This window comes from Neomonachus schauinslandi, chromosome 10 (genome assembly GCF_002201575.2).
Source record: "Neomonachus schauinslandi chromosome 10, ASM220157v2, whole genome shotgun sequence".
NCBI classification, from domain to species: Eukaryota; Metazoa; Chordata; class Mammalia; order Carnivora; family Phocidae; genus Neomonachus; species Neomonachus schauinslandi.
In genome coordinates, this window is record NC_058412.1 from 31,716,156 (window position 1) to 31,860,334 (window position 144,179).

The 144,179-nt window shown below is 41.2% G+C and overlaps 2 protein-coding genes across 3 annotated transcripts; one reads left to right on the top strand and one right to left on the bottom strand.

Moving 5' to 3' along the window:
• The first annotated feature begins 16,202 nt into the window (after positions 1-16,202).
• On the top strand, positions 16,203-64,555 carry TMEM178A (transmembrane protein 178A). The gene is made up of 4 exons (XM_021697666.2): positions 16,203-16,602; positions 53,297-53,410; positions 55,834-55,971; positions 64,280-64,555. Exons 1-4 carry the CDS (start codon positions 16,203-16,205, stop codon positions 64,519-64,521), a joined length of 894 nt encoding a protein of 297 aa, XP_021553341.1. The 3' UTR covers positions 64,522-64,555.
• Positions 64,556-81,355: 16,800 nt separating this feature from the next.
• On the bottom strand, positions 81,356-119,600 carry THUMPD2 (THUMP domain containing 2). 2 transcript variants are annotated; one of them, XM_021697530.1, is made up of 10 exons: positions 119,457-119,600; positions 110,145-110,280; positions 108,136-108,545; positions 106,954-107,031; positions 104,864-104,916; positions 103,039-103,126; positions 95,628-95,699; positions 95,029-95,143; positions 85,061-85,169; positions 81,356-82,161 (listed from the first exon to the last, which is right to left on the bottom strand). In XM_021697530.1, exons 1-10 carry the CDS (start codon positions 119,580-119,582, stop codon positions 81,837-81,839), a joined length of 1,512 nt encoding a protein of 503 aa, XP_021553205.1. In that variant the 5' UTR covers positions 119,583-119,600; the 3' UTR covers positions 81,356-81,836. The 2 variants fall into 2 exon arrangements, with proteins under 2 accessions (XP_021553205.1, XP_021553204.1); XM_021697529.1 differs by lacking the exon at positions 95,029-95,143 and having other exon boundaries at positions 82,114-82,161.
• Positions 119,601-144,179: the final 24,579 nt, after the last annotated feature.

The following is a 144,179-nucleotide window of genomic DNA, read 5'->3' on the forward strand; positions in this document are numbered from 1 at the left end:
CTCCCTGCTGTGGTCCTCCTTCCCAAGTGGCGTAGACGGGAAATCAGGAAGCTCCTAAACACCATGCATCTGTACTAACTCAGGTGGTCGTGGCCCACCAGAGGTAAATTGTTCCCTCCTGATCTTGGGAATTTCAGCTGCTTATATAAGGATTCCACTTGAATAAGAGTAGAGAGATTTTTTTTCTTTAAGATTTATTTATTTATTGTAGAGTGTGAGAGAGCTAGCACAATGGACGGGAGGAGGACAGAGGGAGAGAAACAGACTCCCCACTGAGCCTGGAGCCCCACACAGGGCTTGGAGATCAGAGATTGATCTCAGGACCCTGAGATCACGACCTGAGCCAAAATCAAGAGCCAGACTCTCAACGGACTTTGCCACCCAGGTGCCCCTAGAGAGATGGCTTTATACAGATCTAGTTGATACATGGTAGATCTAAATAAATATTTGCTAACTAACTGAATTTGCAGTGTGAATATTCGGCAAATTTAGGTTCAGAGTAAAAGAATTGACTTTTCTTATGACTGAACTATCACCTTGGTCTTATTAGTACTGTCTCTCAAACCCCTGAATCCTCATGTTTTCCTAATCAACACAGTTTTCATGAGCCTACACCCATAGGGCTGTGTTCTTTTGCCTGCCTGTTTGTTTCTTCATAGGGCTGTATTTTAAGACGTAGATTTTGTTTTTATTCAGGTATAGTGAGGTCAGTAGGTCAAGAGGTGACTTCCATTGAGAAGACAGTTTGTTGCTGACACAGGTCCCCGAGAGGAGGAGCTATGCCGTGCCATGGGGGGTGGGGCACCCAGGGAGGCACCAGGGTCAGTCAGGAGGCAGAGAGAATGAGGGGAAAGCACAACTTTTATTATGGTTTCCACTGGAAGAAACAGGTGAGGCAGAGTGAAGAGGCTTAGGATTGGCTAGTTGGAATAATTCCCGTGAGTTCTGGGGTAGAGGGGCTGTCTCTACTTGTCCGGTGCCTGGCTCTAGGGTGATTAGGGCAGGCATATAGTGGCTCAGCACGTGAAAACCCAGGAAAGGAGGTGGTTTGGGGGTGGCTCTGGATTGGTTGGTCTGCCTGTGAAAGGCAGGTGAGGTTTTTACTCTTAGGAACTGGTTAGCCCTGGGAGGGGCAGTGTCTTCAGAGTCAACAATGCCCCAAAGGTCAAAGCATCAGAATAAAGAAGATTTTTTTTTTTAATATTTTCTTTATTTATTTGAGAGAGAGCACAAGCAGGAGTGGCAGGCAGAGGGAAAAGAAGAAGCAGACTCCCTGCTGAGCAAGGAGCCTGATGTGGGGCTCGATCCCGAGACCCTGGGATCATGACCTGAGCCAAAGGCAGATGCTTAACCGACTGAGCCACCCAGGTATCCCTCAAAGCATCAGGATAAAAAGACGTGCTTAATATAGACTGATCTAAATTAGGTTAGCCTCAAAAAGAAGCAAAGAATTGGCAAACGGGAGTGCTGATAAAATTGGATCTATAACCTATCACTCTGTATAATATGTGCTAACATAATACTCTTTAATTGCCGATCACTGATTTGGCACTAGTAAGTACGGGAAAGGCTTATTTATATGTTTTTTTCTTCCAAGATCATGAGATTACTTTGTCATGTGAGATAGCTTGTTTTTTCAGTTTTCTTGCAATTAAGCTGTACAATTACCAGGTGGTGGTGGGTTCTTAGTGGTGGGATTTTCTGGTCCTTCCACCCCACCCCCTTATACATACACATGTTTATTAACTCACTTCTCAAGTTGAGAGGTAGTAGATATCTGTAAATGTGTGTGAGTGTATGCAAGTTGATATATATACACACACCTCTCACTATCTACCTTTTAACAAGGTACTGGAAGCTAAAATATAAACCTTAATATTAAGTACCATGGAATAGCAACAAAATGCATCTTAAAGTTGCAAAAGATTTATCACATTATTGCCCCTTTGCCCATGAACACCTGCCCCTCCCCTTATCTAGGGAGAAAAGATGCCTGAAAAATGTACAAATAAGCACACGTCTTTCATTTTTTTAGGAATGACTTATGTAAAGACATTATCGGGATCAGTGGATTTGTTTGCGGTAACCTGGGGTACCCTGAAGCAGGCCTACATCAAAAATGAGCCCACATATATTATTAAACATTGGTTTTGTTTTTACAATGAATGGTTAGTGCCACTGACTCTATTCTCTTTGACACTTAACTCCCCCGCCCCCCTCCGCCCCGCCCACCCCCGGGGGCTAGCACACCCTCTTGAACGTTAGTGAGGCAGGGGAAGTCACAAAGCATGAGAGGTCAAAGGGCTTCTTGGCCTATGTGTTGAGGATTTTCTTCCAGTAGGACTGGAAAGATAATGTTTTTATACAAACACCTTTTTTTTTTTTTTTAAATACCTATGCCCATGTGCTGGTTCAGCCAGAGAGGCAACAGGTCTCTGGGCCAGGAGCTCTCTCTGCTGGAAGGGTCCAAGTTAATCCTGTAGATGTAACTAATTTCTTTCTTTCATGACCTCATTTATGGCCACAAAAACACCCTTCCTCCAACCCCCTACTCAGATCTCCTCTCCAAAGGGTGCCATTAGTCACATGTAGCCCAACTTCTAATAACTAATATACTTATTTATTTATTTGACAGAGAGAGAGAGAGAGAGAGACTGCGCACGAGCAGAGGGAGCAGCAGGGGGAGGAGCAGAATTCCTGCCGAGGAGGGAACCGCTTGTGGGACTCGATTCCAGGACCCTGGGATCATGACCTGAGCCGAAGGCAGACGCTTAACCGACTGAGCCACCCAGGCGCCCCTATACTTTTTTCTTATCACAATATCATTAACAAGGGAAATAAGCCCCATTACCAAAGCAACAGGGACCGGGGCAGGTATAATTAGCTTCAATTGAAACCCCTGTGCTCTATGACTAAATCCCAATTGTGTTCTTGACACCTTTCAACTTTTATAGTGTTAAGAATATTAACACGCTTTGGTTTCTCCTTCCTATTTTCCTTATTTTCGTGATAGCTTTTTTAAGGTTGATTCTTTTTTTATTAAAGTATAGTTGACATACAAAATTTTATTTCAGGTGTACAGCATAGCAATTTGACAGTTGCAAACATTAGAAAATGCTCACCACAATCAGTGTACTTAACGTCCGTCACCATACAAAACTCTTTCCTATTTTGTGTTTTGTTTTGGGCTGTTTCTCCGTAAAATATTCATGATCTGTCCACATTTCCCTGGGTTTATTAACTTGGCTCCTTTTATTTCTACTGGTTACCCTTGATGTCTTTCCTTCCTGCTGTACAGTAAATTCCTCCTCTGGATCAATACTGCTCACCCACAATATACCTGCCTTATAAGGAACTCTCAAAAAACTTGGGTCCTTTTTTGGAGTCAGTATTTAGAGTCCAAATGCAACTGCTAGGGCCTTGATAACTTGGGTTTAGGTAATTGGGGCAATAGTTACATAGACTTCATTCTGTTAAACACCAGGTGGAAATCCATTATGATTGAGTTCAACGTAAAGCTGAAAGGATCTTCCCGGTTGTTTGAGACAGGAAACAGCTCGTGGTTCTGCACACATCTGAAGAACCCACTGGATGCATCTTTCCTGTGACAGTAACAGACAATTGTTTGCACTCAGGTCTCTCTGTTCCTTTTTGGAGCATCTGTTACCTTTACTGTCAAACCTCTCCTATTCCTGGATGGCAGCTAGAGCGGCACTTTGGGCGAGGGAAGGAGTGCTCAGCCAAAATACATGCCTGCAGAAAATGGCTGCCTGGAGCTCAGGGGGATTGGCTCAGACATCCAGTCTCCAGCTGTTAGGAATTTTCATTGTCATCTCTTTTGGAATTCAGTCGACCCTTGGAGCATGATCAAAGAGGGAGCAGGGTAAAGGAGGAGGGGAAGTAGTGGTGAATTGTAGGCTACCTGTCTGAAAACTGTATTAGTTTCCAGTTGCTGCTATAACAAGTTACCGCCACCTTAAGGACTTCAAACGACAATTTATTATCTTACAGTTCTGCAGGTCAGACATCCAGAATTAGTCTTGCCAGGCTAACGCCAAGGCATTGGCAGGGCTGCGTTCCTTTCTAAAAGCTCTAGGGGAGAGTCTGTTTCCTTGCATTTTTCAGCTTCCAGAGGCTTCCTGCATTCTTTGGCTTGTGGCCCACGTCCTCTGTGTTCAAAGCCAGCAACAATACATTTCTCTAACACTACTCTCATTGTACACCTCTCTCTCTCTCTGGTTTTAAGAATGCATGTGATTAGATTGGACTCACTTGGATAATCCAGGATAATCTCCCTATTTCAAGATCCTTAATCCCATCTGCAAAGTCCTTTTCGCCATATAAGGTAACACATTCTTAGGTTCAAGAGCAGGGAGAGGAATTATTCTGTCCTACCACAACCACAAAGTTTATGTCCTCACTGAAGTAGAAAAAGGAAGCTTCTACCTTTTGATCTACCTTTTTTTTGTCTCCCTCAGATCTAATGGGATATTCATAGATTTTTAAAAAAATTCCCTATTTGACATCAAATCAGTCTGTGACAAATGAAATTTTATTAAAAGGCAAGCAATAATAATATTAATGATATCATACTTTTTCTTTATTCAAATTATCACTTTAATTTCCATCTTAGGGGTAACTTTGGTCTCTCCTTCTCCATGTCTTTCCTTCATACGTACATGAGCATTCTCTGCCTTCAAAGACTTTAATCTTTCTGACCTCTACTTATAGAATGATTCCTCTCCCTCCTTTGACTGCCAAAGTTCTACCAAAATTAATCAACATGTGTTACCTTTCTTCCCTGTCAACTTTTCCAACTTCTGTTCGTCCCTCAGACCCCAGAAGTTTTATTCCTGCCTTAACCTCTCTATTGACGCTGACCTGCTGAAGGCCCCGGATCATGTCACGGAGGCCTTTCTCTTCCTCTACTGACTGCTGGATGTGCCTGCAATTCTCGATACCACTGACCAGGCCCTTCTTGAAACCCCCTGTCCTTGGCTTGTGTGGTTCTCCTGACTCACTCACAGCAGGCTGCCAGACGCTGGTTCCTTGTCCTCTGCCTCTCCCTAGCCTCCATACACAGCCCCTGCTCTCCTTTTCTACACTGCCTCCCACAGATTTCTCAGCATAGTCGCCTCTAGATGGATACTTGTGAAATCTACTTGTCTAGCTAGCCAGTGGATATTTCCATACAGATGTCCTTCTGTCCTCTCAAACTCAAATGGCCAGAGCTTAAGCCTCTAAATCCATTCTCCATCCTGATTTATTTACCTACTTACTTATTTAAATGTTGTTTATTTAATTTAGTCAACAGATCCATCATCGTCCTAGTCATCTTGGCTTGAATCTCCAGCATTTGTGTCTCTTTTTTCCCCTTTGGTTGACTTATTTACCATTTTCATTCATAATGTTTCTGGCATCTCTTCCTTTGTGTCCAATGCCACCATCATGACTCTTATCACACAGTCCTGGGTGATCTGAAGTCCTTCTCACATTTACTTCACTGCCAGTGCTAGAGTAATTCCTAATCTCCCTCTTTCCATCAATCATTCTTTTCTTCATTGCCTAAGATCTTAGTGTTGTTTAAAGCCTCTATAGTCTGAATCTAATCAATATTTCCAAATTTATCCTAAACTTTTCATCACAAACTTTCCATTTTAGCAGGACCAGGATGCTCACTGTCCCAGAAACATAACCTTGTTTGTTACTATATCTGGGTGCACGTGGTTTTCCATCCCTGAAATATTCTCTTCCTCTCCACCAATTTACTCCCATAGATCTTTCAAAGCTCAAGTCCCAATTTCCTCATCAGTACTTCTTTGGCCATCTCTATTTATAAGATTTCTCCTTCCTCTGAACACATTAACATTTTCTGAGCATAATATAGATCAGCAGAGAACTTCCATAAGGTCCAATCATCCACCCACCCATCTTCCTGCAAATGTCATCATGCCCTCAATTCCTTCCACTGTTACTAGGGATGAACTTGGCATTCACCTACCTAAGACAACCTCTCCACGTATCTACTCTTGACCATTCACTGACTTTGCTCCAGCAATTCTGCTTCTTTTTTCTGTATCAATTTCTCCATCCCTCCTGGATCATTCCCATCAGTAGGCAAACAGGCTGTTATCTTCTTATCTTCAATAAAACAAACAAACCCTCTCTTAATCCCACTTCCACCTCTCCTAGTATCTATTTTTTTTCTCCTTCACTTCATGGCAAAATTCCTTGGAAAAGTGACCTATATCCACTGCCCCAACTTCTCTCTTCCCATTCTCTCTCGAATGTATTCCAGTGAAGCTTACATCCCCAACACTCTGCTAAAAATGCTCTTATTAAGGTCACCAAAGGCCTCCATTTTGCTAAATCCAATGCTCAATTCTCTTTTCTCATCTTGCTTGACCCATCAGAAGCTTTGAGACCTCGATGACTGTCCCCTATTTGAAACTTTCTTCACTTGGCTTCCAGGACACCACACTCTCCTGTCTCTCTGGCTACTCCCTTCAGTCTCCTTTGCTGGCTCCTACTCATCTCCTAGACCTCAGCTTGTAGCAGTTTTCCCTGTCTTAATCCTTGTCCCTCTTCTCTTTTCTACCAACACTCCCTCCCTTGGTGACATCATCTGGTCTCATAGTTTAAAGTACCATTGGTATGTGGATCCTGTTGGCTTCCAATTTACATCTTTAGGGGTGCCTGGGTGGCATAGCTGGTTAAACGTCCCACCACTTGATTTCAGCTTAGGTCATGATGTCAGAGTCGTGAGATTGAGCGGCAAGTCAGCTCCGAGCTTAGCTGGGAATCTGCTTGAGATTCTCTCTCTCCCTCTGCCCCTCCCACACCTCCAAAATAAATAAATAAAGTCTTAAAAAAAAAAAGTAGTAGGCAAGAAGATCAGGGAATTGTGGAAATGGCCATTCTCCTAAGCATGAGCCATCCAAATCTTTAAGCACCCAAATCCACACTGACCCAGGTTTGGGAATTACTGTTCCAATCTGCTCTGACCTGTGCCTACTTGGTATGTTGCTTATTTTGTGCAGCTTTTACTATAGATTTATAGAATAATAGTACATAGGTAACATTTCTTGATTGTGTACTATTTGCTATCACCGCCTCTTTTTCCTTTGTTTCTTGAGAGCAATTTCTGTAGTTTTTCTTTTCTAAACTTCCTTTGAATTGCCAGGAACCTTAGACAGCCTTAGTTCTGATGCTGGCTATATTCAGGGTTGATATCCCCCTTTTCGGATTCCATATCTAGTTTGCTATCATTGCTACCAAATATAACATTTAAAAGGGTGCTGTACAAATCCAGTTACCAATTTTGCTGTGAGAGCCATTTTACGTTCTCATTTTATTGACACAAAGAACCCGAGCTTCTTGGCTAAGGCGGCTGATATGAAATGGAAAAGGGTAAAGTGCTGAGTGAGAGTGGGAAAAGTAAGTAATGAAAATTCTTCCCACAAAATTCGGAACCCCCCCAAAAAATCAGATAGTAAAGGAAATTGAGAAATGAAAGAATTTCCCTAAATATCCAGAAAGCAACCCCTTGAAATTGGGATTAAGCTTCAATATTTAAAAAACTTCAGGGATTTCTTTTAGCTAAATACTGGAATGCTTAGAAGAGAATCCCTTTCTGTTGTGTTTTTGTCTCCGTGGGATTCATAAGCGCACATGGTAACCTGGCTGGAAAACACTAAGAGACATCTCCCCTACTGCCAACCCCCCTCCCTGACTTGCCATTCACACAGTCCAAGGCTCTTGATCACATACAGATTGCAGACCCTAAATAAATTAGGCAGATGGAACTCATACATCAAAGCCACCTACTTGGATTCCTTTTTGGCCATTGGTGCATTTCCTCTCTCTCTTTTTTAATCAGCCTCATAAATCTGACCCTGACAAGGTTCTACCTCTCCATACCAATAGTCGGAGGTGAGATGGTAATTTGTCCTCAAGCTTTCATTTGCTTCTCCACTCGAGTGACCCTCAATGCCACGTGGCACCCATTCATTACAGGGGCTCAGGTGTGGCTGTGGGGAGGTGTGTGCCAAGTCCTGCCAACCTGGTTACTCCTTCCAAAAGCACAGGATGTTTCTCCAAGAGCTGTGCACATCAGATGATTACACTCCGCAGTGCCGGATGAAATCCTTGGCGTGCTGACAGCCCTAAAGAATACAACACATTGTTATGTATTCTCCCGAGGATCTCCTTCCTGATAGCTCTTCACGTACTGGCTAACGATTACCTGGACCCAAATAACTTTTTCAAGAGGGTTATCCAAATCAAGAATGGAAGGTAAAAACAGAGCTGTCCAGGATGGTGACCTCTCTGAGGTGGTGGCAGGTGCTTGCAGACCTGTGTTGATTTCACCCTTTTCAGGCACATCTGACTCAATCCTTGTCTCCTGGTCTTGAGAGTCTGAATCTGGAACGTTGACCGAGCTCATGTGGGCCAAGTTTGGATTTCTCATCATTTGTGGAGAACTTCCTTCTGACTTCTAGCGGCTGCATCTTGGCTGAGTCTTGAGTCCTTCTTGAGTCTTTACTCTTTTCTCCCTGTCCTTATAAGGAGTCTGTCTCATTTACTTCTCTCCTCCAGATGCTATCCACAGCTGGCTTAGTGTCCCCTTGCCCTGTCAGGGCTTCCTCCGCCCCCTGCACAGGGAGGGGAAGGTCCAGGCACTCCCCGTATTCTCCTAACATGATTGGTACCCATGAAATGCAATAACTATGGGCTGTCATTCCTACAGAGGCATTTCTATCTGGTCCATTTAAAGACCTTGAGAAATGGAGACACCTTATCATACTCCAGCAGCTTATTTTGCCTATTCACAAAATAGCATTAAACCTCTTTCATGGGCTCATAACAGAAGAGCCTATTGAAAGAGCATAATGGTTTCTCATACTTTTGAGTGCCCATCATTCCACCAATACTATGGATGATTATGTTTTTAGGGGCCTTATGGTAGGCCTCCGTGCTTTTCATTAGGGCACAATCCTTGGGAGTGTGATGGTCTGTACTGTAACTAGGATTATGGCTTGCAAATGTGAGCAGTAACCAAATATTCTTGGTGGAGATGATAAATGGCAAGAGCTGCCATTCACGTCTGGAGCACTTACTGTAGGTCAGCCATTATGTCACTAAGTGTTTTATTTTCACGGTGGATTTGATTCCTATAGCAACCCTAAGAAGAATATTACTACTTGGATCCCCGTTGCACAGATGAGGAAACAGAGGTTTGGAGAGGCTATGTAAATCCCTCTTCCCCATAAAAAAAAAACCTTGCTAGAACTTGAACCCAAGCGTTTCTGACTCCACATCCCAGACTCTATTATCTCTCTATGTGTCACCATAGCATATCATTGGACTGCCCTGCCTTGGCTGGGAGACATGCATTGTCTTGATGCTTGAGTGCCTACAAGGAGGCCTTGACCCGAATCTCTCAGTTCTTCTAGCTAGCTACACTTCCCTCTAAGCAATCCTATCCAGTCCTGAGAATTTAAATATCAACATACATATCACACCTATATGCTGACATCTCTAAATCTAAATCTTCGTTCCAGACTCCTTCCCTTCCTCTCAGGCTCATATAGCCAACTGAGATTTCTAAATGGCATCTCATACCTAACAAATCCAAAACAGAATTTTTACTTCTCCCCAAATATGCCTGACATCCCATACATGATACCACGGTTCAAACAGACCAGAAATGGAGGCATGGTTCTTGATTTCTCCTTTCCCTCACCTGGACTCACAGTAATTCTGTGACTTCGACCTTTACCCACTTCTCTGTTTCTGCTGCTGTCTCTTTAGTCTAAGCTACTAATACCCCTTGTGTAGACTATTGTAATAGACTCCTGATTGGTTTCCCTGCTTTTGCACCTGCCATCTCTCACTGGTTTCCCTGCTTTTGCACCTGCCATCCCCAGCCCCAATTCATTTTTCACATAGTCTTCTGAGTGACATTTAAAACATGAATTAACTCCTGCTCCTCCCTGCTTAGAACTCTTCAAAGGCTTTCTTTTTTTTTTTTTTTTTAAGATTTTTATTTATTTATTTGACAGAGAGAGAGAGAGAGAGAGAGCAGGAACATAAGCAGGGGGAGTGGGAGAGGGAGAAGCAGGCTTCCTGCCGAGCAGGGAGCCCGAGGTGGGACTCGATCCCAGGACTCTGGGATCATGACCTGAGCCGAAGGCAGACGCTTAACGACTGAGCCACCCAGGCGCCCTCAAAGGCTTTCTTTTGATTAAAGTCCAAATTCCATAGCATGACCTTCAAGACCACATACAATCTGGCCCTTGACTAACCCTGCCACTGAATCTCATACCACTCAAGGCCTCACTCCCGGCTCTCTAGCTATAGTGGTCTTTTTTCAGTACCTCAGTGGTACAAAGCTCTTTCATGCCTCAGGACCTTTGCCCTGGCTGTTTCCTCTACCTGGAATGTTCTCTCCCTGGCCCATAGGTGCTCAATAAATGTTAACTGAACAAATGGGAACAGTAGATTGCCTCCCCTACAAGAATAATATAAATAATATGAAAAAAATCACATCATTAATGACTTATTTAGCCATTTGTATTTATGACATATAAATGATATGAGCTTAATATAATTAGGCTATGGGTTTTCTGAAGCATGTTTATATGTTTACGTGAATGGAGTAGGGAGGAGAAGGGAGTGGGGGGTGGGGGTAGGAGGAAACATATTTAACATGTGGTAATCATGAATCCTGTGCAGTAGATGTTGATATCCCTGTTTTTCCAAACTTAGGTGATTTGGGGAGGTCAGGTAACTGGCTAAGAGTGAGCAGGTAGGAAGCAGTTGTCTGGAATTTACAGGTGGTCTGACTCGAGTGCCTCTGTGTGGTTCCCAGATCCTGGTGCCTTAGAGCAGACACAGTTGAGAGAGGATGTTCAAGGGTAAGAAAAAGGGGAGACACCTGGAAACACTAGCTCTTTTGCTCACACAGGCAGCGGCTCAGGCTGCTGTGAATTGGAGAGACTGAATATCTTAGCTATATCCAAGTCTATGTTGGTTGTCAAACATGGCCTAAATGAGCTGCATTAGACCTCAACTTTGAAACCCAGCATCCACACACACAGATAAAGCGGGGAATACAGTTACGTATGGCAATTAATAAGCCACCATCTGCTAAAACATCCCACTCCGAGTGGGATTTAACATGGTTATGGGTTTCTTTGAATGTGTGTGTGTGTGCGTTTTTCCCACCATATGTGTTTAAAGGCTCCAAAAAGGAAACAGCTTAATCCAGAAATGTGAAAAAGAATGGTGACATTCTGTGGTGTGTCACTGAAATGAGAAACTTATCAGGCACCATCTATTTTGGGGGTTTTGTGGTATTCTATGGCTCCAGGCTTTGACTTAGTGACAAAATGGGACTGCCAAGATGATTTACCACATACGTGGGGTAGGAGAAGAGCACTGTGCTAGGCACTGCTTCTAAAATTTACTTTTGGCTTTGCCCTGGACTGAGTTGACACACATATAGAAAATACCCCTTCTCCTCCAAGGCCTAACTGAGAAAGTGTCTATTCTGCTTGGCTTACCTATGTTCTTCCCAATGGAAATGAATCCCTCTGTACTAGATTTTCCTGTGTGAACCTCTGTGGTGGCACTCATCCGGGCAATCCTTCCTTGCAGCCTCTTGTGTCTCTTTCTCCTCCACTGACCTATAACTTTCCCTGCGGGTACAGGCTGTGGTGTTTTTCATCTCTGCATAATCCAGTGGGACCTGGCACAATAACTCACTTCGAAGGTACTCAATATATGTTGTTGAATGAAAATCAAATTGTTTCAGGGAAACAATGTAGGATGGTGACTTTAACCCCAAATACCTCAGTTATTTGTAGAAATGACATATTGTAGATTAACAACATAATTGACTCTGTCCTTATGTTAAAGGCTAAAAAAAACGTGTGATTTTATTAAAAAAAAAAAATCCTCATTCGATAGGAAAGCCAGGGCGTGGTTTTGGTTAAACTGCATAGTCTAAATCCTGTGGAATCTAAATGTTTGAAATGAGGAAGGATATTGCTTTTGGTCTCAGCATTGGGGCAAAAAAGAATATTCATGGTTGGCATGGGTAGCTTAGAACAGGTATGTCAATAAATCATTGCCATCGCTCTTTGATAATTGGAGATCTCTGTGTGTGTGTGTGCGTGCGTGTGTCCGTGCATGCACGCACACGCGCATGAACATTTTATAAGGAAATATTTAAGAACTTCCTGACTGTCAAGAGAAATACAATGAATGTCACAAAGCCCCTAGATATTATGATAAGTGTGTTTGCAGAAGACCAAAGTATTTTGATTTCTAAATATTTAAAGATGGCCAGCACGTCAGTTGGGATGTTTAAATGTTATGGGAATAAAGAAGGACTCCAGAGTTATATAGCAAATAATTTTCTCCAGCCTAGAAAGGAGAGTTGGAAGCTGAAGGATGACATAATCAAAGTAACATTTGAGAAAGAGGCATTTGGCAACAGTATCCAGGATAACTGCAGGCAGGGCTGCTCCTGGAACCATGGGGGCCAAGGCGGAAGCTGTAATAACAATCTCCCGTAAGGTGATGGAGGCATAGTCATGGCAAGTGATAGAAATGTGGAGGAAGGACTGGCTATGAAAGACATTTCAAAGGAAATATCCCTATGATTTTTGTGAAGATGATAGTTCTAAAATATTGAGTCGGAGTGACTTGAATGACTTGTCAACACCAAGGAAGGAGAAGTGGGGAGGGGCAGCTGGACACAGGGAAATACAAGTTTGCCTTTGGACACGGGGGATTCAGTAATGCGGTGAGAGACACCCCGATGGCAAGTCCCTGGCTCTATCCCTGTCATTTTCGGACATTGTGGTTCTCTGAGGGACGCGCTGGGGATATCAGATCTGGAGATGGCAAAGAGGAAACTTAAGACAGGCGAAGAACCAGCTAAGTTGGAAAACGTCGAGGTCACAGCATAGCCACAGCAGAGACATGCCACACGGCTCTGGTGGGATCTCTGATCTCCTATCGTCCTGACTCTCTGCCGGGCTAAATGCCCTCATGCGCGGACTGTATTCTGGCTTCCACCTCTGCTTCTAGTCATCTGCAAGCATTTAGCTTGTCGTCAGGCATTAGAACACTGTCAGCTTTATGATTTAAAAATGCAGAAAAAAGTTCTTACTTTACGGTGGCCCCAAATATTAAAGCCTCCGAGCTTGTGAAGTAGATATGTAAATCAAAGTAGTATATTCTGCCTGTATCTGCCAGTATTCTGCCAGTATCTCTGATCTAATCCTCTTGGTAAAGTTTAACTCATCCTTTGGAACTAACTTGGAAGTCTCTCAATAGCCTGCCTGCCTCCCCGGGGCAGTTAGTTTTTTCATTGACCACGTTCCCACAACACTTTGTTCTCATTTCTGCTAGAGCCCATGGAGCAGTTGATGTGACCGTCTCTGGCCGCTAGACCCGGAACATCTTGAAGATGGGAACTATCCATTCATCTTCGCATCCCCACTCCCCTAACAGACTGGGGGGTTAGTGGGTGACACCTCGTTGTCGGAACTATCCCAAAGAGAAATTTTAGGAACATGGGTGGTGCGACGTGCAGTTGCCGTAGCAAAGCCTGTGTGCACATCATATGTCACATCCCTGCTGATGCTGTTAATGCTGCTCCAGCAGAAGCAGTACTCTCATTACATGCTGCTGGCCCATATTTGTAATGTGTGACATTTTTTATGAAATACTATCAAGGGTAATCCATCATACAGTAACCTTTGGATTATATGCTGAGACTGGTCTTAAACATAGACATAAATGAACTTCAAAAATAATGCTGTTTTCTAAGAAGGGTATGATCAAAGAGTTGTGGCTAGGAAAATAAAGCAGAACATTATGCTCTTTAAAGTTAAACAAAAAGTGCCTGAAAAAGAGGTTTCCTTCCATCTGTTTCAGTTGGGGGACAGGGTTATTGTGTGAAGATAATCAGGTGGCTCTGAAATATGGCAGGCTGTTTATGTCTGGTAGGGCATCAGTGTATGAAAATGGGGTGAGGGCTCGCCAAAGGTTTGATCACCCTTGGGGCTTGCAAGGTTTGTGATCACCTTCTCTCAAGAGGTGGGTTGGTTGGTTTGTTTTTTAAATAAAAGGACACATGACAACTTGAGTGAATTTCAGATATCAACTGTAGGCTTACAGTTAAAGGTATTTCTCTCTGCATATCCATAAAGATCTAGGATTTTACACACATTATAGAGAATAAATAAAAGAAGGCTTCTAAGTCTCATCATTTTTGTGTAAATCCAGATAAGACTCCTTTGATGAGCTTAGCGTTTCCTGTTAAGGAAAAGCTTATAGGTGAGAGAAACACTAAAATTATAATTCTTTGTCTTCCTTAATTAGACTAGAGCTCCCCATAGATCTTGCTGAAGCTGTGAGAAAATCCAAGCAATAATTCACATTGTCAGGTCAGCAGATATGGGCACAGGGGTCCAATATGACGGTAGGATTTGCTTAGGTGACCTATCTGTGAACTAAACAGCTCAGAAGAAGTATACAGCCTTGTCTGGAAATATACGCTCTGAAGATGCTGAGCACAAACAGCAATGGAAATAAATCCCAGCAAGATTCTCATTCCACCTTTACAGATGTCATTCCAGGGGAAGTATATAAATCCTATTAATACCAATTGATGTGGGGCACTAATTAATAAGTCCCATTAAATCATGGAGTAATGACATTTAGCATCTAATGAACGCCTCATAATCTCTTGATCATTAATATTTTATAGCATAAGAACACAGAATTGGCATCCCTGGGCTTGTGCAGCATGGTTTTCTGTCTCTGACAGGGCCCCAAGAGCATTAAGTGGCACAAGGGTATTACACCTCTCTTGTAAGACTACACAAAGCAGTGGAATCTTTCAGTAACCCTGGGTTCTAACATTTCCTCATTTTAGTGAATGTGAATCTGTTATTCTCCTCATTAACAGCTATGGACTGCACAGCGCCCTGGAAGAATAGAAGGGAGCTGAGATGTGGACCTTGTTGTGTAGCTTTGCTGTCTTGTTGACCCTCCCATTCCATGCAAGAAACTTGCATGGGAGAAAATCATTACTTTGATTTATTACCGGGGGCTTTATTTATTCAAATGCAATAATCACCTCACAGAGCAGGTGCCATTTCAAGGGTTTATTGATCCTATGCTCTTCTAGAAATTCCAGGAGGCCAACACTCTGCCCTGAGATAGAGATGGTCAACAAAAAAAACCCTCAGTCTCCGAGCAGGATGAAGGGAAGTGGGAGAAAATCCCCTGCCACCGTTCTAACGCTCCAGTGACACTCGGTGCCTTTCCGCACCACCCCCGCCCCCCCAAGAGGGGCTGGAGGAGAGAGAACGCTTAGAGGTTGCAGTGGGCAAGGGAGAGGGAGAGAGCACCGACAGAGAGCTGCCAAGGGGTCTAAGAGGCTGCATCCTTCAGGCGTGGAGAGAAAGGGTCTTCAGCTCCAGATCACGATTCCAAAGAGTTAAATTTTACCACGCAGCCCGATCTGGATGGGAGTTGCTTCTGGGTACAAAACGGGACACTGATCAAAATCAACTTGGACAAGTGACAAGCCTGAGTCTGATGTCGGTGGATGTCTTCTAAGGTCGTTGGAGGGGAGAGGACGGGAGGCAGTGTGCTCAGGGGTAGGTGGAGAGAAGCTTCGAGTCCAGGGCAGGGCTATAAAGGGACACGGAGTTGGCAAACAGGGAGACAAAACGAGTGGGGAAGAGAGAGAGGAAGAGTTGAAGAAAAGTAGGGGGAAGTGGGGACAGGGTTAGGGGAGAGAGGAGGTTAGGAGAGAAAAGTGAGGGCGGCTGGGAGGGATTAAAAGGGAAGGGGGATTGCTGGAGAGAAGGGCGGACCGCAGGCTCGGGAGGTGGAGAGGAGGCGAGGGGACCCAGCGGGTGGGGGGTGCCGAGAGGCAGGCGAGGGGCTGGGGAGGAGGAGGAGGAGGGCTAGAAAGTGCGAGCGGCGCGGGGTGGGGGTGGGGGGCGGCGGGGAGCCGGGGGGCCGGGGGGGCGGTCGGAACCGGGGGGGGGGGGGGGGTGGGGGGCAGGTGGGGGAACGCGGGAGGGAGCGCGGAGGAGAGCGGAGGCCAAGTGCATTGTGTCTGGCAGCGGCGCGCGAGCCCACCGGCGGCTGCGGCGGGGCGGGAAGCCATGGAGCCGCGGGCGCTCGTCACGGCGCTCAGCCTCGGCCTCAGCCTCTGCTCCCTGGGGCTGCTCGTCACGGCCATCTTCACCGACCACTGGTACGAGACCGACCCCCGGCGCCACAAGGAGAGCTGCGAGCGCAGCCGCGCGGGCGCCGATCCCCCGGACCAGAAGAACCGCCTGATGCCGCTGTCGCACCTGCCGCTGCGGGACTCGCCCCCGCTGGGGCGCCGGCTGCTCCCGGGGGGCCCGGGGCGCGCCGACCCCGAGTCCTGGCGCTCGCTGTTGGGGCTCGGCGGGCTGGACGCCGAGTGCGGCCGGCCGCTCTTCGCCACCTACTCGGGCCTCTGGAGGAAGTGCTACTTCCTGGGCATCGACCGGGACATCGACACTCTCATCCTGAAAGGTGAGCGGCGGGTGCGCCCTGCGCCCTGGGCGCCGGCGCGGGGAGCGCAGCCCGCGGAACCCCAGGGGCGCGCCGGTCCCCGCGGCCACGTCCCCGCCGCGTCCCCGCGCTCCGCTCCCCGCCTCAGTCTTTCATCCTTCCCGGCCGCCTCCTTTCTTCATTTCTCTCCCTTTCTTGACCACCCCCTTTCTCCCTTCTCTCTCTTGCTCTTCTTTCTTTCCATGACTCTCTTCTTTCTTTCTCATCCTGCTCTCCCTCTCCTCCTTCCCTCAAGTCTGTGCTTTAGCCCCCCCCCCCCCGCCCCATCTGCTTCTTTCCTTCCTTTGCCTCCTTTTCCCTTCTTCCTTTCCTCTCCCCTCGCCCTTCGCTGTCTTTGTACACCTGCCTGACTTGGAATGCAGGTGTAGATTTTTCTTGACGCTGCTCCCCTACGGAGGGTAACAATAAAAAAGACCCGACCTTTCCCAACCGGGCACCTCTCAAGTTGTGCTTTCCTTTTAGAAATACCTTTGGAAGAAAAGTGGTGCAAGCCTCAGAAGAAGCAGAAAGGGGCTTTTTCTTGTATTGTTCTGATGTTGGCATTAGACGAAAGTGGTGTGGCCATCCCAGCCTGGCAGGCTAATGGGAAGCTAAGGAGGCCCGAGACCTTCTTCCCAACCCCAAAGTGCAGGGTTTCCTGTTGATTAGACCTCAGACTTCAGATAGACCTCAATTCATTGGTGAGGCAGTTGAACACAGATAGGACATCTACTTTTTTCCAACCTTCCTGGTCACTCCACACACCATCCTCAGCGTCTAGGTACACCAGGGTGAGTGAGGGGAGGAGAGAACCTGCCCAAGCCCTTTGAAGTGCTTCTCTCTGGATTTGCCAGAGACTCTCATGTGTGTGATACCTTGTAAGGCTGCTTTTGTTGTGGTTGTGGTTTTGGTCCCGAGTTGTAGAGCATCAGTTTGCTCTTCTGGAATCTATGCAACACCTGGCTCCCATGCATGGTTAATCAGAAGTTTGATTTTTTTTTTTTTTTGGTAATCTCATTCATGTAAAAATATTCAAGTGACAACCCCATTGGTGAAGTTTCCTTCTAAGTTTCAGAGCTCCACTCTTAATATAAAAAACCCTTTCCCTTAGACTCATTATTGCAAAAAAAGAAAAAAAAAGAAACAAGAAAAAGTCTAAAATCATTGCATTTTAGTATTTAGTAGCCATTTAGGAAAGTTAACGAACAGACTTATGTGGAATTACAGTGTGGAATGGGATTACGTAGAAAGGAGGGGGTTAATAACGTTTTGGCCTTCAGAGTCTTGTTAGTTGGCATATTCTTCATTTCTCATACATGTCAACTTCCTCCTTCCCATGGCTAGCTCAGTTGGGGACTGCCATCTGAAATCTGCCTGTGCGTGGAAGGACTCCAGCGCTTTTGGGGGGGATAAGACAGAGTAACCTTCCTTTGGGAGGTGTACCTTTTTCTTTCCTCTCCTAACTCACATCCAAATCTGATTTTACCTCATGAAGATGCTGCATAATTAATTCTGATAGTAGCATAGTACATGAACAAACTGTAAAAGCTGTATTTGGAGATTCAGTTATGGAATGCTCATTTAGGCAAGGCAATTTTGAAAGCTAAGCAGTGTAGTCTGTCTTTGGAAACGACAGAGCTGCATTGCCTTACACTTTCTATGCCTAGGGTAATTGATTGCATGCAAATTGCATGTAGAGGAATGCCTGAAACAGCAGGGCAGAGTCTAACCCACCAATGGGAGAGGGACCCCCACAGGATACTGCACATTCCCCACCGCTGGAAGTGCCCTGGCTAGCTGAGGTGCCCAGCTCTGAGGTAGTCCAGGATCAAATAATCCTTAAGGTAAAGGGACTTTAGAGGTCATTGAATCCAATCTCCCACCTATTGTTCAAAATCCCTTCTTCTACAGTCTTTCTGGCCAATGTTTGTCCAGCCTAGCACTTCCATAAGATTCCTATACTAGTTAAAATCATTATATTTTTCTCATCATGAATGCAGTGTTTTAGATTAAAACAATATCAGCTTTGTAATATTGATGGTGTTTAGCTAATCCTTCGTGCAGAACAGCAAAGGGTTCTAGGCTGTAACCAGAAGACATGGGCTCTGTATCCTCCAAGAAGTGTCCAGACCTCACTGGCCTTCAGTTTTCTTGTCTATGGTACTGGGAAAGCTGACTCTTCTTTAGGGAATTTTCTAGTTCTAAAATTTAACGTTGTAATAATAACAGTGTAAATTTAGCTTTCTGGGAAGTTAATGAGCTGACATTATTACGACATGAGGGGTTTGGAGAAAATGACATATCAGTACATGATAGGATCATAATTTGTTGTTTGGGAGATGGCCAAAAAATGCTTCAAGTACTTTTAACATTGTAATTAACCTACCTTGGGCTAGTTACATAACTCTTCTAGATCTCCATTTCATTACCTATGAAATGAATAGGCAAAATGAACAGCTTTACAATTCTATAATTCTACAAATGATTTGATTTTGGCCTCTGTATTAGGTAAACAGTATTACCTTTGTTCCGGCATCTGACGTCAGTAGCTGTGGTATGAATTTCTTAAATGAGTCATATGTATCTAGCGGTTGACATCACATCTAATTAAAAAATTTAGATAACTAGGGTCTTATGGTCTATTTTTACTTTCTTCTCCGAATTACATTGTTTATGAGTTTTAACATTTAGAAATTTTAATCATCGGGCGCCTGGGTGGCTCAGTCGTTAAGCGTCTGCCTTCGGCTCAGGTCATGATCCCAGGGTCCTGGGATCGAGTCCCACACCGGGCTCCCTGCTCGGTGGGAAGCCTGCTTCTCCCTCTCCCACTCCCCCTGCTTGTGTTCCTGCTCTCGCTATCTCTCTCTCTGTCAAATAAATAAATAAAAATCTTTAAAAAAAAAAGAAAGAAAGAAATTTTAATCATCAGAAATGAAGAAAAATAACCTCAGATGGGAGAGTGGGGTGAGGTGGGCAAGGGCCCCAGAACCACCTGGGGGTATTTAGTGAGCTTTTAAGAAAAAAAAGGATGAGCTGTTCTTCATAAGACTCAGAAGGCAAAGCCTGGAGGTGAGTAAAAGTTGCAGAGAAGAAAGTGTGAGTTGATAATATGGAAAGCCTTCTCACAGTTGGAATGACTTGCATCTCATGTTACTGGCGACTATTTCTGAGAGATGTAGTGGAGACAGAAACAGTCCATGTAAACAATGAGAGATTAGTTTAGAAATGAAATGTATAGACTATCTCTTCTTAATCTACTGAAGAGAAATCACATAAGCCAGAAAAGCATCCATCTCGATGGGACAAGTATTTGGGAAAAATCACCAAATTCTAATTGTCACCCTTCATTATGATTCTAGTTCACTTCTAGCCCAGAGTGACCCTAGAAGGTCTAGACTGGACCTCCAAGCAGGACCTTCAGTAAGAATGGTGGTCAAGTTATTGATAAATGCATTCAGAACCAAGACTAGAATCCTGTGCCACTCTACCAGGCTGACAAAGGACCATTCACCAGCACAGTTCGAATACATTTGTTTTTCCAGCTGCAAGTCCTCTTCCTAGCACTGCATTGACCAGTCCACATTTCACTCTCTTGCCCTTTGCAATAACCTGCAAAGGCTTTAGACAGATTAGGTTCCCACGATATTCCCATAGTTTACTATCCAGTGCAGTAAATGCCCATTGAAAGCCTATTATGTGCCAGGTCATGAGGAAGATGTGGCACGTGGGGTTCTTTTGTGTTTGAGTTGGTCAGTTGATTCTAAATTATTCTTCCAGGGCACCTGGGTGGCTCAGATGGTTGAGCGTCTGCCTTCGGCTCAGGTTATGATCCCAGAGTCCTGGGATCGAGCCCGTGTGCCAGGTCATGAGGAAGATGTGGCACGTGGGGTTCTTTTGTGTTTGAGTTGGTCAGTTGATTCTAAATTATTCTTTCATATAGTTCCTTCTTGCAGCTAACTTTTGATGCTAAGGAAACTGTGCTAGTCACAGTGAGTACTGTATGCAAATGAAGGCATCCTCCGCTTAGCAATCAGAAGGACATAAAAGTTGAGAGAGCCTAGTTGCAGGAACTTGAGAGAATGGTCCGAAAATGTAGAGCTTCGGGCCCGTCCGTGCCACTTGGACTGTTAGAGGTTTGAAAGAAACCTGTCCATGTTGGGGCGCCTGGGTGGCTCAGTCGGCTAAGCGGCTGCCTTCGGCTCAGGTCATGATCCCATCGAGCACCTCATCGGGCTCCCCGCTCAGCGGGAAGCCTGCTTCTCCCTCTCCCTCTGCCTGCCACTCTGCCTACTTGTGCTGTCTATCTCTCTGTCAAATAAATAAATAAAATCTTTATAAAAAAAAAAAAAGAAACCTGTCCATGTAAAAGTTACAGAAAGCCAGTAGAGCAGATGGACATGGCATGGATTACGTAAGAAGCCCCGGAAATGAGAAGAGGTGACCTAAAGATAGGTTCTTCATTCATTCATTCATCTGATCCATTCACTTGACAAATACATATTGGGTGTCAGTCTTGCTCTAGGTGTAGAGGATACAGGAGTGTATAAATGGATACAAATGTCTGTCCTCATAGAGTTCATATCAAGTGGTGGAGTTATTTTCTAGTGGGTAATGTAGGAACCACCCTTAGTAGGTTATGGGAAGAGCACGTGGGGAGGGCTGCTAGCACTGGTAGGCAAATGATGGAGGAGACAGTGCAAAGTGATGGAGTACTCTACCCTTTGGGGGATGCCGGCCCTTCTGTTCCAAGTACAGCTCTTATGTTTAAACTACTGTATGAACATTCAAATAGGAGGACAGATGGAAGGAGACTCAGTTGGAAACAATATATAATGCGTCTTTCGGTTACTGAAAACACTGATTTTAATAAATAAACATTGATGAGACTTGTGAATCCATTGTGTAGAACTTTGGAGAAATTAATTTTGAATGGGGATTAGTCATTGAAATTCTATCAAAAGTTCCAACTGTTCTTATTAGCCTTCACTTTAATTTTCTAAATTTTTTTAATTAAAAATTTTTATTAAAAACAATTAACACTACATTTCAAATATATGCACCTTGTTGATGTAAATCAAATTCTAATATTACATATTGCCTGCAATAAACAAAAGGAAAATTAATGTTGCAGTGTTTTGTTTTTATGAAATTTAAAGGGGTAGAATTTCAGAAATATGAAGATGGTAATTCTGTATGCGCAATGTTAACTTGTATAAATCATTTGGGATTGAATTCTTGAAACTTGAAATAAAACGTGTCCTTGTGGTTTCAGAAGCATTTTTCATCTAATGAGATAAACAGAGATATCAAAGACAGTGGGACACATATACTTTGTCATTTTGTTCTCTGCAAGAGAAAGACAGTAGGAAAATTGGTAGGAATTCATTGGATCTGTTCTTCACTCTGCTAATGATTTATCTGTTTTCCCTGTTGCTTATTTTCCATGAAATTAATAGTCTGTACAGGACCCACCAAGTTCTACCTGACACAGAAGTAGATTGATGCTTTTCTTCAGCTCATTTGTAGACCATAGTATCATCTGTGTTGGAATAATTATTGCCCAAGAGCAGATGATCTAGGAAGGTTGAGAGGCCAACACTGTTTCTCCTCTCTGACCCATTGGCTCACATATTGTTTTCAGATCTTGTCTTGAACCAGAAGATGCTGCTGGCAAAGGGATTCCTTAGTTTTGGGGGTGCTGGAGATATCATTAAGACTTTCTTTTTCTTTCTTTACTCAGAAAGCAAGTGGTCTCTGAAATTGTTTTGAGCATCACTCTAAATAATTTCCATTTATTCATTTTTAAATTATGTGCATGGACCATAACAAGCATATGCGTCATGAAACACAGACAAAAGCAAATTTTGAAGGGAGGTGGTAATAGATATCAACACAAGTTCAATTATTTTCACCCTGTGTTCCAAGATTGCTTGTATACCCCCTGGCATGTGCACACTCCACTTTGAAGAGTGCATCTCTCACTGCTCGTTAGCAGAGCCAAGTTTTTCATCTGAGCCAAGAAAGGAGGGTTTTTTCCTATCCTGGCTGAACTTTACGGGGGTCTCCCAGCGCACTGTTATGTCACACACATTCATCTTGCACAGGGGAGAGAAGACGCATTTTATTTCTGTATCATTTCTGACACCAGGTACAGTATTAAATGAGCCCTTTTTGATTAAATAGCTGCCAGTTCATACTACACAGCTCTTAATGACTAGATTTGTGGTTTTGTTGCAAAATGTTTTGAGGCTGAACATAGCCAAGGGTAGTACTTTATGATTCAACGCATTCTATTGCTAACGCTCCTGAAGGTTATCTTGAATAGAAATTAAAATTCTTTTTTTTTTTTTAAAGATTTTATTTATTTATTTGACAGAGAGAATGAGAGACAGAGAGCATGAGAGGGAGGAAGGTCAGAGGGAGAAGCAGACTCCCTGCCGAGCAGGGAGCCCGATGCGGGACTCGATCCCGGGACTCCAGGAATCGTGACCTGAGCCGAAGGCAGTCGCTTAACCAACTGAGCCACCCAGGCGCCCAGAAATTAAAATTCTTACTTGCCACTCTGCTCTCAAAAAAAGATACTTGCTTAAATTCTTTCCATCTGCACATAGGAATTGTCTTTTAAAAGTGATTTATAAACACAAAAGTGGATGGGGTTTTAAGTGGTTTGGGATCAGAATTGCCAAAACCAATGACATTTGTATCCACCATGTCTCATGGATAATATTTAGCGATGGCTTTGAGGGGAAAAAAGGAAGAGTTTTTGCTATGTCATAGAAAGTCCACATCCAATTATATCCAAGTTGCTGTTGATTTTTGTTTTCCTTAGCTACTGATTTTTCTTCTCCATCGCTCAAAAAGAGCCCTCAAGCCCCATCAGGCCGACTACTGGTAATTGCAAGTGTTCTTGATTGCTGTAGGAGATAAGCTTTTGTTAGGGGAGCATCTGGACGTTACGATCCATTGAAGGAGATAGGGAGACTCCAGATGCTAAGCTGGAGCCCACGAGGAGTGGGAACAGTGAAGGAATTCAGGCAGGTCATAGGGTTTCCCAACCATTAACCAAGAATGAACTTTCCTTTCATCTTTATTATACCTGAAGGTCAGTGTACCCCAGATTATTGATCTGTGACCTCTGCCAAGCCAGCTGTGACCTCAGTGTGGCTGTCTCCTGATTCCCTCGGCCCACCTTCTCTTTCAGGGAACTTCCTCTGTCCTTTCATACTCAATTGTGTGGACATCTGAGTTCTATTTTCTGGTACTATTTGTTGGCTAAAAGAATAAAAATAATCAGATTTGGTCATCCTCTTCACTTGCCACCCCCTTGCAAAAGCAACTGGTGAAATTGAAAGGAAAAGTTGAAAACAACCAAACTGGAGAATTGGCAAAATACTTCCAAGAGTAAATGTGTCTCCTTTGGAGTAAAACATTAGCTCACCCTTTCGGGGCAGTTCAGCTAAGATCATTTGAACCATGTAGACTTGCTTCAGGTTTAAAAAAAATTAGTTTTCCTACAGTTACTATTTAAAAAAAACAACAACAAACCACAGCATTGACATTGTCTAAAGCTTTGCACAACTGGTTGTAAAGATTTTTATCGAAATAAAGGCATCTGTAAATAGAAAGTGGACTTCATCTGCAAAAGCTGGTAAAATTTATGACAGTTGATTTTTCTCACTTTCTTTCGGTGTTTCCCTGTGGTTAAGAGTTATTGCAGTGATTAATCTATTTTATTGCAAGTTTTAACTAAAAGGATGTAACTGAACTTGGAGCATGAGAGACTCGGCGTCGGCATCTGAGGTGGACAGTCTTTGCTGCAGGGTAACTGGAAACTATATGCAGTGAAGTGCAGCCAGATAAACTGATTTTTTATCATGGGGACACCCATCAGAGAATGCATTAGCAAGTGAAAAAAAAAGGGGAGCAATACAAGCCATATTTTAGTTTCTGTTATCTCAAATTGCTGAGGACGCATGGAATTATTTTCTATAACTTGCTAGATGTCCCCCAGTGTTCAGATTTTTTGATATTTTGTTCACAGGTAAAAATCAATCAACTAATTTCTCCTCGAAGGACCTAAAGGATATACTATGTTCCCTTTTGGTTTTCTCCAAATAATTTGATGCTATATAGGTACGCAGGGAAAAGTTTCCAGAAATATAAGGGGGAAATTCTGAATGTATCGATAATTCCAGAAGGCTTAATTGTCCCTTTGCAACAGGTCACTCAACTGCAAATCAACACGGAGGCTTCCATCTGCCAATAAGCACTGACATGCAGACTTAGGGTCTATCACAGTGGAACAGGCAGGCTAGGGACAGTGGGGGAGTGGGGAGGGCTATATTTGGCTCGGATCTCTTTTGTTTACATTTTAAGGAATTTTTATTTGGTGTAGGGGATGCGAGCATTTGCTTCACTCAACAATCGGTCAACAAATGTTACTGAGTGTTGGAAAGGAAAAGCTTTTGAAGATAAGAGGCTGCTTAATGAAACATATGGGTGCTATGTCTTCCTGTCTTGTGGGGTTGTGTTTCCCTAACCATACCCAGAGCAGCGAGGAAGGAGGTCTGGGTAGGTGGTGAATTTGACTTTAAATGCCATTTCTTAAGTTCCCATGATTTTGAAAACTGCTTACAGTGATGTTTACAGTTGTCATGGAATCTTAAGCCCATGTGTCCCATTAAATGGTACTCAGTGAAGTTACCCTGAAAGACAACAGAAGTAATCACTTGTCATGTGATTGAGAAATTAGGATACCGATCATCGCTGTGACAGTTTGATGTTGCAGGAGACAACCCTAGGAAAGAAACCAAAAATATAATTGATCCTAGGCCAGCTGGGGTTCAGTATTTCTTTTATACCACTGATGCCTCAGAATCCTTTGGGCCAGGTCACTTCATTCTTCGCATGGAACATATTGTAAGAGACCCGGGTGTTCAGGCAATGGACGTATTGGTTGAAGGAAGCTGAAACTCACAAGTATTCGACGAATAATGAGAAAAGCTGAAGTAAAGAGTGGCAGGAAAACTGACAGTGACGGCTAACATGAATGTTTCTGCAAAATAGTGTCTTTTGTTCAAGTGTGGTAACAAAACAAAACAAAAGACACAGGGAAAGTGTTTGCTATTCAGCAGTAAAAATCCAGCCGGAAGATGTCCACCGAAGAAGCGTCAAAGTCATGTTGTTATTCTTTCCTTTTTTTGTTTTTTTTTGCCTCAAGAGTTACCTTTTCTTTCTAGAGGAAGCTCAGGTTGGTGGGAGGAAAATGGGTGAGCACATGTAGAATCAAAGATCCATAGAATTGAAAAGAACTTCGAGCAGTGATCCTCACCCTCTTTTTTCGCTGTGGTGCCCATGATAGAAGATTTTCACCTGTCCTACCAGTGCCTATCAATTTCCCCGCAGACCAGCTCGAATTCCCTCCTTTTCTTTATGAAAGCATCTTATCAGAATGCCTGTGAGGGAGGGGATGTTGTAATCAGCATCATTTTGAATTTGTTTTATAAAACAGAGTCTATCATTTAGATAAGGGAAGCCTCCCTTATCTTGTATAGAAGAAGCTTAGAGACACCAGTCTGACTGGCAGTGGGGGTGGGGGCTTTATCTACATTGCGTATTTTTTAGGGGTGGAGGGTTATAAGGGGAGCTGATGGATGTTGTATGCATGGATGCTTCGATCCCCCCAAAGTCATCCCCAGACACCACCACTGATTTGGAAACTTGGGAGCTGTATAAAGAACTCATTACCTGTTCATCTTCTGAACTGGTCCCAACACACCTGATTTGGGAAAAATTTTTAAAAATGACAGGAGAAAGCATATAGAAGGTCACAGTTTTGTATGCCCTCCAAATGTGACATAGTTACTGAAATAAATATGTCTGAGAGCCCTTGAGAGGCATTAAACAGAGTCATTCCCTAGTCTCCAAACCACACATAGATGATTCTGCAGTAATATTTTGATTATGCCATGGGGGAAATTGAGTGCTTCTTACAAACAGGCCCCAGATTTTCATTTTGGAAATTTGTGGCATGGGTACTTTTTAGAGCATGTTTTTATTTCTAAACTATGACAGTGTTTTTGTTTTAGCATGCTTCCAGTTCTACCTACAGGTTAAAATGGCAGACTCCCCCTCCACCCCCCGCCAAGCCAAGTATTCTATATATGTAGTTTTCTAGATTTGTTTGTATTTCTGAAAAGGTCAGGTATGGCAGCATTTCTGATTAGGTAGAAAACATTATAATTTGAGCTGTGGGTCTAATTTTTAAAAATGCAATTAATAAAATGCCTGATAAACATCTACTTATATAGGTGGGTTTATTAGTTAAGGATCTCTTAGTGCCAAATAACAGAAAACCCAAATAAAAATGGCTTAACCTACAAAGAAAATGTATTATCTCCCATAACAAGATGTCTGGAGGAAGCCTGTACCCGGGCTGATTAAAGATTCAGTGCTGTGGGGCTTTAGTAGTCCCAACATGGGTGTTTTTGCCTTCAGGCTTGTCTCTTCCTGGTCACAGCTGTACCATGAGTCACTTCCTTACACAGCGACAGTTCAAAGGCTGGGAAGGAAGGGAGGCCATGCCCCGTTTTGTGAACCTTTTTTATAATAAGTGTAATTTCTCAAAGGTCTCCAAGCAGACTTCCCACTGGTCTCATTGATGAAACCAATGTCACATGGCCATTCCTAAACCAATCCCTGGCAAGTGGAATGGAATTAGCATAATTCCCTTAGACCAATAAGGTTTTCTCCTGGCCCTGGAGAAGCGCCCAGTCTCCCCAGGGAAGCATCTGGCTGCCTGACAGGTGAACAAGATTTGGTCTCTGTCAGCTAAGGAAATGTGGCTGTTGTATATACAATCATAGTGCCTGCCACAGCAGGGAACTCCAAATGGCAGTCCTGTCCTGCCTGTGGTCATTCTGCAGGTAGATCAGGACTGAGAGGAGAACCCAGATGTTCTGCTAGCTTTTCCAAGTATACTGTATTCTCTCTCCACATCCTGCCCTGATGGGTATAGGGGAAGAAAAACATCTTTTTCCCCTCTCCACACCTAGCTTCTCTGGTTGGGACCTTATAAATCAGACTGGCAGAAGACAGATTAACAAAAAACAAACAAACAGAAGTTTAACATGTGCATGGTGCATATACATGGGAGCACTCAGAGATAAGTAACTCAAAGTGGTGGTTAGAACTTGGGCTTATATAGTAACATAACAAAAGAATAATACATTTTTTAGAAGAGACCATACAAAGGAAAAGGACTTTGAGTTTCTAGGACTGACAAATTGTGGGAAGGCAAATATATGAGGGAAACTAAGGATAGATAAGGACTAGTTTCAGAAATTTTTATTTTTTTAAATGTAGATTCCTCTGGTACTTTCTCTGCACTGATAAGGGTCTAGAATTGTCTCTGGTGATTAACTTCTATCCTTCCTGGTAGAGAGGAGAAGGAGGAGAGCAGAGAAGTTTTCTTATATCTACTTCTTCTCAATTGCCTTCAGCTCACAATAATCCTTATGCAAAAGTGGCATATTTTAGGGTAGCATATTCTGCTACCTTTCTTGGGCACATGGAAGTGTCTTGAAAGCCTGGTGCCTTTGTGAGGAGCCCATTGTTGTGATTCTTTAATCTCTAGTGACCCAGAGACTTTGTGGTTGTTTCTAAGGAGGCCTATTGATAATTACACTTTTAAAAATGGAATGCAAAATGTCCAAAATTGTGCATTTTAGGGGATATGGATGTATCCTAAGATCTGATAGTGCAGTTGCTATAAATCTGATATATGCCGGTTTGATGAGGTCAGTGTTTCAGTGCTTCCTGGTTGTACAACATTTGTTCCCCTCGCCCGCAACACACACAGAAGTTCTGTGCACACCAGAGAAGAGCTCTGTGGAAATCATTATTCTGACTAGGCCTGACCCCACCCCGAGCCAGGTTGGTTTATAAAAATCTGTTCACCCCACAATATGACTCGTTTTCATTTCCAATAGGAAAACAACAGTGACAATCACATGTTTCATTCTCATCCCTGGACGGGTAACTGAGTGACCACTATTACAACTACCAAGTGCATCTATCACTATAACAACTTGAGAAGGAAAATTAGCAAACCCCCCTGCTGTTGTCTGTGTCCTGATGTGTTGGTAGAGGCCCATGTTCAAAACCTGAGAAACTAACCAATTCTAATTTGACATGTTACTAGTGTCTTTTTGGGGCTTGGATAAGCCAAGAAATTTCTGTGAAGAACTGTTTGCTTTCAGAATTGTAAACCCAGAAGGCCACGTGAGGAAGCAGTTGTTTGGCCGTGTGTGATCTTGGGTTTGGAGGAGTGGGTGGAGGGAGACTGTGTTAGGATGGACCCCAGTCATCTCATCAGGCATGTTCAAGCTAACCCACTCCAGTGCACCTCACATTTTCTGATGGAATTACTATGCTCCTCTTGGGCGTCTCATTTGAAACTGAGAGTCCTATTTATTAAAGCTTGATACCTCTTTAGAGCAGGAATTTCAAAGCAAGAAAACAATCTGAACCATTACAGATGGGCTGAGCTAGCAGGATTTTAGCACAGAAGCCTCAGAAGATGGTGTAGAGCCACAAGGTATGTGGGTGGACATATATTTGGACCACCAGATTGAATGCCAATTTGTAGGTTCAAAAAAAAAAAAAAAAAAAGCAAGAGAGCAGGCAGGAAAGAAAAGAAAGCAGGAAGGAACAAATGAGCAGCTATTTAGTGACTCTTTGGAGGACCATCTATGGGGATCTTGTTTCTTTAAATATCTATTAGTCCATTTATCTCTCTAAAATATAATCCTTGGAACACTACCTCAAAAACTAATGATGTACTGTATGGTGACATAACATAATAAACTAAAATAAAAACAAAAAAACCCCCCCAAACCAATAAAATACAACTTTATCATGTCTTTCCTTTTATTAAAAGTCTCTGTCTGAGGGCTTCCTCAATAAGTTAAACAGAGAATTACCAAATGATCCAGCAATTCCACTCCTAGGAATATACCCAGAAGAATTGAAAACAGGGACTCAAGCAAAATCTTCTACACAAATGTTCACAGCAGCACTATTCACATGAGCCAAAATGTGGACACAACCCAAATGTCCACCCATTGATGAACAGATAAACAAAATGTGGTATATTATATAATGAAATATTATTCAGCCATAAAAAAGGAACGATTTGCTGATTTATGCCACAATACAGATGAATCATGAAACCATTATGCTAAGTGGAAGAAGCCAGACACAAAAAGCAATGTATTGTATGATTCCATTTATAGAAATATCCAGAATAGACCAATCCATAGAGAAAACAAGGAGGGAGGAAGGGGTAGTGACTGCTTAATGGGTTTTCTTTGGGGTTGATAAAAATATTCTGAAAAAAGGGGAAATGGCTATACCATGTACTAAATGAAATGGAACTGTTCACTTAAAAATGGTTAAAAGGGTAAAAAAAAAAAAAATTTCGGATGGTTTCCCACTGTTCATAGCTGTAAATCTAAACTTCTCAGTAGATCATAAAAAGTCATAAAATGATCTTCACCGCGCAGCTCCGACTACCTTTCCGGTGATATACCGGGCCACTCCTCTGTGAAATCTAGGATCAGGCTACACCAGCCCGTTTGCTATTCCCTCAATACATATGCCCTTCACTGTCTGTGTCATTGCATATCTTGTTTCCTCTGCTGGAAATACCATGCCCTCTTGTCCATCTGGGCTCTCTTCCTTGAAAGCTTTGTGCCATAGTTACTTCCTTGACCCTAGCCTCAGCCCCTCACTCTGCGAAGTTAATTGCTTTATTAGCTGAGACCCCAGTGTGCTTTATGTGTCCTTTGTGACAGTATTTCCTACATTGTACTGTGGCTTGTTTCCTTGTCCATTTTTCCCCATACCTTAAGGCCAGGGACAAGTGCCACCTGATTAGTATCTGGCACATGGCGATCTTCCCATAGAATGGCTGCTGAAAAAATTGCATTGGTTTGACTCATATCACGGTCATCCTATCTGGTTCATTTTCTTCTCGCCCACTCCATCATTTTTTGTTCAATTCAAGGATAAGGAGAAGGGAGAATTATTCTCAGTTTTCAAAGCATAGGACTCTAATAATTAATTCAAAAAAGACCAAATCCTTGGCATTTTTAAAAAAGTAGTGAGAGTAGTAGATGTTAAAAACAAAAACATTTGTGCTATGCTTTTATTTTTGAAGTGCTCAAAGAATCTCAGGGTGCTTCTTCATGGGGGATTTTGAAGTGCTCAAAGAATCAGGGTGCCTCTTCATGGGCGATTTTCCTCATAAAATGTTCTTAATCCCAAACTAAAGGATTATATTATTATTGCGGTTTTCTTGTCTTCCTGCTTATCTCCACAGGAAGTCCCTTCCTTCAAGGATCTGTTCTGTTGTCTCCGTTCTCTCACAGGACCTAGTAGGCGGCTTTAGAAATACTAGGATCTCAGCACACATATGGAGTGTTTTGCAAAGTTCATTTCAAGTATTTCTTTGTACAGTTTTGGTATATTACTCTTTTTTTTTCAATAAAATTGTTGCAAGCCCAGTTATTTACTTCCTTTGGCCAAAAGGCAGAAGAGCTGCCTTGGTTGCTGCCCTTCATCAGGCTCTTCCCGGAGCTGCTCTGCGGCAGCCGGCTCATTGCTCGGGAGGCTCTCCGTCCGCTGGAGAATCGCGTGGGATACGAGAGTGCTTATGGAGCTCTTCTGGCAGAGATGGCTCTCCAACTGACCAGTGGCTTTGCTGGTGTTCTGAAGTGATCTCCCTCCCAGCAAGTTTATTTTGCAGTTTTCTGAGGAGATGGGCGGGAGTCAGGAGACTTGGGGCATCTTCTCTACTCTGTTATTAACTTATTCTGTGACCTTGGGCAAGTCACCTGACCTCTCCAGAGCCTCATTTTCATTTTTGTAAATAGAGAGATTGGATCAGCGTAACCTGTTGGGTCTCTTTCAGCATTAACTGGCTGTAATTATAGGATGCCCAGAAAACAGCAGCTTAATTAGCTCTGCAAAGTGTAAGGAGAGGAAAAGGTCAGTTCTTTCTAGAAGCAGGTAAGCAAGCATTAGGACAATCCAAATTTGAGAGCCTTTTCTTGTTTTCAAATTGTTCACCCATATGTCTTTTCTTTGCTTTTTGGATGTGACAGGCTTTCTTAGTGCTTAATTTTCTTTTTCGTTTCCTGAGGATTTCAAAGGAGAAAGCAGGACTTTCTATATTGTTCTAGGAATTCTCTTCTGTGGGAGCAATGTTAGCCATTTGGTTGGAAGAATTCAACTGTATAATTTTTTTTTTCTTCTTAGATGATTTCATAGGGAATTGGTAATAATAAGGTAGAACGGGTTTTAGGGACTGGAGTCAGAGTTTACAATAGAGAACAAAAAGGAGTACTCTTAGAAAATTGCGTAGTATAATTTAAATTTTGCCTTACTCGCTCATTTTTAAATGTCTTTGAGGAAGTTTTGAAAAGATTTTGATGAAAGGAAAAAAAATCATATACTTTTTTTTGTTACTACAGGAAAAATTCTAGCTTTATTCCTTCTTTGCTTTGAAGAGTATTTAATACTCATAATCCATGTGAAGTCAATGAGAAGTCTACAATTATGTGTGATGCTTCATTTTGTTCAAAAGTTTTAAAGATATGCTTTCTGAATTTAATAATCCACTGTGTTAAATATCTGGAAGTTATATTTGATCAGTTTAATTCATATTATGAATTCTGGTTATTCATTTCAATTTCTTCCCCCCCCATATGATATTTTCAGTGGCTTGCCACATATTGTAACAGGCATAGTAGTTAATTTTACTGAAAGCCTTATTCAAAAAATTTGAACGTGATATGACTTTCGTTGACCCCAAGTTTCCTCCTTTGCAGAGGAAAGGATATACCTAGATAACCTCTTTGGTCATCCATGGCAATGATTATAATGGCTGATCTGCCACCCAACTTCCGATCCTTTATAGGACCAGTTGTTTTTACTTAAATCTTTCCACGCAAGCCAGAGACTAAGTAGGCAGGCCAATCATCTGCAACATTTCCACCAGGATCAGGCTGGTTCTTATTGAGGGAGCCAGAGCGTGACTTCCAGAAGACAGACTGTATGTAGTCTAGGGTATTGAGGTAGTACACCTCACCTTGCCCCTGTCATAAGCATTGGGTTAATTGGAAGACTTACTTAGAAGATAATCTAAGAGGAGGAAAATAAACCTGTTCAAGGAAGGTTAACTAACCTACACTGAATGGTGGTGGGGAAGATGGGAGGGAAGCAAGTCCATAGAGAAGGAGAGGAGAGCCATCACATAGCAGTCTTAATTTTGCTCTCTTGGTTTGGGAATATATTGCTTAGAAAGTTTCCTCATTCTTTTGGGATTTTTGTTTTTGCTTCCTTTTACAAACAGTTATACAAGAGTCTTACACAATCCCTGGGAGATTATGAACTAGGTAAGTGAAATTTTTCTGTAGTAGCCATATGACGAGGAGTGCAATACTCATGGAGTATTAAAAAAGCACCTTAAAGGTACATAGCACATTCCTTCCACATCACTCAAAGCAGCTTTTCACAAGGAGAAAAAGGACACATGTTCCCTGAGTAAGCTAGGTGGTCCAGGGGAATGACATTGGAACTGCTGGTAATTATCATTTGTATACAGAGGGGGATGTGTTCATGCAATGATGGTGGGGGGGGGGTCGAGGGGTGGGGGGTGGAGCCGGGGGGGGGGGGAAGATGCAGAGACCTGGGCACCAGGAGCTCCTGGCCTAGCCCTGGCTCTTCCTGCTGCATGTCGGACCTTGACAAGTCACGTAAACCTCTCTAGATCTCTGTTGGTTGTTTTCAAAGTGAAGGGTCAGACTTCGTGATTTCTAAGAGTTTACCAAATTATTACATTTTATGATTTATTTAGAGCATCAGGAAGTCAGGGTGAGTTTTCCATATAGCTAAAACCTACCTTTCTGTGCATCTTAATGGAGGGATATATTTATTCAATGCATGATGCAGATTCCTGCCTTCTGAAACAGAGAGCACCAAATTTAACTGTTGCATCATGAGTCAGGTCATCTTTATGAATGATGACATAATACTTAGGTACCCTTAGGGAATGTAGAGGTGTGTAGAACTCTGTGCCTCAAAACTAAATAACACAGTCTACTATTCTTTAAAACAATTGTGTTGCTCTGATTTTTTTTTTTTTTTTAACGCTTGCTGCTTTTCTAAATATCACTACCTTCTGCTTCTGTGGCCTGCCTCTAGCCGCCCTTTTATATATTCCACTCTGCTACTTCTAATGGGCTAGGAACAGGGAGCCGTAGATGAAATACATAGGAATTAGGTCTGAAGTTAGAGCAAACAGTCTCTAGGTGAGGTTTCAGGAGGTACTCTGCAGGACGTGATTGTCACTGTGGGAGACTTTTGGGGGGGGGCCTCTTCTGTGTGGCAAGAAGCAAGTCTTGCGAAAGTACAGTACAAAGATACTCTTTATGGAACGATGTCAAGTTTGTGACCATTCTTCCTACAGAGAAATTGAGAATAGTGACAGAGCAAGAATGCCCAGAGGGCTCAGAAATAGAAAGGGGTCACCGAGAGGGCAGATGGGCAGATGTGTGACCGTGTCTGGGTGACGGACAGGCATGGCCGGGTCTCATTTGTACGGCATCCCACACAGTCATCCTGTTCACAGCCTTGGCTTGCCCGCCATTCTCTACTATGACAGCCCATTGCTTTCTCCTTTAGATAAAGCAGATACAGGGGATTGGCGGTGGCAAGGCTGAATTAGGACCCATGGATGCCAGCCTTCTGGTAAATTGTCATCCTGTTGATCCTCAAGACAACTTGTAGTAGATTAAGAAAATGTAAATTGGTGATTCATTTGCTGTGTATTTACATGGAAATACCACTTTATTAGCTTGCAAATTACAGTATCTTCCATTTCGGCATAAATTTGGACACTGACTAATTTGCACTTGTTTAATCTTGCAAGCTTGGCAATTTTGGGAAGCCTCCTATATCCCCCAACCTCCATCCCCATAATCTCACCTCACCCATCCAACAAAGCCAAGAATGTTGCTTTAGGCAATAGGAGCCATATTACAAAATACCACTGGGTTTCTTAAAGCTTTTCTGATGTAAATTAATTAATTGATTAATTAATAAGCATCACATGGGTCAGTCTCTCTTAGGGCTCTCTTTGCTGTGTTTTGTGGGTGCAGTCAGAAAAGCAGTCAGATTTGGTGTTATCCTGGGACCACAGCTCCCTTGCCCAGGTGGAGGACGGGAGCTCATCCTGCGCAGGAGGGAAGCAGGAAGGTCTAAAATTTGTATGGGTGGCTTCATCCAGGATCTTGTGTATGTAATAGTGTGATAGGGAGGTGTGGAGGAAAAGCCCTGAGATGACCAGTCTTAGACAAATGGGGACTGCCTGGGCCATCCCTTTTGGCCCACGATTGTGTACCCCCTGTGTTAGCTTTTTCCTCCTTTTAACAACTAGCGTGGGTGATGATGGGCACAGTGTGGGAGCACCTTCTGCTTTCTTCCCGACTAACGCTGGCCCCTCCTCACTTCCGGAAAAATACTGTCATACGGGAGCTCAGGGTTCTGGAATGACAATCCCTGTAACAGTGTAGGCTGGGGCCTTATTTATCCAAGGCTTCAGACTGACTTCTTCTTTATTGATTTGGGCTGATAATCATGCAGTCTGTTGGACTGTTTCTAATTATTTTGGCTATCTTAATTATTGGATTGTGCATGATCTGCTCTGTTCAAATAATTTCTCAGCAAAAAGAATTGAACCAGCTCAAGAGAGCATACACATCTACCTAGTTGCTCTCTGCTCTGCCTCTAGCCCTCTGTGTCACGTCAGATGAATCATTTTTGCCTCCCTGTTTTTCATTTTCCTCTCTGTGAACACAGAGAGAATGATATTATCTTGTGGCTGAAGATTTAGGGTCACTGGGTATCAGGCACTAGCAAAATGTAAATTGTCGCTACCGGTTTGATAGGACCATTCATGCTGACTTTATGTTGTTTAAATCTTTACATTTTTCTCATTATGAACTTTCATAAACATATGCTCATTGTAGACAATGCAGAAACCTGCAAAGAGGAAAACAAAAATCATTTATAACCCTGCAACTTAGTTATATAAGTCTGTGAAAGTTTGATTTCTTTCCATACAGTCTTTATGCAAATATATACACAAAGACATATTTGAGATAACACAATATATACTGCTTTGTATCTAACATTAAGCCACAAGCATTTTGCAATTTTCATCATTTTTAATATCTCCACAGTATTTTAACGTGTGGATGCCTGGCCTCCTAGTTAATTTATTCTTTCCGACTCTCATATGTCCTCATATCCCTTTTTTTGGCCCAACCGACAGGATCATGTATCTGAAATAAAACTTGATCCTATCGCTGGCCTGCTTAAACCCTTCTGTGGCTCCTGATAACTTCCCAGATGAGGCCTGGCAGTGGGGGGAAGCTCCTTATCCTCCTCACTCACTGTCTCACACTTTATGCTCTGCAACACCAAACCTCCTGTCCATCAGTCCCTGGAAATGCTCCTTACCTCTGCACTTTTGCTTTTTGCTTTTCTTCCGTCTGGAATGCTCATTTCTCCCCCAATGTCACCACCCATGACCTGGCTGACTCGGACTCAGTTTTAAAATTCACCCTAGGATGGCCTCTCAGACTCCCCCTCACCACGAATGTGTTTCTCTGGGTGGCTCTGTAGCAGCTTGCTTGTATTTGCATCACAGAAATGAGTCCTGGCCCCCTCCAATCCGTTCTCCACTCTAAGGCAAGAGTGACGTGTTTAATGCTTGTTTGTGTCAAAAACAAACCAAAAAAATCAATTCTGATCATGTCATCAATTCTGATCATTTCTAATCTGTGGTAGACTTCTTTTGAGGCTTATGATAAAGAGCAAGTCTCAACCCACCTTCAGGCTTTCCATGGTCTAGCCCCACTTTCCTCTCTAGCGACAGCTCCCCACCCCCCACCCTGCACCCCAGTACTGCAGACCTTCCTCTTCAAAGCCCTGTCCGTGCCCTTTCTTCTGCCCCACAAGGATATTCCTGCCCATCCTTGAGAACTCAGCCTTCCTGGACTGCCTCCACCTTCTCCTCATGGCTTAGGCATCCTGTTCAATGGTCTCAGAACACTGGGTTCTCCTTTATGTCAGTCTTGTCATTTTGCATCTACCTGTGCTCTTATTTCAATAATGCCAGTGTCCTGCAGTAGACTCTAAGCTTTCTGAGGGCAGGGCCTCTGTTCGTCTTCGTTCACATTAGAGGTGGGATTGGACTGGAGGAAGATCACGGTGTCCAACAGCTGAGGTTAAACAAACTCTTCAACAGATCAGGCTGGAGAAGACCGGTTCGGTTAGATGCGACCTAGTCGGGCAGTGCAGGAGCTGTGGACTGAAGGTGGCCATGTATAAAAGTGCCCGCTCTTTTATAGTCCTTGGAAGACGTTATGAAATCAATATTATCAGCCCCATTTTTCAGATTAACTATGACTCCGAGGATTTCATAAAGGTAGCAGGTGGTAGGGCCATAAGTTAATGTTAAGCTGACCTCTAGGAGGGGGAGGCAAGGGGGCATGAAGGACAGGTCTAAGAAGTGATGGAGCTCCTGGTGTACTGTGTGGAGCCCCACGTGTTTCTTTGTGTGTCTCAGGTTGCGTTTTGGCAGCTCGCTGGCTCATCGTGCGATATTAAACCAGTCGGGCGGCGAAGACATGCTGCCAGAAGCAGGGAGCACCGCAGAGGCTGATTTCCCCTCTGCACATTTGAGCCCCTGGCAATGAATGGTGTTGTCCCAGTCCATTTGCACTGCCCTACACAAGTAGGGGGCGGCTGCTGGCCGGGGTGCCAGGGTCCTCAGAGGGCGCTGTGCCCAGCCCCGGGGAGGAAATCACCAGGTGCTGAGACTGGCAAAACAGGTACTCAGGAGCCCTTGAAGGAAACAGGTGGCCCTTCTACTTCCTAGTCCAAGGGTTTTTAAAGTCACTGCCCTGAGAAGGCCAAGAACTGTGGGGTCCCTGGAACATAGGATATCTAGCCCCGAGCTTTGAAAACCCAACAAAGGCAAAACAGAAGTCTTCTGGCAAAAGAGAATAATCCAGGGCGCCTGGGTGGCTCAGTTGGTTGGGCGGCTGCCTTCGGCTCAGGTCATGATCCTGGAGTCCCGGGATCGAGTCCCGCATCGGGCTCCCTGCTCGGCGGGGAGTCTGCTTCTCCCTCTGACCCTCCTCCCTCTCATGCTCTCTGTCTCTCATTCTCTCTCTCTCAAATAAATAAATAAAATCTTAAAAAAAAAAAAAAAAAGAGAATCATCCAGAAAGGATGTTGCCAGAGAGTTAAAAAAAAAAAAAATTCTCCAGGATTTTCTTAAATTAGGTTTTCCTTTTAATTACCTAGTTATCCTTCAGAAACTTGGAACAGTCCCATTCCTTATCAACATATTCCTTGTCAATTATGCACAGGCTCAGGCTTCTGGCGCCGAGGGTGATGCTTAAGTACAAGGCAGCTGGAAGTTTTCCCCTTGGGTTTTGGGGAGTGTCAGGAATGCTAATGTGCTGAGGCTCTGGGCTGAGCTGGTAGCTGGAGGGAAAGGCCTCACTGAGCACAGGGCCTGGGGGCAGGATGGGGAGCAGATAAGAGGGTCAGGGCCTGCAGGGCGCCCCCCCTTTGCTGCCCAAGGGGGCAGGGTGGCTGGCCCCACCAGGTGAAATGGGGAGGGGTGCTGAGCATTAATTTTTAAATTTTGTGATTTCTGATAGACCCTGCCTGCTCCCCGGTTGTAAACACTGTATTCTCAAATAGAGGATTGAAGTGATGCTTAGCAAAACCGCTTATTGGCCCTTTTTAAATTTTCCTGTCTGGCTGTCTCTGTCACTCATGCTGCTTGATGTAAAATGAGGGCTGGAAACATAGTGTGGGCATGTTCTGATGAGATGTGGGCTGGAATGTGGCGGGTGCGTGTGTGATGAGATTCAACGGGGACAGTGGTGAGGTGCAGCTGCGAGTTACCTTGTCCTCTTCGTGTCCCCCGTGTCCCCGCTGAGGCTTCTTAGGGCTGCATGGGATCAGCACAGGTGGTCAGAAGAGAAGTACAGCTCGGCTGCACGCTGTCCTTGGAGCTGGACCGGAAGCACGTTTATATTTCAGGCTCAAGCACCTGATGGTTGTTTTGACTGTTGGAACTGTGTGGGTAGGTGGGTGAGTTCTGGTAGGAGGAAGAATGGGAACTTCACTTTGGAGTGTGCGGCTGTGGGGGCGGGCGGGCCCTCCCCACGCAGAGATTCCCAAATGGACGGCATTTCCACCTGGGTCAAGGGGAAGGTTTTCCCTTCCAAGCAGATCCTCACTTTAGGTATTGAGTGCCACCCTGTCAATCTGGGGCTCTGGGGTTACAGAGAGATACGATCTCTGATGTCTACCCCTTGTGGTCCTCCTCCTGCCACCACCCCCTCCCCCAATCCTTCCCCACCTTCATCCTCTCCTCAGCCTCTCCTGTGACCCTCCTCCTGTTTTTCCTCAGCCCTAGTCTGGGGTGTTAGGCACCTGACCACGTGCTCAGCAAGCAGGGAAAGAAATCTTCGCGTGCAGAGGTTTGGACAGTGGTTTCCTTGAGTCTTTCTATTTCCTTGTGGGTAGAGGGCAGTGTGAAAGCAAAGGGGATGGAAATATACAAAGAATATTGTGATAAACGCAATGTCACACGTCAACCCATGCCTGCCTGCTCTGTGCTTGTCCCTTTAAGAGGACTAATTAGGCATGATGAGGTGTAGTCGTAGTGATTCTCACCTGACAAAGTCTGTTAAGATTGACTTTGGAGGGAGATGCTAATTCAGTACCAGCTCTGTCACTTGTTAGCCATGGGACTGCAGACAGACGACCTAAGCTCACTGAGCCTCAGTTTCCTCCTCTGTAAAACAGAGGTAATGATGGAACCTGTCTCCTGGGGGAAATGTGAGTAGAGCTCTGAGCACAGAGCCTGGCATATAACAAGGCTTCAGTAAATTATTATCACAACCATTTAGTTATGTGGCCATGGGCAGGCCACGTAAGTAGTCTGTGCCTGGTTCTTCTGATTTGTAAAAGGAACAGAATATCTTCCTTACGTAACTTACAAGGATGTGTGACGAGGCACTCTGAACGCAGCATAACACACTACATAATAAGTAAAAGCATGATGATCATTTTCCTATAACCACGCTAAAGCAATTTCGGTGGTCTCACAAGTGTGCTTGTCTGGCTACAGATTTATGCCCTGACTTAGGGATGCCTGGAGCTGCTGGAGGAGCCAGCGCACACGGGGAATAGTGGCAAATGCTGCCGAAGACAGAGGGTCCTGCCCGGACTGCCCTCTTCCTCCTGCTGCCGCAAACGGCTTTGGGATTTGGCTTTTTCCTATACCATAGGGTTCTTGCCACTGGAAGGTGGTGAGTGCCATCCTCCGCTCTCCTTGCAGTGAATCCTTGATAATTCGTTCAATTTGGAGATTTTATCCCCCTTCACTTCTTGTCTACAGTGTCTGCCAGGGCACCTAACTATGAGGGGGCTGGAGGAGGGAAAGGAAATGAAATCAGACTTGTCAGTTTTGCTTGATCGTTGCTTAGGCTTGATCATTACTTAGAAAAAATTGAAAATATTGTTTCAAATCAATTCATATTGTTTTTTGAAATTGATTCCAATAGCCTACCAAAGCCCAGGAGGACAACTCGATCAGTTATCGGGCCAGCAATAGAACAGGTGCTCTCTATAGATCCTGAAGGCTGGCTCTGAAGGGCTCCCAGTTTCCATTTATCTTGATATGTATCTGTGACACGTCTCATCGTAAATCCAGCAGCCCATCTGGTGAAGGGGACACAAGAACATTGTTCATGGTAGCAAATACGTTTAAATTTTTTCATGGTTTGAGCAGAGCTATTACCCTTGTCTCTACCGTCATAAATTAGCTCTACCAAACATTGCTTTCCTAATCTCCATCTACACTAGTAATTAGTAAATTCAGCTTGATCTGGAGTTCATTTTCATAAAGGAAACAAACTTCTGAAAGTGTAGCTCAATTAGAAAGAGTCTATCAAGCCACCTGGAAGGGGCCACGAGTGTACTGTTTTTGAGGACAATTTGCCCTGGAACACTGCCAGCCCACTCCAGAATGGCCCATCTTTCTCCAACAAGTTGCTCTTTTCTGAGTTTTGGGGAAACCGCTTGAGCCATCAGAGTTCATGGGTCCCCATGTGGCAGGTGGGAGACCTCTCTCTCTTTCTCCTTCTCTATCCCTCCCTCCCTTCACCCTCCCTGTTTCAGACTCATGGTTTAGTTTCAAGTTGTTAGTTTTTCATTTCTGTGGAACCATATTCTAGATTCAGAAAGCACGTCCCCTGTCTAAAAGGTACTCGCTTGGGGCGCCTGGGTGGCTCAGTCAGTTAAGCGTCTGCCTTCGGCTCAGGTCATGATCCCAGGGTCCTGGGATCGAGCCCCGCATGGGGCTCCCTGCTCAGCGGGAAGCCTGCTTCTCTCTCTCCCACTCCCCTTGCTTGTGTTCCCTCTCTCGCTGTCTCTCTCTCTGTCAAATAAATAAGCAAAAATCTTTAAAAAAAAAAAAATTAAAAAATTAAAAGGTACTCGCTCAATGAATGTTTGTTGAACAAATGAATAAATTAATGAGTGAAAGAAAGATTAAAGGATGATGTGATTGACTTTGGTGGCAAAAAGTAATGATTGATACTTGGCCCCTGATTTTTTTCCCAAATGCTAGATGTGAGGGTGAAGTTACACTGGCTGTTGTCCCTGAGGTCAGGACTTACACTTTACTGGTCCTTCGTAGAAAGAGAGCAGGAAGAGGGAGTGGATGGACGCTGTCCCTAGGGACTAGGCACTGTTAGGACACTTGATATATATGATCTCCTTCGGTCCTCATAACACGTCTGTGAGATTGTATTACCTCTACTTTACAAATGAGGAAATAGAGGCTCAGAGTGGTTGAGTTTATTGCTCTAAGTCACACAGCTGGTTCCAAAGCCAATATTCTCCTTTACACTCTTGGATGCTGCTTCTTATAAGCACATATTAAGTGTAAAAAAAAAAAAAAAACCAAAAACCCAACCTGTATATTTCCAAGTTTCTCCCAATCTTTGGGAATATACAGGTTTAACCTTCCAATGAAAAAAATCATATTTATTGATGTCCATACTAATCGAAAAAGTCATACTGGAGAGGAAATAAAGCTTAGGCTTGCTTCCTACACTGACTGGATGCCTCCCAGAATCCAGGAGATTTGAATGTCAGGTGTGTATTAACAACAGCTTTAGACTCGTGTACTATTAAGACAGGTTTTGTTTGGACTGTATTGATCTCTCTGAGGTCAGCATGTCATGACCAGAGCCAAGAGTAACCAGCAGCAACTGTCGGCCTGTCCCTGTAGCACGATATCCCCCGTGGGAAGGAAAATACCCCAGTGTACTAAGTTGGAGCATCCACTGAGCCAATGGCTGTATTTGGTTTCACATGAATCAGGGCCCGGGGAGCAAGATATGGGATAGGGTGTCGGTTCTTGCCTGTGTCTGCCTTCTTGCCAGTGGCATGATCATATCCCCCTCGCCCACATTGGCAACTCTGAGCGAAGAAGAAGGACTAGAACCTGTCTCCTGCTAGAGAGAGAAGGTAAAGGGAAGGAGAGGAGAAAGAGGAGGGAGAGGGAAGCTGAGTGCACTGAGCTGGGCTGAAATCCCCCATAAGCCACATAAAATCACAACCTCTCTTTAATCTCCAATCATGAGTCCCTGTCCTACCAGCTAATCACCAACTGCATGCCATGATAGCTCTGAGAAGCTGAGAATCACTGGTTTTTATTTTTCAAAATTATATTACTTTTTACTGTAGATATAACAAAACTCCATTAAAGGAAATTTAAAAATGAATTCAGCCAACCGGTGGTCATTCACTGCCTTAACCCCATGACAGTTTCCACCTGTGTACGGGATCATGCTTGTGGGAGCACTGTTCTTTCTAGTTTGCCCCACTGCCCCCTCACCTTTTCAACTTCCTGTGATGATGTTTACTCTCTCTGCAGTAGGCTGAATCTGTCAGGCTTGTCATTGAACCCTCCCTCTTTGGCCCCTAGAGATCATGTGTTTACCGTTCACGGAACTCACCAGAGTCTTGACTTTAAGGAAGAGTCCAGTTGTCTGGGTTTGTTCAGGTAAATGAAGTAACAGTAGCAGCAGTAATAATAATTATTATAATAATGAGGACGATGATGGAAGCTAACACTAACAGTATGATATGTCTCATTTAATTCTCCTCTGAGATAAATGGACTACCCCTGTCCATGTATTACAGCTGAGGAAACTGATGCCCGGAGAGGTTAAGAAGCTTGCTAAGGACACACAGCTAGCGAGTGGTGAAGCCAGAAGGCAAATCCAGGCTGTCTTGCTTCAAAGAGAATATGGAGTGAACACTGATACAATTTCATACAAGTGAGAAGCTGATTCTCCATTACTAATAAGAGACAAGGGTAGCAGAACAAGCTAGTATATTGTGGAGAGAGAGTCTAAACACAGAACGTTCACACCTTTCAGGTACTTCCTAGATCAAACACTCGCTCTCAGTTGCTTTTACTTTGAATCTTATTCACCTTCATCTGGTCCGGTACAGTGGCCATCAGCCACATGAGACTATTGAACGTTTTGGATGAGACTTACATGGAAGGAGCTGTGCTGTAAGTGGAAAACACCAGATTTCAAAGATTTAGTGTGAAAAATGTATGTAGAATATCTCACTAAGAGAGGTGCCTGGCTGGCTCAGCCAGAAGAGTGTGGGACTCTTGATCTTGGGGTGGTGGGTTCAAGCCCCATGTTGGGTGTAGAGATTACTAAAAAATAAATAAACTTAAAAAAAACTCACTAATAATTTCCAAAATATTGATTGTATGTTAAATTAAAATATAATATGATTAATCTTAGCCATTTATTTTTATAGCATGGCTATTAGAAAATTTAAAAATCTCTATGTGACTTATAAATTCTCTAAATTTCTACTGGATAGTGCCACTCTCCCATCACTAATTTTGTACCTCTCTCCTCTCAATTCTGGAGATCTGATGATGGGTTTGCACTTGGGGCTTGACTTCAGGACTGGTTTTGGCTATTTGAGGCTTAAAAGTCAGCATTAGTCACACAACAGCCCCTGAACTCACTATATCTGGTTTATTTATCTAAATGAGGGCTGTTCATACCCCTTAAAGGAGGCAACGAGGAAAACATTTTCTTTTGTCTGGTTGGCCCCTGATTCCCTCTGAAATTAAATCTCTCTGGCGACAATATGGCAGCCACCCTGCCCTGTGACTCCAGGATGGATCTTTCCTTTCAGACCGGCATGTGTGCGGGCAGAGCGGGTGGGAAAGAGTTCTTTGTTTTTCTGCCCATGGGCCAGTTTTGGAATTCCAAGTTTCCTTTGAAATGTTTTAGGAAACAATGCAGACTGTTCACTGACCCTTTCATCTGCTGGAGAACCTGAAGCAACAATTAGACTGTTGTTATCAGTAACTGTGGCTGAAAGAGTTCTGAAACATCAGGGATCCAGAAAGAAGTCACAGCCTCAGCTCTTAAGGAACCTAGGACACTCAGAGGGAGGCAGAGTTTCTGATCTATTAGAAAATGACAAAGACTAAGTAATCTAGAGCCAGATTGGGAGGATCAGCCTCTGACGTCACAACAAAGCCAGAGAACGGAGTGAGCTGCATGGGCTGCAGTGTTCCTTCTGGAAGGCATTTTGAATGAAGGAATTGAGCCTGGGGCGGGGGGTGCTTAGGAGATTTGGGGTTGTTCCAAGGTGATGGCCATATAGCTATAGAAAGAAATGGGCATGACCCTGCCAAGGCATATGTCTGGGAGGGGTGGGAATAACCCTGGGCACCAGTCGAACTGAGCGCAAGTGAGCTAGGGGGCAGGGATAAATGACAGGGGTCTAGAGCCTGGGTTTGATTACGGTATGTTCTTGGATGGAGGCAAGACAGAGCCAGATGATGGAAACCTCAGGCTTTACTGCTCTCAGGGACCACCAGAGATTTTATCTTCTTTTTTTTTTTTTTTAAAGGTTTTATTTATTTGACAGAGAGAGAGACAGCGAGAGAGGGAACACAGGCAGGGGGAGTGGGAGAGAGAGAAGCAGGCTTCCTGCGGAGCAGGGAGCCCGATGCGGGGCTCGATCCCAGGACCCTGGGATCATGACCCGAGCCGAAGGCAGACGCTTAACGACTGAGCCACCCAGGCGCCCCGAGATTTTCTTATCTTCTGTTTGCTCCAGTGTGGAAGTTGGTACATATAGATTAAAGCAATCTAATAAACAGTTATGGGGCATTTACTATGTGCTGGCTACTTTATTTTTAAATAAATACATAATTCTACAATAAATACATAATTACTTTATGGGAAGTAAAACTGTGTCCCACTTAGAGTGATCAATGTAAAGAAACATATGAAGTGCACGATACTGTAAATGGTAGGTGGATATAGCAAACATCTTAAGGTTTTCATATTCTCCATTACAGATGGGCAACGGAGGCTCCAGATCTTCACACAGCAGATTTCTCCAACAGTGGGCTGGGGGTGGGTTGGAGGGTGGAGAGAACAGTGGCAAGGAGGCCAGTTGGTCAACCGTTCAGGAGTGAAGTGATGGGAGTCTTGCCCTGAGCTTGAGCAGAGAGGGCACACGAGAACCCTTGGTTTTCTCCTGTTCAGGCAGGGGTTGCACGTGTCTGTTTCTCTCTCTGTACCCTCGGGTTAATCTGCGATGCACATTTAGGGTGCAGACTCCTAGCGTGTGGCAATAGTACTGTATGGTGAATGTGAGCCAATGCCAAGAGATATTTCATAACCAGATGCTGACATTTCTTGAGTGCTTTGACTGGCTTCATCCCATGCTAAGTCCTTGAATGACCTCTTTCCTTCCTCACAATAACAGAATAAAATATCTGCCATTCTTTCCCCTCTTTTACAGATGAGGGAACAGAGGCTCAGAGAGGTTAAGTGATTTGCCAAAAGTCACACAGCTGGGATTCAAATCCAAGTCTGACTGACTGCAAGGCCTTTAGCCACCACACATATTGCCTTGTCATTGACTGGTACACAGTGACTTTTTAGAGCATCTTCTGTTTCTCACGTTTCTCCCTCATTTAACCTAAGTATGGGTTTCTGTAACTTAGCATAGAATTCGATTCATCTCTCGAAGCACCAGAAACAATAGAAGTTCACCAGACCATAAGCCCCATTCCTAACCTCTGTGCGGCATATTTATGTGTCTTCTTCTGTGGTTTATATCATCATTAACGTGGCTCTACTTGGCCCTTTAAGAAGCTAATTAATCACTAAATATAGATCACAACTTGTTCTTTTCAACCCTCTGCATGTTTCTTCCCCCCATTGTGTGATGCCATCTGGTGCTATGAGCTCATGCTTTTTTGTGTTCCTTTTCAGGGAGCCAGATATATTGCTCTCTCTACCCAGAAAGCCAGTTAATTTCAAAGTTTGCATGCATGGCTTTGAAAAAATTTGAATCTAATGCCTCCTTGTGGATTTTCACAGTATCACTCTTTAACAGAACACCGCATGGAACTTCTCTGTCTTTACCACCATCTCTGTATATGGGTACACTTGTCGTTTCATCAAAAGGACCTCATTTGTCTTTGGTGAGCTGTCAAGCAACTCCAGGTCTTTTCCTGTGTAATTTTTGTCAAGTTTCATTTTGTCACTTTAAAGTGTATGCTGTAGGAAGCCAGACCTTAATAAAATACTTACCCCTTCGAATCTATCTGACTTTTTGCTATGGCAGCGGAACGAGTCCTTAAGAACAAGGAACTCACACAGCTAACGCAGGCCTCTGACATTGCTGCTGATCTGTCCTTCACTCCCACTTTCTCTTCTAATTCTGCCTGAAGCCTCTAATCATCTTCCAAGGGAGTGGAGCGCAGGAGCTGTAGACTGTTTTCTTGCCAACTCAGCTGAGATGCTCTGGACTCGCCACCGGGCTCCCAGTCTGTGGGATTGTGCAGGACTGCTTGTTACCATCCAGTCCAGACCTTGCCACTCTCCACACTCCTTTCTCTTCTCATTTCAGAGCTCTTGGCAGTTTAAATTTAGCCTGGGAGCCTAGTGGGGAAGGAAAGGTAATTTGGCTCTGTGTGTGCGGCTTACCTCACTCCTGGCACATGCCGGATGCCCCCTGGGGAAGCAAGAGAGCATTGGCCGGCTGCCTACCTCCTTTCTGCTGTCTTCCTCCTGGGATCATGCCTGTTCCCAGCAAGGGGCCGAGGAGAGGAGCCCTGAGAATGTCCGCAACGATGTAAAAGGAACCATACATTTCCCTAGCACAGAACTTGTTCTGGGGCCAGCCCCTTGGACTCTCAGAGAACAGTTTCTCCCCGGTCCACACCCCATTTCCAGCCGTAAGCAGCTTCTGTGAGATGTAGGTAGGATGAAGTTACTGAGTCAGCCATAGAGCCAAGCCAGTCTCCAAATAATGTTATTGAAAAGTGTGGATAATGTATAGACAGAAGCCTCAATTACATATCAGCTTTGTTTCCAGAAGAGCGTACGTTGTTACTAAACTGAAAAAATGTGTTTTTCACTTCACATTGATAGTTTGCTTAATAATTATAGTTCTAACCACCCACAGAATTAAGATGCACTTCTAAAAGATTAGGATTTCTAATTTTCCTGAGTGAGTAGTATACAGAGTTTGGGTAACAGCACACGTGTTAAAGCTCGGTTACTACTTTGCACTGTGGCCTTATGCTAGTTGCTTAATGTCTCTGAACTTCTGAGTTTTCTACCTACTTAATGGAGTGAATCATACTTTATTTTTCTTAATTTGGTTCGTAGGGTTGTGGGTGATTATCAGATAGATTTTTGTGAAAAGTTTTTTCTGCATCTATGAGATGAGCTTGTGGTTTCTGTGCTTTATTCTGTTGGTGAGGTCTATTATATGAATTGATTTTCATATGTTGAAGCAATCTGGCTTTCATGACATCAGTCCCACTTGGTCATGATGTACAATCCTTTTTATATGTTGCTGAATTCACTTTGCTAGTGTCTTTTGAGGATTTTTGCATACCTATTCATAAGGAATATTTTGAATTATTCTTTACTTGTGATGTTTTGGTTTTTGTATTTGGGTAATACTGGCCTCCTACCATGATTTGGGAACTCTATTTTTTAAGATTTTATGAATGATTGTTAATTCTTTAAATATTTGGTAAAATTCACCAGTGAAGACATATGGTCCTGGACTTTTCTTCATTGGAAGATTTCTTTTTTAAAGATTTTATTTTTAAATAATCTCTACGCCCAGTGTGGGCCTCAAACTCACAACCCCTAGATCAAGAGTGGCATGCTTTACTGGCTAAGCCAGCCAGGTGCCCCCGCACTGGAAGATTTTTAATAAGTTATTTACTAACTCAATCTCTACCTATTATAGATCTATTCAGATTTTCTAATTTTTCTTGAGCCAGTTATGGTAGTTTGTGGCATTCTACAAATTTTCCATTTCATCTGTATAATCTAATTTGTTGGCATATAATTTTTTCATAGTATTCTCTTAAACTCCTTTTTTTCCCCATAAGATTATTGGTTATGTCTTCTGTTTTATGCCTGATTGTAGTAACTTGAGTCTTCCCTTTCTTTATCATGGTTAGTCTAACTAAAGACTTGTCAATTTTATGTTTATTATTTTTTAAAGATTTTATTCATTTGAGAGAGAGAGAGCATGAGCTGGGGGGAGAGGCAGAGGGGAGAAGGAGAAGCAGACTCTCTGCTGAGCCGGAGCCCGATGTGGGGCTCGATCCCAGGACCTGGAAATCATGACTTGAGCCAAAGGTAGATGCTTAACCATCTGAACCACCCGGGCACCCAAGATTTGTTGATTTTATTAATCTTAGTGCCAATTTTTGGTTTTGCTTATTTTGCTATTCTCTATTTCATTTATTTCTACTGTAATTATATAATCTCTTTTCTTCTGCTTAGGGTTTAGTTTGCTTTTCTTTAGTTTCTTAAGGTAGACAGTGATTTGACATCTTGTTTTTTTTTTTTTTTAAAGATTTTTTAAATTTATTTGACAGAGAAAGACACAGCGAGAGAGGGAACCCAAGCAGGGGGAGTGGGAGAGGGAGAAGCAGGCTTCCGGTGGAGCAGGGAGCCCGATGCGGGGCTTGATCCCAGGACCCTGGGATCATGACCCGAGCCGAAGGCAGACGCTTAACGACTGAGCCACCCAGGCGCCCCGACATCTTGTTTTTTAATGTAGGCATTTGCAGCTATAAATTTTCCTCTAAGCATGTTAGTGTAATCCCATAAATTTTGGTATGTTGTGATTTTGTTTTTTGTTTTCATTTAAGGTGCTTTTAAATTTCTCTTGTGATTTATTTTTGGACCCATTGGCTGTTTAGGAATATGTTACTTAATTTCCACAAATTTATGAATTCTCAAACTTTCTTCTGTTCATTGTAGGATGGTCAGAGAACATACTCTATATGACTTCAATAATTTTAAATTTATTGAGATTTGTGGTCTATCCTGGAGAATGTTCTATGTGCACTCAAAAAGAATGTGTATTTTGCTCTTGTTGGGTGGAGTGTTCTATAGATGTCTATTTTGTCTATTTGTGTTAGAGTGTTGTTCAGGTCTTCTGTTTCCATATTGGTCTTCTGTCTAGTTGTTCTACCAGATTGAAGGTGGGATATTGAAGTCTCCAACTATCATTGTTGAATTGTCTATTTCTCCCTTCAGTTTTGCTTCCCATATTTTGGGGGCTCTGTTGGTGGGTAGGTGCATTTGTTTACAATTTCATAAATTCCTAGTGGATTGACCCTTTTATCATTCTAAAATGCCTTTGTCTCTAGTAAAAATTTTTGTCTTGAAGTTCATTTTGTCTGATGTTAGGATAGCCATTCCTATCTCTCTTTTGGTGATTGCATGGTATATCTTTTTCTATACTTTTATTTTCAACCTATTTGTGTCTTTGAATCTAAAGTGTGTCTTTTGTGGACATCATATACTTGGATCATGTTGTTTTATTTAAAATGCCAATCTCTGTCTTTTGATTGGAATGTTTGATCTGTTTAGATTTAATGTAATTCCTCATAAGGGAAGACTGCCATTTTGCTATTTGTTATCTGTATGTCCCTCTATTCTTCCATTACTATTTCTTTTGTGTTAAATAAATGTTTTCTAGTAACCTTTTAAATTCCCTTTTGTTGGGGCACCTGGTGGCTCAGTTGGTTAGGTGTCTGCCTTTGGCTCAGGTCATGATCCCAGGGGCCTGGGATTGAGCTCCACATCGGGCTCCCTGCTCAGTGGGGAGCCTGCTTCTCCCTCTCCCTCTGCCATTCACTCTGCTTGTGCTCTCTGGCTCTCTCTAGCTCTCTGTCAAATAAATAAATAAAATCTTAAAAAATATATTAAAAAATAAATTCCCTTTTGTTTTATTTTCTATTTATATTTTTTGTTATTTTCTTAATGGTTACCCTGTGAATTACAATTAACATCTTAATTTATAACAATCTAGTTTGGGTTAATACCAACTGGATTTCATTTGTATATAAAAGCTTTGCTGCTTTATAGCTCCATTCCCTCTCCTGTCCTTTGCACAGTTATTATCATACAAATTACATTATATGGTTCCTCAACACAGTTTTTTTTTTTAAAGATTTTATTTATTTATTTAATTGACAGAGAGAGAGAGAGAGAGAGAGACAGCAAGAGAGGGAACAAGCAGGAGGAGCGGGAGAGGCAGGAGAGCGACCTGAGCCGAAGGCAGACGCTTAACGACTGAGCCACCCAGGCGCCCCTCAACACAGATTTATAATTATTCGTTAATGCTTTGTGTCTTTTAAGTCAGATAGGAGAAAAAAAAGTTACAAAAAGCACAAACAATACATTTATTATACCTTAATTTTTCCTTCATTTCTGAAGGATGACTTTGCTGCATATAGAATTCCTGATTGATTATCTTTCTTTCAGTGCTTTGAATAAATCCTCTCACTCCCTTCTACTTCCATAATTTCTCATGAGAAATCATCTTCTACTCTTTTGAGGAACCCCTGTATGTGATAAGTTGCTTTTTTTCTTGCTTCTTTCAAAATTCTCTCTTTGGCTTTCAGGAGTTTGATTATGATGTATATGGGTGTGGCTTGCTGTGAGGTTATCTTATTTGTAGTTCATCAAACTTAGATGTAAGAATGTATGTTTACATCAAGTATTTTATATTTATTTCATCAAATATTCTTTTTGTCCCTTTTTTTCTTTTCTCCTTTCTGGGATTCTCATTATACTTATGTTGGTATGATTGATGGTGTCACAGATCTCTGTAGCTCTGTTTATTTTCCTCACTCTTTTTTCCTCATTTTCTTCAGACTGGATCATCTCAATTGACCTATCTTCAAGTTTGCTGATTATTTCTTCTGCCCCTCTAGTGGATTTTTCATTTCAGCTATTGTTCTTTTCAGGTTCAGAATTTCTATTTGTTTTTTTTCTTTTTATACTTTCTATCACTTTACTAATATTCTCTCTTTGGTGAGACATCATTCTCATGCTTACCTGTAGTTCTTTGGATATGATTTCCTTTAGTTCTCTGAACATATTTTAAGCAGCTGATTTATAGTCTTTGTCAGATAAGTCTAACATCTGGGTTTCCTCAGTGATAGTTTCTACTGGCTGGCTTTTTTCCTCACTCATGGGCCATATGTTCTTGTTTCTTTGTAGGTTTTGTACTTTTCTATCAAAAACCGAGTGTTTAAAATAATATTATGTAGCAACTCTGGAAATTAGATTCTTCCTCCTCCCCAGGGTTTGTTATTGTTTTGTGTTGCTGCTGTTGGTTTTTTAGTGTCTTTCTTTAACTAATTCTATAAAGTCTGTATTCTTTGTCATATGTGGCCCCTGAAGTCTCTGCTTGACCAGCTTTGTGTGAAGCTAATGGACAGAAATGTCCTTAGCTGCCTGGAACTAATAAGTCCCAGTCTTTGCTAATGGGCTCTGTGTGTTTGTTGGACATGTCTTTAACTCTGCCTTAGCCTTCACTCCCTGCTTACATGGAGCCTCAAGGTCAGCCTGAAGATGAATATCAAGTGGAATGACAGTTTTGAAAAATACAAATGCAAGCCATTAACACATTTGCAGCATGTTATCTGCTATTATTCTCATAGAATAGATTGTTTGTTCTTTGTAAGCAAAGGCATTTTCTGTCTTATAAACACCTAACTCCTGTGTCTTAGACCACATAACAACTGCCATGGGCTCATGCTGAAAAAAACAAAGCATAAAATAAAAGAGCTTTGAACTTTGGGAGAATCTGTGCTTTCATAAGGAAAAAAATAAAAAAGCTTCCCCAAAGCAGGGAGAGTCTTGGGCAATGTTTCTCAAAGTGAGATTCAAGGACTGCCTGCCTCAGAATTACATGGGATGTTTGTTAAAGTTCAGCTTCCTGGCTCTATCCCAAATCTTTTGATTTAGAATGGGTGGGTCCATCCAGGAATCTGTTTTTAACTAGCTCCCCATTGATTCTTGATGTATACTACTGTGTGAGAAACTCTTCAGGGAAGATGATCCTATAGGCGCCTTCACTTCAGAGATGGGCTCATGATACAGGCTGTGCTCAAATATTAGTTTCCCCCTTTTAATGCCTGATTTCTAAAAAATTCACTTTATTTCTATAGTTCATCAAATTCTATCAATTAGAGGTTTATTTGCATCTATGAGGATTTTTTTTTTTTTTTTTAGTTGCTGCCAGGGTTATCATAGGATTCAGGCTGAATCATGGGACTCAGGAGATTTCAGGGGAAAAATAAGCCCATATTTATTTATGCAATAAAAGCATGGGTTGGGAGGGCGGGTAGGAGAAGGTACCAGATAAAGCAATGGGTACACTTGCCCATTTCAAAATATTGCACGTAGGGCTGGGCATGCAACCAGAAAAGGTAGAGAGATTTTTTTTTTCTTTCTCCTCTCTACTTTTATTTTTATTTTTCCCCCTCTCCACCTATAATATTATTCTTTCTCTTGGGGCCCAGAATTTAGGTCAGTAAAATTCGTATTAAGGAAATACATCAGCTGCCCTGGGGTTAAATAGGCTCTTGAGGTTTGTCTCGTAACTGAATCACCACCTAAACCACCAACTAGGAGGTTGTCCTAATGGAATGATGTCTTCTGGTTTCCAAATAATACACTTCCTGATGAACTTTTTGAAGCACGCTGTTTGAGAGCTTGAGATTGGATTGAGTTCAGACACATGTAATTTATCCGGGTTAACTTAAAATTTTAAATCGATTTCCCCCAACCATCTCTATACTTTAAGGCCATTTCTCCTTGTGGAGTTTTGTGTTTAGTTAATACAAACTCAGTGTTGAAAAACAATTAGGAGAGTTTAGATCCTTATCAATTTTAACACATTCAAAAGTGAAACATGATTTAAAAAATTATGTCATGTTTTAGGTGTTTCTTGCTCTGACTTGTCTGTATTACTGAGAGTCATCAAGAGATTCCTATCCCTTCCCTCATTCAACCCAGTTTAGGATACATTACTCTGCCGTAGGTCTCCAGAATTGTATTTCAAATGCCCAGACTAGTAAATCGCATTTCTTATTTCCTTCAAGGTATTGCACAGAGATGCACGGCTATCAAGTACCACTTTTCTCAGCCAATCCGCTTACGAAACATTCCTTTCAATTTAACCAAGACAATTCAGCAAGATGAATGGCACCTGCTTCGTGAGTATTTCTGGGAAGGGGTCAGAGAGAAAATGGTGTCTTTCTGAACAAAGTGTATTCCCACCAGCCCTCTCAGGTTTGAACCGAGAGATGTTGTGCTGAGCTTTTGTGGACCTGTGGGCCCAATCCAACTTGGTCAGAGACTCTGAGAGTCATTTCACTATGCTGCGGTCAAACTTGTTTACAGATGGAATGTGTGAATGTCAGTCCTGAGGCTTTGTGAGACAGGGCAGTGTGTGATTCTGCCCTGGCAGCATCTGTACGCAAATGGCCTCCTGCATCTTTTGTTTACCAAGTCATCGGGTGCAAGGACCTGCTCTGCCACTTGTCTTAGTGAACCAAGGAGATTATACCTTAGGTACTCTCAGTTTTGTTTTGTTTATACAATATTCATTTTAGCCACCATGTCTATCTCAGGCCTTGGTATTTCTGCTGAAATATCTTTATGAGTGTATGTTGTAATTTTCTCAGAGGATGTCTGTCATTAGAGGATATCTCGATGATGGGAACTGCTCTTTTTCACTGTCAGGAAAATGTGAAAATCTAGAAAGGATCATGCAGTGTGACACTAAAGAGGGCCAATATTTACCTGAAAATTGTTGATTCATGCTGCCTGGTGATAGATGACTCAGGAAAGCAAAAAACTAGACCCTAGTCAGAGGTTGATGTTGTCATTTTCCAGTGAAATAAGCAGCAAGGACTTTGGGGATCTTGTTTGGTGACCAAAGCCGCTGCAGAAAACCAAGCAGAATCTCATTTTGTGAGGAAGTCTCTGCAGATCAAAAGACTGTTTTGAATCTCAAACATATACGTGGAAGCTCTTATGATACTGCTTTAGCAGTGGTCTCATGCTATACATATTAGGATTGGCAAATTTAGGACTTGGAAAGTCATTGCCTGAAATGTGGTTTATTTCTTAATGGTATGACTTCCTGAAAATTCTTTCTTGTTGGCTGATCTTAACAAGCATTTCTCAGCAGATCTGAGTTAGAGTTTTGTGTAAGTGTTCTTACGTCTGAATTCTTTAGGAGCGTGTTTGGAGTTCTTTGTCTTAATCAACAGTCCAGAAAGCCCCGTAGTCACTGGTTTTAAGTCTGGTGAGAAAAGATCAATATAGAAGCCTGAGAAAGAACCTCGCCTCTTTACTAGAGGAGTCTGTGGCTTGCTTTTGCCCAGCAAGACAGTATTTGAGTGTTCTCTTTATCTTTTTTGAGGTTCTTACAGAAAGACATTTTCAGTATTTGCATGCATAGCTCTTTCTAAGAAAGTCACATTGGGCATCTGTACCAGGTTTACCAGATAAGCTTAACATGTCTGGTACTAATGCAAATCCCACATAGATTATATCTGAACCTAGTGCCTTTTCATGGTCGTAGACAATAGAATTACTACTTAAACCACAGGGAATTTAGGAAGTTGAGACAACAATGGCTGACCTATTTCGACATTTCCTCTGCTCAGATGTGGATGTCCCAAAATGACTTATCCTCTTAACATTAAACTCAGCCCCTTTAAATGATCACAGCTCCTGGCCCTTGGCCTGAGGTGCCTCCTCTTCTAGGCAGCGATGCTCTGCTTTCATTTAGATGCTCTGAGCTGGAAATGAGAAGCCCCTTTAAAAGAAAGGAATGGTCCATGTGGGCCCAGAGCTGTTGACTGGCCTCTGGGGCAGCTAAGCTATGCTTGGGATCTACTATTTTAAGAAGGGTCACAGACATTTAGCTAACAATTTTTAAAATTTGATTTGTTAAAAAAAAAACGAAGAGGGAAGGAAGGAAATAGAAAAATAGAAGAAATTAAATAGCAGAGGGTGCGCAATCAGAGTGCTGCTGTAGGGTAGCGATCAGAGTGAAAATATGTCCGGGTCCCGGTCGTCGGTCCATGTCTTTGTTTTGCCTCAGAGCTGGGGGAAGGGCTGGGCTTCTGGCCTAGGGAATCTCATGATTGTGTCTTTGTGACAAAGACAAACAAGGTAACTGGCACCCATGGCGCTCAGTTAAACCGTATTTCACTGCAGCATACCTTGTAGGCTCTTTCTCCGAAGCCAGATTAAGTGTAGCCCCTTGCAGCGGTGGTAGGCGGCATTCCCGTTGCTCTTTTAAGGAAAGAGAAGATATTTCACTCTCTGTTTCCTAAGTAACTTGCTATCCATGACCCAAATTGATCCGGGCACCGTCCTCTGCTCTGCTCTCTGCGTGGTCCAGACTTGTCCGTGCACGCAGAGAAGGTAGACTCTGACCCCATCTGTCCTCTGGTGGGAGACCTGGGGAGAGACTTCCCTAGACCACCCCAAGCCTGCAGACCCCAAGCCTGCTCATGCCACTGACTAGTGTTTACCATGTACACCAAGCTCTTCATTCTCTAGTTTTCAGTAACTCTGCTGTTTCTCCTTCCCATTCCGAATGTCTGTGTTTCGAGAGTAGACCTGAGAAGAATCACCGCCGGCTTCCTGGGCATGGCGGTGGCCGTCCTGCTCTGTGGCTGCATCGTGGCCACGGTCAGTTTCTTCTGGGAGGAAAGCTTGACCCAACACGTGGCCGGACTCCTTTTCCTCATGACAGGTACGCTGAACACCTCAGACCCTCTCCGGGCAGAAGGGAAGGCTGCTCTGTATGCGGCTGGCTTCGTTCTGCTCATTTTGCTTTCACTTGTGAGAAAAGCAACCAGGGGCCATTTGGCTTTGGTGGGTGATACAGAACAACAATGTTCCTAATACGGGCCTGGTTTCTCCACCCTGGCCCTAGCCCTGGCTTGGACTCTTGGCAAGCTCTGGCCATTGTTTATCAGGAGCTCGCCATGAGAGAGAGGGAGAGAGTGAGAGAGAGATCAGCACAACCACCCCCAGGGCTGGAAGTCAACTCAAAGTACTTCTCTTAGTGATGGATGGTGTCTTTGGGGTCATTTTTACACACAAAACATTCATTTATTTCACTCCACGGATAGATTTTGAGGACTCACTATGTACCAGGCACTACTTTAAGTACTAGAGACACAATGAGTAAGGCAGACAAAAATCCTCCATTTTCATCGTGGGGAGACAAGAACTTGTGATAGTAATAAAAACTTTGAGGAAAACAAACAAGGTGGATTGGGGGTTCGGGGAACACCTTGCTGAGGTGGCGATTTCCCGGCCAAATCATGAAAAGCAGCCAGCCCTTGGGAGTGTGCTGTGGGGCGAGCCAAGCCCTACGGGCAGGGATGGGTTGGTGTATTTTGAGCCACAGAAAGAAGACCAGTGTGGCTGGAGGGCAGGGAGATGCACAGCGGCTTGGATTTCAATCTAAGGGTAGGAAGCCACCGGTTTTTTAAAGATTTTATTTATTTATTTGGGAGAGAGCGAATGAACGGTGGGGGAGAGGCAGAGGGACAACCTGACTCCCTGCTAAGCACGGAGCAGGGCTTGACGTGGGGCTTGATCTCAGGACCTTGAGATCATGACCTGAGCCAAAGTCAGACATTTAACCCACTGAGCCACCCAGGCACCCCAACCACCTAGAGGTTTTAAGCAGAAGAAAGACTTGACCTTAAAGCAGGGGATTGGAAGGGGGGTGGTGTGTGGAGACATGACTGTGGTCTTTTTGATTAGCAAGTGAAGGAGTCAGGAGCTGAGCTGACAGCTAACACTGAAGGTGGCTACAGGGAAGAAATCTTCTTTCCTTCTGCTCCTTCACCAAAAAAATTAATGTACTGGTGATTAGTGAATGTCAAATGAACAGTTCCACAAGCATACTCAGAATCAGAGCTAATATGACTTTGGATATGTAGCCATTCTGAACAAGCCTATTTCTGCTTCTTTGGAGTTTCATTTTTCAAGTGACCATGACTGGGTTTGCTAGCACTTCTCACTTAATGGCCCCTCACTCACGCCCGCGTTAACTGGAGGCAGCAAGACCTGACATCATTGGCTGACACCATTTTCTGTCTGCCTGTCTTTCAGGGTTGACAGGTAGGTGGCGCCTTGCTTTCTGGTCAGCCAGTCTGAGGCCTGAGTAACCCAAGTCACAGGCCGAGACCCTTCCTTCTAACTGTCATGGGCCCCTTTCTGTCCCTGTGAGTAACACGGGTCATCGTTGTAAGCACCCTGACGGAGCATTCGGAAATCACACGGCCCCCGAAGAGTCTCAGCAGAAAACCAACGTAAGCTCTTCACATTTTGTTGACTACACTAGGACTGTAGCACAAGGAGGCTAAAATTCTAGTTCCTGAGGTTTTGGAGGAGGATTTGACTCCTCGGGCCTAGCCACTGGGTGCCTCATTTAAAACCCAAATGACAGAACGAGTGGGTCAGGGTAGCAAAGAAGCAGAGAGGACTGTTTCTGCCCGGAAGATTCCTTTAAGCCGCAGCTGGGGCATAATAGTCATTAGAAATCTTGTCCATTTTCTTCCCTCCCCTTATTAGCTGAGCCCCCATTTTCCTGACTCGTGTCCTGGTGTTCATTAAAGAACTGCAGATTCACTGACCCCCAACCCTGGAAAGGCCTACGTGAGGGGAGCTATAGACAAGAAAGCCTTAGGGATGGTTTTAAAACATACTTTAATATGGGTGATGCATAAATAATTTAGGATGCTCTTAGATATAAAACAATTATTAGCGGTAAAATAAATCACTGGGCCATAAAAGCCAGGGCTAGCGAGAGTTCCCGAGAAGGTCGTGGGCCCGTCTGGTTTTAGATGAGAGGAGAGTGGTTTTTGAGCCCGGGGTGAGCACAGAGGAGACCTACTTGCTCTTGCAGGGAGTGGATATGCTGTGTTGTGCTCATCTGTTCCCTTTCTGTTGGGTTTAGAGAGGTTTGTTTTATTTTTTGCTGTTTTAAATACTGCCTTTACCTTTCCTTTGTAAACACCGGGTAACTACAAGAATCCATTGCCTGAGATAAATTAGCTGGAGGATGTTCACGGGCGGTAGCCGCAGAGGAGAGCAACGAAGGGTTAAAAGAATTGATTTTAATTAAGCAGAAGTGTCTTCAGCAGCCCTCGTCAGCATCTCTCCCACAGATTTCTGATGCTAAACTTAGCCGCTTCTAATGCGCTGGCATCTTCATTCTCTGCCTGAACTTATTAGCCAAACCTTCAATGAAGAGCATCAGTGATGTGACAGTTTGAGATGTTGAAATGGAAACTTTGAAGCAGTCTTCCTCCTTCTGCCTTATTGCTTGCAGGCAGCTCTTGATTACCCACATGTGGACCAGCAGTGCTGGTGCTCGCCCCCTTCCTCTCCCCTGGGGCCTCTCAAAGGAACCAGGCTGCCCAGCAAAGCTCAGGGACGGTCAACACCCATGCTTGGCTATCCCTTCCTTTGCTTCAACGCATTAAAAAAACAAACAAAAAACCCAAAATGAACAAAAAACAAAAACAAAAAAAACAAGAAAACCACTATAGCAGATATATGGAATTATCTAGGTTATCCATTGATTATGACCTAAAACCATAGTTCCTGAGTGCCTGAGTTGAAACACTGGGAGCCAGGTGTGTTTTGGAATTCAGGATTTTTAAGTTTCATTTTAGAAAGGTACATATGGTGCATAGATCTTATATTATCTAACACCCTCAGCAGGGTCTGAAATCAAATCCATTAACATTTCTGCAGCAAAACATATGAATATTCACACTAAGCAGGATCAATAAGGACTATAAATAGCCTCATGTCACATCAGGTCAGGCTTTGCATTAAATAAGATTGCTGTGATCTTTCAGGGAAAGATGGTATGTTTTTTGGATTTAATAATTTCGGATTGTGGATCTTCTATTTTATTTTTTAAAGTTTTGTCTGTTTCTTGCCCATTCATTTAGGAAAGACAACTTAGGAATGGCTTTTTGAGCAATCTGTGTGAAAGTAGCATGAGGCATTTTTGCTGGAAGAGCAAAGAGACCAGGATGATGGGCAGGGCATCTTTTGAAGGAGTGAAAAAAAAAAAAAATCAATGTTTATGCCTTTGGGTGTTGCAGTTGCGTTATTTATCAAGCAGGCTAACCGGGTGAAGCAGCTCCCACTCCTTTCACACCGTTAAGCACATCAAAGGAGGATGGTCAGAAGAGGGGGCCCAGTTACCCTAATTACAGCTCGCCAGTTGGCCACGGGCACCTCGAGGAGTTCAGGGAAGGAAATTGGGTTGATGATCTGGGATGGCTGCATAAATTTACTTCCATCCTGATCCGAAAAGATAGATCCCTTCCAACCCTATAATTCTGCAATATCCTTGTATCTTTTAATTAAGGATATTGGTGGAAAGCTTCTTAATATAAGAAAAGTAGTCTCATCCAGGGCTTTTCAGAACCAGTAACTCTTCACTCTTTTGAAGATGCTAACCGGCAATAACCATGACCCAGCCTGGGATTCAAGCTGGGCTGAAGAGTATCATTGCTGGCCGCCGGGGCTCCTGGCTGGTCAGGGAGTGAGCAGAAGGGAAGGAGAGTCTAGGAGAAGAATGCAGGAGAGGCGACCTCTCTCCTCGTGGATCTTCAGGAAGGATCATTAGATGTTGAACTTTTTGAGTGTAGGGTGATACCTTATTTACCTTTTCGTACCCTGCCCCATACCTTGCATTAACTGGATTGTTACTGACAAATGTGCTGTGTTATCTGCAATAACTTGCTCCCTGGGTAAGTCCTACGTGGGGTAATTTGGGATGACCTGATCCTTAGGTTGGTAGAACTCAATGGGTTGTAGAACTCAGGTTTTGTTTGGCAGGTTTTGTTGACTCCATGTGCTCAGCACTACTAGGATCCGTGTGGAACTTCAGTCTAGGGGGTGTCTACTACCTTGCCCTGAAATGCATTCTGGGAAATGGAATGGAAAGAACACCTGGGGTTCCTGATCACAGCGACGTCAAACCAATCACAGCTGTGACCAATGAGGACTGATTAAACTACCTCTAAGATCAGGACCGGGGTGGGACGTAGTAGATGCTTGATAACTAATTGCCGAATAACTGATTAACATTTAAAAATAGTAAAATCTTGCTAAGACCTATAAAAGAAATAGAAATATACTTCATGCATTGACTGCACACAAATACAATGTTATGGGCTGAGTTGTGTCCCTCCCCAAATTTCTATGCTTGAAGTTCTAAACCCCAGTACTTCACAATGTGACTATCTTCGGAGACAGAGTCTTTTAAAGAGGTGATTAAGGTACAATGAGGTCATCAGGGTGGGCCCTAATCCTATAATATGACCAGTGTCCTTACAAGAAGAGGACATTTGGACACAGTTACAGAGGGATGACATCGTGAAGAGACAAGTAGAAGACGGCCATCTACAAGCCAAGAAGAGAGGCCTCGGAAGAAGCCAGCCCTGCCAGTAGCTTGATCTCAGACTTCTAGCCACCATAACCGTGAGAAAATTTCTGTTGTTTCAGCCACCTAAGGTTCTGGTGCTTTGTGACGGCAGCCCGAGCAAACACGTGAGCACTGCGAGATGTGCATATGGAGCTAAAATAGAATTCCGCAGTATCAACTTGACCTAAGACTAATAATCCAGCTACAGCAAAGATGTTTTCCTCATTTAAACCACACTTGGTGTCTTTGAAGTGAGGATTTTTTTTTTCCTTTTTAAAATATCTTGAGTGGGTTAGGCCTCTTTTACAAAATCTTGTTGGGCAAGTTGGAAACAATGCTTTCTCTCCTCTCAGTATGTTTCCTGGTAATAATCAGAAACAGGCCTGCCCACCCCACAATAATAGCTGTGGCAGCTCTGTGTGCAAACTCTCTGAGAAATGTGAGGGTCTAACAGAGAGGAACTCTTGCATATTATGCTTTTTTGTTACTTCTTGCTTTCCTCTTTCTCAGAATAACCTCAAAAGCGTCTTGGAAGAATTAAAAATGTCACCGAAGGGCCCCCCCATGAGGGCATCTGTGGGAAGGGTGAAGGGCGGATGGGGGCATGTTTGTGGGCTCATAATAACCCTGCTAACCTGGAGCAGAGTGAGTAAAGGCAACAGACAATAAGGCAGGTTTTTGTCAAGGTTTGACAAGTGCCCTCTTCCAAAAAGAACTTAAAGGCACAGAGATACATATATATCACCATAAAATAAATAGAAATAAGTGATACAAATAAGACAAAGGAGCAATCAGGTTTGGGAGGCAAGATGGATCTAAGGGTGAGGTCAGTAGCAAAAAGCATGACATAAAGTGCCCGACTTTTGCTCATGGTGGGCCACTGATTAGCTTTAGGGAGTTTCAGCAACTCCGTCAGAGACAGAAGTTTCTATCAGAGGCATCGTGCACAGTGACCCTGAGGTCCCCAGACGAAGGCACAATCCTTCATGACACCTAGGGCAGAGAAAATCATCCTTCTGGTTAAGTCCTCAGGTCAGCTTATTTCTTAAAATCCTTTTCTATTCCGTGTGAACTGGTGGTGTTCTGCTAAAATTCATTTCACCAAAAGCAACTTTACGGGTTTGGCAGGGGAGAAGTGCTAACAAAATCAACGCTTGATATAAAATCAAAGGGAGCATGTATAGTATATACATGGCTTTCTTCTTCTTCTTTTTGGGGGAGGGGTGGGATGGGGGGAGTGTTCTTGCTCCATGCCTTATTTTGGAATAACAGAATCACAGGAATTTGACATATCAGGGTTTTCAGTAACCAAGTCCCCCATTTTTTTTTTCCCCTAGATGAAGAAACTAAGACTCAGAGAGGTTAGGTAATTTCAAGGTCGTACAGTGATTAGCAGTAGATCTGGGGACCAGAATACACATTTCCTACATCTCAGCTCAATGCATTTGGACATCAAAGGATGCTTAAAAGTCTTAGTTTGAACTCAAGTTATCAGAGGTCATTAAAACTACATTACTCGTAAAAAGCCTTGCTTTTAGGCATTCAGCTCTGTGCAGACAGTTGAGTGCAGAACAGAGTTGTTTTTCCTGTGATCGGGTCATTGTTCTATTATTATATTTTACCTGTTGATACTCCAGAGATCAATTTTTTTCTAACTGCCTTATTGTTCTATTACCAGCATTCCTTAGAAGGCCCCTGTTATATATAAATATTGTCTTTGTTGTGGTGCCAGTGAAAACATTCATGTAAATGTAGGAACATTTGCTCTTCACAAGGTTTGAAAAAAAGCAGAGGAGTATTATTTTTTGACGAGTCCGTTCCTTTATGAAAGAGTTGTTTCCATCATGATCTTTGGAAAACTCAAAGTGATATGTTTGCCATAATAATGTGGAGCAGGAATTCAGAAGATAAGATTTTATCCTTTTTGGAAAAACAGCATCACTTTAGATTTTAAAAAACAGAATTAGACAAAGGGTAGGAAATATCAGATTATCGCTCAAGTGTCCTTTTAATTTGAAACATTTCTTTTCAAAATGCACATTTGGGAAAGGGTTCAGGCAATGTGCCCTTAGGCGATTTGAGTGCAGGCAGAATTCTGGCACTTAAAAATGGCACTGAGGCCATCTTTATTTCCTCCCAATTGCTGCCTGCTTTGAATTTGGTTTTCTGCTAGTGTTTCTGATCTATTAAAAGATCAGGGGAAATCTGTTACTTCTGGCCCTCTCTTTTTAGTCCCCAAATCTGTGTCTCTGTTACCTATGGAGATGTTCAATATATCCCCAATATATCCCCAGAGCAATTTTCCGGCCAATAGATGCAACCTCCATTGTATGTGGGATAAACCAAAGTATGAAGAAGAGATTCAGAGGATTTGGAACAAATTGGACATTCCAGTACTTCATTGGGTGTGCATTTCTGTTTTCATTACCCATCTCCTGCAACGGCCTCCTTCTGATCCCCTGCCCATCCCAAAGTGCATCCTTAGGGGTCTACTGTGGTGGAACAGAAACATCTATATCCTTGGAGCATCACTTAAGTACTAAAAATACTGTGTTTGGGAAATTTTTATCAGTCCTGGTTTTAGTGTTCTGGAAGGACAATTAATTATACATATATGTGTTGGTACAAAAAAGTAAAATTGGGGGTCTGTCCACTTTCTTTATGTCACCCAAATTGTCTCCTATATTCTGAATGATTGAAGTATGTGATCTCCTTACTCAGCTATTTTATGTCAATTCCAACATCCTGGATTTAATTTGTATCATTTAAAAGCTTTTATTCGGGGCTCCTGGGTGGCTTAGTTGGTTAAGCGTCCGCCTTAGGCTCAGGTCATGATCTCAGGGTCCTGGGCTTGAGCCCCATGTCGGGCTCCCTGCTCAGTGGGGAGTTTGCTTCTCCCTTTGCCCCTCCCCACCATTCGTGCTCTCTCTGTCTCTCTCAAATAAATAAATAAATAATAAAAAATTTTTTTAAAGCTTTTATTCATTCATTGAAAAAACCCACAATGATTTGTTGAGGCCCTAGTATGTGCCATGCTCTGTACCTTAAAACATAATTTAGCACATGAAAAATTCATTTAAAATATTATTTACAGGGAACATGATGAATACTAATGATAATGGTAGCTGAAAAGGAAAACAGACATTGGATGATGCTTGCAACTATATAAAAATGTGTCAGATCAGGTATAGAACAAGGGGAAATGAAGACTGTTTTGTATTAGGTGTGAGTGATTCTAGATCTTTTCCTTAAAAACAGAATTTTTATTTCACTGTTTTAAGAACAAAAACCAAAAATGAATTCAAATATACATACCATCCCAGCAAGATAATCCTGAATAATTCAAGTTATCAGAGTCTTCTCCTGTGTTCTTTACTCTCCAATACCTACTGTACAGTCTGGCGCATAAAGTTTGTGCCAGTGTTTGTTGAACGAATTCAAGTTAATTCCAGTGCAAGAATTATAGATCCTTTACTAATTTGGAGTGACCACCTCATCGGTTGACCTGATTTTCACAAAGACCTGTCTGGCCTGTGCCTTGCAGCAGGCAACACTGTAACCAATCATTCTGTTCCCTTTGCTTTATTTGTAGGGATATTTTGCACCATTTCCCTCTGCACGTACGCTGCCAGTATTGCCTATGATTTGAACCGGCTCCCGAAGCTAATTTATAGCCTGCCTGATGATGTGGAACATGGCTACAGCTGGTCCATCTTTTGCGCCTGGTGCAGTTTAGGCTTTATTGTGGCAGCTGGAGGTCTCTGCATCGCTTATCCATTTATTAGCCGGACCAAGATTGCACATCTAAAGTCTGGCAGGGACTCCACGGTATGACTGTCCAGACTCAAGTTCACTGCTTGGTGGCCCGTCCACGGTGTGGACGGCTCCTGAGAGGAACAAGGTGGAATTCAAGTCGGGATCCCAAGCACAAAATGGTCTTTTACATTCCAACCTGTTGCTTGCCAGCCCCTTCTGGATGACTGATAGAAAAATCATGCAAGACCTCCATACCTTTCTACGGACAAGACTACTGGGGATTCAAGTGCTTTAATGACTATTTATGCTTTGACTGTGAGACATAGGGAGCAGTGCCATGGAACATTTCTAGGTTTAGAAAAAAGAGGAAATTGCAATGGAAAAAATTTGTATGATTGCCATTTATTTCAGAGAGTTTGTATATAACAATTACCTGAGAGTCATTTCTATTTGCAAAAGGATTCATAACAAAGCGAGTATAATTTTCTTGTCATCGTACCATGCTTGTTCAGTTTTCAATGCGGTATCTTTGGAACTTGTCCTAAGGGTGTCTTGTTATGTCAGCACCAGATATCTGTGCATTATTTGTGGATGTTCCTTGTCAACAGGAAGATTTCCTCTTCTGTTGCCTTATTTATTTATTTTCGGCTGAAGTCTCTTCTCGGTCTTCGTATTAGAATCCGAATCCTAAGGAAAACAGACCAAACGTGTGAGAGCTAATCCTTGACACTATGCAGTATTGTTCGATGTCTTACCTGTTGTTTAACCTCTGTCTCTGTTAACTGGATTTCTGCATTAAATGACTGCCCTCTTGTTAACTTGGGTGTGTCTCTTTCAGGGGTGGCAATGGGTCTCCTTAGCCTTGCGGACAGAGGGCAACTCTACTGTTTCCGTAAGACTTAGTAAGCCTTACTAATTGCTTCATTTCAATTAGGTTGGTGATTAACCTGCTGTTGACAAAAGATGTCATTTTCAAACTTCTCTAGAAACCTTTACCTTGGTATTTTAAGTTTTCTTCTCTCTCTTCCTTTACCATCTGCTTGGTAGTAGGCTAGTGCTAAGGATACATGGTCTCTCCTTTGTCCCTGGATCTCCTGGGCCAGGGGGTTTCAATCTTGGCTGCACCTTAAGAATCACCTGGTGAATTCCTCAACCACACCTAAACTGGGCCCCTCCTCAGGCCAGTGGACTCCGAATGTCTGCAGCTGGGCCCAGGCTTGAGCGTTTTTGAAACAACATCCCAGAAAGTTTTGCTGTGCAGCTGGGATTGAGAGCCACTGTTCCAGGCCTGAGGGGCAGTAGTCTCCTCAGCCGTTAACATTAATTTAGCACTTCATGTGTGCCAGTAACTGGGCTATGGTTTTTTTCCAGGCATGATTTCATTTAACCTTCTCACAAGCTCTATGAGACAGGTACAATGATTCCATTTTTTATGATAAGGAAGCCGAGGATCAGGCTCAGAACGTTTGCTTCATTTTCTCTCAGTCCTTTTTCCTATGTCGGGGTATAGGACAAAGGTTAAAATCCTTCCATTGTGTTTCCTTATCTTTAGATAGAAGGGTTGGCACCAGCTAACTTCCAAGTTTCTCCTTTTAACTCCAACATTATCCTGTTCCCTACACACACGGTGTGCTAAAGATGCTCTGTAGAATAAGGGGAGATGCCACATCCAGAAGTAAGACGTTGTTTCAGATTTTAATTTCATGAAAGATCCATTTCTCCTTTATTATAATCTTTTTTTTTTTAAAGATTCCATTTATTCACTTGACAGAGACATACAGCGAGAGAGGGAACACAAGCAGGGGGGCGTGGGAGAGGGAGAAGCAGGCTTCCCAAGGAGCAGGGAGCCCGATGCGGGGCTCGATCCCAGGACCCGGGATCATGACGTGAGCCGAAGGCAGACGCTTAACGACTGAGCCACCCAGGCGCCCCTCTCCTTTATTATAAAAACTGACTTGGTACTTGTGAAAGGATCATCCACCCCTTCCCGCGCCCCTCTCCCACACATAAAGCCTGACTTGCAAATGACAGTGTCCACATATTGTCACGTGAGACTTTTCAGAGCAGTTCAGTGATTCCAGTGACCACACAAGCTCCCAAGAGCTGTGGAGAGATTACCCGGCAATCTCTCGGGCCTGTTTAATATACCCATCGCTCAGGATGAGATCAAAGACATATAGAAAGGGGAATTATTTTCATTTATTACTTATGTGGGAAATTCTCAAAGCAGGAGAGCTGTTTCTTTGAAGTCTTCTTTAAAAATCCCCATAGAGGATGTCAAGACTCTTCAACATTTATATTCCAACCACCAAAGCAGTGTCTGAGTAAGTGACTTTTGAAGTTTCTGAGAAGCTTCCTAGGGATTTGAGGTGAGAATGGAAGAAAGCCTCAGAGTGACAGAAGGTTGAAGGGTTCACACACCAGAAAGATGCCCAGACGCCAGGGGAGTTCAGTTACATTCAAATGAGTGCTGGCAAAAACAGAGCCTCCTTGCCTTCCAGCCGAAGTGAGCTTAGAGCAAGGAGTGATATGCCCCACCTTCCTTGCTTTCTATTTACTGTCATGGAAGTGTGAGCAAACGTTGCCAAAGTCAGGCATTGGGTCCCTAGTCCTTGGGTTTCTCTAAGGGGTGTTTTCTTCATTGGCTTATGAATGAAGGATGATGGAAATGGCCGCTCAGTACGGCACGGAGCAGAATAATTTATTGAGACAATCTCTTTGTTCTTCTTAAGTTCTCTCTGTCCCACTTCTACCTGCATGCCACGACCAGACTGTATTTCTTTTCCTTAGGTATTTTTCTGCAGGGCAGAAAGCAGAGGTGGTTGAGCTCATTGAAGTGAGGAATGCAGTGGATCCAGAAGGGAGGATAGGCTGAGGACTGAGGTTGTGGGCTAAAAGTACTCAAAGGGCATCCCAGAGACTGAAAAAGAAAATTATGGCAACCAGGTGATTAGCTGGGCAGCACATTCCCTAAAGGTATCAGGACCACAGAGAGGACAGCTGTGTGGGGCGTCCAGGGAAACTGAGGCCCTTGAAACAATGGACTTCTCAGTGTTATCCAGTCTGACCCTTGGAAGGCTCAGGGATATTGGCAAATCTGTGTGTCAATGTCCTCAATAATGAATGAGGGCCAATTTGCCCCAACTCCTGCAAGATAGGGCTAGGAAGTGGATTTACAGAACACTTGGGATTGTAGGCTAAGAGTCATGTCCATCTGCCATATATAGACAATATATACCAAAAAAGAGAGCTTTATCCAAAACCTTAATGAGATCATCATAAGCCCCACAGGCCCCTCCTTTGTAACAATGTCATCCTTGGTTTGTTTGCAATGTTAGAACTATTGCAGGCCACTCTGAGGGAACCCCAAGCCCTCTTTCATTGGAGTACTATGGACCCTTGATAGTCAAGAGTCCATGATGTAGGAAACTTACACAGAATGTAATTTCTCCATAAAAGTCACTATACCTTTCAACAAATATTTATTGAGTGCCTACTAGGTGCCAAGCACAATGCTAGGCCCTTAGGAAACATCAGTGAAGGAGAACAAAGTTTCGGGAAACAAAACACAAACAAGACACAATTTATACCCAGGTAGTAAAATGCAGTAAAGTGCAAGTAAAATTCTAGTAAAATGCAGTAAAGTACAAGTAAAAATCAAAGTTACCCTTTCAAGCCCCAAATGATTTCATAAGCCCAGGATTAAAGTAATTCAATACAGTTATTAAAATAAGTTTCTTTTGAATTATACTTTCATCGGCTGTACATTTCACTTCATATCATTCTTATTTGAATCTATCCTCAGTTACATATAAAGTACATTTAACTTGGGGGGGTGTGGCCTCGCAAAGATTTCCCATTTGAAATTTAAACTGAGAAAAACAAAGGTGGACTGCACGGGTAGACCGCAATTACCTGAGTTAAGGAACCCAGGTTCTTGGACTTTTAAGGTTACATGAGCTAAAGATGAAGAGGAACCTAGGATCCTAGAGACTCAGAAGGCTACAAGGTCAGGATGAACTACCCAGTGAAGGTGGGTGCATCTGGGATGCTAACACGTCCATCTTTGCTCAGGCTGCTTCCCCTGCTGGGGACTCCCACTCCCACTCTGCCTGGCTCAAGCTGACTTTTCCTTGGGTCTCGGCTTCCATACAACACCTCTGAAGCCTGCGCATTGCCAGTTACACTCTGCATGGTAATCACTTGTTCACCCCTACCTGGGTATAAACTGTGTCCTGTGTGTGTTTTGTCTCTAGCGCTCAGCCTAGGAACACAGTAGGTCCTCATAAATCTTTGCGGAATAAATGCATGAATTCAGATCACAAAGATAAACTTTCATCTTCCCCAGACAGAAGTGACTCCCTTAGCACCAATTGTAGAGAGCCCATCAAAAAATATACCGTAGTATAATAGGCTAAATGGAACGAGAATATAGCTTAGCAAGCAAGTAAGCCTCATTAGAATAATTAAAGGGACTATTAACCCAAACTAGCCCAGACATAACTTGAAATGTGTTATGAACTAAATACTATGGAACATTTATTTAATGGCTCAAACAGTATTAAGTTAGTAACCTCAATATGGTTCTACACCTCCATTTAAAGCTTTCCCATTTATGTGCGGGTATGTTTTAAATCTCTAATTGGAATTCTGAAAGGAATGCTTCAAACATGACTTCCTTTGAATGCAAGTAGCTATACTGACCAGGAGCCCTTTTTAAATTGTATTATTTGAGTTTCTCCAAGACCTTGTCCTTAGATTGGAAGGAGAGGAAATTTGTCCTTGCTGCAGGACAACCACAAATGCTTGCAGATGCTCAGGGTTCCCATCACACTGGGAACTTGGCTATCAATATATTCCCCGCCCATATATAACCTATATTTTGCCAACCTTCAAAGCAAAATTTCTACTTATTCTAAAACCTATTAGCATATATCTTCTTGTAGCTTCCATAAAAGGAAAATAAATTGGTTGGCTATAAGATACTTTTCTGTTCTTATTCCCTATTTTTCCTCCCCACCAGCATGTATGGTAAAATACTGCCCACTCTCTGCTCTCTTGGGCTGTGCTTGGGCCTCTCCACAGACAGGAACTGAGAGAAGACCCCGGGGCTGGAAAGGCGAGAACAAGGGGGCTGTGGAGCTGGTGAGTTCGTAGAGATAGGGCAGAGCTGTGTCGGCCGCCCTAAGGAGGCTGGGTTTTACTCCGGCTGTGGAAAGCAGTGAGAGTGTTTAAGGAAGCACAGTGATGTGATCTGATTGTCGTTTTAAAATGTCAGTGTTGCTGCTGGATGGAAGATGGGTTGGAAGAAGCCAGTGGAGGTGGAGAAGCCAGTTGAGGAGAAGAGTGTGGCAGGAGTCCAGGAGACACAATGGTGGCCTGGACCAAGAAGGTGGCCGTGAAGATGGAGACGAGAGGGTGGATATATTTCAGAGATGGAGTTGACAAGACCTGCTGGTAAAGGGGATGGAGAGGGGGAAGAAAGGGACATTATCAAGGATGACAACTAAGCCGTTTTTAGAGTTAGGTTATTTACTAAGGAAACAATAATTCTTGTATCAAAAGAGGATAAGGGGGATGCCTGGATGGCTCAGTCGGTTGAGTGTCTGCCTTCGGCTCAGGTCATGATCGCAGGGTCCTGGGATCGAGCCCCGCATTGGCCTCCCTGCTCAGCAGGGAGCCTGCTTCTCCCTCTCCCACTCCTCCTGTTTGTGCCTTCTCTCTCTCTCTCTCAAATAAATAAATAAAATCTTTAAAAAAAAAACCCAACCAAAACAAAAGGGGATAAGGATTTGAAAGGGGGGAGAGATACTAAGTGTCATGGTATACCCAGTGTCACATAGGATGGTGGTTATCCTTAACTGAGTAGAGCCCAGGACTGAAAAGCTATAGGTAAGAATATGGTCCCCAATGCACCTCCTCCCTGATCCAACTGCCAGCTTCAACCTCTTTAATTTCTAATTGTTCTCCAGAAGCTGTCTATGCCAGATGCACTATTCAGTTTGAGTGTGGATTTTATCAGTTAGTGGTGACGCGAAGATTTCGGTTCAGCCACAAGGGGAATGCATGTAGTGACTGTGAGTTAGTGGAAAAGACAGATGTCACCCACTGGCCTCCTCAGCTCACATCATACCATCAGGTATGGCCATGCTTCCTATCATGTCTTAAGGCTGGCATTGCCAACATTCACAAGTTGCACAGACCACTGCCCCATGATCTGCTCATTTTGGATGACCAAGACTTTGATGATGCCACTGCCTTGAGTGTGGGTTGTGAGGATGGATGAACTGTAGCCTCAGGCTCTTAGGACATGTCCTCCATCTACATAGGACCTTAGAGGTAAATTCCCTCAATATTGGCATAGATGAGGAGTGACATTCTCTGGGAATTCTGGTAAGGACACGGAAGCCTTGCTAGAACAGGTTCATGGAGGACTCACTAGATCTGGACAAGAAGGGTCTGGGACTCCTTCGACTACCTTCCCAGAACACAATAGGTACCTCACAATCACAGCCAGATGTCAAGATCAGGGTGTTTAGTTCTTGAATCATACAATACCTTTTATTTTTAGCCTCATGGCTTTGCCTGTCAGTCAAGTTGGCTGTGATGAGCACATAAATCCTTTAGAAACTTGCCTGAACTGAAATTCACTCAGCAGTGGCTTCAGTGGGCTTCAAACTCATGCCCCACATGACAAACACACCCCATCTCATCACACCGGTTGACACTGTTAAGCATAAGAGCACAAAAAGCCCCAGAAAACTGCAGAGATCATTGAGGTTTGCTCATTTCTACCAAAGCTTGTATTACTTCTGGACTCCACTGGTGCTCAAAAAACCACCTCTCTCTTTCAAGCACTTGATTCCAAAAGGATGATGCTGGAGTCCCATTCCTGTCGGTTCCGAGGGTTCCTACATCCTTGTAAATGTTAGATATAAATAAGAAGTGGAAAAGAAAGCTCTGACTTTCAGAATCCTCTCCAGTTCTGTCACTTGGGCATTGATGAGTTGCTACGTGTAGGACTGACAGCATTTCCTCAGTGCCGGGCCATGCTCTTCATGAACTCTGTCTTGTTTTCTTTTCTTTTCTTTTCTTTTTTTTTTAATTTATTTGACAGAGAGAGACACAGCGAGAGAGGGAACACAAGCAGGGGGAGTGGGAGAGGGAGAAGTAGGCTTCCTGCTGAGCAGGGAGCCGGATGCGGGGCTTGATCCCAGGACCCTGGGATCATGACCTGAGCCGAAGGCAGACGCCTAACGACTGAGCCACCCAGGTGCCCCTCTGTCTTGTTTTCATTGCCTCTATGTTATGGATGAAGAAACTAAGGCTCATAGAGATTAAATAACCTTCCCCTAAGATACTAAGTGGCAGAGCCAAGGTTTGGATTCTGGCCTCCTCACTCCAAAGTCGTGATTCTTTCTACTTTCCCACACAGCATCCATATCCTACCGGAGACCCGGCACAAACACCAGTCCTGCCTCTCTAACCATATTTGAGCTCACCCCCTCCCCAGATTTTATACATCTAGATAGATTAACATTCCCCCATGGTTTTCGTGGTTCCCCTTGGAAGTTACTGCTCTGCAGTTTTTAAAGTTTATTTATTTTTTAGAAATCTCTACATCCAACACGGGGCTTGAACTCACAACCCTGAGATCAAGAGTCACATGCTTTTCTGACTGAGCCAGCCAGGCGCCCCTGCTCTGCAGTTTTTAATCAAGGATCTGCATTTCTAAACCCGAGCACATACTGCCCTTTGAAATTCTGTAAAGAATGCCAGACCTATTTTTATAAGCACAGAACCTCTCCTTACTGATTGACCTTCAGGAGCTCCTGTCCTCTGCAGTAGCCTAAAGGTATGACAGCAATTTTAATTACCTTCCTGGCACTGCCTCCACAGAACATTCTGAGAAATTCCCATGTCAATGGGTCTGCTCAAAGATTAATATTTAAGTGGGTAGATCCTCCTTACTTTGTCCTGTGAAAGCATCCCTGGTGGCTTTTTAAAAATTATTCAGTGAAAGCAAGAGCAATTACTCCAAAAAGAAGGCTAGATAGTCTTGTGGTTAGAGACAGACTAGAAACTCCGAGACCCAGGACTTTTAGTCCTTGTTTCGTGACTATGTAGCTGTGTGCTCCTGAAAGTCAATCATCTCTCCTGGGCCTCCCGAGACATGCGGGAGCTGATGGGTTTTCCTGTAGGCCATGCCGCATGCGTAACAAGCCCATGAAATACTTTGAACACCTCCGCAAACTTTTATATTCTTTTCCAAGTTGAATGTGAACTCATCTTTTGTAATGTGAACTGATTTTAAAAGCACAGCGTGTAAATGACACAAACAATGAAATGAAGCTATCTGACGCCGAGTCAGTATAAGGATATCTTGCCAGCTTCTTAGTACACGTCAAGGAGGGCACGTCATGTCCCGTTTCTCTTTGAGAGGTTGGTCCCTGTGCAGTGACTTCACAATAAAATGTCAAGACAGCCTCGGGAGGTATGTGGAGGCTCTGGCTCTCATCCCTGTCGACAGTAGAGGAAACCTAGCATCTCTCGGCCAGTCTCTGGCAAGGTGTCTAAGTCCGCAGCAAATGAGCTCTGTGGGTTTTGAGGTCCACATATCTGTATAAGTATGTGTATTCCTGCAAACACGTCGATGGGGCACTAGCCTCTCTGCTTTATACGCCTCTGTGGTGATACAGTAAATCGCTATCATACCAACATGTTTCTCAAATAAAATGGACTTGGAAATTGAAATTAAACCAACTGTGAAAGGTAATCTGGGGGACATAACACGAGTGATTAATGCAGTATTGAGTCAAAGGATGAGCCGGGTTCTTAAACAAAGGGTTTTCCAAATAAAGTAACAATTTAAAGAGTGTTCACAGGAGTAGAGAATGGTTTTCAAGAGAATGGGAGCAGAGTAGGAAAGCATGTGGGAGGTGGAGTGAGGTGGGTTGAAGGGCAGAGCCGCGAGAACCACGTGGAGCCACGCCAAGCAGACATGTGGACGCCCTCTTCTCTCAGCCTTGTCAAAAATACCAGTTACTGCAGGGAGCCAGATGAGTGAAGAAAGCAATGGGTTAAGATGGAAGTTAGTGTAATTTCATTATTTTTAAAGCAATCAGCCTGTGGGTCTGTGATACGCCTACATAATCAAGAAGGGTGTCACAGAAAATGTCAAGCTTTTACCTAGGAACGACTGAGCAGCTGGTTCTGCGTTGCATGATTCCATACATCCCGATGTCACAAAGGAAAAAAGGAAAAAAAAAAAATCCTCCTTCAGGGAATAACAGTCAACATTTTTTCTTTTTTTCTTTGTGATATTGGAATGTGTGGATTTGGTTGAAGCAAAGGGGAGCTCGGGTCTAGCATCTGGGAACTTTATGGCTTTGTTCACTTGGTTGGCAGATGACCATGAAAAGTAACCTGCGTGTGGTTATTTGTTTATCAGATCTATATTGAGTGACTAGTGTGTGCCAGAGACTGACTTCGGTGCAGGGGATCATCAGTGAGCAAATCAACAAAGCCACTCCCTTCAGGAGCTGGAGAGACAGACAATAAACAAACATGTCTCTTGTGCTGGAGGAAGGTGCTATGAAGAGAAATCGAGCCGGTGAGAAGAGTGTGTAGGGTGAGGTGTGGCTCATTGAGCTAGGGAGGCCAGGGTTGGCCTCCCTGATAAGGGGACATTGGAGCGGAGATCCTGAACAATGCAGGTGTGGGAGGAAGTGTCCCCGAAGAGGGGACAGGAAGTGTAAAGGCCTGAAATGGGACAAAGCTTTGCATATTGCAGGGTCAGCAAGGAGGGCAGAACGCAAGAGAGCGTTAGAGATGAGGTTAGAAGGCAGATCGGGACGCCAGGTCAAATGAAACGTCATTGGAGGCTTTTGAGCAGGAGAGTCGTATAATCTGAGTTACACAAAAATAAAAACAAAAAACTTCTGGCTCAGTGAATTTATTTTCCTTGGTTTCCATGTCAATATCAAGAGGCCGGTACTGGGCATTTGGGGCATACAGGCAGAACACATGGTTAATATGCCCACTCTTCCAAGATGAACTCAATCTCTAAGAGTGTGGAGGTGTCCAGGTGTCCAGGGCAGAGTCACAAAAGGGCGTCGGAAGTGTGACCATGAAGTGGTAGAAATAATGAGTAAGAGAGAGGGGGATGGCGGGGGGGGGGGGACCTGGAGTAATTGCTCTCCTTTGTTACTCCCCCGAGAAAGCAGTTACTTGCTGAAGGAACTTGATGAAACTGACAATATTAAATGATTATGGCATTCAGATGGCAAAATTATACTTCAAATCTCCTGATTCTCTTGAACATGATAAATTCATGGAATTTAATTGAAAGACAAAGAAAGCTGAGCTCTTGTACCTAGGCATGTTTTCAGTTGTTTCTTTAAACTCCCAACAAATCCATTGCTTGTCACTCAAACATTTTCCTGGACTTCCTTCATCTTTCTGGGTCGAGCTTTTTCAGGGAGTGGTTTCATCCCTCCATTTCCAGAGGTCAGGGATAATCCTCTCTTTCCTACACTCAGACTTCTGGTCGGCGCCCCCCCCCCCCCCCGCCAGCCTCTCTTTCCTGAGACCTGTCAAGGCAGCATTTCGGGCAAGGCCAGTCTACCAAGGAGCATCCCCGGAGCCTGACACAAAGTACTCAGTCAATGCTTGATAGCTCAGTGAATGAAGGAGCAAATGAGTGAGTGAAAGAATAGGAAAATAGAAAAAGCTACACTACATACACTATAGGATATAGTGTTGGTGTAACATGCATAAAAAGACTCACTTGAGATTTCTTAATGACCAGGATTTCTCTGTGAAGACTTTCCATCTCACCTAATTTTAGTCCAAAGGCTTTCCTGCATAGCTCTTTGAACAATCATATTTACCTTATATCCAAGTGAGTGGTTCCTCTTGAAAATTTATATATATTTTTAAAGATTTTATTTATTTATTTGTCAGAGAGAGAGACCACGCACAAGCAGGGGGAGCGGCAGGAAGAGGGAGAAGCAGGCTTCCCGCGGAGCAGGGAGCCCGATGCGGGGCTCGATCCCAGGACCCTGGGATCATGACCTGAGCTGAAGGCAGATGCTTAACTGACTGAGCCACGCAGGCGCCCCAATAGCCTGTTTATGCTCATCTTTTGGACCCCAACTGAAATACCACCTCCTCAGAGAGGTCTTCCCTAACCATACCAACTAAAGTGGCTTAATACATTTTGAATCCCCGATGAGACTTAGCTTTCTAGGTCATAGAGGAAGTAGGTGTCCCCCCTGACAGCTGTCCGTCTCTTGCATGGCTTTCTGAGTGTCCCTTTGATTCACTGTCCTCAGAATCACAAGCATTTATTTGCTCCTCTCTAGCAGGAGCCAGTGCAAATTAGTTCAAGAAATAGTAATCGTTCTTATGTGCCACGCCCTGTACCAAAGGGGGGAAAATACTATCAAATACTCCAACTAGAAGATAACTTCAAAGTTTGGAAAATCCTCAAAAAGCTTTATTGCCTTATGCATTTGATATTAAAGATGCTTTGGGGGTGCCTGGGTGGCTCAGATGGTTAAGCGTCTGCCTTTGGCTCAGGTCATGATCCCAGGGTCCTGGGATCGAGCCCCGCATCCAGCTCCCTGCTTGGCGGGGAGCCTGCTTCTCCCTCTCCCACTCCCCCTGCTTGTGTTCCTGCTCTCACTATCTCTCTCTCTGTCAAATAAATAAATAAAATCTTAAAAAAAAAAAAGATGCTTTAGCAGAACCCGAAACCATGATTTAATTCTTGTGAAATACACTAAGATAATTAGAACCACTGCATCTGATGATCTCTGCCGCTGTCATTCAAGTCACTGAAGAAACACATTTTTCTATCTGTCATTTGCTGCATCTTGGTGACACACACAAATGTGATTTTTCTCTCTGAAAGATGAAAGCAAGGCTTCAGCACAGAGTAAAAAATACCGTATTGTTCAAAATCGTTGAGGCCAAAACATGAAAATTGAGACCTAGAAAATATGGCGAAAGGGAAAATGCAAACCACACGGAAACCCTCCAGTGAGATTGACACAGACAGTACCCGCACATGAGTGTGCTTAAAAACTTAGGTGTGCGGGTTCCCAGGTGCGATCAGCAGTCCACTTCGGGTCGCTTAGAAGAAAAGGAGTTCATTTTAAAATCCATGAAGGTGCTCAAGAGGGCCAGAAAATCTGTCTGGTTGGCCATATAACCGGGAACACCACGCAAACCCTATGACGGGATTGTTGCCACAAGGACCCCCGGCAGCCTCTGCTGGACACCCACTCCGCAGCTTGCACCCCTGACGGTGGACCCTGAATGCTGCCCTCTGTCCCTGCTGACCCTTGAGACCCGACGCTTATTCTGCCACCCTTCCAGAAAGTGGGTTCCATTTTGGTTGCCTGCTTAATTAGAGGTACTACGGTAGCGAGTACCCCTCCCATTCTCACCCATTGGTCTCTTTATTCTGATTTTGGGAGAAAGAGCGCCATCTGTTGGTCACTGGATCACAGCGCACACAGCGTCCTGCAGGGAGGCATCTCAGCCTCTCCAGGAATTCTCACTGCTAGCACAAGGCCTCTTGTTCAGGGGGTGGCGTACATGGTGAGAAAGCCCATGAGCATAGGCCTATGGTCTCACTTCCATCACTGTAACTGAGCTCTGGTGGGAAGCACTGTTGCATGAAATAAACGACCACAGATAAGGTAGTTTGGTAAGTCCATGAAAGGTGCTGCTGGCCTGGAGGATCCAAATCTAGAATGAATAGTTATTCCAGAGAAGCCCAGTCATCGCCCTCTCCACAAGGGAATGGGTCCCCACTATACTTTTCCTTCCGAATGTGTATCATAACAAGTCTCAGGGGTGGTCACTGCTGCTGAAAGTTAATCAGTGGTGGCAGGGGCACGTCCTTCTGGGCCAGTACATTATCTCCCTTCCTGAAACCACAGCCACCTTGTCCATGAGACCACTGAGCAAGGGTGGCTAGGGAAAGGGAAGGCACAGGGCAGGCAAACTTCCACCTGCGTACTTAGAACCTTAGAACAAGAGTTACTACTCTTGACCATTCTGGTGGGACACAAATACTCTCCCATACTGGGCCTTGTTCTGAGATGTCCACCCCAATCCTCTTCCCCTGACCTTCTTTCATGTCACTGGCCACCCTTTCAAACTGGTAGCCTGCCATGACATGGTGAGCATCTACCTCTCAGGCTGTCTCTCCTTCCAGGCGAAGTGGACCATGTGGACTACTCCAAGTTCTGCTCCCTGGGAAATTTCCTTTCCTCATTGTCCCTTGGCCCCAGTGGGGCTGAAAAGCCCCAGCAGTTAAACTCCAGCAGGTGCCAGCAAAACTTGCAGAACCATCTGTAAGCCAGATTGGACTTTTTTTCCTCTTTGGTGAGCTGCTCATCGGGAAATCCCCCATGGGGCCATGGTCTCGGGGGAGGGTAGGAGTGTGGCGGGCGGGAGGCACTTTGCAGGATAAGGTGCTGACTGCTCCTGTAGCTCATGAGGGCCATCAGCTGTGGAGCTCAGTGCTGATATACACCGCTTCCACCTGATGAGAATGTGCTGTTGGCCTGGGCTCATTGACCTTTGGCCTGGTGGATCAAATCACTCTCAGTTCAAGATGGGCAGGTTAGGTCACACAGTCACCTGGTGTCCTGTGGTCAAGCCAAGAGTTCTTTCTAAGAGGAGAATAATTACTTGCACAGGAGAGCTTGGCTTTGCTCCAAAAGCAAAGAGGCTACAGCTATACTTCCCCTATTAGGACTTGCTGCAGGCTCCACACAGCATCCAGATTGCTCACAGACATTCTGAGCACCATGAGATCCCCTGGGTCATAAGGGCAAAAATGCAGAGCTGCTCACAGTGGGCCTGGACAGCTGGAGAATCCTCCCTTGCGTAAGCCTCCATTAAAAGTAAATGAGTCAGAGCAACAAACCCAAAGGTGACATAGATTGCCTTCTGATGCCAAGGAATTCCATCAAGCATCTGTGCCTTTTTCTTAATAGCACTAGTAGTTGCAGTTCCTACAAAGGAATTACTGCTCTTGTTTGGCCATCTTGGTAGGATGGATGTGGGGGGAGCCTGGGGAAGATGGGATCTTGGTCCTCCCATAACAGACACCCTTACTCCGTGGTTTGGTAGCCATTGTGGGGATTCTGCATTTGCTGAGGGCACCGTTCCAGGCCTAGAGTCAGGATCTGGGGAAATTACCACATAATTTGTCACTGAGAAAACTGAAGCAGTCAGAAGAGAACTTGCACAGTCTACCACCACCACATCCGCCCACCCTCCAGCATCTGTTCCCACTTACAGTCTGTTCTACAGTGCGTGTTTCTGTAATAGGCACTCACTCAAATATTATTGCTAGGTCGGGGATGATGTCACTCTAATGTGGAAATTGGGTCGGTTCATAAGTAACTTTTCCCCCCAGCACGTTAATATTTTGTGCCACCAGATAAGAGCAGCTGAATGTGAAGACACTAATGGAATGAGCTCAAGGAGTAATCTGCAGAAAGAATAAGGTAGTTTGCATGAGGCCTTCTTCACTGCATCTTCTTCTTGATTCCTTTGGGCCACAGGTTCTGTCTTGGAAGTCCTGATTGTGTACATAGCAGCCAAATTCTCTCAAGTTACCTTTGCCCTTTCCTTGGAAAGGTGAAATCCTTTATTTACTGATATATAAGTTGACCCCTGAATAACCTGGGTTTGAACTGTGGGGGTCCACTTTCACTTTTTTTTTTTAAGATTATTTATTTGACAGAGAGAGACACAGCGAGAGAGGGAACACAAGCAGGGGGAGTGGGAGAGGGAGAAGCAGGCTTTTTGCGGAGCAGGGAGCCCGATGAGGGGCTTGATCCCAGGACTCTAGGATCATGACCTGAACCGAAGGCAGACGCTTAATGACTGAGCCACCCAGGCGCCCATTTTTTTAAAGATTTATTTATGTACCATGCACAGATGGGGTGGGGAGGGCAGGGGCAGAGGGAGAGGGAGAGAATCTCAAGCCAACTCTGCGTTCAGAGTGGAGCTCGAATCTGGGCTCCATCCCACGACCCTGAGATCATGACCTGAGCTGAAACCAAGGAGACTGTCAGCCTGTCAGGAGTTAAGTTGTTGGGGACTCTGAAGTTATACGTGGGTGTTCGACTGTGTGGGGGTCAGGGCCCCTTCACCCCTGGGTTGTTCAAAGGTTCGACTGTATTTATTGATTAGGAATGTTAACCTGTTCTTTCCAGACTATGTTAATTGGTGTTTTGTTAGTAGGCAATTTCCAAAGTTGGATAGGTTTGGGATGGTCTGGTCGGTATTCCTTCCGTAAATTCTGTTATTTTTAGTGCATGAATTTGAGAATGAAACATTTTCAGGAGCACATTTATCATGTTACTGCAGAAATGCCTGTATGCCGCCTTCCCACTCGTAACCATGGAGAAATTATTCATGCTCTGATCGAACGCTAATTCCCCCACGTGTGGAATGTATTCCAGCCCCCTTTTCAAGGACACTGCTCCAGCAATTATCCTTTTCCTACCTCATGAGTTTTTCGCCTTTCCCGGAGCATTCTCTTCAATATGAAAAACATGCTACTTCTCCCACCTTAAAAAAATATATCATTCTCTTGATTCCATATCCCTCACCAACCTACTAACTCCATTCTTCGCTCTCATCAGGAGTCGTTTGTATTCATTACCTCCAGCTTTTCCCGTATTTTCTCTTAATTCCAATCCAGTGTGGCTTTGCTCCTTCCCCACGCCACCAGAACTCCCATGGTCAAGGTCATTCATGACCTCATTGCTAAATCCAAGGGTCAATGTCTAGTCCAGAGCCTCTGCTCATTTGCCTTCCAGGCAACCACTTGCTTTTCTCCTGCTCCCTTGCAGATTCCTTCCCTTCTCCTGACTTCTTAGTGTGGAGGAACCCAGGCCTCAGCCCTGTTCCTCTTCCTCCTTCTCCTCCATTTAGTCCTTTGGTGATCCCATCCAGTTTCATGGCACCAATATGCTGAAAATCCCCAAATTTATATCTCCAGGGCAGAACTTTGTCTTAAACTTCAGACTCATGTATTCAGTTGCCTACTCAACACCCCCACTGGGATGTATAATGCACATCTCAAAGTCAGCAAGTCTAAAAATGAGCTGCTGCCATCTCACACCCAACCCACCCCCTCCACAGTTTTTCCCCTATCAATTGATGGAAGCACCCTACTCAGGGGAATTGGCCAAGTATCCTAGAGTCTCTCCTGCCTCGTCTCCACCAATCACACCACACGTCAAACACATCTGCAGATCCTCCTGGTTTAAGAAATGAAGTATATTTCAGAATCCGGCTGCCTCTTACCACCTCTGCTGCTACCGCCCTGGGGCAGGCTACCATTTTCTCTTGCCTGGATTATTGCAAAAAGCTTCCAACTGGTCTACTTCCACCTTTGCCTCCCCACACTACAGTCATCACAGTGGTTCTGTAAAATGTATGTTAGATTTCTACTTGTTCAAACCTGTCTGGTAGTTTTAAGTCAGAGCCAGTCTCCTAGTGATCTTTAAGGCCCTGTTTGGTCTAACCTGCTACTGCCACACCTGCCACTGACTTGCTCTTCAAGCTGTCCTCCCCCCTCACTCACTCTGCTCCAGCCCGATTTCCTCTCTGCTGATCCTCAGATACATCAGGCATGCTCTTGCCTTACGGCCTTTGCAACTGGCTATTCCATGTGCCTGGAACACTGTTCCATGTCCTTTAAATATTTGCTCCAATCTCCCATTCTTAATGAGGCTTGACCTATTAATGCTTTTATAAAAAAGAGCAAACTGTATTTTCCATCATGTTGGGGGATACTGGCTGGATTCACATTGTTATTATTCCCATTAATGTTTTATATAACTTGGGACATATAAAAGGTATTGCAAATAAAAATTATTTTTATTCCAATGGAGAAGAAAATTACACGTTTAAAAAATCAAGTTTAATATTAAAAGAAGTAACACATAAAAGTTTCTACAGTTAGAAAAATGTGACCGTGAAAACATCACTAACCTTGTGATGACTGCCATATACTTTATGTGAACCCCTGAAAACCTCTATTCCAAGTTGCAGCTTCTGCTCAGAAATAGTGCAGGCAGGGCAGAACTTTTCACCTTCCGACAGAATACGAAGTTTAAGGGTCCTTTGGTATAAATGTTCATTCACTGGTCTTGGTCGGCAACTTTTAGCTCTTTAGGGTATAAAGCTGAACTCTACTCAGAACCTGCGTCCAGCTGCCACGCCTCCTGTCCTCAGGGGAGTCTGTTTCCTTGGGACTCTGGGGCCCTATCAGGGTCCCAAGACAACCGCCTTCCCTGCTGTGCAGCTGCCCTGGGACGACTTGACCCTGGCTTACACCCGCAAGCCTGCTAGAGTCCCAAAGAGTGCGACTTCCTGTATTTGTATATGAACGCATCTGTCCTTCCAAGGCTAACTTGGTAGCATTCCATCGGCACTAAAGAGCCAAACGGTGGCATTTTGTCTAAGCCCCCCTGGCTAATGGCTTCGGATGAAGATGACACTGTGTCTGATAGGTCAGTCTTCTCTCCAGGATTCAAGCACTTCTCGATTCCAGGTTCATCTGTGTGGCTGCCCTTGGAATTCAAAGGGATACCGCTCTGTTCACAATCTTGGAGGCGCTTGTGGTGATCTTCGCTGAGCAACAACACAATGGTTCCACCAACGTGGAGCACTCTTGACAAAAAATGGTAATTGGAATGAGTATTTCTTTCTTTTTAGACAACAAACAATCCCACTTTATTTTAAATATTTGGTGTTTTTAATTTGAAATTTAATTTTATCTATTTAAACACAAGGATTTTGATAATTAGGTAGTATCTTCCATAATGCATATTCATTATAGTAATTACAGAATCACTAGCACAAATCTGCTTTAATTATCTATTTTTACTCTACTTAAAAGGCAAGCCTCAAAGTAATTCATAGTCACATTCTAATAAGTACAAAGGAAAAGGCAAATGAAAGAATCCTAAAGAATCAGCATATATTAGAGGTAGTAGGCTGTTGGCAGAAGAAAATAACCAGAAAGAGCGAGGACATGCACAAGGGAAGGACAACAGGGAAGACCCTGAGATGCAATCACTTGAGCAAATTTGCAGAGCACGTCTATGTGGAGAAAGTGACCAACACCACAGTCCGGGGAGTTGCTAAACAGATTACTGACAGTGGGAGAGAGGCCAGTAGAGAGTTAAGGAGGGTGGCAAATGCTCCAGGCAAGTCCGAGGTGCCCCAGGAGCACATTAGGTGGGTCCCAAACCTGCGCTGTGCGTTAAGGACAAGCAGGAGCGAGGCAGGCCAAGTGACAGAGAGGGACTGGAGCAAGGCAGGCAGCTGGAGGCAGAAAAGCAGCAGACAGGAAGACTCCAGGAGGGGGAGGCACTGAAAGAACTTCAGCAGGAGGGTGAATGAGAGGGGGTGGGAGGAGGAGGGAGGGAGAGAGCCTGTTGGAATGTGCAGAGGGACCGAAGGAACAGGGCGGGGTGAATTCCAATTCACAGTTGGATATAAAGCCTGGAGGCAAGGAGAAGACCAGGGCTCGAGGGAGAGATTTTCAATAGTACACAGCAGATAAAGCCATGATGATGGAGGACATCATGGATCATGGGGGGGGGTGGGGGGGAGCTGGCGGTGGCAGTACCAAGTGAGAAGAGAAAAAGGGCCAAGGACTTCACGTTTAAGGGAGGAGAGAGTAGGAAGGGTCCATAATCCTACGAGAAAGTCTGGACAACAGTGATGGCATGGAAGCCAAAGGTGCACACTTTCCAGAAGGGAATGGTCTCAACAGTGTCTAATGCGGCAGGACTAACAAGTGGCTAGGATTACGAGAAGTCATTAGTGAACCTGGGCACAGCAATCTTGGTTGAGGGCAGGAGCAAATGCTGGTCTGCCAGAACTGAAGGGGGACTGGAAGGTGAGGAAGCAGAGATGTCAAGTGTAGACTATTCTTTCAATAAGTTTGGCTGTCTAGGTAGGGAAACAGGTGACAGCTTGAAGGCCAGGAGTTACAGGGAATTTCCCCCACACCCGACAAAGATGTCAGGAGCTCAAGTAGATTTCCCTCATCTAAACAGTCAGTGAATCAAGACAAGTTTGTCTCCAAACTACACTGTATTATGCTACACTGCCTATATAAAACCTCAAACTATGTAAAAAGTAAAAAATCAAACTACAAAGGCTGTGAGCAGGTGTCAGGGAGGCATGGTCATAGAAGTTCCTTCTGTCCAAATACATACACGCATCCTACTGAGGCCTTCAGATTAGGGGGGAAATCTTGAATACTTTCTGGAAAGTTCCAGGCTAAATGTAAGTCATTGCTCACACATATTAGTATTTCCCCATGAGCTGGCTTCAGAGTATGGCTGGTGCATTACCTAGTTAGGCACAAAGGCTGTGGTTATTAACTCTGGCTGCACAACAGACTCAGCCCGGGAGTGGTTAAGAAATACACTCACATTCTACTCCAGACCAGTTAAACTGGAGCCTCAGTGGGGAGGGGTGGAGAATGAGTGTCAGAGTTTTTCAAAAGCTCGTGAAATGGTTTTAATATGAAGTCAGGGTTGCAAAATCTGCTTGAGGGGAACATGGACAGGAGCTGAGGAAATGTCTGAATTATAGGTGTTGCCCAGAAAGAGAGACCTCACGTAATATGTCAAGGGTTAGGTAACTGTGCAGCAGAGGAGGTTGCTTAGAAATAAGATAATCCAAACAGAAGTGTGGCGCACCCAATTCACACAATGGAGCTGAGATGGCTCTTAGTTGGACTTAGACTTCATGTCAAGCTTTAATTTTTCTTACGGAATGTCAGCCTTGACACTGAATTTTCTCCACCCAAAACCCATGGCTCATTTTTTCTATTGGTGACATTATTTATATACAGGCTCTCGAACATCTATGTTGTCTTGCTCTATTAAATGTCCAACTGAGACAATTTCATGAACTGACCTCTCAGTCATATCTTGTTATTCCTCCATGTGTTCTAGGTTCTCTCCTTTCTCCACTTCAATGATCAGAAAACAGGCCTCACTGTTTGAACTCCTCAAAGAAATACTTTCACTGAATTAGATTCCCTGAGGCCAACCTTAGAAACCATGACATGAATAAACACTTCTGCATCTTCATTCTACAATCAGCAGTGTTGTAACCTCTCTATGTTACTGAATGTTCCTTATGTGAACTGTTGTATGGTTTAGTAGCTGGGATCTTGAGAAAGTTCATCTTTCTGGGTCCCAGTTTCTCATCTGTAAAGTGTGGGGGATTAACACACAGGAGGCAGGGTTTTTGTGAGGCTTAGAAGTAAATACGTAAATTACTTACCTCAGTGAGTAAAATACACGTCACTGTTTCAGATGCTCAAATTTCAGGCAATAATGACAAATTAGTATTTTTTTCAGAATAAAACTTGTTAATAGTGTAAGATGATATTAAGCTTCTGATTTGAAACCTTAGAAAATTAAACTACAAAAGCTTTGGGGGGAATTAATAAGATCAATCAAATCTTAACTGAAGAACTAGGATATATTTTGGTTAAATGCCCCCTAACTCAAAAATTATAAAAATAAACTCAACAACTTACCTCTCCATTTCCTGTAGAATGTTTTTGATGTCCTTCCCTAACTTAAACTTTTTCCCAAATGGAATGTCAGAAATAATAATATCAACACTCTCTGAGGGCAGTGGCAATTCTGAAATACAGAAACCAGAGAATCTGGTTACATTAAGTTCAAATATTTACAACCTAAATAAGAGAAAATTGAAGTACGTAGAATTATTTTTGCATATTAAATAAAATTTAGGGTTGCTAACATTGTTTCCAAGAAATTATAAGTTTCCAAAAGGCTTCTCACTAAAAAGTAAATGGTAAAGTTATTATATTCTGTTCTTTGAAAATTGGTTTTTCTGTTATGATAAAATGACGTAAATTAAGCAGAATCTTAAATTAATCAGAAAATTGAATTCTCTAAACATATTACATGACTAGAAAGTTGCCAGATCCAAGAAGAAATACATTAAATTGTCTACAAGAACCTTCTACAAATGACATTCTATAACTTTCATTTCTCTCCTCATAGTTACATATACAATTTTGCATGTGTAGATCTATTTGCTTTTAAGGGAGATGATCTTAGCTTTCACTGAAATTTTAAAGGAGACCCAAAAGGTTAGGAACATCTAGTTCTAAGATCAGAGAAAAGGCTAAACAAATCAACAAAATGAATATTATCCTAACAAAATTAAATATAGTGTTTGATTACTAAATCTAAATTTTTTTTCTCATGTTTACATTCCTCAGAAATTAGATTATCAGAAGGTAGTACACATAATCTTAACTTCCACATTTTCTGAATATACTTTTCATTTTTTACTTATTTTACTTGCCACCCATCATGTAAATTAGATATTAATAAGGTAGATGTCCCAATTTTCTTTTTTTTTTTAAGATTTTATTTATTTGTCAGAGAGAGAATGAGCGAGCAAGAGAGCACAAGCAGGGGGAGGAGGAGAGGCAGAGGTAGAAGCAGATTCCCCACTGAGCCGGGAGCCGGATGTGGGACTCGATCCCAGGACCCTGAGATCATGACCTGAGCCAAAGGCAGATGCTTAACCGCCTGAGCCACCCAGGCATCCCCATTATTAATAAGGTAGATGTCCCAATTTACATTTTGAATAGCATCTAATTCTGTAAAAATATAATAAAATTTAAATAATCTTTACTATTTTGAATAACATATAAATTTTTGTTGGCTGGAAATTTAAGAACAAAACAAAAAGTCCCATTACCTGGGAAAGTCTAATGAACACTTGATAATCTCACCTAGTTCTAACCCTTGCTTGAGATTAGTAGAAGAAAGAATAGGTTGTTAGAAAAAGTTTCAGGATAATATTCTTTCAAAGCCAGGCAGGAATTCTTTTTTTTTTTTCCAAGTCATATATTTTTTAAAAGATTTATCTATTTATTTTAGAGAGCGGGGTTGTGGGGGGGGGGGGCGGGAGAGCACAGCAGGAGAGGGAGAGAGAATCTCAAGCGGACTCCGTGCTGAGTACGGAGCCCGATGCGGGACTTGATCTCATGACCCTGAGATCATGACCTGAGCCGAAACGAAGAGTTGGTTGCTCAACTGACTGCACCATCCAGGTGCCCCCAAGTCATACTTAAACTTCATGCATTTAGTTTTAGGATGTCGATATAGCACATGTACATTTAAATACTGTTTCTATATTTTTTGCAGAACTACTCAAGGCAATGTACAGTGAAGGCCATCAGGGTTATCGGATGTTTTATACATGAGAAACCACAACAGTTTACTCCTGAGTTTGAGCCCACGTCTTTCTTTTGTGCATTCACACACACACACACACACACACACACACACACAATTAGCTGCCCAATTTGTTCAGGTTTGGTTAACATTTTTTTTCTTGTCAGTCTCTATTTTTATTTGCAACTTTCCTACTCTGTATTATATAATTTGCTAAACTGCTTTAAATAATTTTAGAAGGTGAAGGAACTTAACAGAATAGTTCTTTCTAAAAGTTCTAGAACTAAGCACTGCTATCGTCCAGTAGAACATAAAATAAGCTTTTGTGGATGTGTATGAGAGTACAGGCAGGCCCTGGTATCAGACAGCTTGCATTTGGCTCTGCCACTAACTAGAGGACTTTGGGAAATTACTGTGTTAGTTTCCTCGTCTGTAAAGTGGTAAGAGTACCTATCTCCGAAGTTTACAAGTGAGGTCATTTATGGAAAGCATTTAGAACGGTGCCTGGCACAGAGTGAGCACTCGATAACGGTTAGGTCTTGTTGTGGTTAGTATGTACAATGTCTTCTCTGGGTGTACAGGCGGGTGACAGCGGGGGAGATCAGTGGGCCGGAATCCTTCAAAGCAGCTCTGAGGGACACAGCACGTCCTTCCCCCCACTCCTCAAAGGCCATGCGGGGCAAGGGCTTCCAGACGGGCCTCTTTCCTACTCCTTTCCTCCTGCAGTGGTTCTCAGGGCCTCAGTATCTTCCGCGCAGCGTCATCAGGGGCTACCATCAGCAGCAGTGTCTCCTAGGAAGTACAAATGCAAATCCTCTCCCACTTCATCCCAAACCTACTATCTAGTGTGTTTCAGAATCAAAGGAAGGGCTGGTGACACACAGGCTATTGGCCCCACCTCCAGGGTTTCTGGTGAGGAAACTCCTGAAATCATGAGCACCCGACCCATGATTTTCAACACAGTAAAATCTTTTAAATTATTAAATGCTTTTGAACTGCCTGCGAACAAAGAGTTTGCCTGTAACTAAGGAGATAAAATTCTGAAATAGAAACATAGCTCAAAACAAATATGTAAAAATCATCTCTTTTTTACAACTCAGCAGGATGATTCAAGAAGATGAAAAAAATTGAACATACTGGTGTGTCTTGAACAAAAGAGCTGCTCTATTTCTCCTTCCTTCCAGGAGAAAAATGGGTAAGAACTGCTTAAAACTCAGGATTATGGCCCTAATATATTTTATTCCAATACGTTTTAAAAGCCTTCAAGATACCCTTTTGTGCATATATTTAGACAAATGACTAAATAAATTGAGGTCTTCTACAAAATTGGGCACACCCTTCTATTTTCTTTCCTCATACTTCTTACCGTTTGAACATTCTTTCCACTGTCTGGATTTATCACATTCGTGTTCTGTCCTGTATCTGTAATTCTCATACTTGTTTAAAATCAGTTGTATATTCAAGTTGATTCAGTCCTCATGACCAATCACTTTGTCTTGCTTTCTCTATTCTTCAGTTGATTTATCTCTTAGATGTTTGCATTTTATTAAAATTTTCCCCTAAAGGATTTATTAGTGAAATGATGCCTGAACTTTTTGTTTTTAAAGATTTTATTTATTTTATTTTGAGAGAGAGAGTCAGAGAGCACGTTTGTGAGCCGGGGGGGGGGGGGAGGGGGGGGGGGGGGGGGGGGGGGAGGGAGAGAATCTTAAGTAGACTCTGTGTTGATCTCACCATCCTGAGATCATGACCTGAGCTGAAACTAAGAGTCGGACTCTTAACTGGCTGAGGCACCCAGGCACCCCGCCTGAACTTTTTTATATTTGAAAATGTCTTTGTACTAAAATGACATCTTGGATGGGCATATTTTTGGGGCCACACTTGGTGTCAATAACCTTAAGAGCCACTATTCTATTGACTATACTGCTCTGTAACTTCCTGTTTCTTTCCATTGTGGCCAGATTTTGATGTTTATTGCATATAGATTATGCCCTTTCTTTGATTGCTGCTGCTGATTTTTTTTTCCTTCTATTTTTTACTATTCCTTTTCTTATTTCAATAAGTGCAGGAGAATACAAATCCTTCAATAAAGTTTCACTCTGTCATCTTAATCCAGAAGCTCATAATTAGTCTTAAATATGCAAAATGTAGTTTGGCATCTGGAACTGGTGACCTTTTAATTTATAGTCCAGGGGCGCCTGGGTGGCTCAGTTGGTTAAGCGACTGCCTTCAACTCAGGTCATGATCCTGGAGTCCCAGGATCGAGTCCCGCATCGGGCTCCCTGCTCGACAGGGAGTCTGCTTCTCCCTCTGACCTTCCTCGCTCTCTGTCTCAAATAAATAAATAAAATCTTTAAAAAAAAAAAAAAAAAAAAAAAAAAATTTATAGTCCAAATAGGAACATTTTCAAGAACAAGATGATTAGAAATAAGATTACATACTTTTTGAAATATTTATTGTCTGACAAATTGGTTATTACAGGGGACCGAAAAATAATATCTGGGCACACTGAAATAAAAAATCCCACAAACTTTTAAGATATTATTTTAACATTAAAATTAACAAGTAAAATGATTTTTTGTGGTCTGTATTCTTATACTGATTAGTTTCTTAGATGTATCAGTCTCGTGCTCCCTTCGGCAGCACATATACTAAAATTGGAACGATATATCAGTCTCTAATCCTATGTCATTACATTTTTCTGAAGAATGCAGTATTTTTTAAATAGGAACTTCAAATTTTTTCATAAAATTGCCTGTAATACTCTTCAAAGTTTCACTTTTATGGTTAATAAACTTCTCTGTAGACTCTAATATTTTTATTTGAGAAAATACTTTCTTTACAGGTTCTGAAGTAACAGTAGAGCTCAGAGCAAATTCTGCTAACTGGAGGATACTCTCAATTCTATTTCTTTCATAAGGAGAGTGTAAATATTTCAGCCCTCCATTTAGAGTGTCTCCATTTAGAGTGCCTTTGACAAACATTTTCACAACACAAAGCTCAAATAAATTGTCTCTACTGTTCTTTTAATTGGTTTACCACGTGTAGAGGCTGCAGAATCTAAGCTCTTCTCAATTTGATTCCATTCCATTCTAGAATATACATTTATCCAATTAAAGAAAGCCATTAGAAGATTCTTCCTTTAAGATATCCAAGGTGTATTTATAGAATTTCAGAATTAAATGTTGTGCATTATGGAGCTCTCGGTTTTAATGTGTTCATTTCTTCCTTGGTGTTTTTAGGGATTTTAATGTCTTTAATGTTTTTCATAACTGCAATTCATCAAAAATTGCAAAAACTTAAGTTTTGGGGCAATACATTTGTTAAATTCTCTGATTACAGATTTCCAATGGATTTTTTGAAAAATGCAGCCACAATAAGCCTATTGGTTTATTTAAAAAAACTTTTGTAGACAATTGTAGAATACTTTGGCCAATCCACAAAGCCATTCTTTGAAGGCTTAAATATTTTTAAACCCATCTGATGATGGGCAAGGAAATAAAATGTGTTCTGTTATGTTGAAGCTTATTAATTTTTTTTTTTGGCAACCATCTTCATCACAAATAGTTTGCTGGTCAGTTACTCAATATATATTTAAAAAAATGTTTCTTGGAAAGTTTATTATTTTGATAACTTAAGTTTCTATTTCATTTATAGAATATCAGAGCTTGTTTGAAGATAATTATGAATTATGTGGGTACCATGCCTAATTCCACATACATTTCTGCTTCATAGATATCGTTAGTAGAATATTACCAGTAAATACTGCATAAACAGACACACATGAAGTTCTGAGCTCAATTTACAGTAGCACTCACAATTATGAAAGATGTTATCTTTGACAGAAAAAACTTCCTAAATTTCTAAGAACTGGGAAAAAGACAAGCAAAACCACCATTGGAAGATAAAATGCATTTTCTTTTTGAAGCTTCTGATAACACTGATGCAAAACTGGCAAAATTTAACTGTCTGCAAAGGTCTACTAATGGAACCAACAATTTAATAGCTGTAGCTTCATTTTGTTTACATACATAAGAAAACTTGGAATTGAAACTGAGCAAAATTAATTTAGAATAGTCATTTGATCTAAATGAAAAGTCATGCTTCACAGAATGAGAGTTAAATACATTTTCTTTTTTTTTTTTTAAAGATTTTATTTATTTATTTGAGAGAGAGAGAATGAGAGACAGAGAGCATGAGAGGGAGGAGGGTCAGAGGGAGAAGCAGACTCCCTGCTGAGCAGGGAGCCTGATGCGGGACTTGATCCCGGGACTCCAGGATCATGACCTGAGCCAAAGGCAATCGTTTAACCAACTGAGCCACCCAGGTGCCCCTAAATACATTTTCTTTAGCTGCATTTGATAAATAGCTGTCTTTGGGCTCAGTCTCCTTAAAATAACTATTATGTTTTGAAGTAAATGCTAGATGCTCCTATAAACAGATCTGTTTCATTTGATCAGTGATATCACCAGGGCCCTCACAGTGGATGATAAATGTCAACAAACATTTTACTTAAGTAATGTGTTCATCAGCTTTCTTGAGAAATGGAAACTCTGTATTAACTTTCTCATTAAACATGTGCTTTAAAAAACTTATTATTGCTGAGTTTGTTACAGAATACAAGTGTTACCAAATAATTAAAAAGGATTAGTACCATACAACAAACTATAAAGCCATTATACCCAAAAACACTCAACTCTCTGTGGTAAGCTTCTTATTCCCTATTTCCACATACTCCACATACACCTAACCCATCACTTCCCACATTTCCTCTTGATTCCCCAAATGGGCAGCTTGGCAGCTTCATGAGTCTTGCATAATATGGCATGGGCCACAAGACATGTGGCTGGAACACCAGGGCCCAGGCCAGCAAGGGCAGGATAGATACTGGAGAAAAACCCACACTGATATGAAAGAAAATGCAACCACCACATTATGGGCAGCTTCTGGGTGTACTGAAAAAAGCATGCTTTACTCCTACAAGGGCTGAAATGAATGACACCTGAGAACAAAGCACAGCTGTTAACAATAAGCTTGTTATAAACTCTCACCGAAGTAATGTGTGACAGACTATAAAATGTCTAATTGGAAGTGAAAACATTCCTTTTTTCACCTGTCAACAATTTTGTCATTTTAATTAACTTATACATGTGTTTCTTTTGCTCCAATCTGTATATATTACAGCTCTCTGTCTTATCCTAGGAATGTATATATATCTGTGGATTAACAAAAAACAAAGCCTAACCAATGACTAATTAGTTCCTAAGATAGCCTGTAACATAATACTCGTCTGGTTCCAAACTTTCGTGATAATTAAAACTTAGGAATAAACACAAGCAATTTCCCCATATTAAAGGATCATCTCTTTTTATACCAGTAGAAAGTTACAAAGTAAACCTTACTAAAAAAAGTAGAAAAAATACAGTCATTAAAGCACACAAAGAGAACAAAGACCGTGATTCTGCAGAAACAAATCACGATGGGAGTATTACTAAATTCCTAGACATATCCATGTTTACAGAGGTCTTCAACCGTGCTGTGTGTTAGGCAATGTACTCAATGTGCTTATGTGATAAATCTCCACCACAGGCTCTATGAAGTAGGGATTATCTTCATACTGTAGACGACAAAATACAGAGGTCCAGGATTTTGCTGAAGGCCACACACTGGAGAAACAATGGTGGAGTCAGGATTTATACTCGGTCTGTTTGACCCTGAAGTCTCTGCGTGCTCTTACTATAGTAAAAAAGGCGTGAGATCCTCACACCTGTCAATGTTGAACAAGGGACTGATTCATGGGTCTCAACATTCTAAATTGTGTTTATGATTAAAGCTTTTAAAGGTGAAACCGAATTAGTGAAGAAAATAAACACTTGGCTCTAGCTACAATGTCCACCTCTAAAGTAAAGATGTGTAATGAAGGGCTAATTATTAGACAGTTGATACTGGGCCCTATGTACACAAGATATATATGGTTCCCTCTAGGCTGAAATTTAATGTTAAAAGGTTAGGATGATGAAATAATTTAAAATAGATGGTTTATTCTTTCCTCCAGAAAGTTACTCTGAGAACAATTCATAAAAGAACAATCTACAAATGACATGTGAAAAATGTTTCATCTCACTAGTAACTGAGGAAAAGTTTGAAAAATGTATCAAATTTCTAGTTTTCCAGACTGCAATCCTGCAGTAAGATGATACTATCTAGTCTCAACAATGGTTTAGGGAAACGTGCCCTGCTGACTGCCGCTGGTCTGGGGTAAGCTAGCACAACTGTGATTCTCAAGTGCTCTCCTCACCCCCAGGCCTCTTTCCCTTCTCTAGCTGTACTCATTTCCTAGGTGATCTGGATTTAAATGTTACCTACTCGACGATGCCTCACCTCGCCCCTACACTCCAGATTTGGGTATGGGGCTCCTAACTTGCCACCTTCTCCACTTTGTGCCTAATGATCACATGGAACTTAACAGGCCCCAGAACTCCAACTTGCTCCCCAGCAGTTTTCCCGACTCAGTGAATGGCAACCCCACCCTCCAGCTGCTCAAGCCAGGAAGTTGAGTCATTCTTGGTCTTTTTCTCACATGCCACATTCAACCCAACAACAAATCCTGCTCGTTCTACCTTCAAAAATTAAGTATCTGACCTCTCCTCAACACCTCCATGAATAGCACTCGGGCCCAAGCCACCTCATTTCTGACTGGATTATTGCGACAGCCTTAATTAGTTTCTTTGTTTCCTGTTTCCATCCTCCCTGCTATCATCTATTCTTAACATGGCACTTAGAATGATCCTTCCTTTATTTGCCTACTTGGTGCCGTAGATAACCTTTTGTTTTCAACACTTAAAAAGAACAACAACAATTGAACCCCTTTGCTTGTTTTTGTTTTGTCACTTTAAGTGAAATCTTATGCAAAATGCCCCCCACACGAAAATAGATAAAAATGGAGTTGGAAGCGTGGCAGAGGTCAGACAGACCTCTGGGTATTTCCTTCCTGACACCTCAGAGGCAATCTGGAGATTGTAAAGGGTTTGAAAAACAACTACTCTGCAATAGCTGAGGAAGTCATCCCAGTCTTCTTGAAAGTCCCACCAAAACAACTTTCTGAAAGAAATTAGAGTTCATGAAAGCGGATTTTAGCCTCATCATCCATTGGTTTCCTCTAGAAACCTGTGTCTTATGCACAGAGTCCCATTAAAAACCTTGACAGAGGGGCACCTGAGTGGCTCTTTGGTTAAGCGTCTGCCTTCGGCTCAGGTGATGATCCCAGGGTCCTGGGATCGAGTCCCGCATGGAGTCTGTTTACCCCTCTGCCTCCCCCCTCCCCCCCACTCGAGAGTGCACACTCACATTCTCTCTCTCTCACAAAAATAAATAAAAAATCTTTAAAAATGGGGGTGCTTTATTATGTATTTATGCATAAGTCACCCTAATATTTTCTTCTTGATACTCTACTACTTTTCCACTACAATAAAAAATTAAAAAAAAACATTTTGTTCCTCCAGTGGGACCATCTACTACCTATTTACACTGTGTCAAGAGAATACCATTTTCTCAGCTGGAATTAAATGTGCTCAGTTTTTAAGGGAGAAAGATGTACTAGAGGAAAGGAAAGAAATAAGGAATGTGAGGCTTGTCTAAAGTGGTCTAAATACTATGGGTCTTATGGATATATTATTTTGGTTGCACTGAGCAGAGTTGATTTCTAGTCATGTTTGTTATTGCTGATTCCCCATCAGTAAAAGGCTTCCCGCTACCTCACAGGGTGACCAACTGTCCTGGTTTGCCCCAGGCGTTCCAGTTTTAGCATTGGAAGTACTGGTTTAGCAAACAGGGATGTTTGGTTGCCTCACTCCTATATACCACAGGAATACTGTCCAATGTGAGGCAAGGGAAAAGTAAGATAATTCAGAACATTTCAGTTTATCTGAAAGAAATGCAAAGTTTTATTATTATTATTATACTGCCCTCTTTATTTTATGCCTATATTAAGTGACCCCTGATTACGATGTGAGAAATGGTTTAGATATAACAAACACATCTTAAAAAGGTATTTTCACTTAAATGCTTAGGGAGACCGAATAAATGTTGTTACTAATAATGAATCTTTTGAAAAATAAGTTATAATTATACTACTGGAAATAAATCAAGGATTAGCCCCACAGATATGTTATAGGGTATGAACAAGTCAACCTTTATATATGGAAAGTGAATTGTTTAATATTATGATTCTAAATATATTTACATATGTTCATTTTCCCAAATGTTTGCATTTTTAATATCTTACCTATAACAGAAACTTTAAGTAACTCAATTCTATCCTGAAGGCCTGCAGCTTTCAGATTATCACATGCACCTAGTAACTGTGAGTCACTGACGTCAGCACCCACATAATACACATCCTATGAGGAAAGAAAGTCATATTTTAAGTATGAATTAAACTACCAGACACTGTATGTAGTTAAGAAAACCTACTTGCTTCTTCTCAAATAATTAAAATGAATTTAATAGATTTGTTAATTCAGGTTAAAACAAATTTACAGTATTTCTTTAAAATGATATTCAATAGCAAAAAATGAGAAGGATTTGTTATTTTTTAAAAACTATCCATATTTTACAATAACAAATGTCTAAAGAATTTGGGGATTAGCATAATCTGTCATGACTAATCACTGAAACTGCTCACATTTTCCTAAATTTAATCATAGTATTTTAAGCAATTTAATTAACCCATCATAATCCATTTTGACAACAGTAAATAGTAACTCATGTAATCAAAGCTAATAATCCTAAAAAGACAATCTACTTGTAAATAACTGGGAAGTGAATATACATATAATGATTAAAGTAAATATACTGCTTGGTTCATCAAACTTTAGAACTTACTGGCCATTCTTTAGCAGCTTCCAAAAGTATCGTTCCAAGTCCACACATTGGATCCAAAACAAATGCACCAGCCTACAGACAGAAATATTGATTTGTATTACTCAGCCTATCACAAATATGTATTATAAAAGAAACCTAAAACTTGAGGAATCCACATTTCAAGAGTAATGATTGCTTTTTACACTCTATTAGGAATTTCTGGTGGTTAAAGCCATAAGGCAGGTGTATGCTCGGCATGTATGAAGATTAGGAAGGTCCCTGGTGTGGCCAAAGTACAGTGAGTGCGAGAGAAAATGTGGTGTTCACATGAGAGGTAGCTGGGCGAGTCTCAAGATGCACTGGGTTATGCTGCACGTAGGAACAATCCCTGCATCTTAGAGTTTGAAAACAATATACAGCTCATGCTACATCCCCACAGTAGGGCATCTGGGGTTTCTGCTTCTTACTCTGGAAGCCAGGCTCATGAAGTGGGCACCATCCAGAGCACTGCCATGACTGTGGCAGAGGGGAAAGAAAAGCATGACAAATGATGTAGTGGCTCTTAAAGGTGCCATCTGGAAGTGAGACATATCACTTCCATGGCCATTTGACTGGCTGAAGCACATCAGTCACATGACACACACAATTTGAAAGGGTCAGGAAAGTGTAATCCTACTTGTACCTGGGAAAACAGGAAACTTGGAGAAAAAAGGAATTACTCCCATTCTGGGGGAGTCACATTATGTCACATCTTGTAGGTACTGCAAGGATTCTGGTTCTATTCTGAAGAATGGGAAACTATTGGAGGGTTCTGAGCAGAGGAGTAACATGACATTTACACTTCAGAGGGATCACTCTGGTTGCTCTGCTGAGAATGGACCAGAGAAGGGTAAGGGTGTTAACAGGGAGGCTAGTTAGGGGAAGTAGGCAAGAGATGATGGTGACTTGAATTAAGAGTGGTTTTGGTAAAAGCGGTGAGAACTGGTTAGATTCTAGATATATTTTAAAGGTGGAGCCAATGGACTGGACGTAGAATGTTAAAGAATGACAATAATCAGAAATGACTAAAGTTTTTGACCTGAGCAACTAGAAGAGTTCCCTGTTCCTGAGATGGGAAGAGAGGGGAAGGAGAAGCTTCGAAGAGGACAAGAATATAGTTCTGGACATGTTAATTTTGAAATACCTCTTAGACCAAGTATGGACGTCAAGTGATTTGTTGAACATATGGGTCTGGAGTTCAGGGGAGAGGTTCAGGCTACAGATATAAAGTTGGGAACACTCAGTGTTAGTCATAAATGATATTTAAAGCATCAGAACTAGATGAGTCATCTAGAAAGTGAGAGAAGTTAAAAAAGAAAAGTCTATGGGTTGGACCCTGGTGATCTCCTAAGTATAGACGTTGGTAGATGAAGATTCAGCAATGCATACTGACAGCAGCACATACTCATGTAGGAGGAGAACTGGAGTGGTGTTCCAAAAAAATGTGGAAAAAAACATTTCAGGAAGAAGAGTGATGACAGTATCAAAGTGCTAATAGGTAAGTAAGACGAGCAGTGTCAGTGGAGTGCTGGTGATGACAGCCTGATGGAAGTGGGCACAAGAGAGAAGGGGAAGAGAGGAAGTAGTGACACCAAATATGGACAACTGTTTTTAAGAGTTTTTCTGTAAAGGGAAGCAGAGAAGGAGCATGTGGGTTCAGGAACGGGTTATTTTCTTAAATTGCAAGATATTAAATCAAGGGTACATGCTGTTGGGAATGTGTAGTAGAGAGAAAAGTCCTGAAGTAGGCATGAGGTAATAGAATACAGGAAGCAAGTACTGGAGTGAAACAAGGACAGTTCACTTACTGCAATGATGATAACACAAAGTATGTGGGCACAGACTCCAATATGTTGGTAGATTTGGTGAGGAGAACATGTTGAAGTTCTTTTCTGATTCCAATATTTAAGTCAAATAAGAAGCAAGAGAGTGAAAAGTGTGGGCAAGGAAATGACTGTAATGGTAGAACATAGAATCCAAGCTGTGAAGGAGGGGTGAGGACAGGTGGTAAGTAATGGACAATGGTAAGGTCAAATGACTAGAGGCCCCAGGGGTTAAGGAACTGTGTGGTAGCATGGTAGAGGAATTGAACAGGAAGGAAAAAGAGGCTAAGAGCAGGATTCCTGAAATTGAGATTTTTGGAAGGTATACCCTTCTGGGTATGATAGGGTCCAGGATATGACTAGGGTAGATCATTAGAGGTAGGGAAACCAAGACACTAAGGGGTCAGGTTACAGAGTGGACATTGAGATCATAAAGAACTATGACAGGAATAGTGTTTTATACTCTCATAGAAATGATAGGAAGAGAGGTCTGCCTGTGACTGGGATAATTTCATGGCATGTGCTTCAAACGCACAGAGAGGTTCTGGGCAGAAAGAGCAATGAGGAGCAAGCAGGACACCTACCACCTCCAGGCCCATGGTCCCTTGATATGTTTACAGAGGAAGCAGAGTGCTCAGTGGACAGCCAGGTTTCAGTCAGAGCCAGAGGGCACCTAATGGAAAGAAACATAATGTCCTTCAGAAGAGAGAGAGAGAGAGAGAGAGATTTTCCTCTGGGCGGAAATTCTAAGGAGAGTATCCTATGGATGCCCCATGAAGGGGTGGTAAGTAAAAAGAATAATGATCTAAATGACAATTTAGTTAAAAATAACAATGGTATGAGAACTAATTTTTATTAAGATCTTAGTATGTGTCAAACACTGTGCTCTTCCTTCCCCCAACATGGTCCATGCTCCATGGTATAATCTGACCTTAAATATCTTTAATGTCTTTATGTTACCACAAGACCTTCTCTAGCTATGACATTTGGGTACCTGGGCAGATGTAGACAAGTATTTCTGTATGCTTATATTAATAACTAAGACTTATAGAACTTGATTTTCCTTGTTCGGATATGTAGGAAGGAAAAGAGTTTGTGGTAAACATGAAAAATATCTATCATCCTCATGTTCAGATTTCACTGTTAGCGGCACTGGCATACCCAAGGTTGGATGCTGAGATCATGTACACTGTGGGTCACTATAATGAAGGATAGTTGGAAAAAAGGCAGGCAGGGACAAGGGGTTCCTGCCCTAAGAGGAAACCACCTTAAAAGGATTTTACACCACCCTGGAAGGAGCCCTCCACCGTTTCTCATGGGATAGGTAGATGACAAAAACCTGACTGGGTGATAGGCGCAGGGAGGGTTAATCAGATTAAAACAGTCTGCCAAAAAGCCCATAAAAACCCCTAGATCTAAACTGGCAACATCTTGGGTCCCCTCCCTCTTTGGAAGCTTTCTATTCTCAATAAACTTTGCTTTGCTGCCCACCACTCTTCATCTGGTCTACCTCTTCACTCTTTGAAGCTGCGTGACCAAGAACCACAGGCACTAAAGGAAAAGAAATCCTGTAACAATTACTAAACTCCTCCAAAACAACTGTGCCTGCTACTTCTTACGTGCTTTAACAGACTTCCTATGCTGGTGGTCACATTTAGAGAAACAATTCTTACTCCAGGTTCTAACAAGGCAAACTCACAGTAAGGAAACATTTTATCTAACATTAGCTTTAGATATTTTAATTTACTTTCTACTTTTCTGACAAATGGATGTTTATGTCAAGATAAAGGTAACATTTCAAACTTGTATAAGGTGGTTATATAAATTTATATTTATATAATATGTATATATACACATATATATAGTTATATAGTTATATAAACTGTGGTGAGATCACTGGCAGTTTGGTAACCATAACTTCTCTCCTTAGACTAAAAGAAATTTGGACTAAAGATTAAAATCAAATAAAAAATAAAATCATGAATTCTGGGAACATGATAATCTTAAAGTAGCTTTCTTCTTTTCTCTCAACTCCAAGCTATTATCTTCCCCTGGGCCCAAGTGATGCTCAGACATAGAGGCAGCTAGGGGCTAAGAGAAAGCCCTGGGCTTCATTTGGGTGCTAGAAGAAGGAACTGGTATGGGGCCTCTCAGCCGTGGCCGGGTGGGGGGTTAGAGACCAGCACTGGAGCCCAGAGGGGAAAATCATTGGAACCGGGGAGAATCTGGTCTTCAGAGATCTACAGATCTGTAGGGAGACCAGTGAATCAAAGAGCTTTCACCTAGAAAGAGAAAAGTTTTCCGCATGGCTGACAGATTCTCCTTACACTGCCAAGCCCAGTGGCAGCAGAGATCCATGTGCCTTCTACCATTTATAGGATTTTAGCCATTTAAAATATCTTAATAACCACAGTTGAGTCCCAGTGAGCCACCAAGAAAATAATGGCACATCCAAAGGGCACAGGTCCATGAGTAGCTAGAGAGTAAATAGGCAGAACACTCAAAACATGTATCCAGTGAAACAGAACTCCTGGGGGAGACAGATAAGTATTGCAACAAAAGAACGAAGAGCTTCTAGAGATATTCAAATGTAGTGTGCACATACAGAGAACTTTTCAAAACTAAAAAACCATGATTTTTAAGCTAAAAATTCCGATGAATAAAGTAGAACTTTGACTCTTGTTATAGCTTGGAAGATTATGTTCAAGAATAACTCAAAACGCAGACCCAAAATATAAAGAGATGGAAACCATGTGAGAAAGGATAAACAACTTGGAGGATAGCTCCAGGAAGCTTAACGTGTTTATAATTTCAGAAGCAGAAAACAAAGTAGTGTAAGGTAAAAAAGTCACTAAAGCAAAAACAGTTGAGGCAATAATAATTAAATAAGTAATGAAAGAAAGAGTGCCTGACCCAGAGAAATTATAATTTTTATAATTATTATATATTCCAAATAATTATTATAACTGTAATTATTATTGCCATAGCAGCAGTTAATACTTAAACACTTTCTATATGCCATGCACTGTTCTAATCACTTAATAAATGTTAATTCACTTAATCCTCACATGACCCTAGGAGCTTTTTTTTTTTAAAGATTTATTTATTTTAGAGAGCAAGCGAGTGCATACGCTGAGGTGGGGGGAAGAACAGAGGGAGAGGGAGGGAGAGAATCCCAAGCAGGCTCCATGCTCAGCGCAGAGCCTGACATAGGGCTTGATCTCACAACCCTGAGATTGTGACCTGAGCCAAAATCAAGAATCTGACACTTCATTGACTGAGCCACCCAGGTGCCCCCCTAGATTATTATTTTCATCTTGCAAATGAGAAACTAAGGCACAGAGATATTAAATATCTTGCCTAAAGTTTCCCAGTCAGTAAGTGGTGGAGTCAGAATTAGAACTCAGGCAGTCAGATACACCAAGTTCTGGGCTGAATAGAAAACACACATATGTAAGTATATCCTGCTAGTATTCCTGAACTTCAGAGGATTTTTTTTTCTTCCAAGATTTTATTTAAATCCAAGTTAGTTAACATATAGTGTAGTATTGGTTTCCGGAGTAGAATTTTGTGATTCATCACTTGTATATATCACCCAGTGCTCATCACAACAAGTGGTCTCCTTAATGCCCATCACCCATTTAACCCATCTCCTGAACTGTAGAGGATTGAAGAGAAAAGTCTTACAAGCCTCCCAGCAGCAAGAACAGGCAGCTATACAGGAAAAGGAAAATCATACTGGCATGTATATTGTTCATCTAGAACACAGGAAAATAAATGGCAACAGGACAACATCTACAGACCTCTGAGGGAAAGGGACTGCCACTCAAGACTCTTACATCCGGCCAAAACTGGTATGTATCCCAGGACGAAAAACAAATTTGAGGATATATAGTAAGTTCAGACAGTGTATTATTTGGATACTACATTTGAGAAAATTACCTAAGACTTTTTTTTTTTTTAAAGATTTTATTTATTTGACAGAGAGAGAGAGAGACAGAGAGAGAGAGACAGCGAGAGAGGGAACACAAGCAGGGGGAGTGGGAGAGGGAGAAGCAGGCTTTTTGCAGAGCGGGGAGCCCGAGGCAGGGATCATGACCTGAGCCAAAGGCAGACGCTTAACGACTAAGACTTTAATCAAGCAACAAATAAACCAGAGCAGAGACCTCAAATAGGGAAAGACAAAGTGAAGAACAATGGGGAGGAGTGATACACCTTGCAATACGTCTCTGTGTATTTCTACAGAAAAGTGTGTGTGTATACACAATCAGAGCTTAGTGATTAAGGACAGGCTGTTTAAGTGCTAAATAAGAACTTTTGAAACAGAAGGGGCGTATTTCAAGGGAAATTCTGACACATGATAATTTAGTTCAATCTAGTCGTTGGGGATTGATAGTTGAAGGGTATAAAAATGTTACAAAGGTCTCATTGTAGGGAGGAGTAAAGGTGGGTCAAGAGAAAAGAAGAAAAGCACTCTAGAGGCCTCATATTACGATAGGGAAGAGGGTAAGTTTAGAGTGTCTTGGTGGTAAAAACAGTGTCTTGAGAGAGGAAAGAGTTGATATCTTGTTTTAAAGTAACAGCAGAGTTCTATGTGTTTCATCAAGAGAGATGGGAACAGGAACCATTAGTAGAAGAGAACAATAAAGTATAATCTCCAACCTCAAGGACAGCAATGAAATGATTATCAAGTAACTTGATCAAACTAGCAAAAAATAAAACTAAGAAACAGTGTAAGAAGTTATAAACAGAGTAAAATAGGAAGAATATAATCAAGTATGTCTGTCCTAATCCTGAACTCTCACTGGAAAACAGAGACCATCAGAGTGGATAAAAACAGAGCTGTGTGTTTGTAAAAAAACATACTGAAAGCAAAGTTGAAAATAAAGCAGTGGCAAAGAAATGCAGCAAATGCAAAGAAAAAGAAAGGAATAAAAATATTTAATAAGACATGAAATTTAAGTTTAAACTCACTAATCAAGATAAAGAGAACTTTATGTTAAAATAAAAAGGCACAATTCCTGATGAAACAATAAAAGTCATAAATGTGCATATACCAATCTAGACAGCAGCTAAGGCAACAACTAGCAAAAGTGCAAAAACTTAAAAATATAAATATAGTAATCTAATGAGATTTTGAAATACCTCTTTCAGAATTATGCAGATAGTAAAACAGTAATATAGCAGACATTCCTTGACTAAAAAATAAAATGATCTTCTTATGTCCACAGAACACTTGCAAAATCTTGGTCACAGAGAAAAACTTAAAATTTATGTAGAGGTTTTATAGGCCATCTGATTGTGACATAAAAGATTAGAAATGATAAAAATGTAGCTATCTTTGGACTCAGCTTTTTCATAGCCAAAATACTCTCAGAAGTTCAACAATATATAAAACCATATCACTGTAGCAGTTCATAAATGTAAGGGCAACAGAAAGAGAAAGAAAAGGATAGGAAAAAAAGAGAAACAAAAAGAAAGGAAAAGAAAGCAAGCAACCAAGATGTCCACCAATGAGTTGATTATGCAAAGGACCTTTCTATTAAAAAGAAAGCAAACATTTTCCTTACCTTAATTTCAGCGAGAGAGGCCATTGCCCATGCTATGGTAGATCTCAGGCCTGCTGTCTTGATGTAAGCTCTGCTGGCTAAAGGAACCCTACAAAGAAAAGAACCTGATGGTAACCCCAGTATTACTGTATGGTAAAGAAGATCAGGATATAAATAAAAATGATTAACCTGTTCACATCTGTGACTCACCTTAACATATTCATCTAACATACAGCTAAGTATCTGCTAAGTTACAGAATATTTTAATCTTATTACAAAAATACCTTATCCAATCGGCACCTTGTCTAACCAGCCAGTGTGGTATTTCAGAAAGGTCAATTTGTGGGGTGCCTGGGAGGCTCAGTCAGTTAAGCACCTGCCTGTGGCTCAGGTCATGGTCCTGGGGTCCTGGGATCGAGCCCTTTGTCACTGGGCTCCTTGCTCAGCAGGGAGCCTGCTTCTCCCTGTCCCTCTGCCCACCTGTATTCTCTCTCTCTCAAATAAATAAAATCTTAAAAAAAAAAAAAGGTAAATTTGTTGGACAACTGAAATTTAAACTCTCAAGTGTTTGACTTATAAAAATCTAATCACATAGGTAGAAAAAATCTTTTTCAAATGTTAATATACTTTCCTGCCTTCCCATATGGAATATATGGGAATTTTTCTTGCTGATCTGGAGTCATCAAGAGGAACACACTGTTCTGTGATATGGATGTACTATGGGAAGTAGGGCTGAATGGATGCTAACCCTTGAAATCTGTTTTCTAGAAAAAAATCACTTTTGTAAATTTGTTCTTTGCTCATTTGCATCTTTTTCAAAAGATGAAATGAAGCATGACATTGCATTGTCTAAAATAATTTATGGAACGAAGAGCTGAAGCAGACATCTGCCAAATGAGTTCACTGGCCTCCATTATGTATCACTTCATACTTTATCCTCTACCTCATCACTTTTATTATCAGTGTTTCCAGATTTGATAGAAGTTTTCAAAATATTATTTCTATCTTTCTAATGCAATGAACAAGAAAGCTTGAGAAAATCTATTACAATAATCTTAAGCATTCTTTTTTACATCCTGGCTTACAGATGCCTAAATGTGAGCTTAGAGCTAATGGGGTATTCCTATTGAATTTTTATAATCTTTAAAAATATTCCATGCCTAGAATCTAGAAAAAGGGTATCTAAATCACATTATACTATGTAAACAGGGATGTGCATATAAAATGTTTTGAAGAATGCCAACAACATTTACATGCTTCCAAGGAACTGGAAATCACTATTTTCATCCAACTAGCTCTTTCTTCCCAGAGCATCCAGGAAAGTATCTGTTATATGATAAGTATTCAACAAATATTTTGGAATAAGGAAATGAACCATTTGCATTTATTATCATATAGTACCCTGAAAGATTAGAGAGATACCTGAAGTAGATTTTAAAAACTGGAAATACTCTCCCACAATAAAAGAATAATGGCAATAAAATTTGTAGAATGTTCAAATGTGAATTTTAAGAACTGTGCTGTATTTTCTATTTCAATAAAAACTCCAGATGCTAACAGACTAAGGGCTTGTGAAAATCATTTAATAATAGAAATAATTAGATATAATTTTCAGTATGAATCACAATCAGTGAATGATTGTAATCAAATCTTTTATAGCTCTAACTGGCCAGATTAAATCATAAGCATTAAGCACCAAGAAAACACTGGCTCAAGTAAAGAACTCAAATGCTTTGCCTTTAGCCCCCTCTGTTATATCGATGTTTCATATTATAAATAAGAACATAAAGTTCTTACTTTTACAAACTCTAAGGGACAAACATGAAGCTTAAAGAACAATATCTACCTGAACACAGGGATTCCCACCACAGAGTAAATGTCATTTAGATGTATGAAGATCTGAAAGAACAAATAGAGAAGTTAGAACAGAACAGGAAATGCATTACCAAATGCACTGACAATTTGAAAACTTCCATTTTGAAACTATGTTTTATTTTTAAATTTATTTTGTTTTTTATTTTTTACATAATCTATATTTTAATAAAAAAATCTAAGGCCTTGTTTATCATATATGGAAAGATGTTCCATAATATTTTTTTCTTGAGCAGAGACAAAGTAAATTTTTAGTACATTCCATAGAAAGATTCTGAGGATAATTCGGTATACAAGGTATATGGACACTCATGTTCTGAAGAGATCTTGAGTTCTTTCTTCCCAGAGATTCTCTGAATTATCATAACTGGATCAGACTCTTTAGCATTGTGGGTTAGAGAAGACTTCCTGAACCCACCTTAATTCTAACTTCAAATAAGACTTGAGGTCATACAGGACCATCACAGGCTACATTTCCAGGGTAACAAAATTTTCTTCAGGCCAAAGATATCATAGCAAGGGTGACCTTTTCTCTCTCTACTATCCGTAGGTGAGCTTCTTCCTTTCTACTACCCTTCTTCTGTTGGGCCATAAAGAGGATTTAAATGTCTCAAGTTATAACTAGTAGCTCAATTAAATTTTAAAAGTTAGAATCTTACTTTCATAGTCTGATGAGGTTTATGGAATATTCTGACTCTGCTGTTTGACCTCAAGAGCATTTGATCCCTAATACTTTGACCCCAAGGTTATTTTCACTGTATAGTTTAATCAGAATTACTCCAATATTGACAAATTTTTATTAAGAAAAGAATGACCTGGAATGAACTCCATTTAGTCAATTTAAATCCTTGATCATCAAAGCTAAACTTTCCAATGTTTTGGATTATTCATTTTAGCAAAAGTATTAGGATTCTTTTCTATTTAAAATCGATACTCAAGAGAAGATACACTGATATTTTTTAAGATTTTATTTATTCATTTGAGACAGAGAGATACAGAGAGAGTGTGAGCAGGGGGTGAGGCAGAGGGAGAGGGAGAGGCAGACTCCCCGCTGAGCCGGGAGCCTGATGCGGGGCTTGATCCCAGGACCTGGAGATCATGACCCGAGCTGAAGACAGACACCCAACCATCTGAGCCACCCAGGTGCCCCGATACACTGATATTTTTGTATATCAAATGTTATTAAGACTAGCTTCTCCCACTATAAAATTTTTTCTCTTAATTTTGCTGAACAAAATTTGTTTTAAGGTTTGATTCTTCTGTTAATTTTGGTCACAAATTTTACTGTGTGATTCTCCTGTTGACAATTATATTAATAGCTATTATTAATTACACTAAATGGCTGATAGGAATTAAATTAGCTATACTTATTTAGGCGCTAAGCTATGAGAAAAGTGTAATTTTGAGGCAGTGATATGGGGCTAAGGGGACATGGGGAGATGGGAACCAGCAGAGCACAAGATGAGAGAACTGGAAAGGAGAGATGGAAGGAGGACACCCTCATGTCAAAACATTCTTGAGGTCAAAATATTTTTCTTTTTCCTTTTTTTTTTTTTAAGATTTTATTTATTCATTTGAGAGAGAGAGAGACAGAGAGAGCACAAGCTGGAGGAGAGGGAGAGGGAGAGGTAGAAGCAGACTCCCGGATGAGCTGGGAGCCCTACCTGGGGCTGGATCCCAGGACCTGGAGATCATGACCTGAGCCGAAGGCAGAGGCTTAACCATCTGAGCCACCCAGGCCCCCCAAAATATTTTTCATGACAGCAGTGAAGAACTGCTGCAGACAGCATCTCTGCAACCTTATAATAAATTTTTAAAAATTCAACTGTGACAAAACAATTCCATCCCAAAACATCTTATTTGGATAAGACATTTTCAAAGTGAAAAGTACTAGTAAAATTATCTGCACTATTCTACTGCCAAAGAGAAAACAGACTGCTGGATCCATAGAGACATGCTTTTTAAAAAACTCTAAAGCAAAACTGAAAAGTACAGTACAGATAGTTGACCTTGTCTTTAAACAATTAGGTTACAGGCATATAAAATAAAACAAACATTCAGTACCTCTAAATTTGGATTCCTCAAATCTGCTTTCCATCCATACTGTTTCATAAGAGCAATTCCAATTACTCTTCCTACTTCCTGAAAAAGCAGAGAGTTATAGAAAATGCTAAAAATGAAAATTTTACATTTAAATGTAAGCAAAAACTAAGAGTATGAGTCAGACTACCTGATGGTAATTTAGGGTTACAATATTAAAATATGACACGAAAGCATTTTCTGTTGAAGGCAAGAAGGCTGCATTTTACCTCTTCCACCCCCAACATATCCTATGGCATTGATGTCTACTCATGTGTAATCTCTATTCTTGTAATAACCAGATCATGAATCGATAAAAATGATCATTGTGGGTTTTAGGAAACAGATGCAAGGTTAAAAATGAACTATTTGAGCTACTACAATCCTATGTGTTTACAAATTACCAGAACAACAGCATTAGACTCAATCTTTAGGGTCTGATTTTAAGGCTGACCAAAGGACCCAGATCTGTGCTCTTATATCACTGAACTTTGTAAGGACCAAGTGATGAAGTGTTTTGAAGGACACTGTGGTGTTCACTCTCCCCTAGATAGTTGAGACTTTGAGTGCATTCGTGTCTTTGCAGTCTGGGTCCTGGTGACAATCATACATGCAAGGCGTAGTATAGAGCAACCAGAACTGAAGAGAAACCCAAAAAGCTTAGGACAATAATATTAGGATTTCCAAATGTAAAGAATATCTATGAGGGCGCCTGGGTGGCTCAGTCGGTTAAGCAACTGCCTTCGGCTCAGGTCATGATCCTGGAGTCCCGGGATCGAGTCCCACATCGGGCTCCCTGCTCGGCAGGGGGTCTGCTTCCCCCTCTGCCCTCTTCCCTCTCGTGCTCTCTGTCTCTCATTCTCTCTCTCTCAAATAAATAAATAAAATCTTTTAAAAAAAAAGAATATCTATGAGTTTAAGGAAACTTTGAGGGAGAAAGTAAAGAAAGGAGGTCATTACATGGAATGGCATGCCATTACTCTTAAGCATCTAAGGTAAACTGAAAAAGGAAAATGCATTTTTAAAGAGATTTAATTATATGAAATTAGGCCTAGTTATCTGCCTAGCCAAGTTATCTATTCTGTGAAAGGCTGCCATCTCATTTTAAATCCGAAGAGTGGTTAATTCTTTCAGAAAGCGGAACTTCACCCTGGGAGGGAGGCATACCTGTGCGGTGAAGGTCTTTGCCAGAGTGCCACTGCAGCGACAAGAAACTCGGAACGTCAAGTCCTTCCGGTCTGGGGTACCAGCTGCTTTCACTACATCGTTCTGAGATGCTTCTGGAGGTTTTTCTCCGCTAGTGAGAAAACCTCCGTGCTCCACTGTTTCTTCTTCCATTTGCTTTTCCAGTTGGCATTCCCTGCTCTCTTGTAGCTCTTGCATTTGCTCTGTTTTTAATTTCTTAGGATTGGTGATGTCATTTTCTCCTACTTTTCTCTTTAGTGGGTTAGCATCTCTTTGAGAAAGTTTGTCCTTTTTTGCATCAAGTTCAAGAAGATTTTTCCAAATTGAAATGGCACTCAACCAACTTTCTGGATCATCATTTACAAGTCTTTGCATTTCATTAAATATTTTTCCTAAAGAAATAAGATCTCAGTTTATCCTATACCAAAGCCTTAAAGATAGGCTATTACATTCATCACCCCTAAATTCCATTACCTTTATTTCTTTAAAATAAGTTTTACTAAACTGCTACATGAATAGTGAGTTCACCTTCACCTGGAATTTATATAATTTAACATAAGAATATTGTGCAAAATGAAGTTCATTCTTATATTCCATACTTAACATCAAAACTGTTTTAAAATTTCTATAGAATTATCATATATTTTAGCAAGATCATTTGTCCTATGAAAATATATATCTATACCTTCAATATATGCATACACCTAGAGTACGTATTGATTTTTGAAATAATGCTGATGTTGCCTATAAAAACTAAGTTAAAAAAAACCAGAACAAACTGCAAAACAGAGCTCAGAAACAGAGCAAATGAATATTGAAACTATCTTAGACCATACAATATTAGCGTACATCATAAATGAGTTTTCATAAAGTAATACTTCAGATACACAACCCATTCATAACTTAGGGACTGCCAGCATGCTCAATATAATGTAATCTTTTTTTGATGAACAAAGTTCATCAAGGTGACCCAAGAGTAATTACTGTATTCTCTAAAGATGAGAATGTGTGGAATTTTGGGATGAAATTATATTGACCCCATGATATAACACCTTAGGATTTGCTTTCTAATAACTTTTCTGACCTGTTTTGACTTCTTGCCATTTGTATCTTTATTGACACAGTTTAGTATAGACCATAATATTACATGATCTCAGAAATTAAAATGAAGTTTAAGGCAATGTCTAGTCTAGCAGTATCTGACCCTTGCTTCTATTAAGATCCTTAAATTATTTTAGTAGCATATTTATAAAATTAGAAAGTGGAGGGGCGCCTGGGTGGCTCAGTTGTTAAGCATCTGCCTTCAGCTCAGGTCATGATCTCAGGGTCCTGGGATCGAGCCCTGCATCTGGCTCCCTGCTCAGTGGGAGGCCTGCTTCTCCCTCTCCCACTCCCTCTGCTTGTGTTCCCTCTCTTGCTGTGTCTCTGTCAAATAAATAAATAAAATCTTTAAAAAAATAAATAAATAAAATTAGAAAGTGGAAAGGGAATCTCTTAAGCCCCCTTTAACTGTAATGCTTTATAAATGGGTATAAATTTATTCAAAACCTTAAATTTAAGGTCCCCTAAGCAGGAGATTTTATTACATAGTATTTTTTCCAATTATATAATTCATTAGTTAAAATGTACAAAGTGACAGTTTTGATCAACTTATAAAACCATGCATTCTGGGTTATTACATGCTCCCGGGTCTAAATAAATGCATCTGACCATATGTATCTCTACATAAGGTGTCTGAACATAATTAAAATGGAAGAAATGTGACTTGGAACACTAAGGCTCAGAAAATAGGCAGCAGATTGCAAAGAGACAACATTAGCTGATAATATGATTAATATGGTGATAATATTCAGGAAATATGGAAAAATACATAATTAATGACCCCATAGGTATGAATGAATCTTAAAAATGTGAAATGGGTACAAATTACCAAGCAGAAAACTTTGGAGTACAATATATCATGCGGGTAAAAGCAACAGGCATCTACATACCTTTACTTACAGAAGAAACATTAAGTGGAAACTGCTTTTTAATCAGCAAAAATAATCTTTCTGCAGATTTTAATTTTTTCAGCATATTTAAGTCAGAACAGGTGGTGAAGAAAACTTTTCCTGAAATATATTCAACCTAGAGACAGAAAAGATTAATGTAATCCTGTGTCAGAGTAAGAATCATTTCCCTTTTCCCCTCTTAATGAATTAAAACACAGTGTCTAGCCTGACAATAAAAACAACCATTTCTAAAATATGTACTATTTGTCAGACACTGTCCTAGGCACTCTGAATACATTTTCCCTCTCATCCTTATAACAACCTTCTAAACAAACAAACAAACAAACAAATAAATAAATAAAGGGGCGCCTGGGTGGCTCAGTCGTTAAGCGTCTGCCTTCGGCTCAGGTCATGATCCCAGGGTCCTGGGATCGAGCCCCGCATCGGGCTCCCTGCTCCACGGGAAGCCTGCTTCTCCCTCTCCCACTCCCCCTGCTTGTGTTTCCTCTCTCGCTGTGTCTCTCTCTGTCAAATAAATAAATATAAAAAAAAAACCAAACCAAAAACAACCTTCTAAGGTAGATTTTATCACCCCCATTTCTTAGATTATGAAACTGAGGCTTAGATAGGTTAAATAACTTGTAGAAGTCACACAGTGACCGAGATCATAATCTATGTCATGGTACCTTTTGTAAAGTGTGTGTGTGCGTGTGTGCGTGCACGCGTGCACACAGACACTCCTAGGACAAATCGGGTGACTAGCCCAAGGTTAACATCATTAGTAGGCATTTATTAAACACCTACCTCGTGGTCTACCAGGAAGCATCCAGCATATGTCCTAAAGATGAATGATAATTTAATACCTATATACTGACATACAAATAAGAATGTAAAATTTATAAGAAAATATCTTGAATTAAACTCAAATGAAAACAAAAAAAGTTAATACAATAAATGCATTGATAAGCTGTAGGTACAAGGTACAAAAGTGGCACTGAATAGGGAACCATCATCAGTAAAAGTCTCAGGAAAGAACCCTGTAAGATTTGGGAAGAGAGATTCTGACAGAAGGAAGGGCAAGATGCAGAGGTGGGAGTGACAGCCTGGCTGAAGTAAACTGTAAGTCAGCATGGCAAAATTTGCTGTGTTATGCTGACTGATAGTGTCAGGTGGATGGATGGTGTAGCTCAGGCCAGCCTGATAAATGGTCATGAAAATCTGAGTACCCCAGATGGTAATGGTCAACCATTATAGACTTTTGATGAAAGCTGTGACAGCACTGAACTAGCTAGCAGAAAAAATTACTTTAGAAGAGGCATAAAGTACGAAGTGTAGATTGTGATGCTGGAGGAAGAAGGAGATTACTGAGGTAGAAATAATGAGACACTTGGTTGTGGAACTGAAAAAGGGACAACAACAAGAAATATGCATCACACAGAAAGAGGCTTTGGAGACAGGATGGATATGCTGTAAAAACCAGAGAAGAAAGGAAAATAAAAAAGTGCACTGGCAATAGAGAGTCTGGTGAGGTATGGCAAATGGTGCCCAATACCAATGGACTCCTCTAAAACTTCTGGGATTAACGCAATTCTCTCAAGCTCAGGATGGATGTGGATTGTCTTAAAACTTTCCTTTTAGTGGTGGCCATCGGCTGACTGGGATGGTTCTAAGTTATCTCCTAGAACTGAGGTAATGGGGAATTTGGAGTATCCCATGTGTTCAGGCAGTTGCCATCCAATGGGAACTTGAATTCCAAGTATTTTTGTACTCTTGATCTGATATGGTCTAATTAAGTTTTTGGGATGGTAATTTCTTGGGTTACCATTCTAGCTTGATGAAGAAGAATCACTGCTGAGGAAGCCCTAGATTGACATCACGTAAAACCCAAACACTTCATTATAAGATTAACAAGTTTTGGGGACCTAAGGTGCAGCATGGTGATTATAGCTAATAATACTATATTATATAATTGAAAGTTGCTATTAGATTTTAAATGTTCTTACCACAAAAAAGTAATGGTAGTTATGTGACTGGATGGAGGTGTTAGCTAATGCTATGGTATTAATTATTTGCAATATGAAATTTATCAAATCAACATGTTGCACATCTTAAACTTACACAATAGTATATGTCAATTATATCTCAATAAAGCTGGAAAAACAAATTAAATAAAACCCAAACAGCTTGGGTACTGGAAAGTGCAGCTGACCAAGATAGCTTGAGAAAGTAGGGAATGAGAAGAATGTTTAGGAATCAACATTTAAGGTGATAAGGAAGTAACAAAAATAAGAACTTCTAGTTTCTAGAATTTACTTCTTTCTCATTACAAAAGTGACATTTTTCCACAAAAGTCAAAACTAAATATATACCTCAAAATGCTTAGATCTTGAGAACAAAGTTTTAAAAAGTAACTTTTAAAAGTTTAGATTTTATGTTACCTGACATAAAAATATAGCTGATATTAAAGCCATCACAAAACAAGCTAGAAGACATGAAATACCTTACCAAGATTATGGGGGGCAACTGAAATAAATATTTTACTGAAAATGTATGGTTTTAAGATTCAAGTTCTATAAACAAATTGATGCAAACATTTAGACCAGTGATTTTAACCTAGTCAGTGATCTAGATATTAATTTGTAGTTGTTAATTGTACAAAGATCTTATCTTTTCTTACTTATTTGAATATGAAGGGAAACATTTTATACAGTGAACTTCCTCTAAAAATATCATTTTGGGGAGGTGGGAAGAACAACAACAAAAAAAGAGAACATGATTGAAAATCAAGTTAATTAAAAGGAACTAAAGGCTTAATTTATTTGGGGAATCAAATTATAAGAAGGTTTTGAGGCATTAAAATGCTAAATACATTTTCAAAACCAAAAGCAACATTATTCTCTTTATTTCAAAATTAACATGAGGCCTACATTCCTTTTACAAGTAATATGCATGTAATCAGAAGTAGTTTACTAAATTGCAAAACAGTCACTATGAAAATCAAATAATCATATATCATGGAAGCACTATAATGGTTTACCTTTGGTGAAGATACCGTATTATATCTTAAAGCAGGAGGGAGAATGAATTTTGGTGCTTATAAGTTCAAAAACTGCTAAAGCTGGTGTTAACCTTTTTCTTTAATTTATTGCTTGTAACTTATCATATTCAATTACAATACTTAGGAGAGAAATGTGGCATTTTAGGATATTTCATCCAAATATTTGTTACTTGAAAATTTATATATACAATCTGTTTTTTCCATTTGGAATTAAATCATAACCAAGTGTCTAAAACCAGCTGGTTTTATGTCTAACACTTCTGAAGATGAAATAACAGTCTTTATTAAAGTAAAAACAGTTCTGTTATCAGCTAGCATATCTAAGCAGTTAGCGTTTTTGCCTTTCTTTTAGAATTCAGTCATTCAAATCTAACACAAAAATTGAAAGTTTAACTCTAGGCAAAAATGCATAGGAAGATAGGGAGATATCAAAGTTCTCCTAATTCTACAGATGCCATCTAGTTTTAGAATTAATTTTAAATTGCTAAGTGAAGAGTTGAGGTGGTACATGAGCTTTTTTGATACATTTTATAAGAATTAAAAAATATATTTTATTTAATTAAAAAAATTCAAGAAATTTCTCTACAAGATATGCGGAGAATCTTAAAAGATATCAACCTTATATAATTACCCCATTAAATAAAATAACTATGAAATAACCTGATTATCTGGTTATCTGGTTAGATCTACCCCACTACCCTCTATCACCAAGACCCCACTAAAAAATTAAAAATTGACTGGCTTATTCAGGTTCAGGACCCAAGTTGAAAGTCTTTGCTATGTGGGTTTATAAAGACCAGTTAATCCACTGACAGGGCCTTTCTGGCTAGCTAGAAAAATTAGGTACACCTCTATTTTACCGATTTTATCTTAAAAGTATTCTTGCTTTTATTGTTATAATAAATAACAGTATTTAATACATTAAACATTGTTATAAAGTAAAGCTTAATTTTTCCCAATGTATTTCTTTAAAGTAGTCCAGGTAAAATAAGTATATATTATGCATGTATATAAAATATATTATACACCTAAAAATATATAATTATACAATATAAATTAAATATTTAAACAAACCCAGGAACCTATAAAGAAGTTTGCCCCACCACCAGGAGGAAAAAAAGAAATCTAACCTGAATCTGACCAAACTCTAGATACAACTTACAAGATTCCAATTTACAGGAAACAGAGAGGACATGTTAAACTACACCATGAAGATGCAACTGGCAATATCCAGTTGCAGGGGAAACTCTAGCAGTGCTGTCCAACAACTTCCGTGATGACGAAATGTTCTATAACCTGTGCTGTCCAGTGCGGTCACCACTAGCACATGTGGCTTCTGAACACTTGAAATGTGCCTGAGAGTGAATTTTTTAAAATTTAATTTTAATTAAAATAGCCACCATGCCCTATTGGATAGCATAGCTCTAGACTAGGGGTTAGAAAATGAGGCCTGGTGAGCTAAGAATGGTCTTTACCTTTTTAAAGGGACGTAAAAACAAACAATAACAACAAAGAACATGTAACAGAAACCACAAAGTGATCCATATATGTGATCTACAAAGCATAACATATTTATTATCCAGACCTTTAAAGGAAAAGTTGGCCGACCCTTGCTCTAGACTATGGGACAAACAACCTGCTTCTTTAACAAATAATAAATTGCTGGGGGGAAAAAGAGAGGTGAAGGGAAAATCTATAGATTAAAAGAGAATTTTTTTTTTCTTAGAAAAATTAAAAAGACTTAAAAGAGTATCAGCCAATCATAATGTGTGGTCCTTATTTGAATCCTCATTCATTCTTTCTTTATTTTTTCTAAGATTTTATTTATTTATTTGACAGAAAGAGCACAAGCAGGGAGAGTGGCAGGCAGAGGGAGAGGGAGAAGCAGGCTCCCTGCTGAATGGGGAGCCCAACGTGGGGTCTGATCCCAGCACGCTGGGATCATGACCCAAGCCAAAGGCAGACACTCATCGGACTGAGCCACCCGGGTGCCCCGAATCCTTATTTAAATACACAAACTTAAGAACAAAAGTGACATTTATGAGACAAGTTGAAATTTGAACACTGACTAGATACTTGATAAGTTACTTTTAGATGTGATATTGTGGCTTGTATTTTGAAACGAGCCATTATGTGTATTATCTCTTCTATATGATATGATACATACTATGCGGTAAGAGTCCTCTCATTCTAGATATAGAGTAGTCCCCTGTTACCGGTGGTATCGCTTCCTGCACTTGCCGCGCTCAACCGCGTGATTCGGAAGCAGATGACCTCCGCTCCGACGTAAGGTCAACAGCGTAAGGCCACGTAAGTCAATCGCAGTTCTGAAGCACCATCCTCCTTCTGAAGTCCCGTCAGAAAGTCAGTCAACAGTAGCCTAAGGTCCCGCACCTCACTCCATCTCATCACTTTGTCAACTCACATCATCACCAGAAGGGTGAGTACAGTACAATAAGGTATTTTGAGAGAGAGGGAGGGAGAGTGAGAGAGAGACCACATTCACATAACTTTTATTACGGTATATTTATAATTGCCCTATTTTATTTATTATTAATCTCTTACTGTGCCTAATTTATAAATTAAACTTTTTTATGGATATGTATATATAGTAGAAGACACTATATATAGGGTTGGTACTATCCATGTTCTCAGGCATCCACTGGGGGTCCTGGAACGTATCTCCCACGGATAAGGGCAACTACTATATAGGCAAACATTCACATATGACATGATATCTTGAGTTTGCTTCAAATTAACATGGGTGGAATGGAGCAGAATTCACTATGGGATCGTTCTTGCAGCTGGTTGATGAGTATGTGAGATTCACCACACTATTCTACTTTTGTGTATGTTTGAAATTCTCCAGGATAAAAAGCTAAACAGAATACACAAGGCACTTTCTATTGCGAGCTGCATGTTGAAGGAAGCACCTAAATCAGTCACCTGAGCGGGGAAGAGTTTGCAAGTTAAAATGCAAACGATTGGGCTTATGTACACTCCTACTGAAAGAAAAGTTTTTGGGGGTGGCAACTAGGGACATGTATTTTCAGCAAGCTCCCTACATGATTCTTATGTTCACTAAAACTGGAAAAACACTGATTAGAAAGGTGTGATTCATTTGTAAAAGTAAACAATCATTTCTAAATTAATTTGTTTTGTAAATTCAGATTTTACAATATCAATTTTCTTGAAGCGAACCGAAGTTTCTAATAGACTCTCTTATCACTGCATGAATGATTTTAAGTATTCCTGTGCAACTCATTCTTTGGGAACATTTACTGATCACCTACTAATTGCAAGACATTGTGTTACACATGCTATCAATCTTTATCTCAAGGATTGCTCTAATCCTTTTTAAAAAAGATTATTTACTTGAGAGAGAGAGAGAGAGAGAGAGCACAAGCAGGGGGAGTGGCAGAGGGAGAAGCTGGCTTCCCGCTGAGCAAGGAGCCCGATGTGGGGCTCTATGTGGGGCTCGATTCCAGGACCCCGGGATCATGACCTGAGCTGAAGGCAGACATTTAACAGACTGAGCCACCCAGGCGCCCCTGCTCTAATCCTTTAAAGTAAGTATTATCGACACTGGGGAGGGTATGTGCTCTGGTAAGCGCTGTGAATTGTGCAAGACTGTTGAATCTCAGATCTGTACCTCTGAAACAAACAATGCAATATATGTTAAGGAAAAAAAAAAAAGAAGAAGAAGAAGGTAGCGGGAGGGGAAGAATGAAGCGGGGGAAATCGGAGGGGTAGACGAACCATGAGAGACGATGGACTCTGAAAAACAAACTGAGGGTTCTAGAGGGGAGGGGGGTGGGAGGATGGGTTAGCCTGGTGGTGGGTATTGAGGAGGGCACATTCTGCATGGAGCACTGGGTGTTATGCACAAACAATGAATCATGGAACACTTCATCTAAAACTAATGATGTAATGTATGGGGATTAACATAAGAATAAAAAAAAATTAAAACTCAGACATTCAAAAAAAAAAAAATAAAGTAAGTATTATCATCTCCATTTTATATCCAAGGAAAAGTGAGCCTCAGAAATTTGAGTATTTAGCCCAAATTAAAAAAATCTATTAAAAGAAGATTAAGATTTGAACATGTCTTTGGCCTCTAAAGTTTACATACACTCTTCTCTATGCTGTTACAGAAATAACCTACATGCTTCTGGGCAGTTTCCCACCATAATTTAATGTAGTTGTAAAGCACATGGGCTTCAAAGCAAGAAAGCTTCAGATACAAGTCCCAGCTCCACCATGTAGCATCAGTTTTCTCTTTATTTCTTTGTAAAATGGAGGGGAAAATGACCTATCACATAGGAGTCCTTTTGAGGATTAAATCATATCCAATGTACATAAAAGTGTCTGACATACTCTATGTGCTTTATAAATGTTAGATGCTATCATTATGCTTTCAGGATTGCCTTAACTTTGAGAGTTTATATTAGTGAAACAGATGGAATTTCAGAGGTTATTTGTTCAGATCCCATTTCCAAGCATATCTATCCTTATTTTTTTTTTAAGATTTTTTATTTATTTGAGAGAGAGTGAGCAAGAGAGAGAGAGAGAGAGAGAAGGAGCAGGGAGAGGGGCAGAGGGAGAAGCAGACTCCCCATTGAGCAGGTAGCCGGATGTGGGGCTCGATCCCAGGACTCTGGGATCATGACCTGAGTTGAAGGCAGACACTTAACTGACTAAGCCACCCAGATGTCCCAGCATACCTATCCTTAAAACATGCACAATCCAAATATGGAAATCCCTAAATCTCTTGGCATTTAATTCCTCTCATTGCCAAGAAGTTTGTCCCTATAATTTACTGAATTTTTTTTGCTGTGATGAACCCCTTAGTCCTCCTGTATCTCATTTTGTCTTTAGAGAAGATGGAGAACAAGCAGAGAAGATAATTTTTCTAATTAGACATACTCCAGTTGGGTCAAGCCTTCTATTTTTCATACTAAGAACTCTACGTTAACATTTTTTTTTTTTTTTTAAATCAGTGCAGCATGATGTAACAGCTGCACAGTATCAACTGGAACTGGACCCAGGAACTGGCCTGCCTGGGTTGGACATGATTATATACTCATGCCTGAGTTCACAGACAGCTTGGGTTTGAATCCCAGGTCTACCACTTTACATGACTTGAATAATTTATTGGACTTACCTGTGCTTCATTTTCCTTTTCTGCTAAATGTAGAGCCTACCTCATAGGGCTGTTGTGAAAATTAAGCAGGTGAATACAGAGTAAAGACCTAAGAACATGGGCCTGACACATATTAAATACTCAATGTCAGCAATTCTTACATTGTTGCTTTTTTAGATTAGCTACATTCAGCATTCTATTAAGTTCTGTGACCCAAACCACAAATGGCTGGTAATCTAAGACTGATGCCATTTTTCATGAGGCCCTCTATCCTCCACGCCCCCAACTCCCTCATTGCAGAAAATCCTTTTGTGGCTTCCAACGCTGTAAGGGTTGCTAGAGTTGCGTGGTCAATTTCCTTTAGTAAGTTTTCCTTTCCCAAAAACACATCATTCACACTGTCATATAGAGCCCGTCAAGTTACTGGAGTCTGTTTCTATTACGTCTTTTCCCTCTGCTTTCAAGAAACCAGTTCAGCATGTTCTAAAGAACCTAAACTCAAGTTTAAAACCTTGTTCATTTCATTGAAATGAACAGATAGATACCACCAACTGTTAACTTCCTCCAGAAGTTGGGACTGTGAGGCCTCCGAGACTGTATTACTTTTGTAGCTACTATTTACTCGGTGTTTACGGTGTCCTTGAGGTACCCTGTATCATATAATCCTCCCAACAATCCTATGAAGTAAATACAATCATGATCTGGAAACTGGCAAGAGTCAAGTAATTGAACCTGAAGATAGTATTTGTATTTAAAGGATGGAGAAAGGCTTCTAACTCTGACAGGTCTCATTCTAACTACGTGCACTATCCTATACCTTCTTTTTAAGAATCTAGGAAATAACTTGCCTTAACCCCCCCTTCCCCTTTTAATAAAACTACAGGCATGAGAGATACGCGGTCATAGATGTGGAGGGGAGAACGACTGGAGGTTCTTTCCAGCAGTAATTAAAGGATGTGTCAGAACTCCGAGGCTCAGGACCGTCGCCTTGGTGGGTCCGGGGCTTGAGAGTTGGGGACTCGCGTCGCTTTCAAGGGTCTACACCGACCCTGGCGCGGAGGGAGCAGGGCCTCCCTCCTTCCCGCCGGGGCGCTCAGTGAGGCGGACTCACCTGCGTGGCCGCCAGCCGCGTCCGCACCTCCCTCATCAGGAAGGGCTCCAGGCCGCGGCCCGCGGTGCAGAAAAACCTGGCGCCCGCTGCAGGCCGCGAGCCGGAACCAGTCTGCAACGCCGCCATGGCGGCCCGCGCGCGCGGCCCCGCGGCTCCGGGTCACGTGGCCCGGGGCGCGCGCGGCGCGTCCCCGCGCTCCCGGCTGTGTGCTCAGGGGCCGGAGGGCGGGGTGGAGCCGGAGGCCAGCGGGCAGGGAGAATCCCAGTTGGGGCTGGGGATGCGGTCCCCTGGGAGGGGTGGCTGGGGGTCTCCTTGGTTAAGTGCTTGTAACTTCCCTGATTAGGCATCTGGAACTATTTAGAATCACAGATGGAAGGGATACAGTTGGGATCTGTTATATGATCTACAAAAAGGATATATATCATCTAATCCATCTGCCTTATTTTTGAAATTGAGGAAGTTGATCCCTAGACAGGCCAAGGGACAGTTAGTGGCACAGCTGAGGCTGGTCTTGATAGCTAGGATAATGAGCTTTCTTCTATTTCTCCCAACTTTCTCCTCTCCTCTTCTCCATCCCGCTCCACTACTGTCCTCAAATAAGGGGCCCTATTCTGTCTTCACCAAGAATTGGGCCAAAGCTAGGAATCCTTAGGACCAAGAGCAGAAATTCCCATTCTCCAACTGAATGTTTTCATGTTCATGGAACAGGTCACATTTCTTGTACTACTAAGTTAACCACGAAGGTAATGAATGCACTATCCAGTTTGGGCCACCTGATTTAATTGGCTCTCTTAACAGTATTGAAGGGACTTCTTTAATTTTGAATTTTCAATTGGCAATGAAAATATTACTTGGAGGAATAGAATCCGTATTACAAAGTGGACAGCATTACATTAGCTCTGTAGTTAGATGAAGTTATATAGAAGTCATATATGTAGTTATATGAAGATATATAGAAACTATTAAACAAATGACCATCTTTCTGGCAAGTGCCTCTCATGTGCTTCCCAATGGGACCTAGGCAAATAACGGGTACTTCCTCTCTTCCTCCTCGCCCCACCCCAGCTCCTGGTCTACTGGGACAGTAGTAAGAAAATTCTTATGGAATCATGTAACGCGAGTGTTTCAAAGTTTCAGTCCTAAAACTTCTTCTCAGATCCTTTCATTTTGACAAATTCTTTCCTTCCTTCTTTCCTTTCTTCCTTCCTCCCTCCCTTCCTTCTTTCCTTTTTTTTCCCTTATCTTCTTTCTTTCTTTCTTTCTTTTTTTTTTTTTTGCCTCCAGACTTATGTTCTCATTCTTTTGGCAGTTGACATAGCTCATTCCAACTTCTTTATGCTTTGGGATTCCTGACACTCAAGTCTGTCTGGGGAAACCCATGAAACCTCCTTAGTACTTCCTACATTCTATACCCAAGATGGTGAGCACCCAGACATAGTTCAGTAAATACTGGACACCCGCTCTCTGCCAGTCCTCACACTAAGTCTTGAGGATGCTAAGATGAGTAAGGAAGGGTTTGGACTTTAAGGGGTTTAGAGAACAGTAAGATTGATTTAGTGAGGATGTGCCCAGGATGCTGTGGCAGCACAGAAAGGCAGCAGGGAGAGATTCCTGATGAAAATCACTCGTGAGCCGAGTGTTGAGGGTTGTGTAAGAGTTAAATGACTCTCTCTGGGGATGGAGGGTAGGGGTGAGGGTGTTAGTAGTGGTGTAGCCTTTCAGGTAATAGGAGCAGCAGATCCAAATGTGAGTGTGTATGTGTTGGGGGGGGGTGGGGGAGAGGAAGGCCACAACATCAGTTAGGTGTTATTAGAGTATATGAGTTGGGAAGTTGATAGAGGTAAAGGTAGAGAGGTGGGTAAGGGTAATGTTATGGTGGTGCTGCCCAAGGTGGATGAAGAAATGACTCCTCCATGGCTAGCAGCATGCCTTCCTGGACAGAACCACTGCTGAGCTGAGGCTGCCGTCCTCCAGAGCCAGTCTTCCCCTTACATCCTCTTTTCCCTTCGTCTCTTGTCTTTCTGCCACCAGGAGCCTTTGGTCAGCAAGGTCAGGGGCTACTCTTGCTGCAATTGGGGGTGGGGGTGAGGGCAAGTGCATTCACTCACCTTTGGGCCTTGCTACAGCACAGCACTTCCAAGAATGCCTTTCATACAATGCTTGAGATGAGGTGAAATAGGTGGAGTTTTGCCTGTTTAGGGAGAAGATAATTGATTTTCTGAGAGGAGAGTTGCCTGGAATTCTCTCTTCATTACTCAAATACTCTTTGCTCCATCATTTCTGCTTCTCATTAAAATATGTCTCTACTGAAAAAAACCCACTGATCCTTATAGATGCTTAGCATATCCAGCTGAGTTTTGCTGTTTCAATATTGCATATTCAACAAGTAGGAAGTTGGCAGTTGGCAGGAACAATTTTACAACAGATATACTTTTAAGTGGGACCATTTTAGGAGTTTAGGGTATGATTATTTGCTTCAAGATCTCCATGTTTTGGTGTAATTGGCAATTCCTTTGATTCTTAAAAGTGTTTGATGTAGGGGCATCTGGGTGGCTCAGTCAGTTAAGTGGCTGACTCTCGATTTCGGCTCAGGTCATGATCTCAGGGTCGTGGGATCAAGCCTCATAGACTCCAGACTCAGCGTAGAGACTGCTTGTCCCTCTCCCTCTGCTCCTTCTCCGGCTTGTGCTCTCAACGCAGCTCTCTGTCTCTCAAATAAACAAACAAAATCTTTAACAAAAGCGTTTGCTATATGTACTTAGATATTAAAATGCAAATGCTTTAGGTTGTGAGATCCTTGAGGATGGGATGACTTCATTGATCTGGGCATCCACAACAAGCATGCTGGCTTGCCTGTCTCAGTCAGTGTGTGCTGAATTGGATGGAGTATAACTAAATGGAAGGTCACTCACTAAGGAAGTCCTCCTCACCACTACACCAGCGGGGGCCCTTGTGAGTGAGATATGGGGGTAAGGGTAGAGGACTGAGGCCAATGGAGGGCACTGAGGGGATAGAAGGACCCCAAAGATGACTTCTTCACAATTTTGCCTGCCGTTTCCCCTCCTTCCTCAGCATCCTTTTTATTCCCCCACATACGTCATAGATAACGTTCCTTAACTAGGAATACTTGTCAGAATGACCTTTAGGGTCCTTGCAATATGTCATGCTTGCCCACCCCCTCACACCCCTCATGTTCTGCTACAGTTGAGTGGGGTTGGTTGCGAGTCGGGCCCCTTCTCCCCAAGAGAACAGGAACCGTTGCTGTATCCCAGTGGATTCAATTGCCAACTTCTCCAAAATGCCCACTCTTTCCCTCCTCCCAGGCCTTTGCTTATACTGTTCCCTTTGTCTAGAATCGTCTTCTCTTCCATTTCTTTTCTATAAGGCTCAGGTAGAATGCCACATCTTCCAGAATGCTCTCTGCTGCCTTTCTAGCATGCTTCTATTTACATATTTTATGTACCTTTATTATTTATTCATTCATAAATATTTATTGAGTCCATGTCAGTGTATCAGTTAATATGACAAGGTTCCAGCCTTTGAGAAACTTTCAGTTTAATGGGTGGTAATGGTGATGGTGCTGGATTGCTGAGAGAGACACATAAAGGATGACAATACAGTGCTATATGGTAAGGAAAGGAAAGCTCCTGGGCCTGGCACATAGTAGGACTTAATAAATAAATGGAGTTGAATAAATGAACTTATCCTGAAGTCCAGTGAGCATTTGTTATGTTTGTTGCTTTTCATCTCCCTCTGAGCATCTTTGCCAAATCAGGACATTCTCCATCTTCCTCTTCTTTTTCTTCTTTTTTTAAAAGATTTTATTTATTTATTTGAGAGAGAGAGGGAGAACACAAGTGGGGGGGGCAGCAGGAGAGAGAGAGGCAGACTCCCCATTGAGCAGGGAGCCCGACGCGGGGCTCAATTCCAGCACCCTGAGATCATGGCTTGAGCCGAAGGCAGACACTTAACCGACTGAGCAACCCAGGCACCCCAATTCTCCATCTTCTGAAACTCACCTCCCCAAGGTTTGTACACACCATGGAGATACAGTGAACTCTTGCTCACACAACCCGGGGTAGTAACTTTAAGATTTTATAAATTTTTTATAATTCAGTGGAGTTACAGCATCATGGTAAAACCTCAGATACAGACACAGAAGTCTGTTGGACACACATTCCAACTAAGTCAGTGTAGATTGTGAAAGAATCAACATATTTTTATGGCTGCAACTGCAAAAGCAATTTGAGAAAAAGCTATTGGTCACATAGTAATCATTTAAACCACTTATATGTACATGGTAACCACCTTGAATGGTGCTCCTTTAAGTATACAGTTAGAAAAGAGAAACTTTAGCAGAAAATTACTGCGTTGTGTACATAAATACTGCCTGTGAAACATTATTTATTCATTAGTGTTTATGTCACTGTAGTTTTAATGTAGCATCAAAATTCAAAAGGTGCAATCTCCATGCCTTGATCTAGAGAGACAATTCTTTTATATGTATTATCTTGCTTTAGTTATGCAGTGCATGAAATTATTATTTCATTATTATTTTGATGTACAAATAGACTCTAGTATATCCATTGCTTTTCGGGAAAAGTGTGACATGCATTTAATGCATATTTCAAAACACTAGGGTATTTGATGTGATTTTATTTGTTTAAATATATTTTGAGCTCATAAAACTATATTTATATCTGATAGATACTTATAATGTCCGAGCTGGAAGAGGGAATGGAAATTATTTCTTTGATACATTTGCTGACTGAACAAATGACTGACTATACAATTTTCTTCCATTTACTTGGATGACCTATATTGCCTAAATAAAATAAAGCCATTTTCTTCTTGCAGTTATGTTCACCTCACTCAGACTGTTGTTTTAATTTTCCTTTTCCTTGTGTTGCATTTATATGTATATTTACTATGAATTATTTTCCATTAGAGGCTTGTTATTACCAATCTTCCTATTTCTTAGTACAAGGAAAGCCCCAGACATGGCCCAAACTAACTAGGATTCCCTTACTTTGATATTTCCCTCTTCCATTTTCCAGTAAGACTCACTCCTTTCTAGTAGATGGTCATTTATTTTGCCTGTTTTATCAGTGGCAATTTAAACAGAATCACCTGAAAACTCAAGCAAATATGATCTACAAATGAACAAAAACAACCAAGGGACAGATTCTATTTCTTCAGAAATACAGATAGAGAGTACCTTGTTTTAATGTGAATGGTATTTGGCAGAATAGAATCTGAAGATTGTATTAGCACATTGGCTTAATTCAGTCAGCTTCTCTCCCATTGTTGGCATGAGAATTGAGAGTGGACTGTGGAGCAAGCAAGCTTATATGTTGTCATCTCTATTTTTCTTTTTGTTGGAGGGAAGTAATTTTTCGCTGCTCGTGGACATTTTGTGCTATTTTGAAAAAAAAAATTTTAGCACCCTTGAAAACCTTTTTCTGATATCTATCCATACATAATCAGTCTTGCCTTTCAACACTGTTCTTTCAGAAAGTTTGAAATTTAATAGTTAAGAATATACTACTTATATTTAATGTTATGATTTTTTATAATGATATGAATTACTTGGCTAAACAGAAAAACAATATAGATACAAAATAAAAGCATGCAACCTGCAACATTGGGTTATGTCATCATTTGGTTCTTCCATGAAATACCTTCAAAATAGGACATAACGCCAGAAATTATTTGGTACTAGATGAGTTTCTAGATCACACGCAGATAATACTTGTATCTTTATCATGATATGTTGCTTTATTGCCCTGTCACTCTGATCAACTTATACCATACAGATTATCTTAAATCTTCAAAATCTAAATGTAGCCAGGTTGGGAAAAATCTTAAAAGCTGGCTTCAGAATTCATCTTAGGTACAAAATAGTCTTTAGGAAATTTCCTTGATGGAGTTCAGCAAGGCTTCAAGTCACTGACCAGAGAAATATAGAAATTATTAAACTGCTCTGCATAAAAGTCAACAGGAGATAGAGAATATTGTGAGAGGGAAAATCTGATAAGGAAAGGGGATGTGTGGGCCAGCAGTGTGGGAAACTGAGGCCAGTGGGAATAAACAACCAGTGAGAGATGGTGTGTAGTATGGTACCTAAAGAACTTCTAAGGATATTCAGTGCTCAATTTAAATTTGTTTCTGGTGTTACCATGTTGAACCCTCTTCTGTGACCCCAACTTTCTGTAAAACAAATAGACAAAACAGAGCTTTTTGCCTGAGGTATTTTAAGATTCAAAGTATCAGGGTGTTTTGATGTGGAAAAGAGGCAGCACCCTTTACATGGCCTATGGATGTCTCTGATCTGAGAAAATTCAGCAGAAGCAGAAACTCAGAGCAAAGCTGGTAAGAGAAACCTAAGCGTGTGGGTCTATTACCAGGGAATGTACAGAGAGGGGCCTGCAGTCATTACTGACATAGGATGGGGATACAGGCCAATTTCAAACGATGGAAATCCAGTCGACAGCTGGTTTCAGCTGCATTTATCCCTCATCTGGAACAATAAATTTTATATAAACCAAGTGTCTAATATTTAAGCCCCACTGGTAGACATTGAAATCTTGGGGCAACCCAGAGCAGGTTAACTAATGGGGGATTAGAATCAGGGAATCAGGGGTTGGACCTAACAGTCTCAATTTTATATTTTTGGATGATCACTTTCTTCTAGTTTTTTAAGAAAAATTTAAAATAGTACTAGCTTTGTACTAGCACAGGGATTAATCACATTAATCAGAATTGCTTAAATCTGTTATCTGGACATTGAACGTGGTTTGTACTTGATGTTATATTGGTTGTCTACATTGGATGTAGATCCTATTGTGGATTTCCCAGGCTTTTTAGGCTGAGCACACATGCTCTTTAAGTTGGCAGCATTCTTCTCCACTGTGGTGGTGAGCTTGGCTTCTTTTAAATGACAGGTTTCTAAAGTTGTGAAAGAATGTGCGTGTTGGAGGAGGGGAGAGGTGCTGTTAGAAATTTAGAGACTCTTTGTTTGTGGTCTGAGAACAGCAGTGACAGTTTTGAAGAGTTGGATTTCCTCAGAAGACAGAGCACTTATAACAAATAATTAGAAACCATTATTAATCCAAACATCCAGATCAATGTGACACCCATATGTTTTAAATGTATTGCTCAATATGGTATTTGCTCTTTCAAACTGGTTATAAACAAAATAAAAACATTCATGCACATAACTTTGTTGAAAACTGCATGAGATGATAACTTGATTGGGAAATTCCTCGCTCTTCTTTAAATTATGGTTAGCCTTCTACCCAGATGCCATCAGAGTGATACTCAAATATTTGAGAAAAAAAAATGTCTCAATAATAAGATAAATCTGTTGGGAGCAAATGCAAGGGAAAAAATAGAGAAAGACAAGCGAGGCACAAGTTTAATCCAAATCTAGCTGTTTTAAGCCTAACTGCTAAAAGTGGATTGCAAACTGACCATGAATTTCATATTTATTTCCTATGAGTTAATATAGTATTTTTCTGACTATTATAATCATTTTATTTTGACATGGATAGGAAAGTAAAGAAGTTCAGGAAGAAAAATGAAAGAAGGAACTAAGGAAAATAAATCTTGTGTGAAAGGTTAAAAGGAGTTGAAATTGTTTAGCTTGCTGAAATGAAGGAAAGGTTAAGAAATGCCTTAAGTATTTTCAAATATATGACTGGAATCCTTAGTGAGATACTCGCCTATTTATAAAGAGGACTGGAAAAGGGCACAGGCTCAACCCTTCAAAGATTTTTGAGACTGGTACGTCCCCTGGTCTGATGTTCTGGCTGTATGGCATGCTGATTCCTCTCCCATGATGATGTATTGTGGGTGTCCTAGAAGGCAGCAACTGATGTTTCCCCTGTTGATCCCTTTCTATGCAAGGTGGGTGTCCCAAGATTGGGTCAGGAAGGGTGAAATCACAAGGTAGAGACAGATGATTACTGAAAAAGATAGTTGGATCATTATGCACTTCCAAAGATTTTGGTGAATGAAAAAAATCCGCCCCCCGCCAAAAAAAAGAACAAAAGATTCTCTGTTCTTCCGTGAGCTCTTTAGATTTAATCTTCTATTAGGATTTATTTACCAGATTGGTTTTGTTTTGTTTCTGTTTTTTCATTGTAAAAATCACATAACATAACATTTACCATTTTTTAAGTGTGCAGTGTTAACTAGAGTCATGTGGTTGTGCCATGGATCTCCGGAACTTTTTCATCTTGTAAAACTGAACAGCTTCCCATTTCCTTCTTCTCCTCGCCCCTGGCATATTGGATTTTTATGGATTTTTTTCACGTTTGTCCCCTTCACGAGTCTCTAAGTTATGGAACTTATCCATCTTTTGTTCCCAGGGCCTGACACTTAGGAGGTGCTTAATAAAAGTCTGTTGAATGAATGTCAGAAGGAACATCAGCATGAGTCTTTTCAAGTAGAGTTATGGGACGAATAGTAAGTTGAAGGGTGTGGCTGGCACTGTTATTGGCTTTCCTAACCCATCCTCTTTTTTATTCTCTTTTTAACAAAACCCAGGGCGCCTGAGTGGCTCAGTTGGTTAAGCGACTGCCTTCAGCTCAGGTCATGATCCCAGGGTCCTGGGATCGAGTCCCATGTTGGGCTCCCTGCTTCTCCCTCTGCCTCTGCCTGCCACTCCCACTGCTTGTGCTCTCTCTCTCTCTGTCTGTCAAATAAAGAAACAAAATCTTTAAAAAACAAAACCCAGATTTATCTCATGATGACAAAGTGCCTATCCTAGCAATGACTCTTGAATGATCCAGTCCGTGGCTCTCATCCCTGCCTGCACATAGAGATTCCTGCTCCCCCTCCATGGTTCTCACTTAATTGGTTTGAAATGGGGCCTAGGCACTAGAATTTTAAAAACCTCCCAGTAGAATAGAGAACCATTGTCAGGCAATCCTGTTCTTCTTTGCCAGATATTTGCTTTTCCAGGCTGTTTATGCCCTAAGGATGGGCATGTGACCTAGTTCTGGCCAATGAAACTCTGCTGCATTTTCTGGAAAACTTTTTGCTTTCCTGATAAAAGAAACAGATACCAGAGAATTCAATAGTGTAGCATCTTCCTCTTTTCTGTGTTGAATGCAGATGTGATGCCTCATGTTCTGGTAGCCATCTTGCAACCATGAGGCAACAAGCATTAAGAACAAAAACCCAACAAGTTAAGAATGGGGAAGCAGAAAGTTGGAAAGAACCTGGATCCCTAATAACATGTTGAACCCTCGGACTACCTACTTCTTCTTGTTAAGTAAGCTATAAGTGTCTTTATGGTGTAATCTCCCTAACAGTGGTCCTCCCATTAATTACCTGCTTACAAAAGCATTTTGAACTGAAACAAAGGGTATCTGAAACCAAACTCAAACTAGATGCAAATAAATCCCCAAAATGAAATGGTTTTCAGAAGACCTGGCTAAAACTCTAAAACAATTTGTCTAAATATATAACTGCTATCACAAACATCTGTGATATTTCCCATAAAATACACTGGGATAAAATTATCAAAAACAGACCATGGTTAAAAACGTTCCATGCTCATGAACTGAAAGAACAAATATTGTTAAAATGCCTGTGCTACCTAGAGCAATTTATACATTCAAAGCAATCCTTATCAAAATACCATCAACTTTTTCACAGAGCTGGAACAATAATCCTAAAATTTGTATGGAACCAGAAAAGACCCCAAATAGCCAAAGGAATGTTGAAAAAGAAAACCAAAGCTGGCGGCATCACAATTCCGGACTTCAAGCTCTATTACAAAGCTGTCATCATCAAGACAATATGGTACTGGCACAGAAACAGACACATAGATCAATGGAACAGAATAGAGAGCCCAGAAATGGACCTTCAACTCTATGGTCAACTAATCTTTGACAAACCAGGAAAGACTATCCAATGGAAAAAAGACAGTCTCTTCAACAAATGGTGTTGGGAAAATTGGACAGCCACATGCAGAAGAATGAAACTGGACCATTTCCTTACACCATACACAAAAATAGACTCAAAATGGATGAAAGACCTAAATGTGAGATAGGAATCCATCAAAATCCTAGAGGAGAACACACACCACAACCTCTGTGACCCCAGCTGTGGCAACTTCTTGTTAGACACGTCTCCAAAGGCAAAGGAAATAAAAGCAAAAATGAACTATTGGGACTTCATCAAGATAAAAAGCTTTTGCACAGCAAAGGAAACAGTTGACAAAACCAAAAGACAACCGACAGAATGGGAGAAGATATTTGCAAATCAGATTCTTATCAGATAAAGAACTAGTATCCAAAATCTATAAAGAACTTATCAAACTCAACACCCAAAGAACAAATAATCCAATCAAGAAATGGGCAGAAGACATGAACAGACATTTCTGGAACGAAGACATCCAAATGGCCAACAGACACATGAAAAAGTGCTCAACATCGCTCAGTATCAGGGAAATACAAATCAAAACCTCAATGAGATACTACCTCACACCAGTCAGAATGGCTAAAATTAACAAGTCAGGAAACGACAGATGTTGGCGAGGATGCAGAGAAAGGGGAACCCTCTTACATTGTTGGTGGGAAGGTAAGCTGGTGTAGCCACTCTGGAAAAGAGTATGGAGGTTCCTCAAAAAGTTGAAAATAGAGCTACCCTATGACCCAGCAATTGCACTTCTAGTTATCTACCCCAAAGATACAAATGTAGTGATCCAAAGGGGCACCTACACCCCAATGTTTATAGCAGCAATGTCCACAATAGCGAAACTATGGAAAGAGCCCAGATGTCCATTGACAGATGAATGGATAAAGAAGATGCGGTATTTATAAACAATGGAATACTACTCAGCCATCAAAAGGAATGAAATCTTGCCATTTGCAATGACGTTGGAACTAGAGGGTATTACGATAAGCGAAATAAGTCAATCAGAGCAAGACAATTATCATATGATCTCACTCACGTGAAATTTAAGAAACAAAACAGAGGATTATAGGGGAAAGGAGGGAAAAATAAAAAAGACAAAATCAGAGAGGGAGACAAACCATAAGAGACTCTTCAACATAGGAAACAAATAGGGTTGCTGGGGAGGGGGGGTTTGTAACTGGGTGATGGGCATTAAGGAGGGCATGTGATGTAATGAGCACTGGGTATTACATAAGACTGATGAATCACTGAACTCTACCTCTGAAAATAATAATACACTATATGTTAATTAATTGAATTTAAATAAAAAAAATAAAAAGGCAAAAAAAAAAAAAGAACAGACCATGGTTGGTATACTATAATTCTTACTCAGTTTAGCATTTATGTTTTTATATTTCCAGTCATTAACATAAGCAACATTAGAATGGCATATCTAATTTTAAAAAATAATATTATTCATTAAACAAAAAATCTTACTGAGCATCAATCAGCTCTGTGCCAGGCATGATTTTAGCTAAGCATATGGGAAACACCAGTCAGTGAACAAAACAAGTATTTCTGTCTTTAGAAATACTCCTGTGGCACTTATATTCTAGTTGGGGGGTGAGTGAGTCAAGCGAAGAAACCATTATCATAATAAATAAGACACGTAATGTATCAGAAGGTGGGAAGTGCTATTAAAAAAACAGAAGAGGCTAAGACAGGTCAGGAGTACAGGAAAGAACATGACTCAGTTTTAAGTCAGGTGGAGAAGGCAGGCCTCATTGATTTTACTTTTGACATTTGCTGTATCTTTACTTAGATCCAAGCATCATTATAGAGAATGAAATATAACCTTAAATACTAGACTCATTTTCTGAGCATGTATTATAACCAATATGTGCTCCGCAAAGGGCCAACGAAGTTTATACCTGTTAGCCCAGATAAGGGGAAAAAGATCGATCCTTGGTTTTGTTGAGATTATATATCCTCCTGCCTATCTTATATTGTCATTAGACATCATATGGTGTGTAAGCTTTGGAACCTAAAAGTTGGCATTATTTTCTGTGGTTTAAATTTCAGAATTAAAAACAGTGGTTTTTAAAAATTATAATGATGTCTGTTTTAGGTCCTTTGAATATATTAATGAACAAGACAGAAAAGGTCCAGGCTCACAGAACTCACTTTCTAAGGAAGTACCTCTCTGGGTTAATAAACATGTAAGAGTTGTCTGCTGCCTTTGGATTTTGGTTTATTTTGGTAAGATTTGACATAACCGATATTGTGATGGCAACATATTGTTCTATCTGGAAATAGAAAAGGAATATAACCGGTAGTGGCCATTCCTTTCTGACCTCTGGCAGGTGCCACTCTTGTTACTCTTGGCTCTCCTGCTTGCTTTGGAAAATTCAACAGCAGTTTTGTGAATTCCCAAGAAAATCCACCAACTATGAATGCAAACAGGTGGGAAAGAGACAGATATAGGAATTAGTTTCTCCTACTAAGAGTCTTCCTCAGATTTTACCTCAATTAATGGCTTGAGATATTTATAAAAAATCATGCACATAAATTATTAATTTTTTTGTTATGTTATGTTAATCACCGTACATTACATCATTAGTTTTTGATGTAGTGTTCCATGATTTATTGTTTGTGTATAACACCCAGTGCTCCATGCAGAACATGGAGCTACCCATCACCAGGCTAACGCATCCTCCCCCCCCCCTCCCCTCTAGAACCCTCAGTTTGTTTTTCAGAGTCCATTGTCTCTCATGGTTCGTCTCCGCCTCTGATTTCCCCCCCTTCATTCTTCCCCTCCTGCTATCTTCTTCTTTTTTTTTAAACATATATTGTATTATTTGTTTCAGAGGTACAGATCTGTGATTCAACAGTCTTGCACAATTCACAGCGCTCATGATAGCACATACCCTCCCCAGTGTCTGTCACCCAGCCCCCCATCCCTCCCACCCCCCACCACTCCAGCAACCCTGTTTGTTTCCTGAGATTAAGAATTCCTCATATCAGTGAGGTCATATGATACATGTCTTTCTCTGTTTGACTTATTTCGCTCAGCATAACACCCTCCAGTTCCATCCACGTCATTGCAAATGGCAAGATTTCATTCCTTTTGATGGCTGCATAATATTCCATTGTATATATATACCACATCTTCTTTATCCATTCATCTGTCGATGGACATCTTGGCTCTTTTCACAGTTTGGCTATTGTGGACACTGCTGCTATAAACATTGGGGGGCACATACCCCTTCGGATCCCTCCATTTGTATCTTTGGGGTAAATACCCAGTAGTGCAATTGCTGGATTGTATGGTAGCTCTATTTTCAACTTTTTGAGGAACCTCCATACTCTTTTCCAGAGTGGCTACACCAGCTTGCATTCCCACCAGCAGTGTAGGAGGGTTCCCCTTTCTCCGCATCCCCGCCAACATCTGTCATTTCCTGACTTGTTAATTTTAGCCATTCTGACTGGTGTGTGGTGGTATCTCACTGAGGTTTTGATTTGTATTTCCCTGATGCTGAGCGATGTTGAGCACTTTTTCATGTGTCTGTTGGCCATTTGGATGTCTTCTTTCCAGAAATGTCTGTTTATGTCTTCTGTCCATTTCTTGATTGGATTATTTGTTCTTTGGGTGTTGAGTTTAAGAAGTTCTTTATAGATTTTGGATACTAGTTCTTTATCTGATATGTCATTTGCAAATACCTTCTCCCATTCTGTCGGTTGTCTTTTGGTTTTGTTGACTGTTTCTTTTGCTGTGCAAAAGCTTTTTATCTTTTTTTTTTTTTAAAGATTTTATTTATTTATTCATGACAGAGAGAGAGAGAGAGAGAGAGGCAGAGGGAGAAGCAGGCTCCCAAGGAGCAGGGAGCCCGATGCGGGACTCGATCCCAGGACCCTGAGATCATGACCTGAGCTGTAGGCAGACGCTTAACCATCTGAGCCACCCAGGTGCCCTGCAAAAGCTTTTTATCTTGATGAAGTCCCAATAGTTCATTTTTGCCCTTGCTTCCCTTGCCTTTGGTGATGTTTCTAGGAAGAAGTTGCTGCGGCTGAGGCCGAAGAGGTTGTTGCGTGTGTTCTCCTCTAGGATTTTGATGGATTCCTGTCTCACATTTAGGTCTTTCAACCATTTGGAGTCTATTTTTCTGTGTGGTATAAGGAAATGGTCCAGTTTCATTCTTCTGCATGTGGCTGTCCAATTTTCCCAACACCATTTGTTGAAGAGACTGTCTTTTTTCCATTGGATATTCTTTCCTGGTTTGTCAAAGATTAGTTGACCATAGAGTTGAAGGTCCATTTCTGGGCTCTCTATTCCGTTCCATTGATCTATGTGTCTGTTTTTGTGCCAGTACCATACTGTCTTGATGATGACAGCTTTGTAATAGAGCTTGAAGTCCGGAATTGTGATGCCGCCAGCTTTGGTTTTCTTTTTCAACATTCCTCTGGCTATTTGGGGTCTTTTTTGGTTCCATACAAATTTTGGGATTATTTGTTCCATTTCTTTGAAAAAAGTGGATGGTATTTTGATGGGGATTGCATTGAATGTGTAGGTTGCTCTAGGTAGCATTGACATCTTCACAATATTTGTTCTTCCAATCCATGAGCATGGAACGGTTTTTCCATTTCTTTGTGTCTTCCTCAATTTCTTTCATGAGTATTTTATAGTTTTCTGAGTACAGATCCTTTGCCTCTTTGGTTAGATTTATTCCTAGGTATCTTATTGTTTTGGGTGCAATTGTAAATGGGATCGACTCCTTAATTTCTCTTTCTTCTGTCTTGTTGTTGGTGTATAGGAATGCCACTGATTTCTGTAAATTATTAATTTTTATGTAAAGCATTTAGAAAGGTTTTTATAAATTACTTTTGAGACAATGGTAGAAAACTAGATCAAAGAAATACCAAGATCTCCATAGACCGGGGCTTGAATATATTTTTTTTAATTTTTAAATAATTTTTAAAAACTTCAAATTTTATTTTAAAATTTTATTTATTTACCTATTGTAATTGAATATTATTGATATTTAATTATTATCAACTAATCATAGAGGTTCTTATACGGAACTCAGTAGGCAAAATTCTTCACTAGCTACCCCTTGGCTTATTTTTTTAAAGGAAAGTATTTTTTTTTAAATGTGTTTGGGGGATAAAGAATAGAGCAAACGGGGACACCAGGGTGGCTCAGTTGGCTGAGCATCTGCCTTCGGCTCAGTTCATAATCCTTGGGTTCTGGGATTGAGCCCCACATCAGGCTCCTTGCTCAGCGAGGAGCCTGCTTCTCCCTCTGCCTGCCATTCTGTCTGTCTGTCTATCTCTCTCTCAAATAAATAGAAAATCTTAAAAAAAAGAAAAAAGAAAAAAAAAGAGCAAACGCTGAAAACCAGGGAGAAGGCTATTTTTTTTTTTTTTTTGGTAAAAATATCCATGAAAGGGGATATGGTTTCCCTGTAGCTAAATGGTAGCAATGTACAGGAGTCCTCATGTTCTCTTTAGGGCAACTGATAATCATTGGATTTTGCTCATAAAAATTTTTTTGCAGAACAAACAGAAGTCTCCGGAGGTCAGGGTCTTCAAGAGATGTGGTCTAGGCTGGTTGATGTTTTATGGCTGCATGGTTTCAGCCCAGTTTGGTTTTATGAAGTGAGAGGAGAAGAAAATGTTGTGTTTGGACTGCTCTGTGTTCTGATTGCCTCCCTGAGTTATTGTGATGGCCTTCTGGTCTCAAGTTTTATGGCACCAAATGAAAACTGCTTATTTTACCCAGGCTTCAATATCTGACAGAGGCAAATCATCCAATCTTGCACCCTGGATGAGGTGTAAACAGAAGTGTGATACCTGAGGAACAAATTTAAAAACTAGTAGTCATCACGGGAAACAATTTTTTATAAGTGCTTTCCTGTTTATGCCACTTGATTGCATTAACACTGGCACTGCCTACCGAAATGAGATTCTATGAGGTGATTTTTCTTTTTTTTTTTTTACTGTTCAACACATTCAGAAGATAAATGCCAGAAGGAAATATTTATCAAATTCCAAGTTACTAGTGTTGCTTCTATGATTTTGGAAATCAGCACAACTATATGTTTTGTGCATGGTTAGGCCTAATTCAATAAAAATATTTGGAAACCAAAGAAAATATTTTTTCAGTACACCCTAGGAAAAGGCAGATCGGTAGATGGAGTGTTTATAAACTCATTCTAATTATTTTTCCTTTGGAGATGATACCATAATTTATTTAAATACAAGTTTTAATTCTACCAGTGCAACATTTGACAAGAACAGTGATACAACTCAAGCTATTAATTTTTCAGAGTTTATTTTGAATATTTCTAAATAATAGCCTCAATGAAAATGACCAATTGTGATCTTTGTTGCTGAGCCATGATGAGATAATAGAGCATGCTCTCCTACAAGGACTTACAGGCACAAGAGAAAAAAAGGCTTTAGAAAAAGATGGGCTTTAAGGTTTCTAATGATCACTTAGGAGATTCCCATGTTTTATATAAAGGGTCTCAGATGACATGAAGCCCATGATACACAATGTCAGCCATGAGTCCGTTGGTTCTATTTATATAAATGATAATATTCCCAATTAGACATTTCCTACAGAAGAGATTCACAATCTTGTAAGAAACTTTACCTAAAATAATGGACGTACTCTAATCTTCCTCTCTAGGCTTCCTTTGTTATAGAGGTTATGGTTATTTTTTGAGTATACAAATTAAAATGTTTATCTAGAGGTATGTAAAGTTAAACTTTCCCCCAAGCATCATTAATACATATTCTGGGTCCACGTTCTGCTCTTAAACCAGATCTTTGAGTCATGAGCTTTGCCAGTTTTTCTTGCTCTGCCTTTATTTTTGATGCCTGTATGCTAAGAAATGGATTCCCTAAATGTTGGTAAAGTCTAATAACCCTGTTGCTTTATGTCTTCAGCCCTGATCAGAACGAGTTAGTCTTTTGAACAACAACATCATGGTTAGAGTTAGAGTTAAGAGAATATGTACTTTGCCCTTCTATTCCTAAAATTGATTTCCTATCACAGAGAACCTTGGCACAAATGTCTTGCTTTCTAAAGTATTGATCATAAAAACATCTCTGCCTTGGCCATCACTCATGACAGTCATTATTAGGAGGTAGTCACAGAACTAAATAAAAGATAGCCTCTTAAACTTGGATTTCCTTACATCTTGAGTCTATTCTCCCCTTACGAATGTCAGGTTCTTTCCCTGACTCCTCTCCCACAACCTTCTTGCTACTATACTTGGATATTCTTAGTAAATGAGAAAATAGTGGATAATAGCAAACTGAACTCTCAAAATATGGCTAGTTCAACTGCTAAAATGGGAAAAAGATAAAAAAAAAACTTAAAAGGAAGTAATCTCATAGCGCATTGTTTCTGGAGTCATGGTGGTTTCCCAATTATCAATTGAGTGGTATCCCATTTACCAATAGATACCGTTCAGTAGTATCTGTTGAAAACTCCCTATGTGCTGGGAACTATGCTAATCCCTCTTCATTTACATTATCTCACTTATTACTCCCAATAACTCTGTGATCAGAGTTACCGGGTATCATTATTAGCCTCATCTTACAAATCAGGAAATTGAGGAACAGAGTGGTTAAGTGACTTCCCCAAAGACAACACTGCTAAAGGGCAGAACTGAGAATAGAATTTTTGCTGCACGACCTCAATACCCAGACTCTTATCAGCTTTCTCCATCAAGAAATGTGCAGTAGATGCTTCAAGTAATTGTGCAGTAAATGTTGACTAATATTCACAGTTGCATTGAGACATTTTACCAGCCCATATCTCTACATTCATTTAAATTAGCACCAAAGATCTGTGCATTTCACTGTCACATTCAAATGCCTTTTCTTAAGGCACTGATTTTCATCTTATTTATTTTGTCCTTATGTTTGTTTATTCTCTACTATTGTGATTAGGGTTATATTTTGGGCAGCTGTGTTATTGTGCAAGGCGGGTGGAATTAGAGCTTTATAATAATGAGTATGATGCACTGTGTGGAAGATGTGCAGACCTTCTTCTCTGGGATGATGCTCTTTGTATCAGTGGTTGAACTAGTTAATTTTGTTTAAACCTTTTATATCATGTGCTGGCAAACTTTCCTAAAGGACAGAGGGTAAATGTTTAAGGCTTTGCAGGCTATACAGTCTCTGTCATAACTACTTAACTCTGCTTTTGTAACACAGAAACAGCCATAGATGATACAGAAATGAATGCGTGTAGCTGTGTTCCTATAAAATTTTATTTACAAAAATAGGTGGCCAGTCTGCAAGCCATGATTTGCTGATCCATGTTCTATTACTTTGTTATCTACCTGACCTATCAATTTCTATAGGGTGTGATAAAATTTCCAAATAAATTCATGTTTTATTCTTGATTTAGCTCCTTAAAAACCTGCCCATTGTTACTTTACAATTTAGAAGAGTAGCAGCAAATAGAGGTTGAGAATGTCAACTCTGAGTCAGACAGCCTGAGTGTGTTCTGTGGACGCATCTTAACCCTCTGTGCCTCTGTTTCCTTCTCTGCCAAATGGGGGATAAGAATGATATTTACCCCAAAAGGTTGTTGAGGATTAGATGAATTAATACATCTAATGCTCTCAGAATAGTGCTTCGAATATGATAAGCACTAAATGAAGGAATATAATCATTGTACCTTTTTGGTTTATATTCTTTTAATCTATATATCATATTCATATTTTCTCCTGCTGTTTTTGGCTTTGAATTTACTTTCATCTGACATTAAAGTTTCTTCTCTGTTTTTTTGGTCATACTTACCTATTATATCTTTTCCTCCCTTTCATTTTCAACTTTTCTGTATTTAAGTGTATCTCTGTAAACAACTTATTTTTGCATCATTTTGTTTTCATGCCAATCTGATACTCTGTTTCTCTTAGTTTGTTAGTTTTAACCATTTACATTTATTTTAGTTATGGTCATATTTAGAGTTATTGAGACCATCTAACAAAATGATCTCTCTCTCTTTTTTAGATTTTTATTTTTTTATTATGTTATGTTAATCACCATACATTACATCATTAGTTTTTGATGTAGTGTTCCATGATTCATCGTTTGCATATAACACCCAGTGCTCCATTCAATACGTGTCCTCTTTAATACCCATTACCAGGCTAACCCATTCCCCCCCACCCCCTCCCCTCTAGAACCTTCAGTTTGTTTCTCAGAGTCCATGGTCTCTCATGGCTCATCTCCCCCTCCGATTCCCCCTCTTCATTTTTCCCTTCCTACTATCTTCTTTTTTTTTTTTAAACATATAATGTATTATTTGTTTCAGAGGTACAGGTCTGTGATTCATCATCTTACACAATTCACAGTGCTCACCATAGCACATACCCTCTCCAAAGTCCATCACCCAGCTACCCCATCCCTCCCACCCCCTACCCAAATGATCTCTTTATCATACTTTCATTTGACTGATATTTTTCTCTTTTCCTTCTTTCCTTTTTTTTTTTACATTTTAAAAAAAGATTTTATTTATTTATTTGACAGAGAGAGAGCACAAGCAGGGGGAGCGGCAGGCAGAGGGAGAGGGAGAAGCAGGCTCCCCACCGAGCAGGGAGCCCAAAGCGGGGCTCAATCCCAGAACCCTGGGATCATCACTTGAGCTGAATGTAGACACTTAACTGAGTGAGCCACCCAGGCACCCTTTTTCTCCTTCTTTCCAATGAATAAATCAAATATTCTTATGCTGGTTAGATAGCTACATTTTTTGTTTTTGTTTATCTGATGGTTACCTAAACCTTATTAAGACCTACTCTTATGTTTGTTTTTTCTTTCATAGTTCTTGATTTTATCACTATTTGTATCTTCCCCTTGAAGACTATACTCTGAATCAGATGGCCTGAGTTTGAATCTTGGCCCTGCTTTTTACTGGTTTGTGTCCTTGTACAAGTTTCTTAACCTCTCTCTGACTCAGTTTCCTCACCTGTAAAATGGAGTCTTACTTCTCTCTGACTACACCCTTATTTCCCTTTTTCCTGAAGAAAGGCCATTTAGTATCATCCTATTTTAGTTCTGGATTATTAGGTCTATTAATTTTCCCCTTCCTTTTTCAGACAAAATAAGCTTTATTGAATTATTTGCTTACCCTGATTTCCTTAATATCTGACTTTATCTTTTTCTTCCTATTAAAATACTTTTTCTAAGGATGTTTTCACAGCAAGTCTTTGTGTGGTAAACCTTCTGAGGCTTTGCATGCAAAGAATATTCTTATTGCCTTCTCCTATTTAAATGTGCTTTACAGGACTTAAAATATTAAGCTTAATGTTTTTTCTTGAAATACTTTATTTTTCCATTGTCTCAAGTGTAGTTGTTGAGAGAAGGAAAAATCTGAATTTTATTCTTTGTAGTTGAATTATTCTTTCTTTCTAGAAGCTTTTAGAATTTTCCCTTAGACTTTGAAGTCCTTTAGTTTTTCCCCATTGATACCTGGATTTTGAATTTTCTTTTCCTTTTCTCTCTTCTCTTTGGCTCTTGACACTCTACGTGTCTTCTTAATCTGAGGTCTTTCATCTTTGCTTCTGGGAAACTACCAATCATTAATTCTTCGAATATTTACTTCCTTTTGTTTCTTCTCCCATCATACTACTAAGCAGATGGTGACACTTTATTTTCTTATCTCTTATGTAGATTCATATTATTCCACATATATTCTGTTAATCCGTCCCTGAATCCTTCTGGAATGGTTCTTTGACTTGGCTTTCCAGCTCACTAAATTAGTTTTCCGCTTCATCCATACTGTATTTCATGATTCTTCATTGCCTCTTCTTTAAAATTTTTATTTCTGCATCATGTAACCAATACTTGATCTTATGCCTACTTTAAATTTTCTTTTTTTTTTAAAGGTTTATTTACTTATTGAGAGAGAGAGCATGGTAGGGGGGGCAGGGAGAGAGAGAATCTAAAGCTGACTCCCTGCTGAGTGCAGAGCCCAATGCGCCCTGAGCTCACCACCCTGAGATCATGACCTGAGCCGAAAACAAGAGTAGGACGCCCAACTGATTGTGCCCTACAGGCGCCCCTGCCCCCTTTAAATTCTTCATCTACTCCTTCATTAACTCAGCTTTGTTTGCTTTTTGCTATTGTTTGTTGTCTTTTGTTGTATAGCATTTATGTCCTTCATATGCCATTTTTCCTTTTGAACTTGTATTACCTGGGGTATTTGCTACCTTAGCTTTTAATGAGTATTCAGGTAGAAGAGTCTGAAACTCAGGCCCTGGTTTGTAAACCTCCTGGTGAGACTGCCATTTCCTCCCCACTCATGGTCATAATCACGTTCAGTGTCTCCAGGGGTCTCTTAGGAGGTTTATTTTAGTTTTTTAAATGCCTCTTATTTCTTCTTGGTTGTTTTTTGCTTTGTTTTGCTTGTTTTTGCTCTATTTCGCTTTTGCTTCTTCAGGGTAGGCATCAGCAGAGGGAGCTAGCAGCCTGGGCTAGTTCAATGTCATGCCACAAGTGTACATTCTTTATAATATTGGCAGTTCTCAAACTGTATCATAATGTTTGAAAAGGACAATGTATACCATGGCTCCTTCCCAAATTTCAGTGATTTTAGTAATTGTAGTAATTTCAATAATTAATCTTCTGGTGATTACTATATAATTGACTTCGCAGTACCAATCACTATCTCTGGTGACTGCTGACATGGAAAGAATGGTGTGCCTGTAGTATATGGACTTGGCTCAGCTTCTCTTTTTTTGTGATGGGCCCAAAAGGGCCAACACTCTACTTTCAAGGGTATAATTCATGTGCTTGAATGATGATTCTCTGGTTCTACCTCTAGTAATCCTTACCAGTCTTGATGATTTACTTTCACAGGGAAGTCACATCTTAAAATTTATGTTATTTTAATAAAAAATTTAAATTGAATTTTACTTTCATTGATTTCCACAAAGTCAAGCAATTCACTTCAGCATTATAAATCCTGCAAACCACACCAGATCTGTCAAGCAATAAATGATGAAGACCAGTGCTCTGCTCTTCCTATTCTTTCCCTTTTCATGCGACTTTCTACTTTTGTAAGTCTTCTTGTGGGGAGGTTTGCCTGAGAGTTCCATAGGGCATCTTACCACTAGCTTTCTGGAGCTCATATAATATTTATCTTCCATGAGGAAAAAAATTAGATTTAAGATATAGGTTAAATTTAGTTTTTTGTTTTTTAAAAGAAATTCCTGTTAAAGTTGTGAATGATAATTTAGTTGATAAAAAGAATTTGTGTTAAGTGCTAAAATTAATTACTGAGATGACATGTGAAATCTTTCTCTGGAGGTCTTTAAATATAGAATATATTTTTATCTTTTTGAGGTAGCTAGTTTAGGGGTATTTTTAAAGATGGAGGGATTGAGATGATATCTTTTCTAACTCTATTTGAGCCCTTTGATTGAAACTGCTCTCTAATTTTAGTTAAAAAATGCACCTGCTTTTGTGCAACTGATATTTTTCAAGGGATGTAGGTTAAGACAGACATATAGCCTTGAAGGAATTATATTTCATCTAAAAATTTGTATTAACCAATTCTTCTTCCCTATCTCTTCTAAGCATCTGTATCTGCTCCTACTGTTCTTTGTTTTTGTCCTAATAATTCCCGGAAATAGCTGAGACATTCTCCTTACTTCTCCCTAACCCTGGTAGAGGTTTTATAGTTTTAAGTTTTGCTATATATATACATATATGTGTTCCCTCTCTTGCTATATGTCTCTCTGTCAAATAAATAAATAAAATCTTAAAAAAAAAAAACTCTTAAGGTTCTTGGATTACCTTGGAAAAGGGTAAAAATCTTGATGAACTTAAACTTTCACAAATTATTAATTAATATTTTTGGTAATTATAAGTGTAACTTCTAATTTTGAAGGTAATCCCTAACAGGATACAATAAAATGTATAATTTACATATATATACATATATGTATCTATATATGGAAAAAAAAAAGATTTGCCTGATATATGTACACTCCCTTCTTCTGTCCCTAACCTCTCTTCAAACAAATATGTTACCAGTGGCCTAGACTAGAAAAATAAATATTCCTACAATGGTGGGCTGACTTTTCCCTAGCTTTCTCAGTCATTGTAATATTCTTGACCACTCTCTGCTCCTTCATATATTTCTTTGGGGGAGGGGGGTATTTGCCTGGTAAACTTGGGTAAACTTGGGAACAGAAGTGGCCACTTCCCTTCCCCTCCCCTTTCTTATGAGATCCAAGTTGCTCCAAGGAAGAATGCATTTTGTTCTGCTTCTCCCTGCTGCAAAATTTACAGGGTGGCTTGCCTCCATCTGTGTCCAGGAGAGGCCTGTGATTGTTTCAGCACTTCCCGTGACTTGCTGAAGAAGGCTTTCTAATTCTGAGCTTCTGTCCACTTAATGAAATTATTGAGTGTTTAGATTTAAATCTAACATTTTGTTTTGTGCCTTCTATTTGTCCCACTTATTCTTTGTTTCTTTTTTTCCTTTGTGTTTTTTGCCTTCTTTTGAATTTAGTTATGATTCCATCTTTTAAAGATCTATTATTTAAAAAATTATACATTTTATTGTATCCTGTTAGGGATTACCTTCAAAATTAGAAGTTACACTTATAATTACCAAAAATATTAATTAATAATTTGTGAAAGTTTAAGTTCATCAAGATTTTTACCCTTTTCCCAGGTAATCCAAGAACCTTAAGAGTTTTTTTTTTTAAGATTTTATTTATTTATTTGACAGAGAGACATATAGCAAGAGAGGGAACACAAACAGAGGGGAGTGGGAGAGGTAGAAGCAGGCTCCTGGCTGAGCAGGGAGCCCGATGCGGGGCTTGATCCCGGGACCCTGGGACCATGACCCAAGCCGAAGTCCGACGCTTAATGACTGAGCCACCCAGGCGCCCCAAGTTTTTTAATTCCATCAATCACCCTCCCAATATTTGTTTCCAGGTAATTTTGTTAGTAACACTTTAAAAGTCACAAGACATTATTTTTATTTGATACAGCTAATATTCTTTCATATTTACCCCATATTTTTACCACCTTATTCATCCTTTATCCTTTGCTGCATTTCAGATTCCATCTCAGATCATTTTTCTTTTGCATGAAGTATGCTTTTTAGAATTTCCTTTAACGTGAGTCTTCTGGTGATGACTTAGTATTTTTTCCTAATTTGAAAATGTTAGTATTTTGTCTTCATTTTTGAAAGATATTTTCCCTGGATATGGAATTCCACACCCACAACATTGAAGATTTCCATTGTTTCCTGGCTTCTATTGTTGCTATTGTGAAGTCAGTTATAATTCTAACTTTTGAAGCTCTTTTTACTCTGGCTGCTTTTAAGATTTTCTCATAGTCTTTGTTTTCTGCCTTTTTGATATGATGTGTCTAGGTGTAGATTTCTTTTTATGTATCCTGCTTGGGATTTATTTGTCTTCTTCAGTCTGTAGATGAATGTCTTTCATCACTGTGAAACTATTTTCAGCCACTCTCTTTTTTAGATAGCTATTGCCTCTGACACATCCTCTTTCTCCTCTTCTTTGGGAATGCCAACAAAACATTTATTATACTTTCTCAACATATCCTCCAGGTACCTTTTTTTTCTTTTCTGAGTTTTTTGTACTATATTCTAGTTCCTTTTGACCTTTCAGTTGAACTTACAGTCTTTTAGTTGACTAATTTTCTGTGTGCAATGTATTATTCAGACCATCTGCTGAAATCTCAATTTTAAGAATTATATTTTTCAGTTCTAGACTTTTACTTCTTTTTCTTATTATCTGTTATTTTTATAGTTTT

Coding starts and splice junctions, on each gene's coding strand:
- TMEM178A (XM_021697666.2), top strand. CDS start 16,203: ATGGAGCCGCGGGCGCTCGTCACGGCGCTCAGCCTCGGCCTCAGCCTC. Junction 16,603..53,296: donor CGACACTCTCATCCTGAAAG/GTGAGCGGCGGG, acceptor ATTTCCTTCAAG/GTATTGCACAGAGATGCACG. Junction 55,972..64,279: donor ACTCCTTTTCCTCATGACAG/GTACGCTGAACA, acceptor CTTTATTTGTAG/GGATATTTTGCACCATTTCC.
- THUMPD2 (XM_021697530.1), bottom strand. CDS start 119,582: ATGGCGGCGTTGCAGACTGGTTCCGGCTCGCGGCCTGCAGCGGGCGCC. Junction 108,546..110,144: donor TGTTTCTTCTGTAAGTAAAG/GTATGTAGATGC, acceptor TTATTTCTTTAG/GAAAAATATTTAATGAAATG. Junction 82,162..85,060: donor ATTCTACAGGAAATGGAGAG/GTAAGTTGTTGA, acceptor TTTTTTGTCAAG/AGTGCTCCACGTTGGTGGAA.